This window comes from Lepidochelys kempii, chromosome 19, assembly GCF_965140285.1.
Source record: "Lepidochelys kempii isolate rLepKem1 chromosome 19, rLepKem1.hap1, whole genome shotgun sequence".
In the NCBI taxonomy this organism is placed as follows: domain Eukaryota; kingdom Metazoa; phylum Chordata; order Testudines; family Cheloniidae; genus Lepidochelys; species Lepidochelys kempii.
The window spans coordinates 18,737,252-18,852,588 of NC_136398.1; the positions used below are offsets into that span (position 1 = coordinate 18,737,252).

Here is a 115,337-nt window from a genome sequence, read left to right on the forward strand (position 1 = left end):
ACACCTAAAGCAACAGATGTGCTCAGTACCACCAAGGTGCAGGCCACGATTGCAAGGGCTGAGCACCCAGAAACCTGTCCTGAAATCCTTTGGAAATGTGGCCCTTTGCTATTGCATCTCTGGCTAGAAATCCAAAGGCTGAGCAACTCGCACTCCTGCAGCGGCAGGGCAGGGAAGGAGAAAGCACTCCAGGGCTGAGGCACTGGGGTGGCTGGAGGAAGCCTGTGTGAGGCTTTGCAGGTCAGCCAGATCAAAGGGGGACACAGTGGGGAAGTGAGGATTCAGGCTGGAGTGGGGAAGTTGGAGATGGTTGTATGAGGGGTGCCTGCCAAAGGAAGGGGAGCTTGGGGTGTCAGGCAGGCGCTGTAAGAGACAAGCTCATATTTCAAAAGCATTCAGAGGGAGCCAGGGACTTCCTTGCCAGGAGGGTTCCCAAGGCAGCCTGCACAGACCCACGTGTTCAGCAGGGGGCAGTGTTGAGCCAAGGCCTTTGGCTGCGTGCTCTCTGCTCACTGAGCTGGCAGGTTGCGGTGTCGGGAGCGAAGCAGCTGGTGTTACTTTTATCTGTCTGCCCTTGGCAAGCGTGGGGCCGATTGGGAGGGAGAGGGGCAGGATCCTAGCCAGCTCATAGAGTGGAGACAGCCCTGTGCTTAGGGCCACCCTGAAGCCAGCCTCTCCCTTGCTCCTGGAAGCCCTGGAGAAGCCCTCAGGTATACGCTGTTGGCTGGCTGATGGGCTGAGCATGTGTGCACCTCAAGCCCAGCACTGTCCATGATGCTGCCCTGTCCCCCTCAGCAGGCTGAAAACCAGCAACCTCCCAAGGTTTCAGGCTCCAGCATCTCGCTCTGCTTTCTGCAAACCTCCTTCAGAGTTGCTTGCCATGCTGGGCAGCTACAAGATGGGCAGGCGGGCACCTGCCCTCTCCCTTCAGGCTCCTGCCCCACCCTGACTTCCCCATGTCCCCATCTGTCACCCACGTGACATGCGGGGGTGTCCCTGCCACGCCAGCCCCCTCTACGGCAGAGTTGGACTGTCTAGTCTGGCAGCTCTGTCGCGGGGGGGCAGGGGGAGGAGACCTGTCCTTTCTCCCTCCCCCAGCCCGGGAAGGTGTGCGCTGGGTCTACTCTGACTCCTCCCGTAGCCCTGCCCAGTCTAGGCAGCCCCGCAGGGGACACTGACTTGAGGAACAGGCAAATGTGGCAGTTCTGGTTGTTGGTGGCCACAGATGGCTCTTCGCTTTCTGCTCTGCATCACGAGGGGCCAGTTCCTTTTCCAGGCCCTGCTGGGAATCCTTCCCTTGCCCCTGTTCCTCCCTCAAGCAGACTCCGGGTACACCCTAGAGCCTCTTTCTCCTGTCTCATTAAGTGAGGGTGGAGGGGAAGGAGACAATGGTGGAAATAGTGGGGGGTGTCCCTTCCCATGCCACCCCGACTGGAGCGAGGGGGCTCCCCATGCTCCTTGGCACCCCAGGCTGCTTGGCACCATCTTGGCCACCCTGCAGCCTTGTTCTGGTTGCCAGCTCAGCTAAGCCTGGCGTCGTCCTTTCCCCCGGTCCCAGCTAGATGGTCGCTCTCTCAGCAGTAGCTACAATATTTGAAGTTCGCCTGTGAGCAGAAAAGAACCAGCGCACCCCACAGCAGCACTTCCTGTATGGCGCCAGGCTGCCAGCGTCTGGTGACAGGTCTCCCCCGCCCGGTGCTGGCTGCAGAAAGCTCTTCCCTGCAGAGCAGGCAGGCCGTTACCAGGCCATCTTGGCCATCTGCGTGGACGCTGGCATGAAGCTGGCAAATCCATGGGCACAGCTGAAGGGCCAGGCACGAGCAGTAACCAACAGGCAAAGCTCTGAAGTCCTGAGGGCTGGAGCTGCGTTTTGCAACCAGGAAAAGGGAAAGCTGCTGTCCTTCCAGGGGGAGGGGAGGACAAAGCACCAAACTACCAACCTGACCCTGCCCTCCACGGGGCAAAAAGAGCTGAGTGCATGGCTGCCGCTGACTCCGTAGGACACTCCTGCAGGTTCCACACATGAGCCCACCCTGGTATGTGGCAGTTAGGAGGAACAGCAGGGCATGGGGCTGCCCTCATGGGGAGCAGGGGATGTGCAGCACTCCCAGAGTAATGGAAAACACTCAGCTGCAAGGGCAAGGGAACCCATTTAGCAGGGTCCCGGACAAACCATCTCTCAACCAGCGCTCCATGGGCCGCACAGCCTGAGGAATTTGCAACGAGATCTCCGGGCCACAGGAAGAGCCCAGGGTCTAAACCCACTCCCGATAAAGCCAAGGGGAGTCCTCCCATCAGTTCAAATGAGCGCTGGCTCGGCCCAAGGTCAGCAATGGAGAAAGTTCATTTAATAGGTTCCTGGGCATATTTATCTTTATTTCAGTCATGACCTACTTGCTCTAATCAAAGGAGCTAGACCTCCGGGGCAGAGTGACCACTGGGACATTTTAAAATTTACCTCTCCACCACCAAGAAGTTTAACAAGTAAAAATGCTGTTTTTAATCAACCCTAAAATTCCCTTGCTGGCGCATTGCACCGTGGCCTGCCAGAGTGTTGGGTGAATGCTGCAAAACTGGGCTTGTGAGCATTCATTCGATTTCACGCTGGGCAGGTTGGTGCCAGTCCATCGTCATGAATGTTTGCGTTAAACACGCGTTTGCATGAATGTGTGGGAATGGGTATCCTTCCTCCAAGGTCCTCTAGCTACATGCAAAGTTGTTTATTTTTTGCTGTTCTCTTGATTACAAAGTTTGCCGGCCAGTCAAGGTGCATAAAAACATTTGACTTGGGTGATGGGTTTGCAGCCCTCTGGCCACAGGATTTCCTCACCAGTTACAAAGAAATAACAAACACGCTGTAAAAATCACAGTCTGGATGTGGATAATTTGCAAATAAAGGATTACATTTGTCAGGCTGGTTATTCATAAAGTAATTCCCACAGCTCCAGGCTGGAGATTCAAACTGCCCAAACCCTTTGTGGCAAACAGCTAATTTAGCCCTGGTTCCAGATGGTGTGTCCATGAATGAAATTCTTCATTATTCCAAATCTTTGAATGAGTTTTGTGACCAGCTTTATGCCTCTGGATTATTCCTTGGCTGTTTGTATGAGTCAAAACTATGGTCAGCTATGTTGCATGGTTCCCCAGTTGGATAAGCTCATCTTTATAAAACAGCTCACGCTGCCAACAAAAACAAAATTCTTTGTGCCGCAAAATGAATTTAGTGTCTTGATCAAACAAACCTCAGCCATGGGCCTGAAATCTCCTTTCCGCCAATATTCAGGTGAACAAACGCTCTGCTGTCAGGACTGTTCCCCTGAACAGTAACTCAGTGCCTCGTTCATTAATCAGTCACCGCGGCTGGAAGCCACACTTCCTGCCCTGACTGGCCAGCTCCAAACCCAGCCAGGAAAAGAGGGTGTTTCAAGTTCCTTAGTATGTCTACACTACAAAATGAGGTCGAATTTATAGAAGTCGATCTTTTAGAAAGCGATTTTATACAGTCAATTGTGTGTGTTCCCACTAAGCACATTAAGTCGGCAGAGTGCGTCCACAGTACCGAGGCTAGCGTCAACTTTCGGAGCCTTGCACTGTGGGTAGCCATCCCACAATTCTCGCAGTCTCCGCTGCCCATTGGAATTCTGGGTTGAGCTCCCAATGCCTGATGGGGCAAAAACTTTGTCACGAGTGGTTTTGGGTCCATGTCGTCAGTCGCCCCTCCCTTCGGGAAAGTAACAGCAGACAATCGTTTCGCGCCTTCTTTCCGTGCAGGCACCATACTGCTGTCAGCAGACAGTGCAGTTGGGCTGCAAACCCTCATCTCAAACAACCGCTTCCGCGGCCATTCTGCTCTCCTGCTCTCCTGGTGCTATGAATCCACCTCACAGGTCCTCTATATGACCATCGTCATTGGCCACTTCCGCGGCCACTCTGCTCGGCTGCTCGTGTCTCACCACACCACGGCAAGCGTGCAGCTCGCTCAGCCGTTGTGTCCTGGCAGCAGATGCTGCAGTAGGCCTGCAAAACTGGTCATCCAACCACCACTTCCCCTGCAACTCTGCTCTCCTTCCTTTGAAGTTTTTAAGGTCGGGCTTGACAAAGCCCTGGCTAGGATGATTTAGTTGGGGATTGGTCCTGCTTTGAGCAGGGGGTTGGACTAGATGACCTCCTGAGGTCCCTTCCAACCCTGATATTCTATGATTCTCTGCTCTCCTGCAGACACCATACCACAGCAAGCATGGAGCCCGCTCAGATCACCGCAGCAGCTATGAGCATTGTAAACACCTTGCGCATTATCCTGCAGTATGTGTAGAACCAGAACCTGCAAAAGCAGGCAAGGAAGTGATGGCAGTGCAGTGACAAGAGTGATGAGGACATGGACACAGACTTCTCTCAAAGCACGGGCCCCGGCAATTTGGCCATCCTGGTGGCAATGGGGCAGGCTCATGCCGTGGAATGCCAATTCTGGGCCCAGGAAACAAGCACAGACTGGTGGGACTGCATAGTGTTGCGGGTCTGGGATGATTCCCAGTGGCTGCAAAACTTTTGCATGCATAAGGGCACTTTCATGGAACTTTGTGACTTGCTTTCCCCTGCCCTGAAGCGCATGAATACCAAGATGAGAGCAGCCCTCACAGTTCACAAGCGAGTGGCGATAGCCCTGTGGAAGCTTGCAACGCCAGACAGCTACCAGTAAGTTGGGAATCAATTTGGAGTGGGCAAATCTACTGTGGGGGCTGCTGTGATCCAAGTAGCTAATGCAATCACTGAGCTGCTGCTATTGAGGGTAGTGACTCTGGGAAATGTGCAGGTCATAGTGGATGGCTTTGCTGCAATGGGATTCCCTAACTGTGGTGGGGCAATAGACGGAACGCATATCCCCATCTTGGGACCGGACCACCAGGGCAGCCAGTACATAAACCGCAAGGGGTACTTTTCAATGGTGCTGCAAGCACTGGTGGATCACAAGGGACGTTTCACCAACATCAATGTGGGATGGCTGGGAAAGGTACATGACGCTCACATCTTTAGGAACTCTGGTCTATATGAACAGCTGCAGCAAGGGACTTACTTTCCAGACCATAAAATAACCATTGGGGATGTTGAAATGCCTATAGTTATCCTTGGGACCCAGCCTACCCCTTAATGCCCTGGCTCATGAAGCCATACACAGGCAGCCTGGACAGTAGTCAGGAGCTGTTCAACTATAGGCTGAGCAAGTGCAGAATGGTGGTAGAAGGTGCATTTGGACGTTTAAAAGCGCGCTGGTGCAGTTTACTGACTAGGTTAGACTGCGGGGAAACCAAAACTTCCATTGTTATTACTGCTTGCTGTGCGCTCCACAATATCTGTGAGAGTAAGGGGGAGACGTTTATGGCAGGGTGGGAAGTTGAGGCAAATCACCTGGCTGCTGATTACGCACAGCCAAACACCAGGGTGGTTAGAAGAGCACAGCAGGGCACGCTGCACATCAGAGAAGCTTTGAAAAGCAGTTTCATGGCTGACCAGGCTATGGTGTAACAGTTCTGTTTGTTTCTACTTGATGAAAACCCGCCCCCTTGGTTCACTCTACTTCCCTGTAAGCTAACCGCCCTCCCCTCCCCCCTTCGATCACCACTTGCAGAGGCAATAAAGTCATTGTTGTTTCAAATTCATGCATTCTTTATTAATTCGTCACACAAATAGAGGGATAACTGCCAAGGTAGCCCAGGAGGGGTGGGGGAGGAGGGAAGGATAAGGCCACACTGCATTTCAAAACTTATTGAATGCCAGCCTTCTGCTGCTTGTGCAGTCCTCTGGATTGGAGTGGTTGGGTGCCCGGAGCCCGCCCCCACGTTCTTGGGCATCTGGTTGAGGAGGCTACGGGGCTTGGGGAGGAGGGCAGTTGGTTACACAGGGGCTGCAGTGGTGGCTGTGCCTTTCCTGCACCTCAGCCATATGCCGGAGCATCTCAGTTTGATCCTCCAGTAGCCTCAGCATTGCATCCTGCCTCCTCCCGTCATGCTGCTGCCACCTTTCCCCTTGAGCCCGCCACCTCTCCTGTTGCTCCCGCCACCTGTCCTCTCACGCGTCCCTCCTGTCCTCGTGTTCATTTTGTGCCTTTCTGGACTCTGCCATTGTCTGCCTCCACGCATTCTGCTGGGCTCTGTCAGTTTGGATGGACTGCATGAGCTCAGAGAACATTTCATTGCGAGTGCATTTTTTTCGACTTTGTATCTGCACTACCCTCTGGGACAGAGATGCTAGTGGCAGCGTTGAAACTTTTGCAGCTGTGGGAGGGAAAAAGGGAGAGTAAAACTGAAAGAGACACACTGGCCATTTAAAAGGAGGGGCTGATGTTTTCAGGTTAACGTGCAGCACAGACCCAACTAACCCCCCCCACACACACACCCAATTCTCTGGGATGATCGCTTCACCCCTCCCCTCACCGCGTGGCTAACAGCGGGGATGATTTCTTTCAGACACAGGCAAACATCTCAGCAGAAACTGCCACCTCTGAATGTCTCCTTAATAAAATTCCCCTATTTCAACCAGATGACCATGAATGATGTCACTCTCCTGAGGATAACACAAGAGATAAAGCACGGATGTTGCCTGAATGCCAGCAAACACTGGGACCACACACTGCCATGCTTTCTTATGCAATGATTCCAGACTACGTGCTACTGGCCTGGCATTGTAAAGTGTCCTACCATGGCGGATGCAATAAGGCTGTGCTCCCCAGAAATCTTTTGCAAAGGCTTTGGGAGTACCTCCAGGAGAGCTTCACTGAGATGTCCCTGGAGGATTTCCGCTCCATCCCCAGACACGTTTTTCCAGTAGCTGTACTGGCCGCGAATGCATCCTAAGTCTTCAGGGCAAATTAATCATTAAACACGCTTGCTTTTAAACCATGTATTATATTTACAAAGGTACACTCACCAGAGGTGCCTTCTCTGCCTTCAAGGTCCAGGAGCCCGGGTTGGGAGGGTATTGGCTCCAGGGTGATAAATAGTTCCTGGCTGTTGGGGAGAACGGTTTCTCCACTTGCCTGGTGTGTGCTATCTTCAACCTCCCCCTCCTCATCATCTTCCTCGTCCCCAAAATCCTTATCGCTGTTGCATGAGACTCCCTTGCAGGAGTCCACGTACAGGTGTCGGGTAGTTGTAGGGGCACCCCCTAGAATTACATGCAGCTCATCATAGAAACAGCATGTCTGGGGCTCTGACCCCGAGCGGGCATTTGCCTCTGTGGTTTGTTGGTAGGCTTGCCTGAGCTCCTTAAGTTTCACGTGGCATTGCTGTGGGTCCCTGTGATAGCCTCTGTCCTTCATGCCCTTGGAGATTTTTTCAAATATTTTGGCATTTTGTCTTTTGGAACGGAGTTTTGATAGCACGGATTCATCTCCCCATACAGTGATCAGATCCAGTACCTCCCGTTCAGTCCATGCTGGAGCTCTTTTGCGATTCTGGGACTCCATGGTCACCTCTGCTGATCAGCTTGCCACATTGGCCAAACAGGAAACGAAATTCAACAGTTTGCGGGGCTTTTCCTGTCTACCTGGCCAGTGCATCCAAGTTGAGAGTGCTGTCCAGAGCGGTCACAATGGAGCACTCTGGGATAGCTCCCGGAGGCCAATACCATCGAATTGCATCCACACTACTCCAAATTCACACTGCCTCCCTGGAGGGTCTGGGCCACTGAGCCCCAGGGCATGACAGGTTTTCAGCTGCCCCTCTTGCTCGTGGGCTTGAGCTGGTAGGTGTAGTCGGGGCCACTGACAGGCCTGGGTCCTGTTCCAAGTGTGGCCTCTTCCAAGTGTGGCTGCTGCTGCCCACCTTCCAGGTTTAGTCCCGTGACTTGGGCACTCGCCCGGCATGGGGGCCTGCATCCAATCCACCCTCTGCCAGAGGGGGAGAAACGCTTTGAAGAGGCATCTCACACCTCATAGGAACCTGGCTATGGGATGTCCTACCTCTCTGCCCTGTTCCCTGCTGGCTACACACTGAGCAAGAGCTGGGAGCAAGAGGATGGATCTGGGCCCCCTTCTCCCAGGTGCGTGCCCTACCACCCAGCTCCAGAGCTGTTCCCTCACTCGCTCTCCTGCTCTGGCCCAGTGACTCTTCCATTCAGGATCCACAGTGGAACTGCGTCACCAGCATGGGCTGAGGGTGGCCCACCCCAGCCGAGCCCTGCACTCTAGTTGGTGGGGGAGACCCCTGTTCAACCCTTTCTGTCTCACAAGTGGAGGGAGGAATTGCCCTGGGTCACCCATAGTCCAGGTGAGGGAACTAGCCATGGCCTATGGGTATCAGGCTGTGGCCACCCTGTGTGGTTTTCTGTGGTGTGGGGCAGGCTCCTCCATCGTCCTCACAAGAAATGGCTAAGCAGCCAAGTCCAGGAGCAGGGCCCATTGGTGGATGGCCAGCGGGGCCAGGCACCTTGGAGGCTGAGCTCCCTGTGCAGAGTGGGGTTAGGTCCCAGTCCTCTGCTTGGCTTTGGCCCCCTACCTGGAACATGGGCTTTGTGCATCGCAGACCAAGGCGACGCTCTGCCTCTCGCCAGACAGGAGCCTGGTGCCAAATGCAGTCTGGGGAGCACAGTGATTCCTGGGGCTCGCCAGACCCTGTGCCCTCATAGAAGCATAGAAGATTAGGGTTGGAAGAGACCTCAGGAGGTCATCAAGTCCAACCCCCTGCTCAAAGCAGGACCAACACCAACTAAATCATCCCAGTCAGGGCTGTGTCAAGCCGTGCCTTAGAAACCTCTAAGGATGGAGATTCCACCACCTCCCTAGGTAACACATTCCAGTGCTTCACCACCCTCCTAGTGAAATAGTGTTTCCTAATATCCAACCTAGACCTCCCCCACTGCAACTTGAGACCATTGCTCCTTGTTCTGTCATCTGCCACCACTGAGAACAGCCTAGCTTCATTCTCTTTGGAACCCCCCTTCAGGTAGTTGAAGGCTGCTATCAAATCCCCCCTCATTCTTCTTTTCTGCAGACTAAATAAGCCCAGTTCCCTCAGCTTCTCCTCGTAAGTCATGTGCCCCAGCCCCCTCATCATTTTCGTTGCCCTCTGCTGGACTCTCTCCAATTTGTCGACATCTTTTCTGCAGTGCAGTGACCAAAACTGGACACAATACTCCAGATGTGGCCTCACCAGTGCCCAATAGAGGGGAATAATCACGTCCCTCGATCTGCTGGCAATGCTCCTACTAATACAGCCCAATATGCAGTTGGCCTTCTTGGCTACAAGGGCACACTGCTGATTCATATCCAGCTTCTCGTCCACTGTAATCCCCAGGTCCTTTTCTGCAGAACTGCTGCTTAGCCAGTCAGTCCCCAGCCTGTAGCGGTGCATGGGATTCTTCCGTTCTAAGTGCGGGACTCTGCACTTGTCCTTGTTGAACCTCATCAATTTGTCTAGGTCACTCTGGACCCTATCCCTACCCTCCATTGTATCTACCTCTCCCCACAGTTTAGTGTCATCTGCGAACTTGTTGAGGGTGCAATTAATCCCATCATCCAGATCATTAATAAAGATGTTGAACAAAACCAGCCCCAGAACCCAGCCCCACTCCCACAGGGAAAAATTAGTGGGTGCTCTGCACCCACTGGCAGCCAAGCTCCCCCAACCTGAGTGCGCTGCGTCCCTGCTCCTCCGCCTACCTCCCAGCGCTTCCTGCCTGGTCGCCGCCAAACAGCTGTTTGGCAGCATGCTGGGTGGGAGGGGGAGGAGCAGGAATGTGGCGCACTCAGGGGAGGAGGAAGAGCCAGGGCCAGGTCAGGGATTTGTGGAAGGAGTTGGAATAGGGGCAGGGAGGGGGCGGAGTTGGGGCAGGGCAGAGGTGGGAAGGGGCGGGGCCTCATGGAAGGGGTGGAGTGGGGGCGGGGCTGGGGGCAGAGGGGGGTCGAGCACCCATTGGCAGGAGCTGAAGTCGGCGCCTATGCCAGGATTGACCCCGGGGGCACTCCGCTTGGTACCAGCTGCCAACTAGACATCGAGGTGTTGATCACTACCCGTTGAGCCGACAATCTAGCCAGCTTTCTATCCACCTTATAGTCCATTCATCCAGCCCATACTCCTTTAACTTGCTGGCAAGAATACTGTGGGAGACCGTATCAAAAGCTTTGCTAAAGTCAAGATATATCACATCTACCGCTTCCCCCATATCCACAGAGCCAGTTATCTCGTCATAGAAAGCAATCAGGTTGCTCAGGTCTGACTTGCCCTTGGTGAATCCATGTTGACTGTTCCTGATCCCCTTCCTCTCCTCCAAGTGCTTCAAAATGGATTCCTTGAGTCCCTGCTCCATGATTTTGCCAGGGACTGAAGTGAGGCTGACCGGTCTGTAGTTCCCCAGGTTCTCTTTCTTCCCTTTTTAAATGTGGGCACTATATTTGCCTTTTTCCAATCGTCCGGGACCTCCCCCGATCGCCACCAGTTTTCAAAGACAATGGCCAATGGCTCTGCAATCACATCAGCCAACTCCCTCAGCACCCTTGGATGCATTAGATCCGGACCCATGGACTTGTGCATGTCCAGCTTTTCTAAATAGTCATCAACCTGTTCTTTCACCACTGAGGGCTGCTCACCTCCTCCCCATGCTGTGCTCCCAGTGCAGTAGTCTGGGGGCTGACCATGTTCGTGAAGACAGAGGCAAAAAAAGCATTGAGTACATTAGCTTCCTCTGTCACTAGGTTGCCTCCCTCATTCAGTAAGGGGCCCACACTTTCCTTGACTTTCTTCCTGTTGCTAACATACCTGATGAAACCCTTCTTGTTACTCTTCACATCTCTTGCTAGCTGCAACTCCAAGTGTGATTTGGCCTTCCTGATTTCACTCCTGCATGCCTGAGCAATATTTTTATACTCCTCCCTAGTCATCTGTCCAAATTTCCACTTCTTGTTAGCTTCCTTTTTGAGTTGAAGCTCACTGAAGATTTCACTGTTAAGCCAAGCTGGTCACCTGCCATATTTGCTATGCTTTCTGCACATTGGGATGGTTTGTTCCTGTGCCCTCGATAAGGCTTCTTTAAAATACAGACAGCTTTCCTGGACTCCTTTCCCCTTCATTTTAGCCTCCCAGGGGATCCTGCCCATCAGTTCCCTGAGAGAGTCAAAGTCTGCTTTTCTGAAGTCCAGGGTCCATATTTTGCTACTCTCCTTTCTTCCTTTTGTTAAGATCCTAAACTCAACCATCTCATGGTCACTGCTGCCCAGTTTGCCACCCACTTCATAGAATATCAGGGTTGGAAGGGACCTCAGGAGATCATCTAGTCCAACCCCCTGCTCAAAGCAGGACCAATCCCCAATTTTTGCCCCAGATCCCTAAATGGCCCCCTCAAGCATTGAGCTCACAACCCTGGGTTCAGCAGGCCAATGCTCAAATCACTGAGCTCTCCCTCCCCCAGCACTTCTACTTCCCCTATCAATTCTTCCCTGTTTGTAAAGAGCAGGTCAAGGGGCGCACGGCCCCTGGGTGGTTCCTCCAGCACTTGCACCAGGAAATTGTCCCCTGCACTCTCCAAAAACTTCCTGGATTGTCTGTGCACCGCTGCATTGCTCTCCCAGCAGATGTCAGGGGGATTGAAGTCCCCAGTTAGAACCAGGGCCTGCGATCTGGAAACTTCAGCAGCCCAACACCTCAGGCTGGGCTGTTTATCCCCCCACCCACTGCCCCTCCCCAAACCTCCCTGTCTGGCTACCAGCAGTGTCCCCCCCCCCAGCAGCTCTGCCACCAAGGGGCACCATCCTGAGATCTTTCCTGGGGCAAGGCTGGGAGTGCCCAGTTCTCGGGGGCAGGGGATGGGAGGGCTCAGTTCCCTGCCGGTAGGGCTGCCAACTTTCTACTCAACAAAACCGAACACCCCTGCCCTGCCCCTTCTCTGAGGCCCCGCCCCCGCTCACTCCATCCCTCCCCTCTGTCACTTGCTCTCCCCACCCTCACTCATTTGCTCATTTTCACCGGGCTGGCTCAGGGGTTGGGATGTGGGAGGGGGTGAGGGCTCTGGCTTGGTGTGCAGGCTCTGGGGTGGGGCCAGGGATGAGGGGTTTGGGGTGCAGGAGGAGGCTCTGGGCTGGGGGCTGGGAGTTGAAGGGGTTCAGAGTATGGGAGGGGGCTCCGGTCTGAGGCAGGGGTGTAGGAGTGGGTATGGGCTCTGGGCTGGGGGGGGTGGGTTCCAGAGTGGGGCCAAAAATGAGGGGTTCAGGGTGTGGGAGGGGCTCTGGGCTGGGGAAGGGAGTTGACGTGTGGGGAGGTTGAGGGCTCCGGCGCGGGGTGCGGACTCTGGGGTGGGGCTGGGGATGAGGAGTTTGGGGTGCCGGAGGGTGCTCTGAGCTGGGACCGGCTCCTATGCAAAGGCTCTGCCAGGCAGTTCTGTGCACTGCCCCATCCACAGGCACCGCCCCCACAGATTTCATTGGCCAGGAGCTGGTGCTTGGGGCGGGGGCGGCATGTGGAGGCATGAAAAGGTAGAAGCCAGCGGGGGGACATGCTGCTGCTTCCAGGAGCCACGCAGAAACTGGACACCTGGCAACCCTACCTGCAGGATGGGTGGGGGTGGTGGAGGGGGGGTGGCAGGGAGTGCTCAGTCCCCAGGGTGGGTGGGTCGGGGGCTGGGAGTGCTCAGTTCCCAGAGGCAGGGGAAGAAGGCTGGAGCGGGGAGGGGGGCTGGCCGTGTTCAGTTCTCTGGGTGCAGGTGAGGGAGCTGGCCTGGTTGAAGGGGAGGGAGCCAGCCATGGCCGTGTGACCACAGGCTGCCCTGGGCCTCAGTATGCTCCTAAAGGTGAGGGGGCAGGGGACATGGGTCCCTGCTGCCTTCGCCAAGGAGCTGTGTGGGCAAGGGGGGATTGGGCCAGTTCTGCTTCTTCCTGCAGGACAGGGCAGAGGCCGGAGAGGGGCTGGGTTCTGCTGTGCTTTACCCTAGATGTTAGTGCTGTCGAGGCTGGAAGGCTCTATGGGGCCAGCCCAAGCCAAGAGGGCAGATCAAAGGGAGAAGGGGCTTTGCCTCAGGCTGGTTGAACCCATTGGGTTGGTTTTTATTAACACCTGTCGCTCCAGCAGCTAATTCACATCCTGGCTCAAGGACCCATCCCCTGCTTCTCCAATAAGGGGTGTTGTGACAGCCACCCCCAGGACCTCCATGGGGCACCTCCAGGCCTGGCAGCAGATGCTGCTACAACCTGAGCTGACGGCCCAGTAGCTGGAGGCTGAGCAACGCCTGCCCGCTGTGCCTCAGCCGTGCGGCTTAGGGCTCCTCGCAAACCCAGGGTCCTCCAGCAACCAGTGGCAGGTGCTGAGCCGCGGGGATTTAGGTGCCAAACTTTCACTGGTTTCCTTTGGGGAGCTGGGCCCACGGTACTGATACTGCCAAGGTAAAACATGCCCAAAAAATCATTTTACCCCTGCCAGGCCCAAATCTGTTGACGAGAAGTGAAACAGCCCCGCGCGCTGGGGGTTGATCTCTCCTGCCGGCAGCTCAGCAGCGGCCGCGTGCGCTGGACGCTGCTGGCTGCAGGGGCCGCTGGGAAAGTTAAGCCAGGGCGCTTGTGGTGGCCTGTGCACTCAGCCTGCTCCCCCGTGTACCCGCCCCCCCCCACTACGCAACATCCCTGAAGGACGTCCTCACCCTCACTTCCTTCCTCATCTGCTATGAGTCACTGCAGCCCAGCTGAGCAGCCAGAGAAAGGCCGGGCTGTGAAACCCCAGGACAGAGGGTTTCACACTTGGCCTTGGACTCTACAGTATTTCATTAGGTCGTGCACTGCCATACACCCTGGCAGCCCTTGACAACAGCCCCTGCCCCACTGGCGGCGCCCCGGGGCACCCGGCGAGGTGGACCCTGTGGCAGCAGGGTGCCTGGACACATACGGTGCGCACCAGCACTGGACCTTATGCAGCCGGCAACTGAGCCACGACCCTTTGGGAATGGCTTCCCCGGCGCCCTGCAGCCAGCTCCCCAGAGCAGTGTGTCTCGCACTTTGGGCTGGATACGTATTATTTATTGGTAGCATTACCATAGCACCTAAGAGCCCCAGGCGTCAGCCAGGGCCCCACTGTGCTCGGCGCTGTACAGAGAACAAAGGGAAGGTGGGAAGGCAAAGCCGATGGGTGGGGCAGGGTCGTGCAGCACCCTCTCGGCGTGTCCCTCGTGCAGTGACACTCATTGGCCAGGAGAGACAAGATGATTGGACAAACGCTCTGGCTCCTGCCATGGGCGGAGAGGCTGGGAGTGGGAGGGTTTGCTGCTGGGCCCCACCAGGTTTGGAGTCAGCTGCTGATATCACCTGTGTGTTCCCAACAGCCCCAGCAAGCAGCTGTCCCCAGGGCACTCGCAGGACCAGCCTGTCCCAGGCAGCCCCCTCGGCCAGAATTTAACAACCAAAATCGCTGCATAAACCTTCCCAGCCCCAGGGGCCGAATGCGAGTTAGCGCCACCCAGCCCCTTGGGCAAGCAGCTTTCAGCAGGGCCGGATTAACCTTCTGTGGGCCCCCACGTGGTGGCGCTGGGCCCCTTCCGAGTAACAGTGTCATTGATGCCATAGGAAAGGTGGTGTGGCCAGGGTGGGATGAAAACATTTAGTCACAAACGAAATAAGATCTTTGAAGCCACACTTGCTGGAGACCCCACTCAGCCCACAGCGAGCAAACTGGGCTAACATCCGTGTACCCAGAATACCGCTGCCTTTGGTTTGTGGGGAAGGGGGGTGGTTGTTAGTTTTATCTTTGCTGTTTAAACACTCAGGGCTGCGTGGGGCCGCGAGGTCGCACACTGATGAGCCATAGTAAGGCCGGCTGTGGCAGTCAGCGGAGTCGCACCTGCATCTCCCCACCACCCAAAGTTATGTTTCGTAAACACATTTTTTTGAAAGCTGCATTTTCTACTTTGGTACCATAATGCCCCCAGAACACTGGCGAGGAAGATGGCTGGTGCCCGTCCTTTGCAGAGCGAAAGGGCCGCTGAGACACACGCACAGACTTTACCACAAAGGCTATTACACTCCAGCCTCAAGCTCCAACCCCAGCCTTCACACGTGGGCTCTCTGCCCCCGCCCCAGCCCCATCCCTCCTACTGTCCCCACCCCACACAATTATCCCCCAAAGAAAGGCTCTCCTCAATCTCCCTGCTACTGCCCACCCCACGCCCCAACTTTCACCCCAGTGCTGTCACCTCCCTCCCTTCTACTACCCCCCACACACTGAGACAACCCCCACCTTCAACCCAGACTCTCCCCTCCTTCCCTCTGCCCCCTGCCACACCACTCCTCACCTTAACACCCTGCTTCTCCTGCACCCCCCACAGGGCATCACCGCCGGCTCCCACCTCGCACCCAGACTTGCCCCACAACTGCCCCTTTCCCCCCAAACCACGCCATGTCCCCTCCCCTCCCCGGATTGCAGGGGGGCAGTTTCTGGGCAGTTTCACTGGCAGGGGACACAGCAGCCAGCACTGACAAGCCCCCCTGTCACCGCTCCCCTGCTCCCATGGACCACAGACAACCACTCCCCACCCTGAAGTTGCAGGATCGAGACAGTGCCCAGGAGCCTCCAGGCAGCACTGTCACTGAGGGGGCATCAGTAGAAAGGGGTGCTTCGCCATGGTGTTGCAGGTGCTTATGGATCACTGTGGGCATTTCACTGACATCAATGGGGGTGGTCTGGGAAGGTGCACGACACACGCATCTTCAGGCCTCTACAGAAAGCTGCAAGAGGGGACTTCATTTCCTAACCAGACGATTACAGTGGGGGATTTCGAAATGCTCACGGTGATCCTGAGGAACCCTGTGTACCCCTTACAGCCGTGCTCATGAAATCTTATATGGGACACCTGGGCAGCAGTAGGGAGTGGTTCAACAACAGGCTTAGTAGTTGCCGGATGACGGTTGAATGTGACTTTGTCAGATTAAAGACAAGCTGGCAATGCAGGTGGGACCTCACTGAGGATAATATTCCTAGGGTCCTAGCTACATGCTGTATGTTGCATAATCTCTGTGAAGCTAAGGGCGAACGGTTTGCTCAGGGGTGGAGTGCTGAGGCAGACGGCTTGGCCCCTGATTTTGAGCAGCCAGATCCCAGGGCTGCCAGAGGAGCCCAGAGGGGAGCTATTATCTCTGCTTGAGTTGCTTCAATGTTACATGACATGCCGTTTTCCTAGGGGCCAATGGTGACATTTGGGGCCTATATTCCAGTGATAAAGTGATTACAATGCCCAGGCACGTATTGGCAGTGCCCGCAAGCTCACCTTGTAGAAAAAAAATGAAGAAGATTTACCCTTATAAAACTTCCTTTTTATTGCGGAAGAAACAGCGCGCACAAGCACACAGACGCTCTCTGGGAGAGGAGGCACCCGGGAAGGGCAGATTCCAGCACCGCGTGCAGGCCCGGCTCTCATTGTGAAAGTTGTCCGAGGGGGTGGAGTGAAGGGGAAGCCAGGCGTGCCGGAAAGGACGGGGTGAGCGGAGTTGGGGGGCCCGGGACCGAGCGCAGAATGAGCTGCGGGGGAGGGCACGCACGGATCTGCTCAGTCTGCAGCACCATTAATGACTTCGGCATCTGCGTTTGCCCCTCCAGGACCATCATCATCTGCTCAGTTGCGTCCTTAACAAACGCGTGATTCTCTTTTCTATCCTGCCGTTCGGCTTCCCAGCACTCCTTGCATTCCCTTTTTTCTGCATTGGAGCACTGCAGGACCTCCCGGAACATGTCTTCTTTGCTGCATCTTGGGCGCTTTCTTATCTGGTGGAGACGCTCGGCCGGGGCGCGTGGGGTGTCCCTCAAGGCTGCATTGGGTGAAGCACAGGGGACGATGCACAGAAGCAGGATTAAGTTCACACAGAGCATGAAACATTTCAGTTAAATACACCTTTTGCAACATTGACATCACTTTCTCCCTGACCCTAGCCAGGCACACATCTCTGCGAACAGCCAAAGCATGGGGAGTGTTGGCATGGGGAGCGGAGGGGTGCTCCACATGGGGAAAAGAGCACACACTCTTTGCAAAAGGTCATGGTGCAGCATTCTAGGGAACAAATTCTAAAATTATCCCACATTTTTCCACAGGCGGGGTAATGCTAGCAGACATCTCACTGCAAAGGGTAAGCAGGGAAACGAGGGTACATCTACTCCATGCTTGTGGCTTCCACCCTGCTCCCTATGCTGCTCGCCTATGTGCTGCTTTGGTCCCTGCACAAGTGAATGGCGTGGGAAAGTTTCCTACAATAGGGGAAGGAACAAAGCTGCTTTGCCATGGAACCTTTAGCAGAGGATGGTCGAGTACCTCCGGAAACCTTTCCTGGAGATCTCTCTGGAGGATTCCCACGAGGGCTCAGTGTGGATTAACACCCTGTTCTGCCGTACTGCTTAGCTACACAGGGAAATGTCCACCTCACTGGAGCACAGCCAGCCTCCCACATTTCTATGCCCTGAACCCACCTCTGGACTACACAAGCCACAGCCACTTAGAATCATAGAATCATAGAATCATAGAATATCAGGGTTGGAAGGGACCCCAGAAGGTCATCTAGTCCAACCCCCTGCTCAAAGCAGGACCAATTCCCAGTTAAATCATCCCAGCCAGGGCTTTGTCAAGCCTGACCTTAAAAACCTCTAAGGAAGGAGATTCTACCACCTCCCTAGGTAACGCATTCCAGTGTTTCACCACCCTCTTAGTGAAAAAGTTTTTCCTAATATCCAATCTAAACCTCCCCCACTGCAACTTGAGACCATTACTCCTCGTTCTGTCATCTGCTACCATTGAGAACAGTCTAGAGCCATCCTCTTTGGAACCCCCTTTCAGGTAGTTGAAAGCAGCTATCAAATCCCCCCTCATTCTTCTCTTCTGCAGGCTAAACAATCCCAGCTCCCTCAGCCTCTCCTCATAACTCATGTGTTCCAGTCCCCTAATCATTTTTGTTGCCCTTCGCTGGACTCTCTCCAATTTATCCACATCCTTCTTGAAGTGTGGGGCCCAAAACTGGACACAGTACTCCAGATGAGGCCTCACCAATGTCGAATAGAGGGGAACGATCACGTCCCTCGATCTGCTCGCTATGCCCCTACTTATACATCCCAAAATGCCATTGGCCTTCTTGGCAACAAGGGCACACTGCTGACTCATATCCAGCTTCTCGTCCACTGTCACCCCTAGGTCCTTTTCTGCAGAACTGCTGCCTAGCCATTCGGTCCCTAGTCTGTAGCTGTGCATTGGGTTCTTCCGTCCTAAGTGCAGGACCCTGCACTTATCCTTATTGAACCTCATCAGATTCCTTTTGGCCCAATCTTCCAATTGGTCTAGGTCCTTCTGTATCCTATCCCTCCCCTCCAGCGTATCTACCACTCCTCCCAGTTTAGTATCATCCGCAAATTTGCTGAGAGTGCAATCCACACCATCCTCCAGATCATTTATGAAGATATTGAATAAAACCGGCCCCAGGACCGACCCTTGGGGCACTCCACTTGATACCGGCTGCCAACTAGACATGGAGCCATTGATCACTACCCGTTGAGCCCGACAATTTAGCCAGCTTTCTACCCACCTTATAGTGCATTCATCCAGCCCATACTTCCTTAACTTGCTGACAAGAATACTATGGGAGACCGTGTCAAAAGCTTTGCTAAAGTCAAGAAACAATACATCCACTGCTTTCCCTTCATCCACAGAACCAGTAATCTCATCATAAAAGGCGATTAGATTAGTCAGGCATGACCTTCCCTTGGTGAATCCATGCTGGCTGTTCCTGATCACTTTCCTCTCATGCAAGTGCTTCAGGATTGATTCTTTGAGGACCTGCTCCATGATTTTTCCAGGGACTGAGGTGAGGCTGACTGGCCTGTAGTTCCCAGGATCTTCCTTCTTCCCTTTTTTAAAGATTGGCACTACATTAGCCTTTTTCCAGTCATCCGGGACTTCCCCGGTTCGCCACGAGCTTTCAAAGATAATGGCCAGTGGCTCTGCAATCACAGCCGCCAATTCCTTCAGCACTCTCGGATGCAACTCGTCCGGCCCCATGGACTTGTGCACGTCCAGCTTTTCTAAATAGTCCCTAACCGCCTCTATCTCCACAGAGGGCTGGCCATCTCTTCCGCATTTTGTGATGCCCAGCGCAGCAGTCTGGGAGCTGACCTTGTTAGTGAAAACAGAGGCAAAAAAAGCATTGAGTACATTAGCTTTTTCCACATCCTCTGTCACTAGGTTGCCTCCCTCATTCAGTAAGGGGCCCACACATTCCTTGGCTTTCTTCTTGTTGCCAACATACCTGAAGAAACCCTTCTTGTTACTCTTGACATCTCTGGCTAGCTGCAGCTCCAGGTGCGATTTGGCCCTCCTGATAACATTCCTACATGCCCGAGCAATATTTTTATACTCTTCCCTGGTCATATGTCCAACCTTCCACTTCTTGTAAGCTTCTTTTTTATGTTTAAGATCCGCTAGGATTTCACCATTAAGCCAAGTTGGTCGCCTGCCATATTTACTATTCTTTCGACTCATCGGGATGGTTTGTCCCTGTAACCTCAACAGGGATTCCTTGAAATACAGCCAGCTCTCCTGGACTCCTTTCCCCTTCAAGTTAGTCCCCCAGGGGATCCTGGCCATCCGTTCCCTGAGGGAGTCGAAGTCTGCTTTCCTGAAGTCCAGGGTCCGTATCCTGCTGCTTACCTTTGTTCCCTGCGTCAGGATCCTGAACTCAACCAACTCATGGTCACTGCCTCCCAGATTCCCATCCACTTTTGCTTCCCCCACTAATTCTACCCGGTTTGTGAGCAGCAGGTCAAGAAAAGCACCCCCCCTAGTTGGCTCCTCTAGCACTTGCGCCAGGAAATTGTCCCCTACGCTTTCCAAAAACTTCCTGGATTGTCTATGCACCGCTGTATTGCTCTCCCAGCAGATATCAGGAAAATTAAAGTCACCCATGAGAATCAGGGCATGCGATCTAGTAGCTTCCGTGAGCTGCCGGAAGAAAGCCTCATCCACCTCATCCCCCTGGTCCGGTGGTCTATAGCAGACTCCCACCACTACATCACTCTTGTTGCACACACTTCTAAACTTAATCCAGAGACACTCAGGTTTTTCTGCAGTTTCGTACCGGAGCTCTGAGCAGTCATACTGCTCCCTTACATACAGTGCTACTCCCCCACCTTTTCTGCCCTGCCTGTCCTTCCTGAACAGTTTATAACCATCCATGACAGTACTCCAGTCATATGAGTTATCCCACCAAGTCTCTGTTATTCCGATCACGTCATAGTTCCTTGACATCACCAGGACCTCCAGTTCTCCCTGCTTGTTTCCAAGGCTTTGTGCATTTGTATATAAGCACTTGAGATAACCTGTTGATCGCCCCTCATTGCCAGTATGAGGCAGGAGCCCTCCCCTCACAGACATTCCTGCCTGTGCTTCCTCCCGGTATCCCGCTTTCCCACTTACCTCAGGGCTTTGGTCTCCTTCCCCCGGTGAACCTAGTTTAAAGCCCTCCTCACTAGGTTAGCCAGCCTGCTGGCAAAGATGCACTTACCAGGTGTCTCATCTCCTTCTTCTTGTTCACTGAAGAACGACTGCTGAGACTGGCTAGACACCTCTAGAGTGGAGAACAGTTCCTGGCTGCCTGCCCCACCGGGAGCTGCACATCCTCATCTAACTCCACCTCTTCACCAATAACTTCATCCTCCGGGTTATGTCCTCGTTCCGCCGCCTCCGTGCCCTCTGAAGTATCCACGGGGCTCTTGGCGATGGAGATGGGGTCACCATTCAGGATAGCGTCCAGCTCCTTATAGAATTGGCAGGACTTAGGTGAAGCACTTGAGCGACGGTTTGCCTCCCTTGCCTTATGGCACGTCTGCCTTGGCTCCTTTATCTTTGCTCTGCACTGCAGTGTGTCACGATCATAGCCCTTTTCGCACAAGCCTCGAGAAACGTGTCCATAGATGTCCCGATTCCTATGGCTCAAGTACAGCTGGGAAGTAGAGCCTCCTCTCCCCATACACTGAGCAGATCCAGCAGCTCTGCAGTAGCCCAAGCGGGAGCGCATTTGCTGCAATAACCCGCCATGGTCACCTAGGAAGATGCAATGAGAGCTCTCCACGCCGAGCCAGGGGAAATGGAATTTCAAAAATTCTTGTGGCTTCTAAGAGGGAGGGGTAGACAGTTGTTTCCCTGGCTGCAGGGCAGGGGAGTTCAAACTGCTGACCAGAGCAGTCAGGATGGGCACTGTGGGACACCTCCTGGAGGCTAATTAAAGTGATGAAATCAAGCGTTGTGTCTACACTTGCACTTTGTTGACAAAAATGTAGAGGAAAAAGACGTAAATCTCTTGTGAGGGTGGATGTATTTTGCCACCAAAACGGGGCATTTTTCCCGACAAAAGTCGCCTCGCAGTGTGTACGCACTCACTGTCTGGGTCGACAAACAGCAGTTTTGGCAACAAAACCTGATAGTGTGGACAAGGCCTCAGTGCTGGTGCTACGTCCACAGCTCTCAGCTCTGCCCCGAGAAGTCCACAGGAGCCGCCCTGCATGCGCGGTGCCGGCCGGACCCTCAGGGCATGGTGCCGGCCGGAGTGCAGCGAGGGACGGTTGGAGCATGGCCACAGGAGCCCAGCGCTGGAGTTGTGAGTGGAGATTAAAAGCGACTGCACTCTCCGTGCCGTCCAGGACGGAGGGAGCTGGGGGGGATCGCTCCCGCCCCAGCCTTGGAGAGGAGGGGAGCTGAGGCTAAGCTCGCTGCGGCAGGAACCATGTCTTTGGATATGTTTCTGCAGTGCTCAGTGCAGAGGGGCCCTGGCCACTCCCAGCGTATAAATACTGACAGGAATGGAGGCGAATTTCCTGCATCCTCTGCTCTGGCTTCCTCCTCCCCACAGGTGAGATGCCTAGCCAGGGACTTTTCCCCAACCATTCTGCTGTCCCTGCCACACCTCAGCTCCCGCAGACGTGGCCAGGGGACAGGGCAGGCTCCCCAGTGGAGGGCTTGGCAGAGATGCATTTCCTAGGCTCTGGGCTGGCTATGGCTGTCTTTGAAACCTTCCACTGTCACCTGGAGGCTACAACCACAGCAGAGAAGGAAATTGAGGTGAGCAGGCTGAGAGCTGTGGGGAAACCTCCCGCTACAGACAGCTCTAGTCACGCAGTGCCTAGTCATGCCGAGCACCGAGTATGGCGAGGCTGCTGGGTGATCTGCGGGGCAGGCTCGGCAGTGAGTTCAGGGGCTTGAATGTTCTGCAAAATTAGGACAAAAGTGTCTGAGCTGGGCTCATAGAGATCCCCAGAGCAATGACTGCTGCAGAGGGGATTCCAGGCAGTCCAGACAGCTTTCCCTTCCCTGCTCTGGGCTGCTCCTGGCAGCAGGTGAGCATGGGGAACTCAGTGAGGAATCTCTGTGACATGACACAGCATCACACCACGAACCTGGCTGGAGGTGATGAGCATTTACAGCACAATACGTGTCTGAGCACTGGCTCACGCTCGGCTCTAAGGACCTTCCCATGGGAAGAACGCTGCTACTCACTGTGCCAGGCTCCCATGCAGCCCTGTTGCCAGCACATCCAGCAAGGAGGTGGGGGATGTTATGCTCTGAGTGCGGCTGGAGGGGAATGGTACGGGAGGCCTGTCCCCCTCCCTCACCAGAGGCACCCCAGTTCCCGGGCCCCTACAGCCTCTGGGCCCCTACAGCCTCGTCAGCCCTTCTGGGGTGAGGGGACCCCACACAACGGCCTCTGCTGCTCCCAAACGGAGGGTGTGATGGGCTGGGTCACAGGAAACCCCTTGGGAGCTGCCTACTGATGTTCTGAGACTACCTCTGAGCCCGGTTTCCCTGCCAGCCTCGGACTTCACGGCCTTGCCTGGTTTGAGCCAGACACGCCAGCCTGCTACAAACACAGACCCAGGTCTGAACCACATCCCCCAAAAGCTGCAGGCTAAACTGAAAACAGCTTAAGAAGTGTTCCTGTCTCCAACACCCAGATGCCCAGTTCCCAGTGGGGTCCAAACCCCAAATAAATCCGTTTTACCCTGTATATAGCTTTAGATACTCATAAATTGTTCGCCCTCTATAACACTGATAGAGAGATATGCACAGAGAGAGAGAGCTGTTTGCCTCCCCTCCCCCCAGGTATTAATACATACTCTGGGTTAATTAATAAATAAAATGTGATTTTATTAAATACAAAAAGTAGGATTTAAGTGGTTCCAAGTAATAACAGACAGAACAAAGTGAATTACCAAGCAAAATAAAATAAAACACGCAAGTCTAAGTCTAATACAGTAAGAAAACTGAATACAGATAAAATCTCACCCTCAGAGATGTTGCAATAAGCTTCTATCACAGACTGGTTGCCTTCCTAGTCTGGGCACAATCCTTTCCCCTGGTACAGCCCTTGTTCCAGCTCAGGTGGTAGCTAGGGGATTTCTCATGACTGCAGCCCCCTTTGTTCTGTTACACTCCCTTATATATCTTTTGCAGAAGGCAGGAATCCTTTGTCCCTCTCTGGGTTCCCACCCCTCCTTCTAAATGGAAAAACACCAGGTTGAAGATGGATTCCAGGTCAGCTGACATGATCACATGTCACTGTAAGACGTCATTACCCACTTGCCAGCACACACGTATACAGGAAGACTTACAAGTAAACAGAGCCATCTACAGTCAATTGTCCTGGTTGATGGGAGCCATCAAGATTCCAAACCACCATTAATGGCCCACACTTTGCATAATTACAATAGGCCCTCAGAGTTATATTTCATATTTCTAGTTTCAGATACAAGAGTGATACATACATACAAATAGGATGACCACACTCCGTAGATTATAAGCTTTGTAATGATACCTTACAAGAGACCTTTTGCATGAAGCATATTCCAGTTACATTATACTCACACTCATTAGCATATTGTCATAAAATCATACAGAGTGCAATGTCACAGCAGGGCCCAGGGCAGGAAAAGTGGGCCCCACACCACAGCGCCTGACTCTCTGGACAGCCTGGGGACGTGACTCACGCGAGCTCCTATAGGAAGGCTGGGGCAGAGTGAGGGGCACAGGCTGGACATGCTGACTTGCATCCCCCTGCTCTAAGCCCTACCCCACATGCCCCCTTCCATGCCATGCACAGCGCAGACCCAGTGGGCCCCCCAGCTGGGAGGAGAGCCTTGGGTATCCTTCCAGGGGAAGATGGGGGGGCTGGCGAGTGGAGCTAGGGGGCCCAGAGGCAGATGGAGGGCTGGGGTGTGTGCAGTGGGTTGCAGGTTGTATTAGGCAACACCAAACACACATCCCTCCCCTGCTTCCAATCCCTCCCTTTGCAAGGGCCCCAGGCTTTTCTCCAGAGTGGTCGCAGCTGGCCCTGGCAGGGGCAGGTTGGCATCTATTCCAGGGCACTCTGAGCTCGGCCTTGGCTAGACAGCCAGGCGCAGCGCGAGCCAGGGAGACACACTGCGGAGACTGTCTGGTCTGGACAGGCCAAGATACCAGGACCTCTGCTAAGCCAATGCACCCAGTTCCTCATCTCAGGGCTCACAGACCAAAACCCCTCCAAGCAGAGCAGCAGCGTCAGCACAGAAAGGCCCAAGCACCCAGAGCGCTGGAATGGTTTTTATAGCAGGAGAGGCAAAAGCCATTGAACAAGCCTGTAAATGCTGGCTAGGTTGGACGCTGTGCATTCAGGGGCTCGGTCTAGCGGCCCTGCTGGGGGCTATGAATTTTGGCATGTGAGGCCGTGGCAGGGGGTGAAAATACTGTTTGGTGGGGATGATGCACAGGAGCCTAAAGGGAGGGGGTAGAAGTCCCGGTACTGAGGCAGCCAGGGCTTTGTAAGAGGCTTGGAGCACTGCCAGCAGTATCCGCCTCTGCTTGGGGAAGGAAATTATTTCAGTCAAAAACAGAAGTGAAAGACACAGCGAAGCCTAGAGTGCCCGGTCTCCCCTTACACTCGGATCCCAGCAGAGCCACAGCGAGGGTGCGGAGCCATGGAGCCCCTCTCTTTCCAGCAGTACATCTTGTCCCTGGACATTGCATCCCTGCCCAGGGTGCTGAAGGTTTGTTCCGGGGTGTACTTCCAAGGTGAGTACCTGCCTTCTCCCCGGCCACAGCCAGGATGTCTCTGCTGCTGGTGCCAGTGGAGTGGGGCCTGGAGACCCAGATTTGCAAAGCCTTGAACTCCTTCAGGAGCCGGGGAAGCAGGGTGCGGCCTGTAGTCACTGCAGAACAGGGCTCGTCCAGCCCAGCCCAGCCTCACCTCGTTCTGTGCTCGCAGCGTGGAGTGCTTTGATAGCGACCGCTCTGCGTCACCTCCCGCACCAGCAGGAGGTACTGTGGTGACAACACCCAGCAATGGGGAAGGGTCCTTCTGCCAATGCATCGGCAGGGAGCCCTCACTTGTACCCAAGCAGCTTGTGGAGTGGGCTGTGATCTGACCATTGCAATGCACTGAAACCCCATGCACCCCCCCCCAAAAGCCTGGCTCTGCTGAAGTTATACTGGCCCTCTTCTGCCCATGTAACCCCCCATCCAGCCAACAGAGGGAAATTAATACAATCTGAACAGTGACAAACACAACCCCTCCCCAAGCAGTTTTGACCCCGTAACGGAAGAAGGACAGAGACTGCATGAAGGAACTGAGCTGTTGCTATTGATTTGATGGGGAAGGTTTTCAGCTACTGCACAATGGGCAGCAGCATGAGACAATTCATTGGCCTCTGGCTCCAGAGTCCCTATAAACCAGCGGCACTGTGCCAGAAGGGCACAGACCTGCCTGCTGAGCTGGGGCTGCCAATTCCCAGGTGGAACACTTCCCGGGGGCAGAGGTCGAGTTGGAGAGAGAGACCAGCTAGTGCTGAGGCAAGCAATGTTAAGAAGGAGTTAAGAATACGTAACAGCATGAAAATATGCAGTGAGCTCTGCCCTGTAGTGACAGCATATGGGTTTTATGGTGTTGGTTAAGCTTAAGAGGTATTATATTTAAGTCACTGTAGGGTTGTGGCCCTATATTAGATCAAACTGATCTTTAAAGGCATATCTAATTTTTTCTGTCTGTGTGTGCATCCATGAGTGTTTGTGTGTGCCTGTGTGTATGTGCACGCGTGCGTGCCAACCCGCACATCTCCCTACAGGGCAGAATTAAGGTTGTTTGCATACCCTAGCTGTGTATTTCCATATTTCAGCATGTTTAGATTTTGTTTCAGTTTAACACTAACTTTGAATTGTCTGGGTTTATAATGGTTGGTTGGGATAATTACACCCTCCCTGGAATGTGTTTTACCCTAAATTACTGACATGTCCTCTCAGCCTTAACTTCATTGGAAGAATTTCCTTGTTTTTTAAATTAAAAATGTCATCCGTGGCCACTGCAGCATTGTTGTAGCGGTGCTGGTCCCAGGCTATCAGAGAGACAAGGTGCGGGAGGTCATATCTTTTACTGGACCAGCTTCATTCGGAATTAGAGGTTGGTTCAAAAGAAGATATTATCTCACCTTCCTTGTCCATCCATGACCATTAACAACAAACCCAGCGAGGATGTTCATGGGCGATGATTTGAAGAGCTGTAGAGTCAACACAGAAATGGCTGGTCTAGTTCAGTCTCCTGTCCCCAGCAGTGGCCAGCACCTTCAGAAGAATCATAGAATATCAGGGTTGGAAGGGACCTCAGGAGGCCATCTAGTCAAACCCCCTGCTCAAAGCAGAACCAACGTCAACTAAATCATCCCAGCCAGGGCTTTGTCAAGCCGGGTCTTAAAAACCTCTAAGGAAGGAGATTCCACCACCTCCCTAGGTAACCCATTCCAGTGTTTCATCACCCTCCTAGTGAAAAAGTTTTTCCTAATATCCAACCTAAACCTCCCACACTGCACCTTGAGACCATTACTCCTCGTTTTGTCATCAGCTACCACTGAGAACAGCTGAGCTCCATCCTCTTTGGAACCCCCCTTCAGGTAGTTGAAAGCAGCTATCAAATCCACCCTCACTCTTCTCTTCTGCAGACTAAACAAGCCCAGTTCCCTCAGCCTCTCCTCGTAAGCCATATGCCCCAGCCCCCTAACCATTTTCGTTGCCCTCCATTGGACTCTCTCCCATTTATCCACATCTCTTCTGTAGTGGGGGGCCCAAAACTGGATGTAGTACTCCAGAGGTGGCCTCACCAGTGCCAAATAGAGGGGAATAATCATGTCCCTCAATCTGCTGGCAATGCTCTACTAATGCAGGCCAATATGCCGTTAGCCTTCTTGGCAACAAAGGCACACTGCTGACTTAGAATCATAGAATATCAGGGTTGGAAGGGACCTCAGGAGGTCATCTAGTCCAACCCCCTGCCCAGAGCAGGACCAATCCCAACTAAATCATCCCAGCCAGGGCTTTGTCAAGCCTGACTTATATCCAGCTTCTCATCCACTGTAATCCCTGATGTCAGACATCACTGGTGTGGTGCTCTGCTCTGGTCAATGTTGATAACAGTCGGCTGTGTGCGTGCGTTCCCCCTGTGTGCTGCCCCGGCTCTGCGCAGATAGCTGACACAGCAGACCCCAAGGGAACCCACAATGACCACAGTCTCTGATAAGGTACGAAGGCACCCAGCCAGGTTTATTGTCAAACGAAGCACAGTAATAGTTCCTTGCCGACGCTACAAGACATACTACGAATGTGTGCCCCCTGACAACGGACCGGCTCAGTCAGTGGTGAGACTCTCCACTGCCCCCTAGGCCAGACAAAGGCATCCCCTCAGGGGTGCATTCTTATACACAGGTACAAACAAGTTACACATCACTCCTGAGGCATCGAGGTACAACCCCTCTGCGTGTTGGGGTGCTGCTTCTCTCCTGGTACATGTTGGTTCGAACAAATGAGTCTATCCATCATATTATCCTTTTGACCCTGTCTTTTAGGATGGGTCGGCCTGTTCCTCATTATCTCTGTGGAATGTGTTCGTACTGGACTGTTCTAGTGCCATCCTGGCACCTGTTTATCCTATTAGTGCTTGATCCTCTTTAGATATGTGTATACGTCCAATTAGCAGCCTTCTTCTTGCCAACTTCTGTGAGCAGGGCCTGCCTCTGGCTCGCAGTTTAACTTTGTTTTATGTTAGCAAAGTCTTGACCATTCCTTTAACTCAGGCCTCAGGTCTCATACCGGGCCTCTGATACAAGGGTTTATATTTCAGGGCCTCATTTTTCTACAATCCGCAGGTCCTTTTCTGCAGAACTGCTGCCTAGCCACTCGGTCCCTAATCTGTAGCAGTGCATGGGATTCTTCCGTCCTAAATGCAGGACTCTGCACTTGTCTTTGCTGAACCTCATCAGATTTCTTTTGGCCCAATCCTCCAATTTGTCTAGGTCACTCTGGACCCTATCCATACCCTCCAGCATATCTACCTCTCCCTCCAGCTTAGTGTCACCCGCAAACTTGAAGGTGTGAGAAACACCACAGGAGGCAGATGTGGGATAATCTGCCCCATTAAGGCTTCATCCTAATCCCTGCTAGTCAGAGATTGATGGGTAGAGATTTCCCTTCTATGCTATATAGGTATTTATACCACACTCACCACCATAGTATCTGAGCACTTTCCAGGAGTAGATTAAGCTACATGACTGAACATGGGTCACGTGTTCTTGTTCTCTCAGCCGTTCCCGACAGGGTGACCTATGCAGAAAAGTGTCTTGGTTTGGTAGGGTGTGTTTTTGTTTAAATAAATATATACCTGTTACGAGATGTTTATATTAGAGATGGCAAGGTCAGAGAAATGCCCCTTGCACTTGGGGCAGACAATTGTGAGCTTTGTGATGTTCCCTTCTGAAGAGGGTTGTTAGCATTAACTCTTAAAATTAAAGGAACCTCCACACTTGTTTTTCTGATTAGCTTTTCAGGCCAGATTCCCAGGGCATTTTGGCTGCTTTACCCCACTCTGGAGCAGCACAAAGTCTCCAGGATGGACTGGCCAGGTCCAGGGCTTCCAACCCTGGCATTGCCAGAACAAAAAACTGGAATGTACACACCAGCTTCCCTCTCCTTCCTGCACCCCTCCCCACCCCATTCCCCTGCTCTCTCTCTCGCACACACACACACACAGAACCCCCTTCCTGTCCCCCACATTTCCCTGCTCCATCCTCCTCGCTTCCCCCTGGCCAGTGCTGAGTAGATCTGGCACAATGGGTACTTTTTGAAAGCAGTATTTAGGCTGAATGGCCATTTTCACTGTTATTTTTAATAACTGAAGCTGTCTCCTTCAGCGGAAGCTTATGAATAAAATCTCCTTCACAGTGACTCCCAAGGAATTGCCATCTTTGCAAGTGTCTGCCAGACCCCATTTCTCCCAATGGGAGAGGAGCCAAACTGCCCTCAGAGGCAGGTACTCTGGAGGGGCAGGGAAGGAACACTGTGAGGAGCCAGTGAAAAAGTCAATGACCATCTTTGCTAAAGGCAGCCTGTGACCTCAGTCCCACTGAGACAACAGGAGATGGAAGCTGTTCTGAAAGAGGGCAGTTCTTTGGGGAAGCTGCTGTAGAACAGTGGTTCTTCACCAGGGGTCCGGAGGTCCAGGGGGAGCGTGAGCAGCTTACATGGGGTCCACCAAAATAAACTGGAGAGCAGGGCCAGCGTTAGACTTGCTGGGGCCTGGGTCTGAAGCTGAAGCCTGAGCCCTGCCACCCGGGGCTGAAACCAAAGCTTGAGCAATTTAGCAATGGGGCCCTGGGCACTTGCCCTGCTTGCTACCCCCTAACGCCGGCCCTGACTTTCAATCTACTGAAGATGCAGAAACCCAGTTGTTGTGGCACGGGTGGGCCATGGAGTTGTTATAGCATGGGAGGAGACTCAGAAAGGAAAAGGTTGAAAACCCCTGGGGTAGAACATTATTCATCTGCCCTGCTAAAGACAAAGTTTCAATTATGAAGAATCACAAGATGGAAATATCGATTCATATAGTTAATGCATGAGATTTGAGAAGTTTTTAACTGTCAGGGAAGTTTGAAGGTTCCATGTTATTCTGTTTTTAAGATCATTAGGGGAAAGGAAAAGATCTGACACCAGATGCCAATTTCTTAAAGGGCCCGTTTCTAAATTCATTTTGACTCCTAAACTAATGAACAGGTTCACTTGTAAAGTTTCAGCAGATCCATTCCGTACTCTTATAATTTGTAAGCTCCTGGGGGCAGACACTGTGAGCTCAACTGAGTCTGTGCAGGGGCCAGCAACCTGGGCCCAACCAGCTTATCATAGAATCATAGAAGGTTAGGGTTGGAAGGGACCTCAGGAGGTCATCTAGTCCAACCCCCTGCTTGAAGCAGGACCAATCCCCAATTTTTGCCCCAGATCCCTAAATGGCCCCCTCAAGGATTGAACTCACAACCCTGGGTTTAGCAGGCCAATGCTCAAACCACTGAGCTATCCCTCCCCCCCTCATCGCTTCCCCGTTAGTGTGACCACAATAGAAAACGCTACATGATAGTAAAAGAATAGAGTTATGGCATCTTCAGCTCTCCATTGGCCTTGTAGTTTATAAACTCTGCATGCTTGCTGTGCTCTTCACACTTACTGCTCGCTCACAATGTTTGTGAAAGATTATAATTTCCAGAACCTTCCTCACAAGGGACAGTATTCTGAATATAGGAATTCTGAGCCAAGCCCTGGAAGCGGAGGGTGGAGAACTAAGGGGAGTTACGCATAGTAGTTTACCACTGATGCACTCTAGTTTTTTCATAAAAGTTTATTCTTTTCTCGTTCACTGAGTTGAGGAACCCCAATATTAGGACAGGGTGACAGGAAAGCTGGATGAGAGGGTGATTGCAGTACATTTTGATGTTAACTCCTCTGCTTGAAACTGAAGACAGAGGAAAGGGGAGAATGTGGAGGAGCAAATAAAGAACAAGGCTTGTGTACATAGTTTATTAGCCCAATAGTGGTCTGCTAGGCTTAAGAAGAGAAGAAAGCCAAACATGGATGTGTTACAACCTCCATCCAGTCTGCAACTGCCAGGAAATGTTGCAGAGAAAAAATCTGGACAGAGTTTTGAGACTAATATTTAGCAGCTATAGGGGCAGAGGAGAAAAATAATAAACAGAAGCCATCAATCTTTTTGCATATTGTTGGGGAGGAAGCATTGGATATTTATAGCAACTTTAAGTTTGAAGAAAATGAAATCATGAAGTTTAGTAAACTACAGACCAAATGTAAGGAATGCCACATTTTTGCATGCCAAAAAGGAATGAGACCCCATGAGAGACTCAAATTTTTAACATGCATGAAAAAAGTGATGACACTTTATGATGACAATATATCTCAGAATTAAGAAGACTCATTAAAACCTGTGACTTTGGTGAGCTGACAGAGTCTCTCGTCAGAGATAAGAATCATTTGTGACATTAAAGACAATGTGTTAAGAGAGAGACTGTTCTGTGAAAAGAAAAGGAGGACTTGTGGCACCTTAGAGACTAACCAATTTATTTGAGCATAAGTTTTCGTGAGCTACAGCTCACTTCATCGGCTGCAACCTCTCTAGAGTACAGATGTGGGGACCTGCATGAAAGACCCCCTAAGCTTATTCTTACCAGCTTAGGTTAAAAACTTTCCCAAGGCACAAACTTTGCCTTGGCCTTGAACCCTATGCTGCCACCACCACGCGTATTAAACAAAGAACAGGGAAAGAGACCACTTGGAGATATCTTCCCACAAAATATCCCCCCAAGCCCTACACCCCCTTTCCTGGGGAAGGCTTGATAATAATCCTCACCAATTGGTACAGGTGAACACAGACCCAAACCCTTGGATCTTAAGAACAATGAAAAAACAATCAGGTTCTTAAAAGAAGAATTTTAATTAAAGAAATGGTAAAAGAATCACCTCTGTAAAATCAGGATGTAATACCTTACAGGGTAATCAGATTCAAAACATAGAGAATCCCTCTAGGCAAAATCTTAAGTCACAAAAAGACACAAAAAAAGGAATATACATTCCCTCCAGCACAGCTTATTTTACCAGGCATTAAACCAAAGAAAATCTAATGCATTTTCTAGCTAGATTACTTACGAACTTAACAGGAGTTAGAAGGCTGCATTTCTGATCTGTTCCCAGCAAAACCATCACACAGACAGACAGAACCCTTTCCCGCCCTCTTCCAGCTTTGAAAGAAACTTCTCTCCTTATTGGTCATTTTGGTCAGGTGCCAGCAAGGTTACCTTAGCTTCTTAACCCTTTACAGGTGAAAGGGTTTTGCCTCTGGCCAGGAGGGATTTTATAGCACTGTACACAGAAAAGTGGTTACCCTTCCCTTTATTTTTATGACAGGGTCCATGGAGTGAGGGGACAGAAGCAGGTACCCAGGGTCCATGGAAGTATCCCAAGGGAAGTAGGTTGGGGGCATTTCACAAGGTCTGTGAAGGAAGAGAGCTGCGGGGTGCGGTGTCACAAAGACCTTGGAGGAAGCAAGTTGAGGGGGTTACAGAGTCCGTGGAGGAAGGGAGTTGAGGGGAGTCACAGGGTCCATGGAGGAAGGAAACAAATAGCACTTAAATAAGGAACTATGTTCTGATTGACAGTAAATTACAAAATAGTTCTCAGGTCAACTCAAGTCACATGTGACCATTATCCTGTCATGGAGAGATAAGGATCTGTTACTCCCACAGCTGGAGTTTAATAGTGAGCAAAACTCCACCAAATATCATACCCCCATTTCTATTTTGCATTTTCATTCTAAGTAATCATACACTAAACAAATAACTCAAACCCAGTATTCCAACAATTTGTCCCAAACTGTTGCACAGAAATTATACAGACAGTTACAAATTAACACATCAATAGGAACCCTGTTTTCTTCTTAGACAAATTCAGAACGGGGGGGGGGGGGAATGACCCTGTTTTTGATTCTGTAACAACTTTTAAAATACGCATCCTGCTGAGTGTTGTGTCTGTGACCCTGGCCTCACAAAGAGTGGCCGGCCCCGCGCACTGCACCTGCATCCCGCCAACAGCCTTGCACACCCACCCCATTTTCAGCCACTGGCCCCCCCGCCCACTCACCACTGGTGGGCAGGAGACTGGTGAGCAGGGATCCAGCCAGAAGCAGGACCTGCCAATACTGATTGGGAGGAGACGGAAAATATGGGACAATTTGTCCGTTTTTAAGAAAAAGTCGGGACTGCTGCAGGAGGGCTTAAATACGGGACAGTCCCTTTAAAACCAGGATGTCTGGTCACCCTACCTTGAATTATTTTTGTGATTCTTGTCTGCACCCTCTCAAATTTTTCTGCATCCTTTTAGAAATGTGGACCCCAGAACTGTGGGCACCATTCCAGTATTGGGCTCACAAATGCAGTGTACAGAGGTAAAATCACTCTGCTCCTACTCATGTCTCCAAGGATCACATTAGTGCTTTTTGTCACAGCATCACACTGGGAGATGAATGTCTCCGTTTTCAGGGGTTAGATATCTGGACAAGAAGTTGATTTTTTTTCCAGAAAACAGACACTTCTTGCGAAAAAAATCTGGTTAGTGGCAAACCCAATTATATGATGAAAAGGAGTTTTAACGGGGAACTTTTGCCCAGCTCTATTTGTCCACTGTAACACATGTGAGGTTCTCCTCCCGTCTCAAGCCCACTCTTGCCCACGCTGCAAACACTCAGCAGCAGACTCCACAGTCGGGGTGCGCTCAGAACACGCAGATGGGGCAAAGGACATGTCATTTTGAGGTGGCCCAAGAAGTACTTTGTCACTTATGGGAGTTGAGCCCCCAGGTCCTTGTTAAAGGATAATTTGCGAACTATAACTGTGTGCGTATGTCGGCCTGGGCAGTGGGTCAACGCGCCCTTGGGGGAGGCTAGCTCCCAGCCCCTCCCCCTCTGCCCGAGGCCCAGTCTCCTCTGCCCATCCTCCCCGACTGGAGCCCGGAGCGCCCGGCCGCCCCCACCCCATGTGTCCCCAGCCCCAGTGCCGGGAGGATGGGCTGCATGGTATGGCCTCAGCCCTGGGGTCTTGTGCACACTGAGGCCCCAGCCTGCCTGCTCCAGCCTCTCAGCCACAGAAGAGAAGAGCAGGCAGGAGGGGAGCTGGGGGTGCAGCGTGGGCAGGGCCAGGCCAGGCTGTTTGGGGACGCACAGCCTTCCCCGGCCCACGATACCCACCGCCCATGCAGGTAGGTATGTTTTCGGAGGTGAGGCGCTTGTGACACAGGCCAAAGAAAATGCTTTGGGACAATGAGTGGCATGTCCAGCTCCTTCTGATGGTCACAGGGCCATGGCACCTGGGGTGACCCAGAGTTATTTGGTCACTCAGCCAATCAAGGGCCAATTCCTTATTTGGACAGTAAGTAATTAATAACGCATTAATTACTAACGTAGCCAGTTATACAATCCAATCACACGTTTGGTGACATTTATGTAATCTTACACTGATGAACTTTTACAACATTTTGGCCTCTGAATAAGGCACTAGGAATGAGGAACCAGTTCCAGCCTCAGATGGAAGCAGCCCCACAAGCTGCTCAGGACCAGGAGGCACTGATCTCCTGTCCCCGTGCCATTGGGACGAACTCGGGGCCTGGCTCGAGCCAACGCAGGGAGAATGATCCAGAGAACATCATCCCAGGGGTGCCCTGACAGTCTGTTACCAGCTGTGATGCTGAGAGCCTTTCTGCTGGATCACTCCCACGCAGGGCGCAGAAAAAGCAGAACTCTTGGCTCTGCGTGGGGGTGGCTAGTCTCAGTGGCACTGAATGAGAACTGGAAATGATTCAGTGTGAGAAAAATTAGTCAGCAGCTTCCCATAAGTATTAAAATAGCCATTAGGCCGTGTGCTTCACTGCACATATGAGGGAACGCCTGGCCGGCAGCCTGCAGCTCTGGGGGAGGGCAGGGTGTGACAATTCTTGAGGTACCCAGGACTGTGAGTCACCTTTTTACCCCCAGCCTCTAGCAACAGGGAGCCTTGTCATGGTGGCTGGGTGCTAGCCCCTTCACACCACCAGCCTGCTGGCCGCTCCAGCACTCTCCTCCAGGCTGCGACAGCCCTGCCTTCACCTTGCGGGGTAACAAGAGGTGCCCCCCAGGAGCCTCCACAATTCAGCTACTTTCGCCACTTCCTCTCCCCCACTTCCAGCAGGTACAATGGCTCCCCCCCACCCCCACCTCGAGCCGGCTCGACTGGCCCCACCACCCCCGCCTCCAGCCAGCTCGACTGGCCCCCCCACCCCCGCCTCCAGCCGGCTCGACTGGCCCCCCACCCCCGCCTCCAGCCGGCTCGACTGGCTCCCCACCCCCACCTCCAGCCGGCTCGACTGGCCCCCCCACCCCCGCCTCCAGCTGGCTCGACTGGCCCCCCACCCCCGCCTCCAGCCGGCTCAACTGGCCCCCCACCCCTGCCTCCAGCCGGCTCGACTGGCTCCCCACCCCCGCCTCCAGCCAGCTCGACTGACCCCCCCCCACCCCCGCCTCCAGCCAGCTCGACTGACCCCCCCCACCCCCGCCTCCAGCCGGCTCGACTGGCCCCCCACCCCCGCCTCCAGCCGGCTCGACTGGCTCCCCACCCCGGCCTCCAGCCGGCTCGACTGGCCCCCCACCCCCGCCTCCAGCTGGCTCGTCTGTCCCCCCCCACCCCCACCTTGAGCCAGCATGACTCGCTCCCCACCCCCACCTCCAGCCGGTGCGACTGGCCCCCCACCCCCGCCTCCAGCCGGCTCAACTGGCCCCCCACCCCCGCCTCCAGCCGGCTCGACTGGCTCCCCACCCCCGCCTCCAGCCAGCTCAACTGGCCCCCCCCACCCCCACCTCCAGCCGGCTCGACTGGCTCCCCACCCCCACCTCCAGCCAGCTCGACTGGCCCCCCACCCCGGCCTCCAGCCGGCTCGACTGGCCCCCCACCCCCGCCTCCAGCTGGCTCGTCTGTCCCCCCCCACCCCCACCTTGAGCCAGCATGACTCGCTCCCCACCCCCACCTCCAGCCGGTGCGACTGGCCCCCCACCCCCGCCTCCAGCTGGCTCGTCTGTCCCCCCCCCCCACCTTGAGCCAGCATGACTCGCTCCCCACCCCCACCTCCAGCCGGCTCGACTGGCCCCCCACCCCCGCCTCCAGCCGGCTCGACTGGCCCCCCACCCCCGCCTCCAGCCGGTGCGACCGGTCCCCCCACAGGTGGCTCCATCCTGGAAGCCTGGGGGTTCTCTGTCAGCTGTCTCCCCGCTCAGGTCGAGACTTTTGTTACAGTTGCTGGTGTCCAGGCCAGGTCGGGCTGGTACCCAGGTCCTGGGAGCCGGCATCATTTGCAGTGGGGCCCCTCAACCCCTGAGCCGCAGAAGGCCTGGGCCTAGTGCTCCCATGGCCTTGCTGTCTGCAGTGACCGCACCCTTGGGTGGGGCAGTCTCTGCAGGGTGCTCTCCCAGCTCGCCGTTTCTCCGGCTCAGGAAGTGCCGCCTCTCCCCCCAGCTGCCGTGTTGCAGCCACGGCCCCAGTGTTGCCCGTTAATGTGAACGTCCCTCTTTCCGGAGGGGAAAGGCTCACGGGATCACAGTCACTGCCCACAGGGAGACCTTCTTGCCCTTGCTCCACACCCACCCCCTTCTCAGCCCTCCTCAGTCCTACTGCTGGCTGGAGGGGTCCCCTGCCCCACCCAGGAGCATGCTCCCTGGCCTGGATTGCAGGCCTGTGCAGCCGCCCCCCTCCTGCCGGGCCTGGTGGCCGTCCTCCGCCGGCTATCGCTGGTTAGCCAACAGGTTCTGGCTGCCGAGGGTGGGAACTGATGCGGGCCCAGCACTGGCATATCTGGGAACCTCACAGTCTTTCTTGTGTTTGCCCCCGTGTGGTGCAACAAAGCTCTAGCCCCACTCTACTGATGGGGAGCTGAGGCCCAGAGAGACTAAGGTCCAGAACCCCAGAGGTAACTAGGCACCCGATTCCCACTGAAATCAATGGGAGTTAGGCACCTGAGCAGTTCGGAGGCGCTGGGTCTCGCAGGATGTCTGTGGCAGAGCAGGGCTGGGCTGTCCTTCCTCTCCGGCGGGGCCTTCTCCAGGGTGTGGTACCTCCTGGGGGGCGAGGGCCTTGCTGGGTGACAGTGCGGGTCCAGTGCAGTCTGACCGCAACCACAGACACACCTGTGAACGCCTCCCCGTTCCCCTGCAGGGTCTGTGTACGAGATGGGCGGCAGAGAGTGCTGCTTATCAACCGGGGACCTGGTAAAGATTACTGGCCTTCGCCTGCAGAAGATCACCTGTGAGGATCCAGAGACTGGGCAAGCAACGGAGCTGCCTCTGAACTTCACAGGTAAACTGGGACACCCCATGCCCACTTAGCCTACTGCAGGTAGGCACCCAGCCACCCACCCAGCCACACCCCATCCTCCCCCTCACACACACACACCACTGCCTCCCGGCCATCCGCACCCCAATCATACACACACACCCCACTGCCTCCCGGCCATCCACACCCCAATCATACACACACCCCACTGCCTCCCGGCCATCCGCACCCCAATCATACACACACCCCACTGCCTCCCGGCCATCCGCACCCCAATCATACACACACCCAATCACACACACACACACCACTGCCTCCCGGCCATCCGCACCCCAATCATACACACACACCCCACTGCCTCCCGGCCATCCGCACCCCAATCATACACACACCCAATCACACACACACACCCCACTGCCTCCCAGCCATCCGCACCCCAATCACACACACACCCCACTGCCTCCCGGCCATCCGCACCCCAATCACACACACACACCCAATCACACACACACACACCACTGCCTCCTGGCCATCCGCACCCCAATCATACACACACCCCACTGCCTCCCGGCCATCCGCACCCCAATCATACACACACACACCACTGCCTCCTGGCCATCCGCACCCCAATCATACACACACACCCCACTGCCTCCCGGCCATCCACACCCCAATCATACACACACCCAATCATACACACACACCCCACTGCCTCCCGGCCATCCGCACCCCAATCACACACACACACACCCCACTGCCTCCCGGCCATCCGCACCCCAGCCATATGTAAGCGGGAGATTGGTCCCACTATTGTGGGGAACTTTCGTGGCTTTTGCACTCTCCCAGTGAAGTGGGCTAGCAAAAGGATCCTCGCTCCCACTTCCTTTACCCAGAGGCCTCCCTGCCCTTGAGGACTCCCCTTCCACTCTCCTGCCTGGCAGAGTCCTCGCAACCCCAACAAGGATGGGCCCAGGATTCCTGGGGGGCTCGACCCCCAACTCTGCTGTGGTCACCTAGGACAGGGGCTAGGGTGTCCCCACCCCGGGGTACTCTCTCTGCACTGGGCACTTCCCTGCCTCACTGATCATTACATCAATTTAAAACAAACACAAGTTGTTTAATCAACAATTAATTTTAAAAAGAATAAGGAAAAATGGGAACGGTTAAAGGAAACACATCACCTGTTATACCAATAAAATAAAAACCAGCAGGATCTTATTAAAGGGAAAAAGGCAAAATACCACATTTATTGTGAATACAGAAAGAATCATAGTAAGCAGTTAGTTATAGCTATAACATTCCATTCAATCTCATATTTATTCACACATTCATTCATACAAACACACCCACACACACATACACACCCACACACACAGGTTCTGCAAGGTTGTTATCATAGTTACCAGCCTTAGAGTTGCTCATGCCAAGCCACTGGCCAGGTGGCCTGGACATGAGGAGGGAGCAGGGCCTTGTCAGATGCTCATCTGATGCTCCTGGAAGTTGGTTTGCAGAATCAGACCCCAAAGTTCTCACTTTTTAGAGTCTATTTTTATAGGAATTTCTTCCTATGCCAGTCTATGGGAATTGCTTCATCATGCTGTTGCTGAATCAATCAGCAGATAGCACATTCCTGACGGCTCCAAGATGTTATCTTGTTCTTTGGTTCTCCCATCCTTGAGGCTGTTGGGTGGATTCCAGTCTGCCCTCCGGGTGGGGTCCTCTGGTTATTTCCACTTGACGCCTTCTTCAGCCGATGGACACTGGATTCTTAGGCTGGCACCTCCCTGATCATTCAGTTATTATCCACACCAAGCATCCACCACATACATCCTCTATCTCTATTTTAATCACAATGGTTAATACAACAAAAGGGCGGGGAGTCTCTGGGTGCTGTTTCTGTTGTTAGAGTATTGCTTTGAGTCTCTCTCTCTGTGAATTGCTTTGAGAACAGACTCTGTCTTAGAATGTACTAACGCAATTAGCAGCTTGCAAGTTTCACGCATGGAGGGAGAGAAACAGCACCAAAAACCAAGAGACCTCTTAATTAGTAATACCCTGGAATTGAAACTCTGGGGAATCAAACTCATTTGTGAGTTTAATACAGAACTTCTTTAATATGATCCAACATAATCCCCCTTTTGACACTAAGATTTATAATCGTCAGTGTCACTTTCTATGTAGCCTATTAAAGAGAAAGTACTGCGAGGCAATTTGAGTTTGTGATTCCAATTCATGCCACATACATGATCCTAGTGATGTATCTTTACTACAAGGTTCTGGGGCAACAGGCAAGGTGAGGCACACCCACTTTTGAGGAGTCCATTCAATACAACATCTAGTGTCCAATAGCTTCCCTCCCTCCCCAGCCCACTGGCTCAAGGTCCAGGGTAGCCAGAAGGATCCCATGTGTAATATGGGGAGTGGGTTAACCTTCAATACCTTTGCCTCCAGGGACTGTTGGTGTGCAATTTTGACAACAATTTCTCCCATTAACAAGTCTGGTTTACAATACTGGAAACATATTGCATCCATTCATATTGATAAGTGTCAAACAATGATCTCTTTCTTTGTTTTAACAAATGCACCAAACCCTTAATATTTCCCAATAGGACCCAGAACATTTTGTGTTCCAAAGTAGCTAGTGCAAGTATCTGCATTTCAGTGCATCCCATAGCTATGGCTGTGTAGTTTCCTATTTCTAATATATTTTTTTTCTTATGGATAAGCCATGTGGTAGTATTAAGCCATTACTAAAGATTCCATCGGCCTTCTAGGTTACCCAGACCAATTTGGACCAAGTCTACATTGGCATGTACTTGTTTTTGTATCAGGCTGTCCTGTAGCTGGGACAGAAAGCTTAATTTATTTTTAAGTTCCTGCAGGTCTTCAGTATTTTTTTTTTTAAACACACAACAGTGCTAGCAACAACACAAAACACAAGACAAAACATAGAACACAGAACACAATTTCTATTGTGACAGTAGATTCATGGTATTGGGTTGCTTTTCAGCTGGCAGCTTTTCCTGATTTTCTGACAGACAAAAAGAACATGTTTCTACCCCTTTTGGGGTGGCAGATTATTGCTTAAAATATTTCTTTTACAAATACCCTTGCTGATTGCAGGCAAAACAGAGAAATTGCCCCCATATTTTCCTGTTTTTGTTCTATAGGCAGGCCAGGTTTCAAAGGCTTTTATCTTTTAAGGGTTATGGGGAAATTATCCCACTGTTTAGTCATTAAATCCCTGAGTTTTCCTTCTTATACAGCAGACCAAGTTTATAATGTTTTTCCTGCTGTGTTAAGCTTTAAGTTGTATTTACAGGTAATAACTGAGAAGCATCATTACCATACGACCTTAAAGGATTTTTCCAAAAATCATACACACTATACATTGTTACAGGGATACTTATTATCATTAAATTTATTAAAATTATCTTGTTATCCCATGCCTTTTATTTAGACAATTTGTTTGCTGACCAGGTATGTCCTTTATCTGCAGCTCCTTTGTGCTGCTAGTTCTTTCCTTCCTTTATCATTTAGGTAATTTGCATTTTCACAGAAACTTCCTGCTTTTGGATTTAAAGCCATCAGCAGCTCAGAGACTCTATCTTAAAAGGGACACAATCAACTTTCACCAGAGTTTTGATTACTTTTAACTTCTGCTTCCAAAACACACAGCAATCTGAAAAAGAAAACCCAACCTATTGTGGCTCCCTTTGGAGCCCTAATAGCATTTCAATTAAGTAGCATGGTATGTTTGCATTTCTTTTGCCCCTTCTACAATATACCCTGCACATGTTCTGGGGCAAATGCACATTCCTTCCATAGTTTAACTTCTATAACATTATCCAGATCCATTTTTACATAAGGTGTCACTATTTCTTTTTTTGCTTACAGAGTTTTCATGTACCTTTATCAAAGTGACAGTCTGATTACTCAGAGCCATTTTAAGACTCAGTGTTTCTAACATTGCTTCTTTTTGTTTTGTGCACCTCACCCCTGCTGTTGCTTCAGAGAGGCACTGTCTTTTTTTAATTTTTTTTTTACTACAACTCTCATCTGCTATTTTGTTACAAAAACAAACAAACAAAAAGAATCCAAATTTTTTTTTTTATATTCTCCTGATTTTGACTGCCCTGCTGCAGCCACAACTTAAAAACATTTTAAATTTTGTAAAGCATTTGAGTTACCTTTTAAGGGTTAAATGCCAAATCCCAAAGCCAAACAACACTAATTACCTGTGTCTAGCAAAAAGGTCTGTCAGTTTTGCAACTTTGAATTAAAGAGTCAAATGGATTTTTAGTGGCATTATTTAAAACAAAAACAAAACTAACTGGTCCTTAGAACTTTACATATTTACACACACTCAGACAGATACATACACATTTTCTTTTCCTTAACATCCCTTCCACACTGCTCTGTTTTTTACATCTTACATTCCCTTTATACATTTGAGGCAGTTAAGTTCCAATAGAACCCTCTTATGTTCTTTTAGCAAATTTGACTAAATTGTCCAGTCAAATGATTTTAATCAGATAGTTTATTTTTGCCTGGCTAATTTACAGACATTCCTTTGGAAAAGGGCCCATTTTTCTTTCAGAATGGCTGCAAAGAAACCAAGAATGCTCTAACACTTTTCCTTTTTAACATTTTTGGTTAAAAGTTGTTTGGGTGAAATACAAAGTTTAACTGCTTAATTCCCTCCAGCCTCTGCAGAGTTAACTTTTTTTTTTTTTTACTCTCTTTTCTCTTTGTAATTATGCCTGGGGGTGCCGTACATAGGACCTTCTCCCCCTTTACCTGCCTCCCTCCAGCCTCTGCAGAGTTAACTTTTTCACTCTTTTTGTATTCCTGAAGTGCCTCTTTCACTATTTTCAGCTGGCTTTGGATATTTGTAGCCAGCACCTTCCAATTGTCTGCTCCCTTTTCCATTTGTGCCTTTTCCTCTTTACATGAAGACAAGCGGAGGGAAGAATCCTTACATGCCTCCCACAACAACCAAATTGCTGCTGCATCTCTTTTGGCAGCACTAGAAGGTTTGTATATGAGGATATACTGAGCCAATCTATCCTCTAGGTCCGAAATAGTGCAGACATCAGCTAGGGCTTGTTTAGTCCAAGGACTGTGCCCAAATTTTTGAAGGATTTGTTTAAAAGGTGTAATTTCTTTAACAAAAGGTGAGGTTGGAGTTCCTTCTGACTCCATTCCTCCCTCTAGTACTGGCTTACCCTGTTTTCTTTTAAACATCTTAACATGGATATTTCAATCTCTTTCTCACTGCTGGTATTACTTAGCAAGTGACACAGCCTAGATTCTGAAATCATAGCTTAATCTATGCGTTTTTCCCCTGCTACCTTCCCGGAGGCCAGCAGGTCCCCTGCTACCTTCCCAGAGGCCAGCAGGTCCAGTTAACCTATTTCTCCCTGCTACCTTCTCGGAGGCCAGCAGGTCTGGTTAACCTGTTTCTCCCTGCTACCTTCTCGGAGGCCAGCAGGTCCAGTTAACCTGTTCTTCCCTGCTACCTTCTCGGAGGCCAGCAGGTCCCCTGCTACCTTCCCAGAGGCCAGCAGGTCTAGTTTAATCTGTTTTTCCTGCTACCTTCTCGGAGGCCAGCAGGTCCCCTGCTACCTTCTCAGAGGCCAGCAGGTCCGGTTAACCTGTTCTTCCCTGCTACCTTCTCGGAGGCCAGCAGGTCCCCTGCTACCTTCCCAGAGGCCAGCAGGTCTAGTTTAATCTGTTTTTCCTGCTACCTTCTCGGAGGCCAGCAGGTCCCCTGCTACCTTCTCAGAGGCCAGCAGGTCTGGTTTAATCTGTTTTTCCTGCTACCTTCTCGGAGGCCAGCAGGTCCCCTGCTACCTTCTCGGAGGCCAGCAGGTCTGGTTAACCTAATAGAAATGCCTAGCTCACTAGAGCTGGCGGTGTGCACACCAATATTTACAATAACTGAGGTTTTTTACCAATATTCCCCCTTTCGCAATTCTCCACCAAAATGTTGTACCAATAAAATAAAAACCAGCAGGATCTTATTAAAGGGAAAAAGGCAAAACACCACATTTATTGTGAATACAGAAAGAATCATAGTAAGCAGTTAGTTATAGCTATAACATTCCATTCAATCTCATATTTATTCTCACATTCATTCATACAAACACACACACACACACACCCACACACACAGGTTCTGCAAGGTTGTTATCATAGTTACCAGCCTTAGAGTTGCTCATGCCAAGTCACTGGCCAGGTGGCCTGGACATGAGGAGGGAGCAGGGCCTTGTCAGATGCTCATCTGATGCTCCTGGAAGTTGGTTTGCAGAATCAGACCCCAAAGTTCTCACTTTTTAGAGTCTATTTTTATAGGAATTTCTTCCTATGCCAGTCTATGGGAATTGCTTCATCATGCTGTTGCTGAATCAATCAGCAGATAGCACATTCCTGACGGCTCCAAGATGTTATCTTGTTCTTTGGTTCTCCCATCCTTGAGGCTGTTGGGTGGATTCCAGTCTGCCCTCCGGGGGGGGTCCTCTGGTTATTTCCACTTGACGCCTTCTTCAGCCGATGGACACTGGATTCTTAGGCTGGCACCTCCCTGATCATTCAGTTATTATCCACACCAAGCATCCACCACATACATCCTCTATCTCTATTTTAATCACAATTGTTAATACAACAAAAGGGCGGGGAGTCTCTGGGTGCTGTTTCTGTTGTTGGAGTATTGCTTTGAGTCTCTCTCTCTGTGAATTGCTTTGAGAACAGACTCAGTCTTAGAATGCACTAACACAATTAGCAGCTTGCAAGTTTCACACATAGAGGGAGAGAAACAGTACCAAAAACCAAGAGACCTCTTAATTAGTAATACCCTGGAATTGAAACTCTGGGGAATCAAACTCATTTGTGATTTTAATACAGAACTTCTTTAATATGATCCAACACACCCCGCTCTGTGGCAGGGAACATCACAAACAGTGTCTCTGGAATGTCAGGGCAGTTCAGAGTCTGTTCCTTGTAAGTCCCAGGCCCCGGCCGTGCTGCAGGGATGCTGCGGGTTGGACGCTTGCAATGGTGTTGGCCACACACCTCCAGGCTTTGGGTGGTGGGACCCTTCTTCCCAGGGTCAGCCCCCCGTCGGGTTCAGATACCCCTCCCAGTCTGGCCTGCAAGGACCCTTGGCTGGGGGTGTCTCTCTGCGCTGGGCCCTTTGCCCAAGGCCCCCCTTGCTTGGCCCCAGTTGCTCACCACACCCTGCTCTGTGGCTGCAGCTCTGCTCCCAGCACAGGATCTGCTCCCTGGGCTGCTTCTCCGGCTCTCTGGCTGGCCCGGCTCTGCTCCCCTGCTCAGCTCGGGCCGCTGCTCTCCCCTTAGCTCGGCCCCACTCTGTTCCAGGCAATTCCAGCTCACAGGAGACTGGGACCCCCCGGCCTCCTGACTCCCTTATGTGCCTGCCCACCCTGTTAATCAGGCTGACCTGGAGCACTGGCCTCTCCTCATTGTTCCTGGGGACTGTCAGTCTCAGGGTCCTGATTTCCCATCCGCCCTTCCCCTTTCTTTTAGTGCTGGGAGCGATCAACCAAAACCCCCCAGTGAGTGTTAGTGAGGTGCCAACAGTCCCCTTACACACACACACACACACACACACCACTACCTACAGGCCATTCGCACCCCAGCATACACACACACACCAGCCTCGTCACATACCCCCACCCCTGCCATTATCTACTGGCCATCCTCACCCCAGCCATAAGCACACACACACTCTTCCCACCCCACCCCACCCGGATATATAGACCACACACGCATCCTGCCATGACGTATAGGCGTCACTCCCCCACACACACCAGCCACATGTAACCGAACAGTGCCTCCCCACCACAAACAGGCCCTGCAAGGGTTGCCAGCTTTCTGATTGCAGAAAACCGAACACGCTTGTCTAGGATTGCCAGGTGTCCAGTCGAAAGGGACCCTGGCAGCTCCGGTCAGCACTGCTGACTGGCCCTTTGAAAGTCCAGTCGGTGGCTCAGTGGAGCCAAGGCAAGCTCCCTGCCTGCCCTGGCTCCGCGCAGCTCCCGGAAGCAGCAGAATTCCCCCCTTTGCCCACACCCCAACCCCTGCCCCAGCCCAGAACCCACACCAGGCCAAGGGGTTTGGAGTGTGGAAGGGGGTGCAGGCTCTGGAAGGGAGTTTGGGTTCAGGAGAGGGCTCAGGGCTGGGGGAGGGAGTGTGGAGTGGATCCGGGAGGGAGCTGGGGTGTGGGATGGGGCTCAGCGCTGGGGGAGGGGGTTCAGGGTACAGTGTGGGCTCCAGGCACTGTTTCCCTGAGGCGGCTCCTGGAAGCGGCAACATGTCCTCTGGCTCCTACGCGCCGGGGTAGCCAGGGAGGCTCTGCGCACTGTCCTCGCCCGCAGGCACAGACCCGCAGCTCTGACTGGCCACGGTCCCGGCCAATGGGAGCTGCGGAGCCGGTGCTCAGGGTGGGGGCAGTGCGCGGAGCCTCCATGCAGCTAAGGGCCACAGGGACATGCCAGCTGCTTCCTGGAGCCACACGGAGCCAGGTAGGGAGCCTGCCTTAGCTCTGCTGCGCCGCCGAGCGGACTTTCAATGGCCCAGTCAGCAGCCACCAGGTTCCCTTTTTGACCGGATGTTCCTGTCGAAAAACGGAAGCTTGGCAACCCTAGGTCCCACACACATGCCCCAGCCACACACACATCCTGGCCACCACACGCAGGCCACACCCCCCACCTCACCCAGGGGCGCCCACCCACGCCCCTGCACCGGCCCCCCACCCACATGCCCATCGCCTCCAGGCCACACCCCACTCTGGCCGCACTTGCGGAGGCGGGTGTGGCTAATCCCCAGCCCCGCTGCCCTGGTGGGGTGGGTGGTGGGGTGGGGCAGGCCTTCACGCAGGCGCTGCTGGGATCTGAGCCTGGCTCAGGCTTGCGTACAGACGAGGCTCCATTGAGGCTCCTCATTCCCAGGGTCCCTGGCATAGGTGCCACCTCCGTGGGTGCTCTGAGGCTGGAGCACCACGGGGAAAATTTGGTGGGTGCAGAGCCCTCACCGGCAGCTCCCCCCCCCCGTCCGTCCGCCCCAGCTCACCTCTGCCTCCGCTCCGCCTCCGCCCCTGAGCGCGCCCTGGGTCCTGCTTCTCCCACCTCCCTCCCAGCTGTGTCGCGCGGCAAGCCTGGGGAGGAAGGGGAACGTGGCGAGCTTGGGGGCGGAGGCGGGGCTGGGGTGGGGATTTTGGGAGGGATCTAATGGGGTGGGGGTGCGGGGAGGGCGCAAACATCCTCTGGCGCCGACAAAAGTTGGCACCTGTGGTCCCTGGTTCAGGGTTGCCTGGCCAGGGTTTCCCAGCACCATCCCTTTGTTGAGGCAGCCGTCCTGGGGAGCCTGCCTGGGTTCCAGTGCTCACAGCCAACTGTCCAGTGTTATGGGCTCAGGATCATCCCAGACGCGGCAACCCTACCTCCCCACTAACAGTGAGCTCCCTCTGGCCCTCCTGCAGGGCATTTCCAGCCCAGCCGAGACAAGCTGTCATACATGAGCTTGAAGAAGCTCGCCAGGAGCAGGCCAGCAGGGCTCCAGGACATGCCCTTCACCTTCGCCTCAGCAGTTGACTTGACCGTGGATGGGCAGTTCATTCCCAAGGGCCAGCCCATTTCCTTGCTTTCAGTGGCCAGGCATGAGGGCCAGGAGTTTGCCAACTGCACAACCACGGGGCAGAACGGACAGCGTTCGTTCTGCCTCCCCTTCTCCTTCCAGGGCCAGTTCTGTGAGTGCAGCGGGCAGCCGAGCTACACGCTGAGCCAGGTACTGGAGTCGGGAGCCCTGAGGGGCCAGCGCCTGAAATGCTCTGCCCTCGGCAGGCACTCACTGCTCCTCTGCCCCGTGTACGAGGTGCAGGCGATAATGCACAGTGAGTACAGATGCAGCCGGGGGGCGGGTATGTGAGAGAGAGAGAGCTGGATGGAGTGATGTGTGTATGGCTCCGTGCCTCTGGGTCAGTTTGTGGGGGAGGTGTGTCCTGGAGTCTCAATGTGTGCTAGGGTGACCAGCCATCCTTTATTTTAAGGGGCAGCCCCTTATTTCATTGATTTGTCCTTTAAGGCAATCACCCAGCCCTTATTGTAAGATGTACTGAAATGCACTAAAACGGATCATTAGTACGTTTTAAACTTTAAGTTGAAGCTTATGATAATTGTATTGTACACTTGAGAGAACAATCCATGCTGTGCAAAGGGAAATGGGGTTTCCCTAAAATGTCCCTTAGTGTCCCCTAAAGTTGTCGTTTTTCCTTATTTCCATTCAGCAAAGGTGGTCCCCCTTGTGTGTGCCCATCTCAATGTGTGTGTTGCTGTCTCTGGGTGACTTTGTTGGGGGAAGAACTTTCCTTTCAGTGAACTGAGGCATTTATTTAAATCATTAACTGAAGCTATTAAGAACCCAAATAGTCCATATCAGCCAATCTAAGCCAGTGGGCCAGACTGGATAGCCAGATGGAAGTACTTTCCCAAGCCCCATCTGTGTGTGTAACCAATATGTGATGCTGCTGCCCACAGTAAATTGCGCAGGTCTTCAAAATATGACGGTGTTGCCCCTGGGTTCCTCTGGGCTCCTTGGCCCTGGCTCACCTTGATGGGGCTCCTTGGGCTCAGCTTCTTCTTGATTGGGGGGTGGGATAAGTCATGGCATCTCCCAAGCACCACCCATGTAAGGCATCAAACTGAGCAGTCACAGTAAATTGTACCCCGCACTCTCCTTTTTCACATGAGCAATGGAATGGTAATGATGCTGATATTTACATGGGAACCTAGGAACTGCCAGCCTGGATTCATAGATTCCCACATTCCAAGACCAGGAGGGACTATGTAATCGTCTAGTCCATTAAAATCAGGTCACAACCCACAGTTTGAGAACCGCTGACCTAACACATTTATCTCTGTCCATATTGGCTAGGTAGTTAGACACACACGCACTCTGTCCCCAGGGGGGCAAGCAACTAGACACTGTGTTTCTGTACCCACTGATCAATGTGTTACAGGACCTCTCTGTGCCGATCCAGAGAGGACAGGCTTCTGATCTAGCCCAGGTAGAAACTTTAGCTCATGCTACAGCAGCTCATGCTTTCAGCTCTGGATGTCCCCTATTCATTCCCCAGGGTATCAAGATGGCAGCTGCCATGCTGAGTTTAAACCAGTATTGGAGCCAGGGTCAGTGCATCCTGCCAGCATCTCAGCCTGGACAAGAGCAGCAGTGGAGACCCAGGGTCTCCCTGGCAGGGAGATAACCCCTGGTTATTGTAGGCTGCAAAAGCGTCTGGGGCCTGATTCCCAGGTCCATCACCAGGGTCAATGGGGTGACACTGGCTGGGGTTGGGACTGCTGGCTCTCACTGATGCGCGTCTCCCCCCTGCAGTGCGGAAGGAGGTGGTGAAAATCCCTTCCACCCTGGAAGTGGATGTGGAGGATGTCACTGAGGAGTCTCAACACATCCACTTCATCAAGCCGCTGATGCTGAGTGAGGTCCTGGGGCTGGAGGGGGCCTTCCCCATGCAGGCTGAGATCCTGGAGGGTCCTGAGAACCTGCCTATCTTCGAGAATGACTGGATTCCCCGCCTGCAGAAGGGGCAGAAGATCCAAATCCATGGCAAGTGCTGTGCCTGGAGGATTCTCGCCTCGTCCAGCAAGGGCAGGAGGGGCTCCCGGCACTTCCTGCTCTCCAGCACCTACCAGGGCAAATTTCGAAGACGCCCCCGGGAGTTCCCCACAGTCTTTGACCTGACAACGAGTCTGGGGATGGGTAAGTGCCTGCGGGTGGTGGTGACTAAAGACTGTGAGAGCACCGAGGAGGATCTGCCATCTCTCAGCATGGGGGACCGGCTGGAGGTGCTGCACCTGGCCAAGACCCAGGTCCGCAGGCAGGCAGAACACAAGTCCATCAACGTCCTCCTGTGCAGCAGGAACAGCGGCGAGGACGAGGAGAGCGAGGAGCTCATGCTGCCACTGCACCTGGAAGGCGGCTTTGTGGAAGAGGTCAGCGACAGCAGGAGATACAGCCTCCCTGAGATAGTGGAGCAGCTTCAGCTGCCCTGCGAGGTCAAGGTGACAACCAAGGATTCTTCCCTTGCCAATGATGTTCTGGGCTCTTTCTCCGCTCTGCGGCTGGAAGCGCGAATCACTGAGCCCTTCTTAGTGACCAGCTTGTGCGAGGCGCCGTCAGTGAGCTTCCAGATCCCCCCTCAGTGGCTGGACATGGCCCTGTTCTTCACAGAGGAGCCTGCCCCACCACAGACACCCCTGACAGACAGGTCAAAAGTCGAAGAGCTGACAGAATCCTTTTATTATCATTTGCTAAAGCTGATGCCTAGCAATGAGGCTCCCCCACCACGGCCCCCCAAAAGAAAGGAGTTCAGGGACAAAGCAGGGACCCAGCTACCTGGAGCCAAAGAGGTCACTGAGAAACCAAAGGTACCGATCTGATTCTTCTTATACAAGGGAGGGGGTGGGCGGTGTGTGTGTGTGTGTGATATATGCTTTTGTTGCCTATCCTCCTTTTGGGCAGAGCAGCTCTTTTACTCCACCACAGTGGTACTCAGCCAGGCAGCAGAGCACAGGAAGAGCTGGGAAAGAAGGGGACCCATGTCTAGTTGGCAGCCGGTACCAAGTGGAGTGCCCCAAAGGTCGGTCCTGGGGCCGGTTTTGTTCAATATCTTCATAAATGATCTGGAGGATGGTGTGGATTGCACTCTCAGCAAATTTGCGGATGATACTAAACTGGGAGGAGTGGTAGATACGCTGGAGGGGAGGGATAGGATACAGAAGGACCTAGACAAATTGGAGGATTGGGCCAAAAGAAATCTGATGAGGTTCAATAAGGATAAGTGCAGGGTCCTGCACTTAGGACGGAAGAACCCAATGCACAGCTACAGACTAGGGACCGAATGGCTAGGCAGCAGTTCTGCGGAAAAGGACCTAGGGGTGACAGTGGACGAGAAGCTGGATATGAGTCAGCAGTGTGCCCTTGTTGCCAAGAAGGCCAATGGCATTTTGGGATGTATAAGTAGGGGCATAGCGAGCAGATCAAGGGACGTGATCGTTCCCCTCTATTCAACATTGGTGAGGCCTCATCTGGAGTACTGTGTCCAGTTTTGGGCCCCACACTACAAGAAGGATGTGGATAAATTGGAGAGAGTCCAGCAAAGGGCAACAAAAATGATTAGGGGACTGGAACACATGAGTTATGAGGAGAGGCTGAGGGAGCTGGGATTGTTTAGCCTGCAGAAGAGAAGAATGAGGGGGGATTTGATAGCTGCTTTCAACTACCTGAAAGGGGGTTCCAAAGAGGATGGCTCTAGACTGTTCTCAATGGTAGCAGATGACAGAACGAGGAGTAATGGTCTCAAGTTGCAGTGGGGGAGGTTTAGATTGGATATTAGGAAAAACTTTTTCACTAAGAGGGTGGTGAAACACTGGAATGCGTTACCTAGGGAGGTGGTAGAATCTCCTTCCTTAGAGGTTTTTAAGGTCAGGCTTGACAAAGCCGTGGCTGGGATGATTTAACTGGGAATTGGTCCTGCTTCGAGCAGGGGGTTGGACTAGATGACCTTCTGGGGTCCCTTCCAACCCTGAGATTCTATGATTCTATGATTCTATGACCCCTGCAGAGGTTGGAGTCCTTGCTGATCACCCCACTTCCCTGCAGAAATTCTAGCAGAAATCCTGCACCCCGGCTCTCTGGTGTCCATTTGGGACTGGATTTTCTTGGCAACTATCCCATTGCTTGCAGTCCACACACCCCGCTACCAGCATCTTCAACAGACGGGACTACAGCCTTTCATTTTTAAAATCCATCTTATTCCTCTTCCCATTAGCCACTGCCCCCTTTGTCCAAGTCAAAGTGCATACCCGAGGAGTCTGTGCCGCCATCCTCCAAGCCTAGGAATGCGAGGAGTCGGCCGATTGTCCGGAGCTCCCCGAATGAGTACTCGCTACATCACACTGGCTCGCAGATGGCCCCTAAGCCTACTAAACCCTTCAAAGAGGCCAGAGGTAAGACTGTCCAATAGACATGCTGCTGTAGCACAAAGGATGAAAAGGAAGTGCACAGAGTGATGCACTGTGGCAAAATTATTAGGACTAATCTGATTAAGCTAAGGGAAAACTTAGGCTGGAAACTTTTCTGATGGTGCGAGCTACTGGGCTGTGACATGATGCCCCCATTGCTTGGGACACAATGTTGGATACAATTCTAAAAAGGCGAGTGGGAAACAATTACTTGCTTCCTGCAGTGGGAACCAGAAGCCAGGAGCTGGAGAGGGGGTCTGGGAGTGTTTGACCATTGCAGGGGCCCGGAAGTTCGTTATTAGGGGGTTTCCCCTGCCTCTGCAGCATCAACATTCCAGCCCCTATCAGCCTGCATAGAGATTAGATTTGACCAAGAAATGGAAAAACCACTTTGCAACACATTGGGCCGTTTGGAATTTCTTCCTGTTTCAAAGGGTTGAAATGGACCCATTTTGCACTTTTTGTAAAAACTTTATTTAAATTGTTTTACTAAAAAATTTGAATATTCAAAATTTAGTTCTCCCCCTTTTTGCCAGAGTGCAATAAAATGAATGTGGTCCAGGGTTTTCCTCACACAGTCCTTTTTTTCTTTCTTTTTCCAGTCTGTCGTGTTTCAAATCATAGAATCATAGAATCATAGAATATCAGGGTTGGAAGGGACCCCAGAAGGTCATCTAGTCCAACCCCCTGCTCAAAGCAGGACCAATTCCCAGTTAAATCATCCCAGCCAGGGCTTTGTCAAGCCTGACCTTAAAAACCTCTAAGGAAGGAGATTCTACCACCTCCCTAGGTAACGCATTCCAGTGTTTCACCACCCTCTTAGTGAAAAAGTTTTTCCTAATATCCAATCTAAACCTCCCCCACTGCAACTTGAGACCATTACTCCTCGTTCTGTCATCTGCTACCATTGAGAACAGCCTAGAGCCATCCTCTTTGGAACCCCCTTTCAGGTAGTTGAAAGCGGCTATCAAATCCCCCCTCATTCTTCTCTTCTGCAGGCTAAACAATCCCAGCTCCCTCAGCCTCTCCTCATAACTCATGTGTTCCAGTCCCCTAATCATTTTTGTTGCCCTTTGCTGGACTCTCTCCAATTTATCCACATCCTTCTTGAAGTGTGGGGCCCAAAACTGGACACAGTACTCCAGATGAGGCCTCACCAATGTCGAATAGAGGGGAACGATCACGTCCCTCGATCTGCTCGCTATGCCCCTACTTATACATCCCAAAATGCCATTGGCCTTCTTGGCAACAAGGGCACACTGCTGACTCATATCCAGCTTCTCGTCCACTGTCACCCCTAGGTCCTTTTCCGCAGAACTGCTGCCTAGCCATTCGGTCCCTAGTCTGTAGCTGTGCATTGGGTTCTTCCGTCCTAAGTGCAGGACCCTGCACTTATCCTTATTGAACCTCATCAGATTCCTTTTGGCCCAATCTTCCAATTGGTCTAGGTCCTTCTGTATCCTATCCCTCCCCTCCAGCGTATCTACCACTCCTCCCAGTTTAGTATCATCCGCAAATTTGCTGAGAGTGCAATCCACACCATCCTCCAGATCATTTATGAAGATATTGAATAAAACCGGCCCCAGGACCGACCCTTGGGGCACTCTTCAACTTTGAAAAAGCTGCCAAGTAATAGAATGACAGTTTCATTTCTCCTTTTGTCCCTTGGTAACTTTTCTAAAGTTGGCAAATATTTGACAACTTACAGAGGAGAAAAGGGAGGGAAAAAAATTCTAGACCTTATTCATTCTACTGCATTCAGTAACAAACAAACAAAAGAGTGAGAAAGGGGGAAAAAACCTGAAGGCTCAAAAAAAATTATTTCAAAAATTAAAATTAAAATTTAATTTGAAAAGAAATTAGATTACAATTTTTGTTTAGAAAATTTTTGCTGACAAAAATTAAATTTTTCATGGGAATATATAGTCATTTTTCAGAAAACACCATTTTCAGCAGGAAATTTTTGATCTGATCTAGGGTCAGTGGGATCTGTGCTTGAACATATACGGTACTATAAAATGCATATCAGTACTCTAGGAAAGCAGGGTCTAGGCATCTCAAATTGGGCACCCAAAATTAGTGGACCAGATAACAATTTTGGCCTTAACCTCTCTGTGTCTCTGGTCCCTATGTGTAAAACAGGAACAACACCCACCCACCCCTCACCTCACTGAGGCTGTCCAGGCACACAACCTTAATTTTGATGCTTCCTAACTTTTGAGTGCTCAATTTTGCAACTTTCATATTCTTTAAAGTTTTGTTAATATAATGTAGGAAGAAATCAGGCTGTCTTGTTCACTCAGGGAGCGCACGCAGCAAGGGGTAACCCTCATGCCAGTGCAGATACAGAGAAGTAGGCTACGGTCATAAAAACAAATCTCATGCTTGAGGGTGTGAACCGATCTCCGCAGGGGCTGGAAAGTATGTGCCCTCCCACTAACCCTAAAACTGGCTCTAGGTTCATGGAATGGTTTTGTTTGTCATCCCCCGCAAAGCATTAGATACTGGCCACTGACAGAAGCCAGACACCAGTCTGGATAGGTTATTGGTCTAATTGAGCACAACACATGCTGCGTTCTTAGCAACATGCAAACTCACTATATTGCTCATGGCTTTTTATGCTCTTGCTCCTGGGATATTTGCTGTTAGTCACCTTTGCTAGTGTTGTACTCAGATAAAAGTATTACTCTTGCATCGCAAGGCCTCTCAACACTGGCAGGGAAGAAGGAGAGATCAAGAATCTGCCTCTCTAAAGGGTTTCTATAGTCCGTACCTCCCTAGTATCTTAGCACATGGAGTCATCCAGGACATCCCAAACGCTGTCACAGCACCTGCATGGTATTCTCTTTCCTCTTCCTTTTAGATGCAAATGTCAGCGAGGATTCTGACCATGACTATGAAGTAATTGATGAAGACCTTATAAAAACAATTGATAAAATGCAGAAGGCTGTTCTTCACTACTAGGACTCCAGCCCACAGGACATGAAAAGATGCTGGCCTACGCCAAAGCCACTTCCAGCTCTTCAACTCAGAGATGAGCACTCACAAAAGCTAAATGCAGCACTGAGTCCTATGAAGTGGCTTCCAACTGCCCTTTCCGGTGCAGCCTGAAGAGACAGCTGGGTTCCAGCAGTCACTGCTCCATTGTGCTGCAAGCAAGCGAGCCTGCACATTCAGAGACCTGCCCTGTCCTCTATGTACTAAAGCAGAGGGCTGGTGTTGTTGGTCCTATGGTAAGGGGAGTGCTGTCCTTAGCTGTGTAGTTTGGAACCAGGGTTGCTGGAACAATTTGTATAGTGGGGGTGCTGAGAGCCATTGAATCAAACTGTAAATCCTGTTTATGATGGAAAACACTTCTTACCCCTGTATACCCCACTGTAAACTTCTGGGATGGGGTGCTGGTGCTAGAGCTCTCTTTCTGCATTTATACTTGATCTGAATCACCTTGATTCAGATCTGTAAGGGGCTGGAAACGCGTCACCCCTGGAGCCTCACCTGAGTGCACTCACACCCTGAGCAGGCCCATAGGCAGCCATCTACCAGGAGGTGGGGTAGCGCTTGAGTGATCTTTCACCCTCACTGCATGGATAACAAAGACGACTTTTCTGCAGCTGCTGCATGCTGTTCTGGGTGGGGTTTAATATTGTAGGTCATCAAGGCCGGCCAAAACTTTCAACCCTGTGTGCCTAAAGTTAGACTCAATAGAAGCAGCTTCATTATGGAAGGTGCTGAGCAGCTCTCACTGCTGTCAGTGGGATATGTGGGGACATGACCCTGCTGAAAATTGGGCTACTTTGTTTCGGTGCCTCACTATTGATTTAGAAACCTAACTTTAGGCATCCAGGTTTGGCAATGTAAGCCTCAGAATATCTCCTGGATGAGAATCAGTGCAGCTGCCAGCATGCAGTGAACTGGGTTAGTTAGGGTTTGTTTAGCATATTTTGTACAGTGCAGTGCTGGCTACAGCTGGGACCCACACAAATTACTCACACATTTACGTAATTGGAGAGGTTGCCCTGGCTCTCTGAGGACACAACTCAAACACCAAGGCACTATGGAGAAACACTTCCAGGGGCTGGAATTAACAGACACTCTACAGCTCCCGCTGAACTCATTTCTCCTTTTGCGAACACTGTAAAAAGCTGCAGTTGTGAACCCCCTCCCCCATTATTTTCAGTGATTTGGTTTGTCTCAGCCATTTTTAGACAGCCAGAGGCTACATCTTTGATCACAGCTGGAGACAACTGGTGCTAATGTTCCACCTGTCCTTCAGCTCACAGGGTACCGTGTGCTTGTGAGCAAGCCTGTTGCCCTGTCTTCCTTTGGCATGCCCAGTGTGATGCTTGTGAATGACCCTGCTGCGCCCTTGGTCTTTGGCTCTCATTTATAAGGTGGCAAAAAACACAATAAAAAGTGTCACAATACAAGCCCAGCAGTTTTATTTAAAGTTTGGTAAAATATCTTGAAGCCTCAGGATCAATATTCTCTATGCAACAAAATGCATCTGTCACAAGGCAGAGGGAAGAGAAATAATTGGATGGCTTGTTTGATTTTAATGGTGTAAAACTTTAGGTTATTCAACGGTAGCATCATGCAGTGCAAGAGAACACTTCCCCACCTTCCACATCCCCCTGGTATCTGGGCACAATGCAGGCATGACAGGCTTAGTGGAAGAAAGGCTGGAAGACACCTGCTGACTGCTTTGAGGAACAGGTAGAAATAGAAATCTAAAGAGATCTGAAACCTAACCCCTCCACCTGACTGAAAGCAAGGCCCTTTTGCTATTCATCCAGCCAAAGGGAGGATTATACTCTGTAGTGTGACTTTAACAATGTCATCATCATCGTAGAGCTCCACATTTATTCTTGTCTACTCTCCAGCAAGTCTATGAACGCATACTGGGATCTGGGGCTAGGTGATGGGGCAGAGGATCTTGGAGCCCAGGCTCCAGCCGAAGCTCAAATTTTTAGCTCAACAGTCCAAGCTGTGAGCCCGAGTTGGCTGAGTCAGGCTGAGACTCAGCACTGTGGGTTTTTTATTGCAGTACAGACATACGAAAGTCAAGTTAGTGCTTCTGGTTTGTGCATCACTAGATTCCATACCCCAAAAGCTGCCAGTTACACCTGTACATCACTTGTCCTCAAAATTATACCCTTGGCTACACCTCTGCTGCTACAATAACCTGAACAGAATATTGCATTCAGTGGGCTTGCACAGGTGTAACTGAGAGCAGTATCTGAAGACACTAGAGGGCAAAGCCAGTTCTGTTGACGTGTGAACAAGGAAGAATCCAGCTCCCGAAGCTGGACAGCTTCTGAGGTGCCAAAAGAACAGTAAAATCTTGCTCTCGTTTACATACAAAAGGCCTACATCGAAAACATTAACATTGCAAACTGAAGCAACTGAAATGTAGAACTGCCAGATTTAAGGTTGCCAATTACAACCCAGGTTCAATCATGATAGTCTGTAATACATGAACACATGCCCCCACCCCTTTTTTTTTTTTTTTTTTGGTCACAGGACCCTTGCCTCATTCAGTGCACAGGACAGATGTTGCTCAGAGACTCAATCAGGGTTGTGTAGTGAAGGACGCTATTATCTATAGCATCCCAGCCTTGTTTGTTGCAGAAGTTGGAAGGTGGGTAGTAGCAAATGAGGCAGGGGACTCATAGTTACAGCAGCTGAATGCTACCCTGGAAAATGATTCCATTCTAGCCTCCACCAGATAGCTCTTCCTGATGCTGGGCAAGTCATTTAAACCAAACTTCTCCCAGAGGGTCACTATGTGTTCCTCACGTTCTGGGTGCCCAACATGAGATACATGGGCCCTGACAAGCACTCATTTTTGCTACTGAAGTCAGGGGGAAGCTGTGAATACACAAAGTGCTGAAAAACAAGAAAAATCAGGCCCTGTGGAAAAAAAAAAAAATGAAATGGTCACAGAAATAGTTCTGATGATGCATAAGCACCAGGGGGCTCAAGCAGAGTTTATATAGGCAACCTTAATTCTGGCATTTCCTAAATATTAGTGCTTTATTTTTGTTTTTAAAGTAGGAATTTTTTTTTTTTAAGAGAGAAAAAAGTTCAACATGATGAACTGTGTAGTGAGCACCACATGGGTCATCAGCAGAATTGGAACTTTTTAAGTTGTCTTTGTTTTTAATAAAGACAAAAATCCTGGAGTGTTACATTTAGTTTCTGAACTTTCTACTGTGTTCACAGTTTTTGTGAAAGTTTAACCCTTTAAAAAAAGTTTACTCCAAAGGCCTCATGCATTTTCCATTGCAGTGGGAGAAAGTACAGAACCTGTTTATTCAGTTCAGGGAATATGCCAGGGGTAAGTTCCATCAAGGTGGAAGCTTTTCTACCTTTGAGAATGCCCCCCCACAAGCAGCGGCGTATTAACGCCTAGGCCGGCAAATTTATAATAGCAGCCAGACGCTGCTCCCCCCAGCACCTGTTTGCACCCTCCACCCCCAGCCCTGCCCCAACTCCACCCCTTCCCTGCCCCCTCCCTGCCCCTATTGGTCCCCTTCCCCAAACCCCCACCCCGGCCCCACCTCCCCTCCTTCGCATGCCACGTTCCCCCCGCTTCTCCCCTCCTTCGCGAAGCTGTTTCGTGCACAAGCACAGGCAGGGAGGAGCAGGACCCAGCAGCGTGCTCAGGGGACAAGGCGGACTGGAGGTGAGCTGTGGCGGGGGGGGCCGGGAGCTGCGGGGGGTGGGGGGAAGGGGGCAATTATTTCAGGGCCTGGGGCAGCAAAATCATTAATCCGCCACTGCCCACAAGCACATCCATCACAAACTAAAAAGCTTTATTGGAATATCAAAAGTTTCATTAACAGGATCATCCTGTAATACAAATATAGATGTAAGAAGTGCAGAAAGTAGACTATTCGGGCAGGCTAAGAATATCCCACCTTTATCAACTAAACAGGCTGAAGGCTGGCCAAGCTGAGAAGCCATTTCAGAACAATCTGCCAGTGACAAGGCTGCGCAGACCCACTCTCTCCCCTTCTTACCAGTGGTGCTGTATGAGACGGATACTAGATGAACAAAGGCTCTGAAGCTTCCAGTTCTTCACACGGAGGTCATTTCTCCCCCGAACACCTGGTTAAGCTTTAGTCACTCTGTCTCATTATATTATTTGAGTCTGGTTAGGGGAATACTGTACATTTACTTTGCTGCTCTTGTTTTGAGAATTCTGGCTGCTCACAGAGTAACTGCAACTTTCAAGAGATGTAAGTAGCAGAGATCACCTTCTGCAGAGAAAAGCTTGGTAGAGCTACTTTAAGATATGTACACATAGTACTGTAATTACAGCATAGATTGGTGCTTGCATGGAACCAAACCCAGCAAGATAGGGCAACTCTCAGAAGCACCTTTATTCGGCATCTGTAGATTTATAGTGATCGTCATCCACAGTGGAATAGATGTGTCCCTCACTGCTAAGAAATTCAACCGCTTGCCTGAGGAAGAAAAAACAACCATTTCATTATCAACAGCTTCTTTTTGGGGTGCATGTCCTCAGATCATTGCCACTGCTCTCCTCCAGCATCCCATGCAAATGCCTCAGCAGCCCTTCCTCCACAGCAAGCCCAGTTGCTCCGTGTGTCAAAGGGAAACAAAGTTGTTCAGGATGAGCACACACCTTCCCAAGGGCAAGCCTACGTGGCCCACCCAATAGCTTCCAGCCCCTGCCATCTATGGGAGGAAAACACCACCACTTTTAACATTGTTCAGCTAGAGGAAGTAGCTATGGCTACCTGTTGCAAACTGAGATGGGATATGGAAAATGGCAAGATTTAAAATGACATGCTGAGCCCCACCACCTTCCCAACACTCAGGGAGGCTGGGTCAGGCGAGGAGAGGGTAAGAGACAGTAAGGAAGAAAGAAGCCACTAAATTCTCACTAAATTCTGCCTGATATCCAGGATATGCAAGATGGGCTTCAAATTCAAATACGTAACAGAAACAGACATACTGTCCATACTACTTTCAGTCACAAGTAACTTACACAAATGTAAAAACAGTATTACAAGGTGATACAGCTCATCGGTGTCCCACTCAACCCCAGCTACTCAGCTCATCTTGCTGAAGTTTTAAGAAATGTTTAGATCTGGGCTGACACCAAGCATGAGAAACTGGTCAGTGTGAAAGGAAAGTGTGGGAAGATAATGGATCTTGCTCTATGTTAACGTGGAGGGAGGGAAGGGCAGGGGGTACAATATTGCTGTGGCAGAGAAGCCAGGGAGTGCATAGTAAACAAACATTTCAGGATATCAAACTGTTTAAAGACAGTGCTGTTCTGTCTGGGATAGACTCATCCCTTTCCGAGAATCTTCTCAGATAAGTTGAGTTTTTAGCAAGATCTCTGGAATTCACCTTTAAGCCTATTAAGTCCTCAGATGAAGTCATTCTGTGACAGCTACCTGCTAAAAGGGCACCTTTGTTTTAGAGAAGTCTTTTCAAATTAACCTCTATTGTAAATAATGGATGAGAGTGAGTATCCCACCAATACAGAATCCCAGCCCATTCAGCAGCCCTTCCTCCACAGCAAGCCCAGTTGCAAGGGAAACAAAGTTGTTCAGGATGAGCACACACCTTCCCATGGATTCACCAAGGGAAGGTCATGCCTGACTAATCTAATTGCCTTTTATGATGAGATTACTGGTTCTGTGGATGAAGGGAAAGCAGTGGATGTATTGTTTCTTGACTTTAGCAAAGCTTTTGACATGGTCTCCCACAGTATTCTTGTCAGCAAGTTAAGGAAGTATGGGCTGGATGAATGCACTATAAGGTGGGTAGAAAGCTGGCTAGATTGTCGGGCTCAACGGGGAGTGATCAATGGCTCCATGTCTAGTTGGCAGCCAGTATCAAGTGGAGTGCCCCAAGGGTCGGTCCTGGGGCCGGTTTTGTTCAATATCTTCATAAATGATCTGGAGGATGGTGTGGATTGCACTCTCAGCAAATTTGCAGATGATACTAAACTGGGAGGAGTGGTAGATACGCTGGAGGGGAGGGATAGGATACAGAAGGACCTAGACAAATTGGAGGATTGGGCCAAAAGAAATCTGATGAGGTTCAATAAGGATAAGTGCAGGGTCCTGCACTTAGGACGGAAGAACCCAATGCACAGCTACAGACTAGGGACCGAATGGCTAGGCAGCAGTTCTGCGGAAAAGGACCTAGGGGTGACAGTGGACGAGAAGCTGGATATGAGTCAGCAGTGTGCCCTTGTTGCCAAGAAGGCCAATGGCATTTTGGGATGTATAAGTAGGGGCATAGCGAGCAGATCGAGGGACGTGATCGTTCCCCTCTATTCGACATTGGTGAGGCCTCATCTGGAGTACTGTGTCCAATTTTGGGCCCCACACTACAAGAAGGATGTGGATAAATTGGAGAGAGTCCAGCGAAGGGCAACCAAAAATGATTAGGGGTCTAGAACACATGACTTATGAGGAGAGGCTGAGGGAGCTGGGATTGTTTAGCCTGCAGAAGAGAAGAATGAGGGGGGATTTGATAGCTGCTTTCAACTACCTGAAAGGGGGTTCCAAAGAGGATGGCTCTAGACTGTTCTCAATGGTAGCAGATGACAGAACGAGGAGTAATGGTCTCAAGTTGCAGTGGGGGAGGTTTAGATTGGATATTAGGAAAAACTTTTTCACTAAGAGGGTGGTGAAACACTGGAATGCGTTACCTAGGGAGGTGGTGGAATCTCCTTCCTTAGAGGTTTTTAAGGTCAGGCTTGACAAAGCCCTGGCTGGGATGATTTAACTGGGAATTGGTCCTGCTTCGAGCAGGGGGTTGGACTAGATGACCTTCAGGGGTCCCTTCCAACCCTGATATTCTATGATTCTATGATTTAATACCTTGGTGATAGCAATGCACCATTAATTCTACACAGATATGCTGAGGAAAAAGATTCTTGACCTGAAAGAATTAATGGGATGTATGCCCCAACACTCACTGCTGTTCCATCCATCAAGTTAAGTGAGGCTACATCTGGAGTCCCAGCACTAGTGCATGTTACAGTGAGCCAGTGCATTTCTTTATCACACTCTCTGTTTGTCAGGTACTACTAAGTAGGTTCAGCGAAGACAGCTTTGGTTTCCAGAACATCCTTTGTCTCTATATACTTACTTGATTGTTATTATATTGATGTTATGTAGTTGGGATTTCAGCTCCTTCAGGCTCAAGCCTTCTGGATCAGAGCAGCTTTTAATCAAATTTAACACCTGACAAAGTAAGAAGTTATAGACATGGTTAGCAGTAGACTCAAGAGCACATCAGACTCTTCCATTTCATGTTCCCACAGACTTAGGTAAAAAACTCTAGACAGCATTGCCTCCACTCCATGCATGTTGCTATTACTGAGCACAAATTTATTGCCTCCATTTGCAGAATGCTTGCAACTTTTCCTATTACTGGACAGTCTGAAGAGACATTCCTTCCACAGGGAGAGGCGAATTCCATTTCTAGTTGCAGCTCATGAGTCTGCCATAAGTTTAGCACAACTTACTACCTTCAGGCTATGGCTGAACTCCCACCAGTCAATGGAAGGGTTACAAAAAAGATGAAGGCTAGAATATGACCTTTATGTAATAACCAATCTTTGATTTGTCCTATATCACATTGCATTCATCATCACTCAGCGATTGCTGTATTGCTGTAATGGCAAATTACTGTTCACACATACCTGACTCTGATGTGCTGTAAGTCCATTCACTGGCACACTACTACCACATCCATAGCTTGCCATATCACCCATTCCAAAGGAGCCCAGAGACTGAGGCATTTTTGATGTTGTCTAAAATTACAGAATAAAACAGTTGTGGTCACAAGCTACTTCAAGGCCACAGTAATAAGACAGAGTGATCCCAAATAGAGACTAGTGGAGGTTGGCTATACCACAGTGGCAAAAATCTCTCTGGGAAAGCCAGGGTGACTGCATCATGATCACAGCAACCTCCTACTTCCTGAAGTTATCTATGCTGCCACATTAAACCCCACTTCCTCCAAGAACCTCTTATGGAGGCAGCCTGGAACATTTTTCTGCATAAGGGCTGGAGCAGAGAAGAGACACAAGGACATACCATGATGCTTTTTCTGAGGACCATATGTGCGTTGACGATTTCCAATAAGTGTGTGGTGAACTCATTCATATCTTCAAGAGGCATGATCTTAAATGCTACCAGGCTCTTCTTATTCTTTTGGAGAGGAAAAAAAGCAATTGGGGAGATTACAACACTAGGAACGTGTTTAATGTATCTGCAAAAACACATTGCAACCACAGCCCTAAAGAGCAGAGGGACAGTGATGAGAATGGTGTTTGTTTCCATAAAATCAGTGACAAAGTTATGGAAGTTAGCCCTAATCTGAAACTTCCCCAGGAACAGATTCACATTATATGAATGTGACAGACCTTCATGGGAGTAATTTATCTCAAAGATATACCACCACCCCATCCCAATAGCACTGTATAGTCAAGGTGGCAGCGGCTGTCCACAGCAGAGAAAGAATCCTGGAAAGTCCAGTATACCAGTGCCCATTTAAAAGCAGTGTTAATACTATATAGAGAATTAGAACTCATCCCCTTTTTAAAGTTGTATTAACAGAGGGGCAAAATAATGCCTTTTCTTTTAAGTCAGAAGTTTGAGGGGGAAAAAAACCGCAGAGGCTTGCTTTCAAGCAAACTAGTATCTGTACTGTGTTTTACATGTACAGTGCCATATAAAGAAAAGGAGTACTTGTGGCACCTTAGAGACTAACCAATTTATTTGAGCATGAGCTTTCGTGAGCTACAGCTCACTTCATCAGATGTTTACCGTGGAAACTGCAGCAGACTTTATATACACACAGAAATCATGAAACAATACCTCCTCCCACCCCACTGTCCTGCTGGTAATAGCTTATCTAAAGTGATCAACAGGTGGGCCATTTCCAGCACAAATCCAGGTTTTCTCACCCTCCACCCCCCCACACAAATTCACTCTCCTGCTGGTGCTAGCCCATCCAAAGTGACAACTCTTTACATAATCAAGTCGGGCTATTTCCTGCATAGATCAAGGTTTTCTCACATCCCCCCCACCCCCATACACACACAAACTCACTCTCCTGCTGGTAATAGCTCATCTAAACTGACCATTCTCCAGGTTTAAATCCAAGTTAAACCAGAACATCTGGGGGGGGGGGGGGGGTGTAGGAAAAAACAAGAGGAAACAGGCTACCTTGCATAATGACTTAGCCACTCCCAGTCTCTATTTAAGCCTAAATTAATAATTTAGGCTTAAATAGAGACTGGGAGTGGCTAAGTCATTATGCAAGGTAGCCTGTTTCCTCTTGTTTTTTCCTACACCCCCCCCCCCCCCAGATGTTCTGGTTTAACTTGGATTTAAACCTGGAGAATGGTCAGTTTAGATGAGCTATTACCAGCAGGAGAGTGAGTTTGTGTGTGTATGGGGGTGGGGGGGATGTGAGAAAACCTTGATCTATGCAGGAAATAGCCCGACTTGATTATGTAAAGAGTTGTCACTTTGGATGGGCTAGCACCAGCAGGAGAGTGAATTTGTGTGGGGGGGTGGAGGGTGAGAAAACCTGGATTTGTGCTGGAAATGGCCCACCTGTTGATCACTTTAGATAAGCTATTACCAGCAGGACAGTGGGGTGGGAGGAGGTATTGTTTCATGATTTCTGTGTGTATATAAAGTCTGCTGCAGTTTCCACGGTAAACATCTGATGAAGTGAGCTGTAGCTCACGAAAGCTCATGCTCAAATAAATTGGTTAGTCTCTAAGGTGCCACAAGTACTCCTTTTCTTTTTGCGAATACAGACTAACACGGCTGTTCCTCTGAAAAGTGCCATATAAGTGCTTATTATGTTACTGAAATGACGACTGCTCAGCTCCTTTCTTCGGCTGCAGTCTTGCTGAGGCAGGAACCATACATTTGTGTGGTGCCTACAACAATGGGTTCCCCAGTAACCTGAGTGGAGCCTCTGGAAACTACTACCATACAAACAAAGGCATCATATGAGCGACATTATGAGAGGTCAAAGTGATGCTGAGAGATTAGATATTGGCGCCAATTACTTTAGTCAGTAGCAAACAACTTGTTGAGCCATGCAGCATGACTTGAAGGTTCTCCTCTCTCTTGCATTTGAAAAGGGGACAGTTTGAGGGGAGAGATTTTCCCCTTACGTTTACTATTGCAGATACAGTGGCAGGGGTGGGTGTAACTAGTTACTAATCTATGATAAAAATGAATCGTGTGCATGTCATGTTGGATGGCAATATGTTTGTTGATATGAATTGTTATCAGGGTGTCTGGAATGGGCACCTATTAATGCAACATTTGTAAGAAGGCAGAATAGTTAGTAGCCAAGCTGGGAACAGATTCCTGAAGGCAGGCATTGGCTGTGCTGGTAGGTGACAAGGTTTGTCTAAAATTAAATGTTGCCTCTGAACTGTGTTTCACCAGGGACCTGATCAAGCCTCACTGAAGCCAATGGAGCTGCTAGAGACTTGGGTGGAACACAATCAGGCTCCCAGACAGGATGCAATAGAATCCCTAAGCAGGCCCTGTTAGAAGCAGCAGATAGGGAGCACCAAGCCTTCAGCAATCACTTCAGCCTCACTATTTAGAAGAAGTCATACAAGTAAAGAACAGGATTCTACCTGGAATGATCGAAGATGACCAGCCACTTTCACGTAAGTTCCTGGGGGCACCACAACATTCTCACTCCCTGCCTCCTTACAAAGGGGGGGGGGGGGGGGAGAGAGAAAAGGAGAAAAGATTTGCTTGGTCCTTGCAGTTCCTTTCTCAGTTCTTAGCATTAAGTTACATAAAGAGACACACCCATCTTTTTTAAAAAAGCTACACATTCCTGTTTGGAAGTTTTCTTACCTACTCATAGAATCATAGAATATCAAGGATGGAAGGGACCTCAGGAGGTCATCTAGTCCAACCCCCTGCTCAAAGCAGGACCAATCCCCAACTAAATCAACTACTGTTGTTACAAATAACCCTAATGATCACTGTAGCTGAAACAGTAGGAGAAAACATGTCTCTATTTGTTTACATTGTGCATTTCACAGCACTTTGTTTAGTCAGTTACACTATGTCCTTCATACAGTCAGTTTGCCCCATTTCGACGGTCTTTCATATAGCAACAGGAGAGAAAAAATGTTTTGTACAAGAAGATTCAATTGTACAGCCATATACATTGACTGCAGGTCTTGGGGAAGACATAAAACCGCCTTTCATTCTGCTGACTGCACTTCAAGTTTACAGCGTCTAATTGTCTCAAACTTGCTCACCTTGGCTAGGTATTGCCTGTAGTTATATGTTGTAACGTCTCTTTTAAGCGTCAGTCAATGCCAGCCTACATTACTATATTGGTATGGGAGAGTCTAAGGAAACTAGAGACATGCCTTAGTTTAAGATAAAGTGGTTTCAGGATAGAGAGGGATTCCATCTCTTCAAATGATAAGCATAGTACAGTGACTCTCAACCTTTCCAGACTACTGTACCCCTTTCAGGAGTCTGATTTGTCTTGCATACCCCAAGTTTCACCTGACTTAAAAACTACTTGCTTACAAAATCAGACATAAAAATATAAGCGTCACAGCACACTATTACTGAAAAATTGCTTCCTTTATCATTTTTACCATATAATTATAATTCAATTGGAATAAAAATATTGTACTTACATTTCAGCTCTCTCATGAAAAGCCAAAGAGACAACACCCTCCCAGTTATACCCAATCAGGCAAAGTGTGGATTCAAATTTGTATCTCCCACATCCCGTATAAGTGTCCTAACTACTGGGTATTCTGGGACAGATGGACATCCCCCCCCCAAGCCTGGAACATTCAGTGTATAGCATACTGAGCAGTATAAACAAATCATTATCTGTATCAAATTTTAGTTTGTACTGACTTCACTAGTGTTTTTTATGTAGCCTGTTGTAAAACTAGGCAAATATTTAGATGAGCTGATATACCGCCTGGTACTGCTAAGGATACCCCTGGTTGAGAACCAACCGGCTTAGTGTATGTGAGAATAAGACAAGCAACTCATCAGTGTACATGTTTTAGGCTTGCCTAAGCACAGCCATGTATGACACCAGTAGGTAATCAAACTAAGTCCCCAGAGGCACCAGGAGTGTTTTTATTTTTTAAAAAAGGGAAGGGGAAGAGGAAGACGTGCTCATGTTCTTCTTCAGTTTGGTTAAGGAACAACATTCTTTAAGAACCTTGCCCCATCATCAACATCCTGAAGCATATATACTACAATGTTGGGTGTGCAAGAGAATAATTCCCCAGGAACACTAAATGTCCCTGTGAGAGGGATGCTCTTTTAGGTTTACATAGGTCAGATAAAGCACTGATAACAAGTCTCTTTTGATACAGCCAAATTATCCACTGGGGGATCTCTTCTGTTCTCAGAACACAAAAACTCCCATGCAATAAGTACATGTAGAATAGGTAAAGGAGAATTTTCCAGTGCTCAATAATAGACCTATTCAAAGGAAGTATTACTAAGAAGTACCTCAACATATCTGGGATCAGATCAGGCATTCGTGGCTAGATTCACAAAGGAATTGCCCAGGCATTGCAATGATGGACTCCTAGATCCCTGCTACTTAGTGATATTCTCAGCCCTGAGTTAGACACCCAGGCTTCTCACATCTTATATGGAGAGTTACACATCTAAGACAGGGATTCTCAGAAGCCAGTAAGCTGAGCAGGGAGATGTCTAAGCCAGCCAAGAGTGAAATACAAAGGAAAGAGGCAGGGCTTATGGCCCAGAGGGAAGCACCTGTCTCCGCTCAGGATCTTCAGCCATGAGCCCTCTCCTGGAGTTAGGCCCCCCAAGTCAGATAAGCCCTTTCACGAAAAGCCAGAGATATAACTGGGAGGGTGTTGTAACCAATAGTGGGCAAGTCAGGGTCAATTTCCTGCTTCACACCAGGCAAAGTGGGGATTCAAACTTGTATCTCCCACATCCTAACCTAACTACTGGGTATTCTGGGACAGACAGACACACACACCTGAGCCTGGAACATTCTTCACTTGCTTCCTTCCCCACCCCCAGTCTTTTGTGAGGGTTAGACATACTCTGAGCACACCTGCCAGACTGGGCTCGTCTGGCAAGATAGGTGGGGGAAAGCCTAATTTGAGAATTGCTCTGCAGTTTTGGCTTGAACGAGGGCTCCAAGCTGCTCATTAGCCATGGGGTAGTGTCAGGACTGGGTGGCTTTGTACATGCTCACCATAGAATCATAGAATATCAGGGTTGGAAGGGACCCCAGAAGGTCATCTAGTCCAACCCCCTGCTCAAAGCAGGACCAATTCCCAGTTAAATCATCCCAGCCAGGGCTTTGTCAAGCCTGACCTTAAAAACCTCTAAGGAAGGAGATTCTACCACCTCCCTAGGTAACGCATTCCAGTGTTTCACCACCCTCTTAGTGAAAAAGTTTTTCCTAATATCCAATCTAAACCTCCCCCACTGCAACTTGAGACCATTACTCCTCGTTCTGTCATCTGCTACCATTGAGAACAGTCTAGAGCCATCCTCTTTGGAACCCCCTTTCAGGTAGTTGAAAGCAGCTATCAAATCCCCCCTCATTCTTCTCTTCTGCAGGCTAAACAATCCCAGCTCCCTCAGCCTCTCCTCATAACTCATGTGTTCCAGTCCCCTAATCATTTTTGTTGCCCTTCGCTGGACTCTCTCCAATTTATCCACATCCTTCTTGAAGTGTGGGGCCCAAAACTGGACACAGTACTCCAGATGAGGCCTCACCAATGTCGAATAGAGGGGAACGATCACGTCCCTCGATCTGCTCGCTATGCCCCTACTTATACATCCCAAAATGCCATTGGCCTTCTTGGCAACAAGGGCACACTGCTGACTCATATCCAGCTTCTCGTCCACTGTCACCCCTAGGTCCTTTTCCGCAGAACTGCTGCCTAGCCATTCGGTCCCTAGTCTGTAGCTGTGCATTGGGTTCTTCCGTCCTAAGTGCAGGACCCTGCACTTATCCTTATTGAACCTCATCAGATTCCTTTTGGCCCAATCTTCCAATTGGTCTAGGTCCTTCTGTATCCTATCCCTCCCCTCCAGCGTATCTACCACTCCTCCCAGTTTAGTGTCATCCGCAAATTTGCTGACAGTGCAATCCACACCATCCTCCAGATCATTTATGAAGATATTGAATAAAACCGGCCCCAGGACCGACCCTTGGGGCACTCCACTTGATACCGGCTGCCAACTAGACATGGAGCCATTGATCACTACCCGTTGAGCCCGACAATCTAGCCAGCTTTCTACCCACCTTATAGTGCATTCATCCAGCCCATACTTCCTTAACTTGGTGACAAGAATACTATGGGAGACCGTGTCAAAAGCTTTGCTAAAGTCAAGAAACAATACATCCACTGCTTTCCCTTCATCCACAGAACCAGTAATCTCATCATAAAAGGTGATTAGATTAGTCAGGCATGACCTTCCCTTGGTGAATCCATGCTGGCTGTTCCTGATCACTTTCCTCTCATGCAAGTGCTTCAGGATTGATTCTTTGAGGACCTGCTCCATGATTTTTCCAGGAACTGAGGTGAGGCTGACTGGCCTGTAGTTCCCAGGATCTTCCTTCTTCCCTTTTTTAAAGATTGGCACTACATTAGCCTTTTTCCAGTCATCCGGGACTTCCCCGGTTCGCCACGAGTTTTCAAAGATAATGGCCAGTGGCTCTGCAATCACAGCCGCCAATTCCTTCAGCACTCTCGGATGCAACTCGTCCGGCCCCATGGACTTGTGCATGTCCAGCTTTTCTAAATAGTCCCTAACCGCCTCTATCTCCACAGAGGGCTGGCCATCTCTTCCGCATTTTGTGATGCCCAGCGCAGCAGTCTGAGAGCTGACCTTGTTAGTGAAAACAGAGGCAAAAAAAGCATTGAGTACATTAGCTTTTTCCACATCCTCTGTCACTAGGTTGCCTCCCTCATTCAGTAAGGGGCCCACACATTCCTTGGCTTTCTTCTTGTTGCCAACATACCTGAAGAAACCCTTCTTGTTACTCTTGACATCTCTGGCTAGCTGCAGCTCCAGGTGCTATTTGGCCCTCCTGATTTCATTCCTACATGCCCGAGCAATATTTTTATACTCTTCCCTGGTCATATGTCCAACCTTCCACTTCTTGTAAGCTTCTTTTTTATGTTTAAGATCCGCTAGGATTTCACCCTTAAGCCAAGTTGGTCGCCTGCCATATTTACTATTCTTTCGACTCATCGGGATGGTTTGTCCCTGTAACCTCAACAGGGATTCCTTGAAATACAGCCAGCTCTCCTGGACTCCTTTCCCCTTCAAGTTAGTCCCCCAGGGGATCCTGGCCATCCGTTCCCTGAGGGAGTCGAAGTCTGCTTTCCTGAAGTCCAGGGTCCGTATCCTGCTGCTTACCTTTGTTCCCTGCGTCAGGATCCTGAACTCAACCAACTCATGGTCACTGCCTCCCAGATTCCCATCCACTTTTGCTTCCCCCACTAATTCTACCCGGTTTGTGAGCAGCAGGTCAAGAAAAGCACCCCCCCTAGTTGGCTCCTCTAGCACTTGCGCCAGGAAATTGTCCCCTACGCTTTCCAAAAACTTCCTGGATTGTCTATGCACCGCTGTATTGCTCTCCCAGCAGATATCAGGAAAATTAAAGTCACCCATGAGAATCAGGGCATGCGATCTAGTAGCTTCCGTGAGCTGCCGGAAGAAAGCCTCATCCACCTCATCCCCCTGGTCCGGTGGTCTATAGCAGACTCCCACCACTACATCACTCTTGTTGCACACACTTCTAAACTTAATCCAGAGACACTCAGGTTTTTCTGCAGTTTCGTACCGGAGCTCTGAGCAGTCATACTGCTCCCTTACATACAGTGCTACTCCCCCACCTTTTCTGCCCTGCCTGTCCTTCCTGAACAGTTTATAACCATCCATGACAGTACTCCAGTCATACGAGTTATCCCACCAAGTCTCTGTTATTCCGATCACGTCATAGTTCCTTGACATCACCAGGACCTCCAGTTCTCCCTGCTTGTTTCCAAGGCTTTGTGCATTTGTATATAAGCACTTGAGATAACCTGTTGATCGCCCCTCATTGCCAGTATGAGGCAGGAGCCCTCCCCTCACAGACATTCCTGCCTGTGCTTCCTCCCGGTATCCCGCTTTCCCACTTACCTCAGGGCTTTGGTCTCCTTCCCCCGGTGAACCTAGTTTAAAGCCCTCCTCACTAGGTTAGCCAGCCTGCTGGCAAAGATGCTCTTCCCTCTCTTCGTAAGATGGAGCCCGTCTCTACCCAGCACTCCTCCTTCATGGAACACCATCCCATGGTCAAAGAAACCAAAGCCTTCTCTCCGACACCATCTGCGTAGCCATTCGTTGACTTCCACGATTCGACGCTCCCTACCTAGGCCTTTTCCTTCCACGGGGAGGATGGACGAGAACACCACTTGCGCCTCCAACTCCTTTATTCTTCTTCCTAGAGCCACATAGTCCGCAGTGATCCGCTCAAGGGTCAGTGGAAACATAAGCACCTACAGGGTTAGGCAGCAGCTGGACAATAGTTTTAAGAATGTCAGTGGCACCTAAATGGATGGTTATAAACTGTTCAGGAAGGACAGGCAGGGCAGAAAAGGTGGGGGAGTAGCACTGTATGTAAGGGAGCAGTATGACTGCTCAGAGCTCCGGTACGAAACTGCAGAAAAACCTGAGTGTCTCTGGATTAAGTTTAGAAGTGTGAGCAACAAGAGTGATGTAGTGTGGTAGTCTGCTATAGACCACCGGACCAGGGGGATGAGGCTTTCTTCCGGCAACCCGCAGAAGCTACTAGATCGCATGCCCTGGTTCTCATGGGTGACTTTAATTTTCCTGATATCTGCTGGGAGAGCAATACAGCGGTGCATAGACAATCCAGGAAGTTTTTGGAAAGCATAGGGGACAATTTCCTGGTGCAAGTGCTAGAGGAGCCAACTAGGGGGGGAGCTTTTCTTGACCTGCTGCTCACAAACCGGGAAGAATTAGTGGGGGAAGCAAAAGTGGACGGGAATCTGTGAGGCAGTGACCATGAGTTGGTTGAGTTCAGGATCCTGACACAGGGAAGAAAGGTAAGCAGCAGGATACAGACCCTGGACTTCAGGAAAGAAGACTTCGACTCCCTCAGGGAACGGATGGGTAGGATCCCCTGGGGGACTAACATGAAGGGGAAAGGAGTCCAGGAGAGCTGGCTGTATTTCAAGGAATCCCTGTTGAGGTTACAGGGACAAACCATCCTGATGAGTCGAAAGAATAGTAAATATGGCAGGCGACCAGCTTGGCTTAACGGTGAAATCCTAGGGGATCTTAAACATAAAAAAGAAGCTCACAAGAAGTGGAAGGTTGGACATATGACCAGGGAAGAGTATAAAAATATTGCTCGGGCATGTAGGAATGAAATCAGGAGGGCCAAATCACACCTGGAGCTGCAGCTAGCAAGAGATGTCAAGAGTAACAAGAAGGGTTTCTTCAGGTATGTTGGCAACAAGAAGAAAGCCAAGGAAAGTGTGGGCCCCTTACTGAACGAGGGAGGCAATCTAGTGACAGAGGATGTGGAAAAAGCTAATGTGCTCAATGCTTTTTTTTGCCTCTGTCTTCACTAACAAGGACAGCTCCCAGACTGCTGCGCTGGGCATCACAACATAGGGAGTAGATGGCCAGCCCTCTGTGGAGAAAGAGGTGGTTAGGGACTATTTAGAAAAGCTGGACATGCACAAGTCCATGGGGCCGGACGCGTTGCATCCGAGAGTGCTAAAGGAATTGGCGGCTGTGATTGCAGAGCCATTGGCCATTATCTTTGAAAACTCGTGACGAACGGGGGGAAGTCCCAGATGACTGGAAAAGGGCTAATGTAGTGCCAATCTTTAAAAAAGGGAAGAAGGAGGATCCTGGGAACTACAGGCCAGTCAGCCTCACCTCAGTCCCTGGAAAAATCATAGAGCAGGTCCTCAAGGAATCAATCCTGGAGCACTTACATGAGAGGAAAGTGATCAGGAACAGTCAGCATGGATTCACCAAGGGAAGGTCATGCCTGACTAATCTAATTGCCTTCTATGATGAGATTACTGGTTCTGTGGATGAAGGGAAAGCAGTGGATGTATTGTTTCTTGACTTTAGCAAAGCTTTTGACACGGTCTCCCACAGTATTCTTGTCAGCAAGTTAAAGAAGTACGGGCTGGATGAATGCACTATAAGGTGGGTAGAAAGTTGGCTAGATTGTCGGGCTCAACGGGTAGTGATCAATGGCTCCACGTCTAGTTGGCAGCCGGTATCAAGTGGAGTGCCCCAGGGGTTGGTCCTGGGGCTGATTTTGTTCAATATCTTCATAAATGATCTGGAGGATGGTGTGGATTGCACTCTCAGCAAATTTGCGGATGATACTAAACTGGGAGGAGTGGTAGATATGCTGGAGGGCAGGGATAGGATACAGAGGGACCTAGACAAATTGGAGGATTGGGCCAAAAGAAATCTGATGAGGTTCAATAAGGATAAGTGCAGGGTCCTGCACTTAGGATGGAAGAACCCAATGCACAGCTACAGACTAGGGACCGAATGGCTAGGCAGCAGTTCTGGGAAAAGGACCTAGGGGTGACAGTGGACGAGAAGCTGGATATGAGTCAGCAGTGTGCCCTTGTTACCAAGAAGGCCAATGGCATTTTGGGATGTATAAGTTGGGGCATAGCGAGCAGATCGAGGGACGTGATCGTTCCCCTCTATTTGACATTGGTGAGGCCTCATCTGGAGTACTGTGTCCAGTTTTGGGCCCCACACTACAAGAAGGATGTGGATAAATTGGAGAGAGAGTCCAGCGAAGGGCAACAAAAATGATTAGGGGTCTGGAACACATGAGTTATGAGGAGAGGCTGAGGGAACTGGGATTGTTTAGTCTGCAGAAGAGAAGAATGAGGGGGGATTTGATAGCTGCTTTCAACTACCTGAGAGGTGGTTCCAGAGAGGGTGGTTCTAGACTATTCTCAGTGGTAGAAGAGGACAGGACAAGGAGTAATGGTCTCAAGTTGCAGTGGGGGAGGTTTAGGTTGGATATTAGGAAAAACTTCTTCACTAGGAGGGTGGTGAAACACTGGAATGCGTTACCTAGGGAGGTGGTAGAATCTCCTTCCTTAGAGGTTTTTAAGGTAAGCCTTGACAAAGCCCTGGCTGGGGATTGGTCCTGCTTTGAGCAGGGGGTTGGACTAGATGACCTCCTGAGGTCCCTTCCAACCCTGATATTCTATGACATGAGTTCCTAAGTACCTATGTGAATCTGGGCCTTTGTGTCTTTTCAGTTTAAAAAAAGCAGTCAGTGAGATATTTAATTGAGTTTAAACTTGTGACATCAGTCTGTAGTCCTGCTGATCAGCTATACTATGGGCTTAGTTTACATTTACAAGGTAAATACTATTTCCTCCATCATTCCTGGAAAGAAAGTATCAGAATTCACACTTAGTGTCTCAATGCTAAACCTCAGTTGGTGCTTACATCAGTATCAACCCACTGTCTGACATCCATTGGGGCTGCAGTCATATCATCTATTTTGTAGAGGATGTTGGTTGGTGCTTTCTCTGCCTGTCTGATTATCCCCATGATAACAACCTGCATTGAAAAACAAACTGAGATCAGTTTACTTGGGAAAAACTTAGGACCAAAGAAGCTTAAGATTTAACACTTACACACCACCACCTTCTCTCCCACCCATTTGCACAACAAAAACCTACTCAGCAGCATTTTTCACTTACCTGCGAGATCTCTACTTCTCGGATCTTGAATGTCTCATCAATCTGCTCAGCAGCAAGTAACTGAGACACTGTACATGGCACAATATTCTGGGATCGGGATCTCTGCAAAAGAGAATTTAAAGAAGACTGAAAATTTCACCTTTTGATCTTTGAAAAGAAAAAACAAAACTAGAAATTTTATTTTTCCACAAATTGTAAATACTGAAATACACTTTTTAAAGTCTTAAGTTAGGTACTAAAAGCACTTTTACCCAAAGAGTAAGACTGTGTCTCCATAACTTCTGTATGTTTCTTATGAAGTCAGCATAAACCAGTAACACTGTTGTGGTTAATTCTCAGCAAAGCACTTTAGATCATAAGAATATAAGACTAGCCCCACTGGGTCAGACCAAAGGTCCTGCTAGAATCATAGTGTTAGAAGGGACCACAAAGGTCATCTAGTGAGTCTAACTCCCTGCAGGATTTGTTGTCTAAACCATCCAAGACAGATGGCTATCCAGCCTCCTTTTGAAAACCTCCAGTGAAGGAGCTTCTACAACCTCCCTAGGCATCTATTCCATTGTCCTCCTGTTCTTACAGTTCAGAAATTTTTCCTGAGATTTAATCTAAATCTGCTATGCTGTAGATTGAACCCATTGCTTCTTGTCCTGCTCTCTCTGGCAAGAGAGAACAACTGTTCTTCATCGTTTTTATGGCAGTCTTTCAAGAATTTGAAGACTGCTATCATGTTCCCCCTCAATTTACTCTTTCCCTAACTAAACATACCCACTTTCTTCAGCCTTTGCTTATACGGCTTGCACTCCACCCCTCTGATCATCTTTGCTGCTCGCCTCTGGATCCTTTCCAGTTTCTCTACATGCTTTCTATACACTGGTGACCAAAACTGGACACAGCACTCCAGCTGAGGCCTAACTAGCCCTGAGTAGAGCAGTACCATCACCTCCTGTGATCTGCATGCTATGCCTCAGTTAATGCAGCCTAAAATTGCATTTGCTTTTTTTGCAACAGCATTGCATTGCTGACTCATGTTGAGACTGAGATGTTCAAAGTGATTTACAAATATTGAGGCCATGTCAGCATAATGATTTTTTAACTGAGTCTGTGACCAGTTAGTGCCACAGACAGCTCTAACCATGGTTTGAGTTCACTCACAAATTGATACCTTTAGGAATCACAACAGTTAAGTATGGGCTGCCCTTCCTAGTGGCCTAGGCTGGCACACGGTCGTCTTCCTCCTCCAAGTAATAACACTGGGTTTGTTTTTTACTACGTAGAAGGGACAGCCTAACTAAGTTTGCGTAACAGGGTTGTAACAGGCTGTCCTCCTCCTTCCTTACAGCTTTTCCTATGCACTCTTGGTATTGGTCCAGGTGCATGTCCTTCGTGCTCCATTATCCTCTGCTGAGAACATATGGGATAGCTCTCCTAGTTTTCCCTGATACAAACACAGTAGGCAACATGGTAGGTGTTAAGACAAAGGAGTATTTTATACATTCTTTTGTTGGGGGAGGAGGATGCAGAGTGGACACAGCTCAGCCAGGTTTAGTGTAACCAGGTCAGTAGTCATAAAATGATGGTTGCAGCTATAGCACAACTGTGAAGTTTAATTAAGCCACAATACCCTGTGAGTGAGGTAAATAGCTATTCTGCATGGGGAAATCAAAGTAGAGTATAAATTACTTGCCCAAACTCACAAAACAAATCAGTGGTAGCTCCTAGGCTGCTGTACTCCTCCCATCACTGCTTCCCAATTAAATGTTATATTGGGAAGTTTGTTCCTAACGCTGCACAATTTGTTCTGTGCTAGGGGAGGTGTAGATAACCCTTCTCATTCTCATGACAGGAATGTAGAGACTAAAACTCCCAAGGGGACCTCCCCAGTATGACCAGGCACCTGTGGGCTAAACCCTACTCTCCCATTCTCAAATCCTTATCTGGATTAGGAAGCACCACATACCTGTTTCTTTTCTCCCTGGGTGGCTGTGGGAGATCCAAACCCCCCTGGGGACTGTGTGTATCCCCCACTAATTGCAGACCCTCCATAGCCACTCTCAAAGCCACCTGGGGAAGAGGGGAAAGAATCAGGGTTAATAACACAGTGCTGCCAACCCCAAATGTTCAAAAGCCATAAATTACACCCAAAAAAGTCAAGCAATTGGCTTAAAATTAGACAAAATATAGTAAGTTTGGGGGGGTTTATTTACATTATAATTTTTGAGCTTTTGGAGTCATAATTTCAGGTTTTTTCCAGCAACCATGTCCACTAGAGAGAAAGCTGAGATTCTCACATGTTCACATAACTCCAGGAACCGGAGCTTTAAAAAAGCTCCAAATGTTATTCGACTTGTGATAAAACAGTGAGTGCTGGCACCACCGACAAATAACATGAGGCTCCACACTGGAGTTGAGGTGGTTCCATCAGGAGAGACAGGAGGATAACACTCCCCCCACCCCAAGCCTTGCTCCCCAGCCTCCTGTATTTTTAACCTGCACCCAAGTCCAAACCCCATCAAAGCTCAGAGGAGGGACCAGAAAGCTGAGCTCATGGGGATGCCGGGCAGCAGGCCATGGAGAGGAGCAGCAGCCTGGGCTCAGCCATCTACAGGAACCTCACAAGGGAGAGACACATGCCTGCCAGCCCCACAACCAGGAGAGAGAGGAACCCACTACCTGCGCCACACATCACCCCTCCTGCAGCCCACCACCCAACCTCATCACCCCCTGCCAGCTACTCCCCCACTTCATCACCCCATTCCCTCCCCATCTCACCTGCCAGCTCCTCGCACACTTCATCGCCCCCTCCCCTCCCCCACGACACCCCCCCACCGCCCTGATACCCCCACCGCCCCCTCCCCTCCCCCACGACACCCCCTCACCGCCCTGATACCCCCCACCGCCCCCTCCCCTCCCCCACGACACCCCCTCACCGCCCTGATACCCCCCACCGCCCCCTCCCCTCCCCCACGACACCCCCCCACCGCCCTGATACCCCCCACCGCCCCCTCCCCTCCCCCACCGCCCTGATACCCCCCACCGCCCCCTCCCCTCCCCCACGACACCCCCTCACCGCCCTGATACCCCCCACCGCCCCCTCCCCTCCCCCACGACACCCCCTCACCGCCCTGATACCCCCCACCGCCCCCTCCCCTCCCCCACGACACCACCTCACTGCCCTTATACCCCCCACCACCCCCTCCCCCATGACACCCCCCACCGCCTCATCACCCCAGCCCCCGCCCCTCCCCTACGACACCACCGATACCTCCCGCCTCATCACCCCAGCCCCCGCCCCTCCCCCACACCACCTCACCGCCCCCTCCCCTCCCCCACAACACCCCCTCACCGCCCTGATACCCCCCACCGCCCCCTCCCCTCCCCCACAACACCACCTCACTGCCCTTATACCCCCCACCACCCCCTCCCCCACGACACCCCCCCACCGCCTCATCACCCCAGCCCCCGCCCCTCCCCTCCCCTCCCCCACGACACCACCGATACCTCCCGCCTCATCACCCCAGCCCCCGCCCCTCCCCCCCACCGCCTCACCGCCCCCTCCCCTCCCCCACAACACCCCCTCACCGCCCTGATACCCCCCACCGCCCCCTCCCCTCCCCCACCGCCCTGATACCCCCCACCGCCCCCCTCCCCTCCCCCACCGCCCTGATACCCCCCACCGCCCCCTCCCCTCCCCCACCGCCCTGATACCCCCCACCGCCCCCTCCCCTCCCCCACGACACCACCTCACTGCCCTTATACCCCCCACCACCCCCTCCCCCATGACACCCCCCCACCGCCTCATCACCCCAGCCCCCGCCCCTCCCCTACGACACCACCGATACCTCCCGCCTCATCACCCCAGCCCCCGCCCCTCCCCCACACCACCTCACCGCCCCCTCCCCTCCCCCACAACACCCCCTCACCGCCCTGATACCCCCCACCGCCCCCTCCCCTCCCCCACAACACCACCTCACTGCCCTTATACCCCCCACCACCCCCTCCCCCACGACACCCCCCCACCGCCTCATCACCCCAGCCCCGCCCCTCCCCTCCCCTCCCCCACGACACCACCGATACCTCCCGCCTCATCACCCCAGCCCCCGCCCCTCCCCCACACCGCCTCACCGCCCCCTCCCCTCCCCCACAACACCCCCTCACCGCCCTGATACCCCCCACCGCCCCCTCCCCTCCCCCCCACCACCTCACCGCCCCCTCCCCTCCCCCACAACACCCCCCACCGCCTCCCCTCCCCCACAACACCCCCCACCGCCTCCCCTCCCCCACAACACCCCCCACCGCCTCATCACCCCAGCCCCCGCCCCTCCCCCGACACCACCGATACCTCCCGCCTCATCACCCCAGCCCCCGCCCCTCCCCCCCACCACCTCACCGCCCTGATACCCCCCCACCGCCCCCTCCCCTCCCCCACAACACCCCCCACCGCCTCCCCTCCCCCACAACACCCCCCACCGCCTCATCACCCCAGCCCCCGCCCCTCCCCCACGACACCACCGATACCTCCCCCGCCTCATCACCCCAGCCCCCGCCCCTCCCCCCCACCACCTCACCGCCCTGATACCCCCCACCGCCCCCTCCCCTCCCCCACGACACCACCTCACCACCTTGATACCCCCTACCACCTCATCGCCCCATTCCCGCCCCTCCCCCACGACACCACCTCACCGCGCTGCCAGCCCCTCCCCCGCCGCCTCCTCTCATCCCCCTGCCCGCCCGCCCCGCCTCACCGTGGCTGCTCCACATGGCGGGTGCCGCGGACTCCCCGCCAGACACGCTCGGCTCCTGCCCCACACCGCGGCTCCGCGCGCCACAAGCAGCCACCCAGGCCGCGCGCCCGACACGCAGCGCGCGCAGCGCTCCGGCCAATCGGCTCCCACCGTGGCGGGGGTGGCGCAGGCGCAGTCCGCTCCTTCCGGTCGCTGCGGCCCCGGCGAGCGGCTGAGCCGCCGCCGCCATCTTTGCTGCGGGCGCTGCCCGCTCCGGCCCGCCAGACAAGCTCCGCCCCCGCCCTGGCCACGTGCCGGGCGCGCCCGCGGGGTCCCCGGCGGCCGAGACGTCGCCTTGCCCTGCTGTCGTTAGGCTTCGGGGTTAACGTCGTCTCTCGCCCTACCCGCCACACGGCTCGGGCGCGAAACGGGGCCGGGCGCCGAGTCCCCGCCCACGCCCTGCGGACCAGAGAGCCTGGACTCCCCCCCCCCGGGAGCCCCACCCTCTGAGCTGTGTCCTGGGGGCGCCCCTCTGAGCACCCCCCATTCCCTGAGGGCCCCCCACCCCCCTGCTGTCCTGGGGGTGCCCCTCTGAGCACCCCCCATTCCCTGAGGGCCCCCACCCCCCTGCTGTGTCCTGGGGGCGCCCCTCTGAGCACCCCCCATTCCCTGAGGGCCCCCACCCCCCCGCTGTGTCCTGGGGGTGCCCCTCTGAGCACCCCCCATTCCCTGAGGGCCCCCACCCCCCCGCTGTGTCCTGGGGGTGCCCCTCTGAGCACCCCCCATTCCCTGAGGGCCCCCACACCCCTGCTGTGTCCTGGGGGTGCCCCTCTGAGCACCCCCCATTCCCCAGGAGCCCCCATCCCCCCGCCGCGTCCTGGGGATGCCCCTCTGAGCACCCCCCCATTCCCCGGGAGCCAACACCTCTTGCCGCTTCCTGGGGGCTCCCCCTCTGAGTGCACCCCATTCCCCAGGAGCCCCCACCCACCCACCTGCTTTATCCTGGGGGCGCCCCTCTGAGCACCCCCCATTCCTCGAGAGCCAACAACCCCCCGCCGGCACCCCTCTGAGCACCCCCCAATTCCCCGGGGGCCCCACCCCCCGCCGCGTCCTGGGGGCGCCCCTCTGAGCACCCCCCAATTCCCCAGGGGCCCCACGCCCCGCCGCGTCCTGGGGGCGCCCCTCTGAGCACCCCCCCATTCCCCAGGGGCCCCACCCCCCCGCCGCGTCCTGGGGACGCCCTTCTGAGCACCCCCCCCATTCCCCGGGAGCCAACACCTCTTGCCGCTTCCTGGGGGCTCCCCTCTGAGTGCACCCCATTCCCCAGGAGCCCCCACCCATCCACCCGCTTCATCCTGGGGGCGCCCCTCTGAGCACCCCCATTCCTGGGAGCTCCCACCCACCTGCTGCATCCCCTGGGAGCACCCACTTTTCCCTGGGAAGCAGCAGCACTGCACTGCATCCTGGGGGCTCACCTGGGAGCAATGCCCTGCCTAACTGTTGAGAGTTTGGAACCACAGCTCAGCAATATGGGGGCAGTTACTCTGCTCCCTGGGGCTTCCCTCCATGCCATCCCCTTGTGAATTTGGAGGGCCTCAGGCCCAACAATTCCTTCTGGGATCCAGCCCCAGAAGCCATTTGGATCAGGGTACAGAGGAAGGGGACATCCCCCAGACCCCACCATGGTGCCCAGTCAGTTCCTGCCGTTCCCCCACTCCTAGTGGGCTGTTGGGGGCAATTCTGGCAATGAGCGGGTGCTGGAGCTGTATGGAGAGCTCAATGTAGCTATTTGGGAGCAGGGTTCAGGGCAGGGGGCGCGTAGCCTGGCTGTGTAACCAGTAACGGGCCTTCTCTCTACAGTGTTCTCGGGAGATGGGGGATGGTGCTCGGGCAGCAGGTGGACTGACCCTCCAGTGCGACTGTCGAGGCTGATTCCCCACTCTGGCACTTCGAGTGCAGAAGAGGGCAGCAGGAGAGTGAGTTTGTGTGTGTATGGGGGTGGAAAACCTGGATTTGTGCAGGAAATGGCCCAACTTTATTATCATGCACGTTGTGTAAAGAGTTGTCACTTTGGATGGGCTATCACCAGCAGGAGAGTGAATTTGTGTGGGGGGGGTGGAGGGTGAGAAAACCTGGATTTGTGCTGGAAATGGCCCACCTGATGATCACTTTAGATAAGCTATTACCAGCAGGACAGTGGGGTGGGAGGAGGTATTGTTTCATATTCTCTGTGTATATATAAAGTCTGCTGCAGTTTCCACGGTATGCATCTGAGGAAGTGAGCTGTAGCTCACGAAAGCTTATGCTCAAATAAATTGGTTAGTCTCTAAGGTGCCACAAGTACTCCTTTTCTTTTTTTAAAAATTAATACTGGCCACTCCAGGCTTGTACTAAACCCCCAAGGTCACAGCTTTTCTCTGACCTTGGATTGGTAGATGCTGCCACCGCCCAAGTGCAGAAACCCCCTTTTGAGAACCCAGAAAGGCGCACTTGGGAATTCCTCCCCGTGGGGTACCCTCAAGCCCTTTCACACAGCCCCCACTGGGGAAGAGCTGAGAAAGAAATCAGCTGTTGCCACGAGCTAATTAAACAACGTGCACAAACCTCTTAAGACACAAAAATCCAATTGTGTTCTTAAAAAAGGTAAATTTTATTAATTAAGAAAAGAGAAAAAATACATCTGGGAACTCGCTCTTGCTAGATTTTAAAAGAGCAACTACAAGGATTAAGCACCAAGAATAGCTTTCTTGAGGCCCAGCTTAAAGGTTACAAGCAAAACAAAAGTACCTGGGGTTAGCACAGAGGAATCCACAAGCCAAAACAAAATAAAAGGAATAAACATAATCGTGTCTTCCTAGACATTTCCTGATCTACTCACATATCTGGGGTTTTAAATGAGTAGTTTCTAGGCATGATACTGATGATTTTTCATACCTGACCACACCTGATGATCACTTTAGATAAGCTATTACCAGCAGGACAGTGGGGTGGGAGGAGGTATTGTTTCATATTCTCTGTGTATATATAAAGCCTGCTGCGGTTTCCACGGTATGCATCTGAGGAAGTGAGCTGTAGCTCACGAAAGCTTATGCTCAAATAAATTGGTTAGTCTCTAAGGTGCCACAAGTATTCCTTTTCTTCTTACAGCATAGCTACCCTGTCTGCCTCTCCCCAGGAGAACAACCCCAGACAGACAAAAGGGGAGTCTTGTTTCAATTTTAAAAAGTTCTGGCCTTCCCATTGGCTCTTTTGGCCAGGTGCCCACTCCCTTCCTTTTTCCTATGCATTGCAGTGAGACTTTTTAACCCTTTACAGGTGAGCAATGAGAGAACAGCTACTAAGAGGGACTTTCAGAGTAGCAGCCCGAGTTAGTCTGTATCTGCAGACATATTGAATCTATTTCCCTGTGCTCAGTATCCTCACACCTTGTCAACTGTCTAAATGGGCCATCCTGATTATCACTATGAAAGTTTTTTTCTCGTGCTGATAATAGCTCATCTTAATTAATTAGTCTCTTACAGTTTGTATGACAACTTCCACCTTCTCTGTATGTGTGTGTGTGTATATATATATATAATCTTACTATATGTTCCATTCTATGTATCCAATGAAGTCGATTTTAGCCCACAAAAGCTTATGTCTAATAAATGTGTTCGTCGCTAAGGTGCCACAAGTACTCCTGTTCTTTTTAAGAGGGACTTTATAGCTATTGGCTGGCTGGCTGTCCATAAAAGTGAAACCCCCCCCACCATTTATCAGAACAGTCTATGAGGTGGTGGGTTTGGTAGGGCTGCTGGCTGATTTATTTCTCTCCACTTGGAATAATACAGCTCATACGTATGGGGAAAAATATTTCAGGCAAATGATGGGAGAAAACTGGGAAGCAGGACCAGCTGCGAGAGCCCTGGACTAGGAGTGCACGGTGAACTAGGCAAGACTTTGCAATGTGGTGTGGTAGCTCCTGTGATTTTGGGTGTCACCTGCACAGAAGGGTCATGTAATGGAGCAAGGAGGTGATATGTCCTTTCTGTGAAGGACTGGAGCAACAACATCCTGAACTCTGCATGCCGTTCCAGGCACCTGCCCCCAGAAGGGTTCCAAGAAAGTAGAACAAATTCTGAGAAAAGCAACAAAAGTGATGAGGTGGGAAGGGAGTGGTGTGTGAGGGAAGAGAAGAGCTAAGCGTCCTGAGCCTGGCTACCAGGTGAGCAAACAGGCCACCTGAAATCTGCACTGCAGGTAGGTCTTTGAGATAGCTAAATATTCAGACCCCAAGAGGGGAATTCACCCCTGCACTGTGCCTCCTTTTTGCTGACTTAAGCAGCCAAAAGAGGCCAGGAGGCCTCCCTGGAGAATGCCACCAGCTCAGAGGTTCACCTGTAGAATCATAGAATATCAGGGTTGGAAGGGACCTCGGGAGGTCATCTAGTCCAACCCCCTGCTCAAAGCAGGACCAATCCCCAGCCAGGGCTTTGTCAAGCCTGACCTTAAAAACTTCTAAGGAAGGAGATTCCACCACCTCCCTAGGTAACGCATTCCAGTGTTTCACCACCCTTGTCGTGAAAAAGTTTTTCCTAATATCCAACCTAAATCTCCCCCACTGCAACTTGAGACCATTACTCCTTGTTCTATCATCTGCTACCACTGAGAACAGTCTAGAGCCATCCTCTTTGGAACCCCCTTTCAGGTAGTTGAAAGCAGCTATCAAATCCCCCCTCATTCTTCTCTTCTGAAGACTAAACATCCCCAGTTCCCTCAGCCTCTCCTCATAAGTCATGTGTTCCAGACCCCTAATCATTTTTGTTGCCCTCCGCTGGACTCTTTCCAATTTTTCCACATCCTTCTTGCAGTGTGGGGCCCAAAACTGGACACAGTACTCCAGATGAGGCCTCACCAATGTCAAATAGAGGGGAACGATCACATCCCTTGATCTGCTGGCAATGCCCCTACTTATACATCCCAAAATGCCATTGGCCTTCTTGTCAACAAGGGCATGCTGTTGACTCATATCCAGCTTCTCGTCCACTGTCACCCCTAGGTCCTTTTCTGCAGAACTGCTGCCGAGCCATTCAGTCCGTAGTCTGTAGCGGTGCATTGGATTCTTCCGTCCTAAGTGCAGGACTCTGCACTTGTCCTTGTTGAACCTCATCAGATTTCTTTTGGCCCAATCCTCCAATTTGTCTAGGTCCCTCTGTATCCTATCCCTGCCCTCCAGCGTATCTACCTCTCCTCCCAGTTTAGTGTCATCTGCAAACTTGCTGAGGGTGCAATCCACACCACCCTCCAGATCATTTATGAAGATATTGAACAAAACTGGCCCCAGGACCGACCCCTGGGGCACTCCACTTGATACCGGAAGCCAACTAGACATGGAGCCATTGATCACTACCCATTGAGCTTGACAATCTAGCCAGCTTTCTATCCACCTTATAGTCCATTCATCCAGCCCATACTTCTTCAACTTGCTGGGAAGAGTACTGTGGGAGAATACTGTAGTTCACCCTTGCCTATGCCAGGGATTGAATTGGCCCCCTATAAGCTGCTGAGTGGGGCAATGCAAGCCACCACTCCTCTGTCCCTGTGTGGGTGCTACAGCCTCTCTGGTGAATGTCCGCAAGGGGGTAGCTAACATACTAGGAGGAAATAGAGCAAAGTGAGCGTTCAGTTAAACATGATCAAACAGCTCCCCTCTCCCTGCATGGACTCCCAGCAGCAGCAGTGCCCAGACTTGATTGCAAGTGACCCGCCATTGGCTGAGAACGTCTTTCTTGAGGCAAGCTGAAGTTGCTCCCACTTCACACATTGCCACAGAGTCAGGTGAGGTAACAACGTCCTGGGATTGGTTCTCTTCTCTGCAGCGAAGTGGGTAATTAGTCAGAAGCAGAAGCAGCTGGCAGAGCTCTTTGTCCCAGATGGATTCCTGGAGATTCTTGCTGCTTCTAATGTGCTGTAGGATTGTGACTGCTGCCACCGTCCAAGGTAACAGCCTCCTTGAGCTTCCTGTGGCCGCCTGGTTGCTCTAGACTGGGGGAAAGCCTGCTTCTTCCAAGGGGAGCTTTGCCATAACATGATTTCTAAACTAAACTTGGCTTGCTCACATCTCTTTAAATAGGCTGCAAGATATGAACATACCCACGGCTTCTGGGGCAGTGCATGGCTGGCTCTCTTTGCATTCATGAGGTTTATTTCCATCTGGCCACTGACATAAGATTGTGTTGAGACGTCCCCTGCTTCGAGGCACAGGCAGAAAGCATTGGGCTAGGCAGGATGGCAGAGAGCTGGGCCCTGCCCCTGTTACTGGAAAAACATGTCAAACTTAAGAAAAGGCACACTTCTGTACTTGTTCCCTGTGTATCTACTATCCGAGCAACCCCCAAGTTACCCCCAAAGTGACAGAGATTAGGGGGCAAAGGCCTTCTCTGTCCAGTTTGTTCATGTGGTCTATTTGGTAGCATAGTGGGGCTGGTGGCTAAGGCAGCTGGTTTTGTGTGTGTGTATGTGTGTGTGTGTTTTTCACTGGGCAATAAGGGAGAGAATATTTAAAAAAACAGGAAAATGAGATTGAAAAAAGATTGTTTTAAAAACAAACAAGCTATTGGCAGGGTCCTTGGGGCTGGGGGAGAGGCCTGGAACAACCTAACTCAGTAATTAGACTGCAAGCTAACAGTGTTCCTTTAATTGGGTTGGGTTTAGGCACCATATGTCGACTCCAGCCGATAACAGACACGCACTCTGCCCTGAGGAATGTGAAATCCAAGTGTCGTCGTAACTCAAGAGACGGGGTTAGGGTGGGGGAAGGGATGGCGAGGTGTATAGCTGTGTGTGGTTATGGGACTGCTCTGAATTGCTATGGCCAGTGATGAGCTGCCAAAATCTTAACAACCGGCTCCCTTCTCACCCCACGAGGGGGTCGTGGCCCGCCCCCGCCCCCCGGGACTCCTGCCCCATCTAACCCCCTACATTCCTTGACGGCTCCCCCCTCCCAGAACCCCTGCCCCATCTACCCCTGTCCCCTGACTGCCCCCAGAACCGGGCAGGAGGGTCTTGTGGGCCACCGTAGTGGGTGCCCACCCCGCCCTGCCCCTAAGAGCCCGAGGGACCTGCCGGGGGGCGAGGTGGGGAGTCCCGGCGGTGCTTACCTGGGGCGGCTCCCAGGAAGCGTCCGGCAGGTTCCTCTGGTTCCTAGAGGTGGGATAGCGTAGCTGGGGGGGAGCAGGGGGAGCGGCCGCTCCCCCCACTGATCACATCAAAAGTGGCGCCTTAGGCGCCAGCTCTCTGGGACCTCCAGGGCTGGAGCACCCACGGGGAAAATTTGGTGGGTGCAGAGCCCCCACCGGCAGCTCCCCGCGCCCAGCCCCAGCTCACCTCCGCTCCGCCTCCTGCCCTGAACCCACCGCCCTGCTCTGCTTCTCCGCCTTCCCGCGAATCAGCTGTTCGGCAGGAAGCCTGGGAGGGCTGAGAAGCAGGCGGCGGCTTCGCGCTCAGGCCCAGGGTGGCGGAGGTGAGCTGGGGCGGGGAGCGGTTCCCCTGCACCCCCCGCCCAAGGTTAGCTGCTGCGGCGCAGGTGACCCTCCTCGCCCCCTTCTCCCCAGCTCCCCTCCGCCTCCCTGGGCCTGAGCGCGAAGCCGCCCCCTGCTTCTCAGCCCCCCGGCTTCCCGCGCCAACAGCTGATTCGCGGGAAGCGGTGGGGGGGGGGCGGAGAAGCAGAGCGGGGTGGAGCGTAACTCAGGGGTGCAAGCGGAGCAGAGGTGAGCTGGGGCCGGGGGTGGGGCGGGGACCTGCCGGTGGGTGCTCTGCACCCACCAAATTCTCCCCATGGGTGCTCCAGCCCCGGAGCACCCACGGGGTCGGCGCCCAAGGCGCCACTTTTGGCTGGTTGTTACATTTAGAAGCCCTTTTAGAACTGGTTGTCCCCCGCGGTTCTAAAAGGGCTTCTAAATTTAACAACTGGTTCCAGCGCACCGGCTCCAGCTCACCACTGGCTATGGCCTCCCTGAGAGTGCTTGTTTGTAATCTATAGCTGTATTAAATGCACCTCACAGTTGGAGCTTTAAAGGAGGCAATGCTCCTTGTGCTAAAATTCTGCCCTTCCAAGTGTGAGGCCCCCTGCGTGGTTGCAGTGAAGTCAAGGATCCCTGACCCATTCCAGCTGCACATTCAGCACTGCAGCTCCAGTGGGGAGCAGAGAGCACTTCCCCACAACTTGCATCATGCACAGATCCCGGACACAAGTCCATGGCGCATGGCCAGGTTTCTCAGCCAGGGCCGGCTCCTAGTGCTTGAGAAACACTCTGCTTGTATCCTGCCCTGTTGCTGAACAAGTTCACTGAATTGGGGGTCATCTCCCCCCCCCCAGCAAATCTGAGTGAGACAGGCCAGAAATTTGCCCTGAGCAGCCTCTTTCTAGATGATGTCCTGCTGTTCTCTCACACTGAGGATACCCCTCTGGGGGAGGGGACCCCACTTATTAGGAAGAGACAAGTAATAGTAGTGGGGAATCCAGTTATTAGAAATACAGATAGTTGTGTTTGGATGACCAGGAGAACCGCATGGTGAATTCCCTGCTAGATGCAAAGCTTGAAGATTCTTGAGACATCTAGATAGACTTATGTGCAGTGCTGGGGAGGAGCCAGTGGTCATGACATGTAGGTACCATAGGAGAAAGGTCCTGGAGGCCAAATTTAGGCTGCTAGGAAGGAGATTGAAGTCCAGGACTTCCCTAGTGGTATTCTCTGAAATGACAGGTTTCAGAGTAACAGCCGTGTTAGTCTGTATTCGCAAAAAGAAAAGGAGTACTTGTGGCACCTTAGAGACTAACCAATTTATTTGAGCATGAGCTTTCGTGAGTTACAACTCACTTGGTTAGTCTCTAAGGTGCCACAAGTACTCCTTTTCTTTTCTCTGAAATGCTTCCACTTCCACTCATAGGGCCGGTTAGACAGGCAGCACTGCAAGTTCTCAATGTGTGGGTGAGATGATGGTGTTTAGAGGAGGGGTTTATGTTTATTTGGAACTGGGGAACCTTTAGGGAAAGGAGGAGCACCGAACTACAGGCCTTAACCTGCTGGGTGATGGATGTGCTACCAACAGAGAAACATGTCACAGTCAGCCCTGCTCCAGCCTGTCAGCCACCCTGGAAATACTGTACACCAGAACTCTGGGGACTCTGCTGCTGCTGGGACATTGGAATCTCATAAGAACGGCCATACTGGGTCCAACCACTGGTCCACATAGCTCAGTAGCCTATCTTCCGACGGTGGCCAGAGCCATGCTTCAGGGAGAGTGAACAGAACAGGGCAATTTATCGAGTGATCCGTCCCGTGGTGTCCACTCCCAGCATCTGGCAGTCAGAGGCTTAGGGACACCCACAGCATGGGGCTATGTCCCTGACCATCTTGGATAATAGATATCGATGGACTTATCCTTCATGAACTTCTCTCATTCTTTTTAGAAGCCGGTTATACTTTTGGCCTTCACAACATCCCCTTGGCAACAAGTTTCCCAGGTTGACAGTGCACTCTGTGAAGTACTTGCTTTTGTTTGTTTTAAACCTGCTGCCTGTTAATTTCACTGGGTGATCACTGGGTCATATCCTATGTTATTTAATGTGAAGGGATAAATAACGCTTCCTTATTCACTTTCTCCGCCCCAGTCATGATTGTATAGACCCCTGTCTTTTCTCCCCTCTGTCGTCTCTTTCCCAAGCTGGACAGTCCCCGTCTTTTTAATCTCTTTTCATGTGGAAGCTGTTACACAGCCCTTATGATGTTTTGTTGCCTTTCTCTGTATCTTTTCCAGTTCTAATCTATCCTTTTTTTTTTTTTTTTTGAGATGGGGCTGACCAGAACTGCATGCAGTATTCAAGATGTGGGCATACCACTGATTTATATATTGGCATTATGATATTTTCTGTCTTATTTTCTATCCCTTTCCTAATGGTTCCTCACTTTCTGTTAGCTTTTTTTGACTGCCACAGCCTATTGAGCAGATGTTTTCAGAGAACTATTCATGATGACGTTAAGATCTCTTTCTTGAGTGGTAACAGCTAATTTAGACCCCATTGTTTTGTATGTATAGCTGGGATTACATTTTCCATTGTGCATTCTTACTTTTCATTTATCAACACTGAATTAAATCTGCCATTTCCTTCCCTGGTTACCCACTTTTGTGAGATTTCTTCGTAAATCTTCACAGTCTACTTTGGATTTAACAATTTTGAGTAATTTGGTATCAGCTGCAACCTTGCCACCTCACTGTTTACCCCTTTTCCAGATCATTTATGAACATGTTGAACAGCACAGGTCCCAGGACAGATCACTGGGGGACCCTGGTATTTACCTCTCTCTGCTATGAAAACTGACCATTTATTCCCACTGTTTGGTTCAGCTTTGTTTGTAACCAGTTATGATCCATGAGATTGCCTTCCCTCTTGTCCCCTGCCAAAGGCTCTTGGGCAAAGTAAGGAGTCATGGGATATCATCAAAGGCTTTTTGAAAGTCCAAATACACAGTATCCACTGGATCACCCTTATCCCTGTTTTCTGGTCAGTTCAAAGAATTCAAATAGACTGAGGCATGATTTCCATTTACAAAAGTCATGTTGACTCTTTACCAACAAATCGTGTTCATCTATATGTCTGATCATTCTGTTCTTTACAATAATTTCAACCAATCTACCTGGTACTGAAGCTAGGCTTCCTGGCCTGTAATTGCCAGGTTGCCTCTGGAGCCCTTTTAAAAATCAGCCTTAATTAGCTATTCTCCAGTCTCCAGAGGCCAATTTAAGTGTCGGTTACATACCACAGTTAGCAGTTCTCAGGACCGGCTCTAGGCACCAGCAAAGCAAGCACGTGCTTGGGGAGGCACAATTCCAGGGGCGGCGTCCGGCCACCCTTGGGCAGTTGTGCTCTCGGAGCTTGGGGCGGCAAAAAACCTAGAGCTGGCCCTGATAGCTCTGCAATTTCATATCTGAGTTCCTTCAGAACCCTTGGGTGAATACATCTGGTCCTGGTGACTTATTACTGTTTATCAATTTGTACCCAAACCTCCTCTATTGACACCGCAATCAAGGACAGTTCCTCAGATTTGTCACCTAAAAAGAACGGCTCAGGTGTGAGACTCTCTGCAGTGAAGATCGATGCAAAGAATTCATTTAGCTTCATCCGCAATGGCCTAGTCTTCCCTGAGTGCTTCTTTGTCTAGTGGCCCCACTGATACATCTAAGATTTTGACTATATTGACTGTACGCTTTCTTTCACATATAGTGCCACTCCCTCACCAGCATGACTTACTCTGTCATTCCGATATGTTTTGTACCCTGGTGTTACTGTGTCCCATTGATTATCAGCATTCCACCAAAGTTTCTGTAATACCTATTATATCCATATCCTCATTTAATGCCAGGCACTCAAGTGCACTCATCATAGTATTTAAACTTCTTGTATCTGTAGACAAGCACTTACAAGATTTGTCAGTCTTACGTTGTCTGCCTTTATGTGATGTAGCGATGGGACTTTTTTCAGTTCCTACCTGTACTTTATCAACTTCTATCCTCTCTTTGCGAGGATGTAGAGAATCCCCTTTAATAAAACCTCCCCTAAGGGATGTCTCTGTCTGAACCATGTGCTTCTCCACACTCGCTAGCTTTCCCCCAGCCCTTAGTTTAAACACACGTCTATGACCTTTTCCATTTTATATGCCACCAGTCTGGTCCTGTTTTGGTTTAGATGGAGCCCATCCTTTCTGAATAGAGGCAGGGTCAGTCAAAAGCTCACCTGTAGCTGATGGAGCCCAGAACTCACTTGCCATCTGCAGTATGACTTAAACCAGAGCTCAGTCCTTTCCAGATACTAGTCTGGGAATGGGGTTCTTGTGCGTGCGTAGAGTAAACAAGTGCTCAGCTGCTGCAAGAGCTCAGGGAGTCAGGGAAATGGCTCCCCTCAGAGAGAAGATCAAGTCAGAACTAAACTCTTCCCCTGAAATGCTACTCAGCAGACAGCCAGGCCAGGCTAATGTTTTGTAAATGGAGGGCAGGGGCTCCGCTTCACTGCTACAACCAAGAGGAGCAAAAACCAGAAGGGGGCCCATAGAAAGGGGATTGCTGGCTCTATGGCCTGCTCCTCCATTCTCCCACTCCACTAAACTGCAGCTGCTCCTTTGTGGATTCCACTGGGGGATGGGGTCCTGGCAGCAGAAGGTGGATGCGGCCACGGGGTCAAAAAGCATTGTGGAGCAAAGAGCTTCAGCTTGGAAAGTGCTGGCTTCCCCAGAACCCCTATGTGCAGAGAACACAATAAAGAATCGCAGGAGGAGTCACTTTCCTCCAGCACTAAACAAGGAACTTGATTAGCGTAAGGACAACCATCATCTCCCTGCAGTTGCCTGGCATCTGTCTGTTCCTGCTTCAGCAGGCAGCTCCTGCCTGAAAACTTCCTTGCCCTTGTCTTGCTGCAGATTTTAAAGAAACCGTTCACTCACCCTTGCAGAACCCAGGGCAGCCCTTCCAGGGGAAGGGCCCAGCCGAAACGCTGCCAGCTTGACAGCGTCTGTGACAGCACCTTTAGAGATCTCCCGCTGCTGCGCTGCCAGGATGGCTGTGCCATCTGCCCAGAGCAGTGGTGACTAACAGCCCCCGAGCTCCGTCTGCAGGAGGCTCCCCCGCAGCGCCGGTGCAGAGGGTTTGCCAGGTCTGCACTGCCCCCGAAGAAGGGGCGAAGGCACTGCACAGGAGGCTGCAGTTAAGAAAACCCCAAATCCTCTCTGGGTCTCCCACTGACCGAGGGCTTGTTCCACCAACACAGCACCATTCAGCAAAGCCTCTCCTGCAGACACCAAGCAACAACAGGGAGATGTCCACAGGGCAGCTTTTCTGTCCTGGGGAGCAACCCCCATCTCTCCCTCTTCCAGATTGCTCAGTTCAGGCAGGCTCCTTGCTTTGATTCTGACCCTAGCCGTGCTTTAACCCCAGCTGAGATTTAGCTGCCCAAAATCCAAGTTCTGCACTCTGGCTTGGCCAGGGGTTCTACTAGGGTAGTGTGGCCACATGCTGGGGTCTGCTTTTGGAAACCATCACACTGATAATAATTCTATTAATCATTTGCTTGACTGTAGTATGGGGTCTTATGGTGGAAGTAGAAGCCCCCAACCCTCTCATGATGCAGCACTGCTGAGTTTATTGAAGACACAAGGCATGTTTAACTTTCAGGTAGGGATTACCTAGGTCAGGGATTGTCCACCCACTGCAGGTACATTGTCTTGTTAGCTCTAACAGACCCTCAGTCTCTGCAGCTGTGTGCACTGAGTGGTTAGTTTGAATTGCACTGCCCAGCAGTGTGTGTTTGGACCGTGCTGTATAGTATTATCTTGTCTGTCTATGGTACTTACTGCACTGATGGGGGCCAGGTATCTGAATACCTAACACTCTGTACTGTATTTACCCCCGGGACACAGGTCACTGCTATTATCCCCTTGTTACAGATGGGAACTGAGGCTTGGAGAGACTACGTGACTTACCCCAGGTCGCACAGGAAGTCTGTGGCAGAGGAGGGAATTGCAGACAGGTCTCCCAACTCCCAGGCCAGAGCCCTCCCCACTGAGCCTCTACTGCGGGCTTGGAAGTTATGTCAGTAAACTTCCCACATGGACGCTGGTTTGGGAATACCAGTATCTGCAAAGGGAATGATTCCAATCGAAATCTAGCTGTATAACGCTCTCTGACCTCATGGCTTCCCAGCTGGCACAGCTACTTCCGGTGTTTGATTGCACTGCATGGTGGTGTTTGTTCTGTCTTTGGCAGGTCACTTTTGGCATATCACAGACCTCCATTTGGACCCAGAATACAGCGTGGCAACAGACCCTCTCCAGGTGTGTCCGTCTGCTGGCTCCCAGCCAGTGTCCGATGCAGGCACATGGGGAAATTACATGTGTGATTCTCCTTGGATTCTCATAAACTCCTCCATTTATGCCATGAAGGAGATCCTGCCTGATCCAGACTTCATCCTTTGGACTGGGTAAGGAGTCCATCCATGCATAGCAGTGAAAGATAGGACTTATCATGTGATCATGCCCTATGAATGTTGTGATTAGGTGTCATGTGCAGAAACACGTTGAATTCTACTCACAGTGCACATGAGCACCTTCGGGTAATAGCTGCTACTCTGCAATTAGCAAATGTGTGGCTGCAGAGAGAGCCCCCACTCAGTTACAGAGGAATCTGATCCACTATTGCCAGTCTCAAGTGCTCCCAAATTATAGGAACACAGGCCAGGAAGGGACCTCCAGCTCATCAGATCTAGTCTCCTTCTATCATCATATCATCCCGTTCATAAACTTATCAAGCTCCCTCTTCAAACTAGTAAGGTTTCTCGCTCTCTCTGCTCCTATTGGGAGGCTGTTCCAGACCCTCATTCCTGTAATGTTTAGAAACCGTCTTCCAATTTCCAGCCTAAATTTATTCATGACCAATTTATACCCATTTGTTGTTCCAACATTGTCTTCTAGCTCAAATAGCTCTTGGACCAGATCCTCAAAGGCATTTAAACACCTAACTTGCAGTGGGTGTTAGCCACCTAAATACCTTTTGGGCCCTTCTCCCTCCCTGGCATTTACCCCCTAATGTATTTCTAGAGAGCAGTACGGATCCCTTTCAGCCTTCATTTTGCTAGGTTAAACAAGCCAAGCTCTTCTAGTCTCTTGTTGTAACACAGGCTCTCCATTTGCCTGATCATCCTAGTAGCCCTTCTCTGCTCCTGTTCCGGGTTCTTAAACCCATATTTCTTTCTTGAGTGTGGCTGTCCAGAGCTGCACACAGAATCCCAGATGTCTTGCACAGTGGCATAATGAGTCAACCCCATTTAAATCATGAAACTGGCTTTAAAATAATGAGATTTAAAAGATGATAAAGTTGGGGGGAGAGGGAGAGTTAGATGCAATCGGTCGTTGAGGGGTCCATAGCCATGAGAGCTAGAAACTTCTGTGTTAAAGAACTGAAAATGGAGATTCCCACATAATCACAAGACTCCAGAAGCTGGGGCTTTAAGAAAAAGACACTGCTTATCCATTTATTTCTCCTAATTATTTGTAGAATGGCCATTCCTGCAGCATGCCTCAGGAGTCCAGAGCTCCCAGCAGTGTTGGTAGAAGGTACAGGCTGGGCTGGGACAATGGTTAGGGAAGAGTGAACCTCAAAACTGTATTTGGAGGCTATTCTGGGGTCCTGCTACAGTATCCACTTGGGATTTGGACATGCTTGCAATGTGAGACCTGGGCTGAGCTGGGGAGCAAGGGCAGCAGCATCCCAAGACAGAGGAGATATGTGGCCTTGCTCCCAAGCTGCTGCAGCAGCTGCATGCGCAATATAGGGGAGACAAGGATAAAGAAGCAGAAGTTGCTGTCCTCACTAATGAAGAAGCTGCTAAATATGGCCAGCCTTTCCCAAGTTCTCCCTTGTGTATCATTGGGGACATTTCAACTACCTAGGAGTAAGGCATGTGTTGCTGTCAGACACTTCTTCTCAGGCAGGAAGGAGTGCTCCTTTGCAGGTTCCTCTGGTTCGAGATAACTAATTCTGGAGCCTTCGGTGGGTATTTAAACAATAGCCTTTATTCTAGAAGTGAACCCATCCACACTGGAGCTGTGTGGGTCAGGCAGAGTCACAGTGGGGCAGCCTGGCTAGCAGATATCTCCTGGCCAGATAGCACCAGAGAACTGGTAACATATACAGTGTACGTATTAACAATTGACCAATCGTTACAGAGCACGAAGGAGTTAATCTAGTTACCTAACAACTCAGGAACCTGCTGCTGGCGGAGTCCGACTAGTACCCCGCCACAAATCATAACCAGACCCCTGCACCTCAGGCCAGGAGTCCCTTCTGCACACAGGCAGTCCCACAGCGGTCACGCAGTGGGCACCATGACTGACAGCCCCTAGGCTGCACTCGCTCTCCTGGCCCGATGCCGTTAGCAGAGTCATTGGACGCAGAGCTGTGCACTGTTCAAGGCACCAGAAGAAGGGTTTGCAAACAGCTTTGTGCCCCTTGGTATGACACTAAAGAAGAGTCTGGGAGACTTGGTTTGAAAAGGGGCTGTTTGACATGGATTCACCAAGGGAAGGTCATGCCTGACTAATCTAATCGCCTTCTATGATGAGATTACTGGTTCTGTGGATGAAGGGAAAGCAGTGGATGTATTGTTTCTTGACTTTAGCAAAGCTTTTGACACGGTTTCCCACAGTATTCTTGTCAGCAAGTTAAAGAAGTATGGGCTGGATGAATGCACCATAAGGTGGGTAGAAAGTTGGCTAGATTGTCGGGCTCAACGGGTAGTGATCAATGGCTCCATGTCTAGTTGGCAGCCGGTATCAAGTGGACTACCCCAGGGGTCAGTCCTGGGGCCGGTTTTGTTCAATATCTTCATAAATGATCTGGAGGATGGTGTGGATTGCACTCTCAGCAAATTTGCGGATGATACTAAACTGGGAGGAGTGGTAGATATGCTGGAGGGCAGGGATAGGATACAGAGGGACCTAGACAAATTGGAGGATTGGGCCAAAAGAAATCTGATGAGGTTCAATAAGGATAAGTGCAGGGTCCTGCACTTAGGACGGAAGAACCCAATGCACCGCTACAGACTAGGGACCGAATGGCTAGGCAGCAGTTCTGTGGAAAAGGACCTAGGGGTGACAGTGGACGAGAAGCTGGATATGAGCCAGCAGTGTGCCCTTGTTGCCAAGAAGGCCAATGGCATTTTGGGATGTATAAGTAGGGGCATAGCGAGCCTATCGAGGGACGTGATCGTCCCCCTCTATTCGACATTGGAGAGGCCTCATCTGGAGTACTGTGTCCAGTTTTGGGCTCCACACTACAAGAAGGATGTGGAAAAATTGGAGAGAGTCCAGCGAAGGGCAACAAAAATGATTAGGGGTCTGGAACACATGAGTTATGAGGAGAGGCTGAGGGAACTGGGATTGTTTAGTCTGCAGAAGAGAAGAATGAGGGGGGATTTGATAGCTGCTTTCAACTACCTGAGAGGTGGTTCCAGAGAGGATAGTTCTAGACTATTCTCAGTGGTGGAAGAGGACAGGACAAGGAGTAATGGTCTCAAGTTGCAGTGGGGGAGGTTCAGGTTGGATATTAGGAAAAACTTTTTCACTAGGAGGGTGGTGAAACACTTGCCTAGGGAGGTGGTGGAATCTCCTTCCTTAGACGTTTTTAAGGTCAGGCTTGACAAAGCCCTGGCTGGGAGATTTAATTGGGTATGGGTCCTGCTTTTGAGCAGGGGGTTGGACTAGATGACCTCCTGAGGTCCCTTCCAACCCTGATATTCTATGATTCTATGACATATGGGGAATGTCATGTCTGCTCTCCGGTTCTGCTGGAGGTCCTTCTTGGAGCACCCAGAGAGCAGAGTTGGGAGCCCTTGATTAAAGAGGTGGGAGTTTGCATCTCTAACAAATGGGCTTTTCTCCAGCTGTGCAGGCAGGCAGGTGCGTTACAAACAAAGAGCTTTATTTCCCCTCAGTTAATCAGGATTTATTCTCTTGGTATGTGTAACTCATAACCTCATGGCATCTTCCAGAAACAACAGAGTATAGCCAGACCCAGATTTCTAATGTAAAAAGAAAAAGCTGAACAAAATGGAACAGACTCTTGCCCTGAACAGTTCCCCAAATGTTCACGTGAAATCACATCCCCATGCTAGGCGTAAGTTACCTACAGGCTGCCTTTACTATTGTGTGTGCAGGTGCTTCCCTGAGACAAGGTGAGTGAGGAAGTAGCTTTTACACCTATTCACCTTGACTCTCTAGTATCCTGGGACTGACATGGTTATCACAACTCTGCATACAGACTCTTCCCTTTCAGACTGCTAGCTGCATGTGATGTTTGTGCTGTTTTCCAGTGACGATACCCCTCATGTCCCCAATGAGAAACTTGGAGAAGAAGCAGTGCTGGAAATAATTGCCAATTTGACTGCTCTGATAAAACGGGCGTTTCCAGGTACGATTCACCTGAGCTGACAAACCAAGAAGGTGGCAGTGCAGAGAATATCTGACCCAGCATCCCACTGGCAGGAAAGACCAGCTCAGCCAGATAGAGATGGCAGATCTAGAGAAGGGGCAGCCATCTAAGGGGTCAAGAAATCTAGCACACTTGGGATATGAGGGAATATTTGTCCCCCTTCCTATGATTTATAAACTCTACGCCTGGGAGGGGTGGAGGGGGTCCAGAACACCCTTATGGTCTCTGATTAGCTTCACTCTTGAAGGGGCAACACACTGCAAGGGGGAAGTTTGGAATAGCAGCAGCCTTTGAATAATTCATGGTGAAAAAAACCATTGGAAACCTCCTCTCCTGCTTGAACATCTCAGCAATGGGGAGAAGAAATTATCCCAACACTGGGGCTGGACCCACCAGATCAGTGGAGAGATGCTGGCCTAGCACTGGAATGCCCCAGCAAAGTACATCAAGCCCATAATTGAACTGTGTCTCTGGAAAACCAAACGTGGATCATTCCTCGGAGGGGCCACGGCTGCCCACTTGAGAAACCTAGTGCAAAAGGAAAGGAGGACTTGTGGCACCTTAGAGACTAACAAATTTATTTGAGCATAAGCTTTTGTGGGCTACAGCTCACTTCATCAGATGCATGCAGTGGAAAATACAGTGGGGAGATTTTATATAAACGGAGAACATGAAACAATGGGTGTTGCCATACACACTGTAACAAGAGTGATCAGGTAAGGTGAGCTATTACCAGCAGGAGAGGAAAAAAACAAAAGCCTTTTGTAGTGATCAAGATGGGCCATTTCCAGCAGTTGACAAGAACGTGTGAGGAACGGGGGGGGGGGGTGGGGTGGGGGGGGGAGAGGGGGGTGGGAAGAATAAACATGGAGAAATAGTTTTACTTCCAGTCTTTATTCAAGCCTAAGTTAATGGTGTCCAGTTTGCAAATTAATTCCAATTCAGCAGTCTCTCGTTGGAGTCTGTTTTTTGAAGTTTTTTTTGTTGAAGAATTGCCACTTTTAGGTCTGTAATCGAGAGACCACAGAGATTGAAGTGTTCTCCGACTGGTTTTTGAATGTTATAATTCTTGACGTCTGCTTTGTGTCCATTTATTCTTTTACGTAGAGACTGTCCAGTTTGGCCAATGTCCATGGCAGAGGGGCATTGCTGGCACATGATGGCATCTATCACATTGGTGGATGTGCAGGTGAACGAGCCTCTGATAGTGTGGCTGATGTGATTAGGCCCTATGATGGTGTCCCCTGAATAGATATGTGGACACAGTTGGCAACGGGCTTTGTTGCAAGGATACGGTCCTGGGTTAGTGGTTCTGTTGTGTGGTGTGTGGTTGCTGGTGAGTATTTGCTTCAGGTTGGTTGCTGTCTAATCACATCAGCCACACTATCAGAGGCTTGTTCACCTGCACATCTACCAATGTGGTATATGCCATCATGTGCCAGCAATGCCCCTCTGCCGTGTACATTGGCCAAACTGGACAGTCTCTACGTAAAAGAATAAATGGACACAAATCAGACGTCAAGAATTATAACATTCATTTCCCCATGTTTATTTCTCCCCCCCTCCCCCTCCCCCATCCACTGTTCCTCAGACATTCTTGTCAACTGCTGGAAATGGCCCACCTTGATTATCACTCTAAAAGTCTCCCCCCTCCCCCGCACCGGCTCTCCCTGCTGGTCATAGCTCACCTTACCTGATCACTCTCCTTACAGTGTGTATGGTAACACCCATTGTTTCATGTTCTCTGTGTATATAAATCTCCCCACTGTATTTTGCACTGAATGCATCCGATGAAGTGAGCTGTAGCTCACAAAAGCTCATGCTCAAATAAATTTGTTCGTCTCTAAGGTGCCACAAGTACTCCTTTTCTTTTTGGGGATACAGACTGACATGGCTGTTACTCTGAAAGCGGTCTAGTGCAAAAGGCCCCCTCCTGAGTGAGTGTCTCTCCAGTGCTCCTGCAGGGGTGAAATGTGCACAGCATGGAGTCAGTCAGCATTTCCCACAGCTGACTGCACTGCTGGCAAAAGGTGCCAGGCTGCGGCTCTGGAAACTGGCAGCTTCCATGTCCCTGCAAATGCCCACCCTGAACAGCTCCTCACCGGGGGCTCACCCGACAGTCTCCCCCCCGCCCCCCGAGTGCTCGCCCTGAACAGCTCCTCGCCGGGGGCTCACCCAACAGTCCTATCCTCTTCCCCCCCTCCCCCCCGAGTGCTCACCCTAAGCACTCCCTATCCCCTTTGTGCTCACTCTAAGTCACTCACTATAAATGGCTCCCCAGGTGCTGACTTTAAGCAGTTCCTCAAGTGCTCCCCTAAACAGCTCCTCCCCAAGGACTGACCTGCACAATTCCTCCCTAGACTCTACTTAAAGCCCTCAAAATAGCCCCTCACTGGGACGTGTTGGCCCTCTGTCCGGGGGTGAGGGGCAGGGTTTCTCTCCCTAGGTTTGCTACAGGTATTTTGGTGGAGCTGCAGCAGTTCAGAACACCACAGGTGTCCCCAGTGCAGATGTCTCCATGCACGAGAGGGGAATTCACTCCAAACCCTGTCCAGGCCTCAGGCTGCTCACAAGGGGCCTATTAGCGTTTTTGTTCCCCAGCCCCTCGGCTGAGACCACCATGTTGGATGGGAATGTCATTCAGCCATTCCTGCCCTGCGAAGGGGTGACCTAGCATTGACTGGCCCCATATCCTCTTGCCCTACCCTGAGCCATTCTGTCCTCTCCCTTAACTCTCTTGCACTCCAGCACCAAAACAGGCCACAAGTTCCTTCATGTTTTCTCTTGATTTTCTCCAGGCACTAAAGTCTATCCTGCGATGGGCAATCATGACTTCCATCCCAAGAACCAGTTCCCAGCTGAGACGCACAGGATCTACAACGCCACAGCAGAACTGTGGCGCTCATGGCTCGGCAGCGCCTCCATCCCGGCATTCAAAGCAGGCATGCCCGTCATCCGGCACGGCTAGCTCCCGCTGTCTGCACTGCTGGGGGAAGAAGGCGGAGGAATCCCCAGTGACATGCTGCCCATGCAATGCTGCCCTCTACAGATAGGGCAGTTTTGGGCATATCTGCAGCTAGAGGAAGGGCCCTAGCAATAGGCTGCCAACCTGGTGCCACTCACCAGCTCTGAATTCACTTACACATGAGAAAAGGAAAGATGGTTCCTTGTACCTCAATCTCTCCTGCTTTCTCACAGTTGCACGAGAAGGGTGGCCTAGGAGTGTCCCTTATAGTACAGAAGATGTAGGACTGGGCTGTAATGAATATGAGGGTCTGAGGCTGTGGGACTCAGACAGAGCCCGTGGTTCTTGCTGTCTCTCCAGCTCCTGGACTGACTTGCGCAGATCACCACTCAGAGCCTCCCTTAATCCTGGTCTGACATAGGCAGCCATGGGTGGAAGTGCTGGTTACACTAGAGCCATAGACTGCCCTGAAATAATTTTACTCCAGATGAACGTGTCCTCCTTGAACAGGAACAAAGGATGCATTTACAAACTCCCAGACATGCAGGAGAGCGGTGTGCTGGGCCACTTTGAGCTTCTTCATAAAACCTTTCCCATCATTGCATGACCAGCACTTCAGCTGCATGGCTGGAAGCAGCTCTGGGAGCACTGTTGCAGGCAGGGCTCTAGGAAGCTTCTGGTCTGCTAACCATCATCCACTAACCCTGCTCAGATCAGATCCACAGCACATGGTGTTCAATGTGCTGGCAGCCGTGCCCAGACTAGGGCTCCCATCATAGCTATCACCATGGAGCTGAACCTGAGGTAGAAACAGGAGGGGAATTTGGGGCACAAAAGCCAGCAAATGTTGTACCATCAGGTCCGTCTCCTGCTGGTTGTGTTTTGCAGGTGCTTTCTACAGCAAGAAGCTGCTTGGTCCCAATACCAAAGGACGAATGATTGTCCTCAACACCAATCTGTACTATGATAGCAATAATCAGACAGCTGGCTTGGAGGACCCTAGTGGGCAGTTCCAGTGGCTGGAAGATGTGCTGACCAATGCGTCAAAAGCAGAAGAAATGGTAAAACTGTTTTCTTCTTGACTTCTCCCACCCTGGAATGTCCCTCCTGGAAGCCCCTTCTGCTGCTGAGCTCCTCCTTAGTCTAGAAACCCTGGAGAGCCTCTACTCTGCTTGGGCGCACGCACTCAGTCTGTACTCAGCCCGGCTCTTTCCTGTTGTAGGTCTATATTGCAGGGCACATCCCGCCTGGCTTCTTTGAGAAGAAGCAGAGCAAATCCTGGTTCCGGAAGCACTTTAACAAACGCTATACAGAGATCGTGCAGCAGCACCATGCAGTGATAGCGGCCCAGTTCTTTGGGCACCATCACACTGACAGCTTTCGGATGTTTTACAGCAATGGAGGTACCGTTCCTTGGCTTGGTCTGAGCCATTCACCCACAGCCCCGTCCACTCTAGGAGAACATCCCATTACTGACCATGGTTCTCTGTAACCGTTCCCCAAATGCTAGGAAAGACTTGTTCTGCATCACACTCTCTGAAATTGAATGGACGGTGGTTTGGTCCAGTCTATTCTAGCACATAGACTTGTCAGTACCAAATCAGGGGACCCTTTGCTGAAAACCGCTGTCACCATGGTGTGGCAAGACCTGTAAGCCTGCCGGTGTTACTCTTCGGCGAGTCTTCCTGCCTCCCAGCACTGTGCAGGGCCAGAGTGCACTGCCCCACCTGAGGCTGGTGACTGTCCTCCAGGCACTCCGTCCCCACCTGCTGAGGCCCTATGGGGTAGTGGCACAGATCTTTCCAGCCCGCGTAACTCACTGGTCAGTGTCTGCCATGGAGCTCTCTGAGTGGGAGCCACAGACAGAGCCAGATTAACTCCCCTGTGGGCCTGGGGCTAATAGATTTTGTGGGACCCTTGTATACAAGTTTTTTTCCTAATTTAAAACAAAATGATCACAATTATGGCATTGAGGCTATTAACGCTATACTAAACTTGTCTTTTAATTAACATAATGTCATTCAGTGGTTAGATTTCAGTCTTAAAACATGTAGAATATAGTTAAGTTAATTCAAAATAGGCGGCTACTTATCTTAGAACAGCTGTTATATTAGTTCCTTTCTGGGAGGGAGTTGGGTGCAGGAGGGGGCTCCGGGCTGAGGGGCGCAGGCTCTGGGAGGGAGCTGGGTGCAGGAGGGGGCTCCGGGCTGAGGGGTGCAGGCTCTGGGAGGGAGTTCGGTGCAGGAGGGGGCCCCGGGCTGAGGGGCGCGGGCTCTGGGAGGGAGCTGGGTGCAGGAGGGGGCTCCGGGCTGAGGGGTGCGGGCTCTGGGAGGGAGCTGGGTGCAGGAGGGGGCTCCGGGCTGAGGGGCGCGGGCTCTGGGAGGGAGTTGGGTGCAGGAGGGGGCTCCGGGCTGAGGGGTGCGGGCTCTGGGAGGAAGCTGGGTGCAGGAGGGGGCTCCGGGCTGAGGGGCGCGGGCTCTGGGAGGGAGCTGGGTGCAGGAGGGGGCTCCGGGCTGAGGGGCGCGGGCTCTGGGAGGGAGTTGGGTGCAGGAGGGGGCTCCGGGCTGAGGGGTGCGGGCTCTGGGAGGAAGCTGGGTGCAGGAGGGGGCTCCGGGCTGAGGGGCACGGGCTCTGGGAGGGAGTTGGGTGCAGGAGGGGGCTCCGGGCTGACGGGTGCGGGCTCTGGGAGGGAGCTGGGTGCAGGAGGGGGCTCCGGGCTGAGGGGTGCGGGCTCTGGGAGGGAGCTGGGTGCAGGAGGGGGCTCCGGGCTGAGGGGTGCGGGCTCTGGGAGGGAGCTGGGTGCAGGAGGGGGCTCCGGGCTGAGGGGTGCGGGCTCTGGGAGGGAGCTGGGTGCAGGAGGGGGCTCCTGGCTGACGGGTGCGGGCTCTGGGAGGGAGCTGGGTGCAGGAGGGGGCTCCGGGCTGAGGGCTCTGGGAGGGAGCTGGGTGCAGGAGGGGGCTCCGGGCTGAGGGGCGCAGGCTCTGGGAGGGAGCTGGGTGCAGGAGGGGGCTCCGGGCTGAGGGGTGTGGGCTCTGGGAGGGAGTTGGGTGCAGGAGGGGGCTCCGGGCTGAGGGGCGCGGGCTCTGGGAGGGAGCTCGGTGCAGGAGGGGGCTCCGGGCTGAGGGGTGCGGGCTCTGGGAGGGAGCTGGGTGCAGGAGGGGGCTCCGGGCTGAGGGGCGCGGGCTCTGGGAGGGAGTTGGGTGCAGGAGGGGGCTCCGGGCTGAGGGGTGCGGGCTCTGGGAGGAAGCTGGGTGCAGGAGGGGGCTCCGGGCTGAGGGGCGCGGGCTCTGGGAGGGAGTTGGGTGTAGGAGGGGGCTCCAGGCTGAGGGGTGCGGGCTCTGGGAGGGAGCTGGGTGCAGGAGGGGGCTCCAGGCTGAGGGGTGCGGGCTCTGGGAGGGAGCTGGGTGCAGGAGGGGGCTCCGGGCTGAGGGGTGCGGGCTCTGGGAGGGAGCTGGGTGCAGGAGGGGGCTCCGGGCTGAGGGCTCTAGGAGGGAGTTGGGTGCAGGAGGGGGCTCCGGGCTGAGGGGTGCGGGCTCTGGGAGGGAGCTGGGTGCAGGAGGGGGCTCCGGGCTGAGGGGCGCGGGCTCTGGGAGGGAGTTGGGTGCAGGAGGGAGCTCCGGGCTGAGGGGTGCGGGCTCTAGGAGGGAGCTGGGTGCAGGAGGGGGCTCCGGGCTGAGGGGTGCGGGCTCTGGGAGGGAGCTGGGTGCAGGAGGGGGCTCCAGGCTGAGGGGTGCGGGCTCTGGGAGGGAGCTGGGTGCAGGAGGGGGCTCCGGGCTGAGGGCTCTAGGAGGGAGTTGGGTGCAGGAGGGGGCTCCGGGCTGAGGGGTGCGGGCTCTGGGAGGGAGCTGGGTGCAGGAGGGGGCTCCGGGCTGAGGGGCGCGGGCTCTGGGAGGGAGTTAGGTGCAGGAGGAGGCTCCGGGCTGAGGGGTGCGGGCTCTAGGAGGGAGCTGGGTGCAGGAGGGGGCTCCGGGCTGAGGGGTGCGGGCTCTGGGAGGGAGCTGGGTGCAGGAGAGGGCTCCAGGCTGAGGGGTGCGGGCTCTGGGAGGGAGCTGGGTGCAGGAGGGGGCTCCGGGCTGAGGGCTCTGGGAGGGAGCTGGGTGCAGGAGGGGGCTCCGGGCTGAGGGCTCTAGGAGGGAGTTGGGTGCAGGAGGGGGCTCCGGGCTGAGGGGTGCGGGCTCTGGGAGGGAGCTGGGTGCAGGAGGGGGCTCCGGGCTGAGGGGTGCGGGCTCTGGGAGGGAGCTGGGTGCAGGAGGGGGCTCCGGGGTCAGGGGCGCGGGCTCTGGGAGGGAGTTGCATGCAGGAGAGGGTGGGGGGTGCGGGCTCTGGGAGGAAGCTGGGTGCAGGAGGGGGCTCTGGGCTGAGGGGTGCGGGCTCTGGGAGGGAGCTGGGTGCAGGAGGGGGCTCCAGGCTCAGGGGTGCGGGCTCTGGGAGGGAGCTGGGTGCAGGAGGGGGCTCCGGGCTGAGGGGTGCGGGCTCTGGGAGGGAGCTGGGTGCAGGAGGGGGCTCCAGGCTGAGGGGTGCGGGCTCTGGGAGGGAGCTGGGTGCAGGAGGGGGCTCCGGGCTGAGGGGTGCGGGCTCTGGGAGGGAGCTGGGTGCAGGAGGGGGCTCCGGGCTGAGGGGTGCGGGCTCTGGGAGGGAGCTGGGTGCAGGAGGGGGCTCCAGGCTGAGGGCTCTGGGAGGGAGCTGGGTGCAGGAGGGGGCTCTGGGCTGAGGGGTGCGGGCTCTGGGAGGGAGCTGGGTGCAGGAGGGGGCTCCGGGCTGAGGGCTTTGGGAGGGAGCTGGGTGCAGGAGGGGGCTCCGGGCTGAGGGGTGCGGGCTCTGGGAGGGAGTTGGGTGCAGGAGGGGGCTCCGGGCTGAGGGCTCTGGGAGGGAGTTGGGTGCAGGAGGGGGCTCCGGGCTGAGGGGCGCGGGCTCTGGGAGGGAGCTGGGTGCAGGAGGGGGCTCCGGGCTGAGGGGTGCGGGCTCTGGGAGGGAGCTGGGTGCAGGAGGGGGCTCCGGGCTGAGGGCTCTGGGAGGGAGCTGGGTGCAGGAGGGGGCTCCAGGCTGAGGGGTGCGGGCTCTAGGAGGGAGTTGGGTGCAGGAGGGGGCTCCGGGCTGAGGGGTGCGGGCTCTAGGAGGGAGTTGGGTGCAGGAGGGGGCTCCGGGCTGAGGGGTGCGGGCTCTGGGAGGGAGTTGGGTGCAGGAGAGGGTGAAGGGTGCGGGCTCTGGGAGGAAGCTGGGTGCAGCAGGGGGCTCTGGGCTGAGGGGTGCGAGCTCTGGGAGGGAGTTGGGTGCAGGAGAGGGTGAGGGGTGCGGGCTCTGGGAGGGAGTTGGGTGCAGGAGGGGGCTCCGGGCTGAGGGGTGCGGGCTCTGGGAGGGAGCTGGGTGCAGGAGGGGGCTCCGGGCTGAGGGCTCTGGGAGGGAGTTGGGTGCAGGAGGGGGCTCCGGGCTGAGGGGTGCGGGCTCTGGGAGGGAGTTGGGTGCAGGAGAGGGTGAGGGGTGCGGGCTCTGGGAGGAAGCTGGGTGCAGGAGGGGGCTCTGGGCTGAGGGGTGCGGGCTCTGGGAGGGAGTTGGGTGCAGGAGAGGGTGAGGGGTGCGGGCTGTTGGAGGGAGCTGGGTGCAGGAGGGGGCTCCAGGCTGAGGGTTGCGGGCTCTGGGAGGGAGCTGGGTGCAGGAGGGGGCTCCGGGCTGAGGGGTGCGGGCTCTGGGAGGGAGCTGGGTGCAGGAGGGGGCTCCGGACTGAGGGGTGCGGGCTCTAGGAGGGAGTTGGGTGCAGGAGGGGGCTCCGGGCTGAGGAGTACGGGCTCTGGGAGGGAGCTGGGTGCAGGAGGGGGCTCCGGGCTGAGGGGCGCGGGCTCTAGGAGGAAGTTGGGTGCAGGATGGGGCTCCAGGCTGAGGGGTGCGGGCTCTGGGAGGGAGTTGGGTGCAGGAGGGGGCTCCGGGCTGAGGGGTGTGGGCTCTGGGAGGGAGTTGGGTGCAGGAGGGGGCTCCGGGCTGAGGGCTCTGGGAGGGAGTTGGGTGCAGGAGGGGGCTCCGGGCTGAGGGGTGCGGGCTCTGGGAGGGAGCTGGGTGCAGGAGGGGGATCCAGGCTGAGGGGTGCGGGCTCTGGGAGGGAGCTGGGTGCAGGAGGGGGCTCCGGGCTGAGGGGTGCGGGCTCTGGGAGGGAGCTGGGTGCAGGAGGGGGCTCCGGGTTGAGGGGTGCGGGCTCTGGGAGGGAGTTGGGTGCAGGAGGGGGCTCCGGGCTGAGGAGTACGGGCTCTGGGAGGGAGCTGGGTGCAGGAGGGGGCTCCGGGCTGAGGGGCGCGGGCTCTGGGAGGGAGTTGGGTGCAGGAGGGGGCTCCGGGCTGAGGGGTGCGGGCTCTGGAGGGAGTTGGGTGCAGAGGGGGCTCCGGGCTGAGGGCTCTGGGAGGGAGTTGGGTGCAGGAGGGGGCTCCGGGCTGAGGGGCGCGGGCTCTGGGAGGGAGTTGGGTGCAGGAGGGGGCTCCGGGCTGAGGGGCGCGGGCTCTGGGAGGGAGCTGGGTGCAGGAGGGGGCTCCGGGCTGAGGGGCGCGGGCTCTGGGAGGGAGCTGGGTGCAGGAGGGGGCTCCGGGCTGAGGGGCGCGGGCTCTGGGAGGGAGCTGGGTGCAGGAGGGGGCTCCGGGCTGAGGGGTGCGGGCTCTGGGAGGGAGTTGGGTGCAGGAGGCGGCTCCGGGCTGAGGGGTGCGGGCTCTGGGAGGGAGTTGGGTGCAGGAGGGGGCTCCGGGCTGAGGGGTGCGGGCTCTGGGAGGGAGCTGGGTGCAGGAGGGGGCTGAGGGGTGCGGGCTCTAGGAGGGAGTTGGGTGCAGGAGGGGGCTCCGGGCTGAGGGGTGCGGGCTCTGGGAGGGAGCTGGGTGCAGGAGGGGGCTGAGGGGCGCGGGCTCTGGGAGGGAGCTGGGTGCAGGAGGGGGCTCCAGGCTGAGGGCTCTCGGAGGGAGTTGGGTGCAGGAGGGGGCTCCGGGCTGAAGGGCGCGGGCTCTGGGAGGGAGCTGGGTGCAGGAGGGGGCTCCGGGCTGAGGGGCGCGGGCTCTGGGAGGGAATTGGGTGGAGGAGGGGGCTGAGGGCTCTGGGAGGGAGCTGGGTGCAGGAGGGGGCTCCGGGCTGAGGGGTGCGGGCTCTGGGAGGGAGCTGGGTGCAGGAGGGGGCTCCGGGCTGAGGGCTCTGGGAGGGAGCTGGGTGCAGGAGGGGGCTCCGGGCTGTGGGGTACGGGCTCTGGGAGGGAGCTGGGTGCAGGAGTGGGCTCCGGTCTGAGGCAGAGTGTTGGGGTGCAGGAGAGGGTGAGGGGTGCGGGCTCTGGGAGGGAGTTGGGTGCAGGAGGGGACTCCGGGCTGAGGGGCGCGGGCTCTGGGAGGGAGCTGGGTGCAGGAGGGGGCTCCGGGCTGAGGGGCGCGGGCTCTGGGAGGGAGCTGGGTGCAGGAGGGGCCTCCGGGCTGAGGGGCGCGGGCTCTGGGAGGGAGCTGGGTGCAGGAGGGGGCTCCGGGCTGAGGGGCGCGGGCTCTGGGAGGGAGCTGGGTGCAGGAGGGGGCTCCGGGCTGAGGGGTGCGGGCTCTGGGAGGGAGTTGGGTGCAGGAGGGGGCTCCGGGCTGAGGGGTGTGGGCTCTGGGAGGGAGTTGGGTGCAGGAGGGGGCTCCGGGCTGAGGGCTCTGGGAGGGAGTTGGGTGCAGGAGGGGGCTCCGGGCTGAGGGGTGCGGGCTCTGGGAGGGAGCTGGGTGCAGGAGGGGGCTCCAGGCTGAGGGGTGCGGGCTCTGGGAGGGAGCTGGGTGCAGGAGGGGGCTCCGGGCTGAGGGGTGCGGGCTCTGGGAGGGAGCTGGGTGCAGGAGGGGGCTCCGGGCTGAGGGGTGCGGGCTCTGGGAGGGAGTTGGGTGCAGAGGGGGCTCTGGGCTGAGGGCTCTGGGAGGGAGTTGGGTGCAGGAGGGGGCTCCGGGCTGAGGGCTCTGGGAGGCAGTTGGGTGCAGGAGGGGGCTCCGGGCTGAGGGGTGCGGGCTCTGGGAGGGAGCTGGGTGCAGGAGGGGGCTCCGGGCTGAGGGGTGCGGGCTCTGGGAGGGAGTTGGGTGCAGGAGGCGGCTCCGGGCTGAGGGGTGCGGGCTCTGGGAGGGAGTTGGGTGCAGGAGGGGGCTCCGGGCTGAGGGGTGCGGGCTCTGGGAGGGAGCTGGGTGCAGGAGGGGGCTGAGGGGTGCGGGCTCTAGGAGGGAGTTGGGTGCAGGAGGGGGCTCCGGGCTGAGGGGTGCGGGCTCTGGGAGGGAGCTGGGTGCAGGAGGGGGCTGAGGGGCGCGGGCTCTGGGAGGGAGCTGGGTGCAGGAGGGGGCTCCAGGCTGAGGGCTCTCGGAGGGAGTTGGGTGCAGGAGGGGGCTCCGGGCTGAGGGGCGCGGGCTCTGGGAGGGAGCTGGGTGCAGGAGGGGGCTCCGGGCTGAGGGGCGCGGGCTCTGGGAGGGAATTGGGTGGAGGAGGGGGCTGAGGGCTCTGGGAGGGAGCTGGGTGCAGGAGGGGGCTCCGGGCTGAGGGGTGCGGGCTCTGGGAGGGAGCTGGGTGCAGGAGGGGGCTCCGGGCTGAGGGCTCTGGGAGGGAGCTGGGTGCAGGAGGGGGCTCCGGGCTGTGGGGTACGGGCTCTGGGAGGGAGCTGGGTGCAGGAGTGGGCTCCGGTCTGAGGCAGAGTGTTGGGGTGCAGGAGAGGGTGAGGGGTGCGGGCTCTGGGAGGGAGTTGGGTGCAGGAGGGGACTCCGGGCTGAGGGGCGCGGGCTCTGGGAGGGAGCTGGGTGCAGGAGGGGGCTCCGGGCTGAGGGGCGCGGGCTCTGGGAGGGAGCTGGGTGCAGGAGGGGGCTCCGGGCTGAGGGGCGCGGGCTCTGGGAGGGAGCTGGGTGCAGGAGGGGGCTCCGGGCTGAGGGGCGCGGGCTCTGGGAGGGAGCTGGGTGCAGGAGGGGGCTCCGGGCTGAGGGGTGCGGGCTCTGGGAGGGAGTTGGGTGCAGGAGGGGGCTCCGGGCTGAGGGGTGTGGGCTCTGGGAGGGAGTTGGGTGCAGGAGGGGGCTCCGGGCTGAGGGCTCTGGGAGGGAGTTGGGTGCAGGAGGGGGCTCCGGGCTGAGGGGTGCGGGCTCTGGGAGGGAGCTGGGTGCAGGAGGGGGCTCCAGGCTGAGGGGTGCGGGCTCTGGGAGGGAGCTGGGTGCAGGAGGGGGCTCCGGGCTGAGGGGTGCGGGCTCTGGGAGGGAGCTGGGTGCAGGAGGGGGCTCCGGGCTGAGGGGTGCGGGCTCTGGGAGGGAGTTGGGTGCAGGAGGGGGCTCCGGGCTGAGGAGTACGGGCTCTGGGAGGGAGCTGGGTGCAGGAGGGGGCTCCGGGCTGAGGGGCGCGGGCTCTAGGAGGGAGTTGGGTGCAGGAGGGGGCTCCGGGCTGAGGGCTCTGGGAGGGAGTTGGGTGCAGGAGGGGGCTCCGGGCTGAGGGGTGCGGGCTCTGGGAGGGAGCTGGGTGCAGGAGGGGGCTCCGGGCTGAGGGGTGCGGGGTCTAGGAAGGAGTTGGGTGCAGGAGGGGGCTCCGGGCTGAGGGGTGCGGGCTCTAGGAGGGAGTTGGGTGCAGGGAGGGGCTCCGGGCTGAGGGGGGCGGGCTCTGGGAGGGAGTTGGGTGCAGGAGGGGGCTCCGGGCTGAGGGGCGCGGGCTCTGGGAGGGAGCTGGGTGCAGGAGGGGGCTCCGGGCTGAGGGGCGCGGGCTCTGGGAGGGAGCTGGGTGCAGGAGGCGGCTCCGGGCTGAGGGGTGCGGGCTCTGGGAGGGAGTTGGGTGCAGGAGGGGGCTCCGGGCTGAGGGGTGCGGGCTCTGGGAGGGAGCTGGATGCAGGAGGGGGCTGAGGGGTGCGGGCTCTAGGAGGGAGTTGGGTGCAGGAGGGGGCTCCGGGCTGAGGGGTGCGGGCTCTGGGAGGGAGTTGGGTGCAGGAGGGGGCTCTGGGCTGAGGGCTCTGGGAGGGAGTTGGGTGCAGGAGGGGGCTCCGGGCTGAGGGCTCTGGGAGGGAGTTGGGTGCAGGAGGGGGCTCCGGGCTGAGGGGCGCAGGCTCTGGGAGGGAGCTGGGTGCAGGAGGGGGCTCCGGGCTGAGGGGTCTAGGAAGGAGTTGGGTGCAGGAGGGGGCTCCGGGCTGAGGGGTGCGGGCTCTAGGAGGGAGTTGGGTGCAGGGGGGGGCTCCGGGCTGAGGGGCGCGGGCTCTGGGAGGGAGTTGGGTGCAGGAGGGGACTCCGGGCTGAGGGGCGCGGGCTCTGGGAGGGAGTTGGGTGCAGGAGGGGGCTCCGGGCTGAGGGGCGCGGGCTCTGGGAGGGAGCTGGGTGCAGGAGGGGGCTCCGGGCTGAGGGGCGCGGGCTCTGGGAGGGAGCTGGGTGCAGGAGGGGGCTCCGGGCTGAGGGGTGCGGGCTCTGGGAGGGAGTTGGGTGCAGGAGGCGGCTCCGGGCTGAGGGGTGCGGGCTCTGGGAGGGAGTTGGGTGCAGGAGGGGGCTCCGGGCTGAGGGGTGCGGGCTCTGGGAGGGAGCTGGGTGCAGGAGGGGGCTGAGGGGTGCGGGCTCTAGGAGGGAGTTGGGTGCAGGAGGGGGCTCCGGGCTGAGGGGCGCGGGCTCTGGGAGGGAGCTGGGTGCAGGAGGGGGCTATGGGCTGAGGGGCGCGGGCTCTGGGAGGGAGTTGGGTGGAGGAGGGGGCTGAGGGCTCTGGGAGGGAGCTGGGTGCAGGAGGGGGCTCCGGGCTGAGGGGTGCGGGCTCTGGGAGGGAGCTGGGTGCAGGAGGGGGCTCCGGGCTGAGGGCTCTGGGAGGGAGCTGGGTGCAGGAGGGGGCTGTGGGGTACGGGCTCTGGGAGGGAGCTGGGTGCAGGAGGGGGCTCCGGTCTGAGGCAGAGTGTTGGGGTGCAGGAGATGGTGAGGGGTGCGGGCTCTGGGAGGGAGTTGGGTGCAGGAGGGGACTCCGGGCTGAGGGGCGCGGGCTCTGGGAGGGAGCTGGGTGCAGGAGGGGGCTCCGGGCTGAGGGCTCTGGGAGGGAGCTGGGTGCAGGAGGGGGCTCCGGGCTGTGGGGTACGGGCTCTGGGAGGGAGCTGGGTGCAGGAGGGGGCTCCGGTCTGAGGCAGAGTGTTGGGGTGCAGGAGAGGGTGAGGGGTGCGGGCTCTGGGAGGGAGTTGGGTGCAGGAGGGGACTCCGGGCTGAGGGGCGCGGGCTCTGGGAGGGAGCTGGGTGCAGGAGGGGGCTCCGGGCGGAGGGGCGCGGGCTCTGGGAGGGAGCTGGGTGCAGGAGGGGGCTCCGGGCTGAGGGGCGCGGGCTCTGGGAGGGAGCTGGGTGCAGGAGGGGGCTCCGGGCTGAGGGGCGCGGGCTCTGGGAGGGAGCTGGGTGCAGGAGGGGGCTCCGGGCTGAGGGGTGCGGGCTCTGGGAGGGAGTTGGGTGCAGGAGGGGGCTCCGGGCTGAGGGGTGCGGGCTCTGGGAGGGAGCTGGGTGCAGGAGGGGAGTCTGACCGGGAGCAGGGGGTTGGGGTGTGGGGTGCAGGCGCTTTCCACAGGCAGCTCCCAGCCAGCGGTGCAGCAGGGCTCAGGCAGGCAGCCTGCCATAGCCCCACGCCACTCCCAGAAGTGGCGGGCTGCTGGCACGTCTCTGCACATCCCTGGGGGGAGGGGGACAGCATGTCTCCATGCGCGGCCCGCGCCTGCAAGTTCAGCCCCCGCAGCTCCCATTGGCCGGGAACTGGCCAATGGGAGCTGCGGGGACGGTGCTGCGGGTGGAGGCAGTGCGCGGAGCCTCCTCCCGCCCCCGTGCCAGGGGCCACAGGGATGTGCCAGCAGCTGGCTCCTTCCGGGAGCAGCGTGGGGCTATGGCAGGCTGCCTTCCTGAGCCCTGCTGTGCTGCTGGACTTTTAGTGGCCTGGAGATTGCAATTGACTGGCAGAAGCTCCAGGATGGACCAGTCGATCACGATCGACGGGTTGGTGACCACTGCATTGTGTATAGTTATGGATTTTTGTGGGGGGCCCTTAGCCCGAGGCCCTGGGCTACAGCCCCTAAAGCCCCTGCGTTAGTCTGGCCCTGGCCACGGAGGATGTGAAGCTGTTGCAACCCGTAGCTGCAGAGCCTGATTCTTTAGCTCAGGCTGTAGAGAGTTGTGCTTTTAACTGGGGAGGGCCCCAGTTCAACCCTGGTGTCAGCCCAGATGTTGGCGGCCGCTCATGCGCTGTGATGCCATTAGGAGCGGATTCACGAGCCCCACTGACACATGGTCGAGGGAAGTGGGGCAGGCAGCAGCATCACAGATAGTTACCGATGCCACGCACCGGGGTTGTAGCTGGACTGGGCCTGACGCAGGCAGGGCGTTCACTCACACATGCTTTGTTTTGCCTTTCCATTCAGGTTCCCCAATCGCCACCATGTTCTTAGCCCCAGGAGTGACTCCCTGGAAAACAACGCTACCCGGAGTGCACAACGGTGCCAACAACCCTGGGATCCGAGTCTTTGACTATGACCGAGGCACCCTGCAAGTGAAGGTGGGAGGTGCCCCCACACTGCATGGTCTGTCCCCTTGGGGTGTGACTGCAACAGCCCAGGGGCTACTCACCCAATACCTCCACTTTGCTCTAATAAATCAGACCCAGAGGTAATCTAAGGCCAAAGGGAGAGAGGCAGGGGCAAAATATTCCAGTGTCACAATGCACGTGAAGGTTTGATTCAGTAGGACAATGGCAGTAAGTTCCAGGGAGCTTGGGAGGGTGATGTGGGTGTAGCGAGCTGCTGGGATCAGAGCCCTCCAGGGCAGTGCAGGATTGCTCCTCCCAGTTTATTCTGCAGGCCTTTACCCAGTCTGGTTTTAAATATCCCTAGCAATGGGGCTTCCAGCACTTCCATTTGGGGAATAAAATCACAGCTGACTGGAGCTCACATGCAAGACTCTAGCTCCCATACAGAATATGGTTTAGGTCTGGTCTACACTGTGAATGGGACCCGTACTGTAACCGGATCAGGGAATAGCTGTGTTGTAGGGGGGGCCCCTGACTCAGTTATCTGTGCTACCTAGAAAGGTGAAAATGTGCTTGTGCCCTTCTTTGCTTCTTTACAGTGAATAAGGAAGGCCCGACAGTATCAAACTCTTCTGTTTGGTCCATTAGAAATGCAACGTTTATTTGTCCTGGAAGATTCTCTGGAAGCCTGGAGAACTAGTCAAGGAGAGATCTCGGGAGCCCAGAGAGTGAATGCTGGGAGACAGAGCAGCAGGGGTTTTAACCAGACTATTTAAAGCTCTGCTTTTGCCTTGATTTTGTTAACACCCGGTAACTTTGCTGAGCAAGGAACAGTTTGGCGAAAGGCAGCCTTTAGTAAAGATTCAGTCCCCCATCTCCTCCAGGAAGGGCTCATGCTTACAGTAACCCTGCACCCTCCCCCACGCCCCCCTGCAAAGCGCCACAAGCCTGATATTTCTGTGGTAAAAACAAACACCCCAAGCGCCCTGCCAGCCCTTCTCCATCCAGCATAAAGACGCAAAGTGGGGCACAAATCCAGTTGGTCAAACTCTTTTAAAGCTGACCCTTGCAGGATACTCAGGTTTGAGATACCTTTAACCTGGGCCCCATTAACAGCCCTTTGCACATGGCCTGTTACTTGATGGGATAAAGCCCCCAGCATGATGGCCGGGCCCCCAAGCAGAGCTAACATCCAGCCAGAACTGTCCTGCTGGAATTGGCCAGAGCTTGCCAGACGCCTGCTCACCGCTCCCCAGGCGGCTGGTGTCTCTTCCACGCTGGGTTTGGCGTGGGCGGAAGCGCCCCACACCAGCAGCAGTGACGGGGAGGCTGCTGAAGCCCAGCCCCATCGCAGCCCTGGCCGAATTGGTCGCTCCCAGTGTTGTTTCTGTGCTCGGTTGCCCCAACACTCCTCTTGGTCTCCTCTTTCTCGCTGCAGGAGGTAGTGACTTATTATTTAAACCTAACTCATGCTAACCTGGTGGCCCCAAGATGGGAGAGAGAGTACCGGCTGACTGAAGCCTTCCAGGTCCCTGACGGGTCAGCACGTTCCATGCACATGGTCCTGGAGAAGATATCGAAGGACAAGAACTACTTACAACAGTACTACCAGTTTAACTCAGTCAAGTATGACCTCACAGAGTGTGACGAAAGCTGCCAGACTGATCATGTCTGTGCTATCAGGGAAGTTGATTTTCTAAAATACGATGAATGCATTAAAGCCAGGAGCTTCACAGCTGTATCCTCTCTGCCAGCAAAACCCCTTTTATTCCTCTGCTCACTGCTGGGCCTCCTCCGCTTCCAGGGGCACCTCTGGTGACTCTGCCTAGGTGGAGCCCCAGCTCTGTGCAAACAGAGAATGCAGCACATACATCAACATCAGCAAATGCCTCAGGGGTTGGAATTTACTCCAGAAGAGGATGAAATCTGTTTTTATTCCAGGGGTTTTATGACATGACTTTGACCCCTTCTAATAAAGATTGTTGGGTTTGGAAGGGATGGTGTCCTGCCTGGTGCTTTCTAAGCAGGAATGTGGGCGAGGAAATTGCTGTTCACCCCACGAGTCCCATAATCTTTAACTCGACCTGCTAACAGGTGTGGAACTACACCCTGCCTCGTCACTAGGATTGTAGCCCAAGTGCAGAAATTTGAATTAGGAACATAATTCAACTTTTTCCACTAAGAGGGTGGTGAAACACTGGAATGCGTTACCTAGGGAGGTGGTAGAATCTCCTTCCTTAGAGGTTTTTAAGGTCAGGCTTGACAAAGCCCTGGCTGGGATGATTTAACTGGGAATTGGTCCTGCTTCAAGCAGGGGGTTGGACTAGATGACCTCCTGGGGTCCCTTCCAACCCTGATATTCTATGATTCTAGGGGAGGAGCCGTGACTATGGTGTGGTGGGTTACCCCCCCTTCGGGGTGTAACCTGATGTACTGGGGTACCACTGAGCCCCCCCGCTCCACCAGCCTGGGCTCCCTCACTCTGTCCTGATGAGCCAGGCCCTCAAGCCTCCTCCAGCGCACACACACAGGTAGGGACACACCCAGCGGCAGGAAGACACAGACACTGAGATCAGCTCTGATGGGAAGACTCAGCTCAGGAATTGCCCAGCAATCAGTGCACACCCCCCTCCGGAGTCTAAACCCAAAACTGTATTGTCTTGTGCTGCACAGAGAACTGTACAGCGTAAGATCATGAAATCTGCTCCCTCTGGCAATGTGGCGGAAGAATATGCACAGCTTTTTGCCCCCCAGTATGAATTCCACAAATTCAGTGACTTTCTTACGGAGTTCTGGGCTAGAAGCCCCGGACTCCCCTCTTCCAGTCCCCCCCCAAGCAGATGGTCACGCTTCCAAAGCCCCAACCTCGGATACCCCCATTGCCCCTCCTCCTTGTCTTTGTCTCGCTTCCCAGGCAAAGAGTCATCTGGTCATCACCTGGTTGCAGCCCCCTCCTGGGTCTCAGGTTACAAAGGGCAGGGGGGGGGGGGGACTCCAGAGGGTCTCAGCCGAAGTCACACACCTCTGTTCCCACCACCGAGGCCCGATGCGTCACACAGGAAAACTGGGGCATGCACAGTACTCATCCAAACCAGTAAGACTCACATAGACGCAGGTACACCAGAACAAGGGAAATTCCCAACTTCCTCA

General features: G+C 53.0%; 3 protein-coding genes across 7 annotated transcripts; 2 read left to right on the forward strand and 1 right to left on the reverse strand.

Moving 5' to 3' along the window:
- The first annotated feature begins 24,913 nt into the window (after positions 1-24,913).
- Positions 24,914-55,665, forward strand: THEMIS2 (thymocyte selection associated family member 2). Of its 3 annotated transcripts, none has more exons than XM_073317621.2 (6): positions 24,914-25,029; positions 37,062-37,202; positions 46,681-47,091; positions 48,591-49,642; positions 51,046-51,223; positions 54,102-55,665. In XM_073317621.2, exons 1-6 carry the CDS (start codon positions 24,936-24,938, stop codon positions 54,200-54,202), a joined length of 1,977 nt encoding a protein of 658 aa, XP_073173722.2. In that variant the 5' UTR covers positions 24,914-24,935; the 3' UTR covers positions 54,203-55,665. The 3 variants fall into 3 exon arrangements, with proteins under 3 accessions (XP_073173722.2, XP_073173724.2, XP_073173723.2); XM_073317622.2 differs by lacking the exon at positions 24,914-25,029 and adding an exon at positions 34,875-35,048; XM_073317623.2 differs by lacking the exon at positions 51,046-51,223.
- Positions 55,666-58,032: 2,367 nt separating this feature from the next.
- Positions 58,033-79,037, reverse strand: RPA2 (replication protein A2). 2 transcript variants are annotated; one of them, XM_073317496.1, is made up of 9 exons: positions 78,794-79,037; positions 76,009-76,112; positions 74,052-74,153; positions 73,795-73,908; positions 64,914-64,988; positions 62,335-62,448; positions 61,938-62,048; positions 61,382-61,476; positions 58,033-58,707 (listed from the first exon to the last, which is right to left on the reverse strand). In XM_073317496.1, the coding sequence occupies exons 1-9, from the start codon at positions 79,020-79,022 to the stop codon at positions 58,623-58,625; spliced, it is 1,029 nt and encodes a 342-aa protein (XP_073173597.1). In that variant the 5' UTR covers positions 79,023-79,037; the 3' UTR covers positions 58,033-58,622. The 2 variants fall into 2 exon arrangements, with proteins under 2 accessions (XP_073173597.1, XP_073173596.1); XM_073317495.1 differs by lacking the exon at positions 64,914-64,988 and having other exon boundaries at positions 78,794-78,939.
- Positions 79,038-79,356: 319 nt separating this feature from the next.
- SMPDL3B (sphingomyelin phosphodiesterase acid like 3B) lies at positions 79,357-114,181 on the forward strand. Of its 2 annotated transcripts, none has more exons than XM_073317493.2 (8): positions 79,357-80,748; positions 92,567-92,780; positions 96,669-96,766; positions 99,586-99,729; positions 100,641-100,813; positions 100,975-101,155; positions 112,084-112,217; positions 113,626-114,181. In XM_073317493.2, exons 2-8 carry the CDS (start codon positions 92,692-92,694, stop codon positions 114,004-114,006), a joined length of 1,200 nt encoding a protein of 399 aa, XP_073173594.1. In that variant the 5' UTR covers positions 79,357-80,748; positions 92,567-92,691; the 3' UTR covers positions 114,007-114,181. The 2 variants fall into 2 exon arrangements, with proteins under 2 accessions (XP_073173594.1, XP_073173593.1); XM_073317492.2 differs by lacking the exon at positions 79,357-80,748 and adding an exon at positions 84,593-84,751.
- The last annotated feature ends 1,156 nt before the right edge of the window (positions 114,182-115,337 follow it).

Bases quoted from the DNA above. Each gene is read 5' to 3' on its own strand.
- SMPDL3B (XM_073317492.2), top strand. From the start codon at position 84,685: ATGGATTCCTGGAGATTCTTGCTGCTTCTAATGTGCTGTAGGATTGTG. The intron at 99,730-100,640 runs GCATGCCCGTCA...TGTGTTTTGCAG, and splicing joins CATCCCGGCATTCAAAGCAG to GTGCTTTCTACAGCAAGAAG. The intron at 100,814-100,974 runs GTAAAACTGTTT...TTCCTGTTGTAG, and splicing joins CGTCAAAAGCAGAAGAAATG to GTCTATATTGCAGGGCACAT.
- RPA2 (XM_073317496.1), bottom strand. From the start codon at position 79,022: ATGGCGGCGGCGGCTCAGCCGCTCGCCGGGGCCGCAGCGACCGGAAGG. The intron at 62,049-62,334 runs GTATGTCCTTGT...CTGTAATTTTAG, and splicing joins TCCTCAGAAAAAGCATCATG to ACAACATCAAAAATGCCTCA. The intron at 61,477-61,937 runs GTATGTGTGAAC...TTACTTTGTCAG, and splicing joins TTACAGCACATCAGAGTCAG to GTGTTAAATTTGATTAAAAG.
- THEMIS2 (XM_073317621.2), top strand. From the start codon at position 24,936: ATGGAGCCCCTCTCTTTCCAGCAGTACATCTTGTCCCTGGACATTGCA. The intron at 25,030-37,061 runs GTGAGTACCTGC...GTTCCCCTGCAG, and splicing joins TTCCGGGGTGTACTTCCAAG to GGTCTGTGTACGAGATGGGC. The intron at 49,643-51,045 runs GTACCGATCTGA...TCTTCCCATTAG, and splicing joins AGGTCACTGAGAAACCAAAG to CCACTGCCCCCTTTGTCCAA.